Raw genomic sequence first — 127,179 nt, 5'->3', positions numbered from 1 at the left:
AGAAACTTGTCTTTTGTTGTGAGGGGTCGACAAGCAAAAAAGACTTGAAAAAGCATAATTAAGTTTGGACCACTTCCCTGATAAAGTTTAATTAATGGCGGTGATGGGTTACGCAAAGCGTGATAAAATGATTCTTTGTAGTGAATCGATGATATTCAAAACTATAACTGGGTACCCACATCAATCAAATACGACTTCTTTTGTGTGTAACTTGTAAAACTCTGCTTCAAATTTTCTTTCTTCTTTTTCAAAATTTCAAACTTCGAAAAACATTGACATCATTACTGAATTTTAGATTGTAAAAAGAATGATGATGAAGCTTATCAATTTAATCGGATCCACACACAATCATTATTACCATCCTTTTAGTGGGCATTGGCATTGCAACCAGTCCTACAACCAAACATTGATAAAATAAAATAAAATTAGTGTCAATCCAATATCCTGATGTAGCTCATAAATAAAAATACCATCAGTCCAAATCAGTGGAATCGTCTAACCAAAATCCCATTCAGTTTTCAATCCTAAAATCAACGGGTCATTCTATAGTGAGGGTCTTATAAGACTCTATCTCTTAGCCGTTTGATCAAACTAACCAGTTTGATCCAAGAGGCCTTCGATCACTATAGAATTCTTATAAAATAAACAACTTTGGGTATAGAGGCCCGAGCCCAACCTAAGTTTGACTACTCTACATAATATTTGAATATGATTTTTGCCCGCAGGGATGACATTCTCTAGCCCTATCTCTTTCTCTAGCTGCCACTTGAAATGAAAGCTGGTGGGTGGGTCATTTCCTTTAACCAGTTACCCTCACACACATCCCTCTTCCTCTTCAGCTTCCAACTCTTACCCAAGGGCTAGCTTACAGTTATTTAGCCCAAATCTTCATTAAATTAGGGGTTGTATTCAATTGAGATTTTAATAGATTGTAATTACAATATTTTAATGTAATGGATTTCAGCTGGATTTGTAATTATAAGATTTTAATTATGATTTTAATATATTGTAATTATAGGATTTTACTTATGATTTTAATTCACTTAGGACTTTTTCGTATTCATCAAAATATATTTGCCTGAAGTGTGGATTGGATTCGAGTTAGCCACGCTAGCCCAACCCAATGACTTTTTCTTCTTTTATTTTTTATTTTTTATATTTTTTTGGTTGAAAAAAAGAACTTTCATTGCAACACAACAATTGAGAAACCAACCAACAATAGAATTATACGAAAGCAGTAGCAGAGGATAGAAGCTACATCCAAAGCCACCAACACCTGATGCAAAACTGATAGCACCATAAAAACAAAATAAAGAAACATAATGAAAACTCCAAGCCCAAACCCATGACTACTCCTAGTTTTTGTCAAGGCTTGGACCAAAACTGTGGAGTTGAAAAAACACCTTGCACCTTTTCAACGTTTCTTCTATGTTGTGGGTAAGGCTTCTTCTTTCTTCTTTTATTATTATTATTATTTTTTTGTGTCCCAAACTTTTTGGAACAGGGAATTAGAAAAAATATTTAGCCGATGTGCGCTGTAAGCGTTGCAGCTATGCATCAAACAAAAAAAAGCCCCTTTGAGGCATTAGATCAAGCAACTTGTGGGCATATCAGCAGAGTAGTTGCGGAGGTCTGCACCCCCTTGCGAGGAAATATCTACAATGAGCAAGAGATTCTGAAAAAAAAAGTATCGAAAATATAATTTTGCTCTAAATAAGCTTGTCTACAAGGAAAGAAAAGCCATTGGAAAATGCCCATTAGCTCAAGAAGAGGTAATATCGTCTCTCTTGTTAATGTTTCTTTATCGTCTCTCTTATGAAAAGTTTTTTTGAAAGCATACAAAAATAGTGGGGAAAAAAAAGTATGAGAGCAAATATGAGAATCATGCATATGAAGATGTGATTTGTTATGTGATTTGGTATTTATATCACACACTAAAAAATCTCACACAATACACCATTTAATGAAATACCTCAAAATCAGTAAGTTTTTGAATACCACGGTACTCTTTTTTTTTTTTTTTTTAAAGTCCTAATTGAATACCACCAGGCTTGTATTAATTATTTAAAAATCCTAATTAGGTACCACCAGACTTTTATTGATTACTTAAAAATCATAATTGAATACCACTGTACTTTTAAGCTTCAAAATAATTCATTAAAATCACAATTGAATAAACCTCCCTTAGGCCATCTCCAACCCAAGGACTTAAATCCAAAATATTGCCCAAATTCTCTCCGAACTCAAGAAAATGAAGGATCCAAAATTTTAGAAAACCCAAATTTGGACCCAAATATGGGTCCAAGTATTGCCTGGACCCAACACTATTCAATGGAGCCCATTGCACCTAAAACAGCCCCATGTGCACAAAATTTGACGTGGGCCCTAGCTGACCTGCTGTGCTGTTCAAGTTTGTCTGCTTGTCCCGCCACTTGTCAAGCTACTGTTGCTATTTGGTTTTTTATTATTTTTATTTTATATTCTAAATGTAACTTAAATCAACTATCTATATTAAATCTAAACTATTTTAATGGTAAAAAAAAAATCCAACGGCTGAAACTTAAATCCAATGGTCAAAACAATATTTTAAATTAATCTAGGTCAAATTATATTTGTGGAATTTCAATTTTTTTAGGTCAAATTGTTCAAAAATTTTAATTATGAAGTTATTTAAAAAGATTGAATGAAGAAAAGTTATCCATAAAAAAAAAAATTAGACTTAAACCATTCTTAAACAATTTAATAAAATTGTGAACTTAAAATTTGAGTCCAGAGGGTTGGGAGAAAAAACTATTTGAGTTTGGGCAAAACCCAAATAGTTACTTTTTGAATAGGGAAAATTTGGGTTTCCTCATGAGTTGGAGAAGGCCTTTTACAACAAACAAATTATTAACGAGCTGCGTTACATTACATCGAGTTTTTTAATCACCAGCAGAAAGACCCATCTCTAATCTTATTATTCGCTTTTGATTTAACTCTCTCTCTCTCTCTCTCTCTCTCTCTCTCTAGTAGTTCGACATTGTTAAATCCCTTGTGAGGTGGGCATACTTAAAGGCCTGATATGAACCAATCATAGCTTTCACCGTGTTTTTCTTTTGGGTGTATGATTCAAATGAGACTGGGATTTCTGACGTAGATATAGACTAGTATCTACCGGAACCTATATCTATCACAAATTAAAATCTCCCAAATGCAAAACTGCCCCAAAAACTCAGGCTCACTATGCTCCATCTCATAATCAGGAATTACCACTTGCCACTCAAAGGTGTCCTCGGTAAGCTGAAGAACTGGTGGTCACTCGAAAACAATGGAATAATTGTCCGAACTACAAGCACATCTCTGCACATCAAGAAAATAACTCCCAGCTTGATCGCCAGCGATATATATATATATAGACCATAAGAATCCAATAATTCTTTTTGTTTCATCCTGTTTCCCACTTTTCGGCCGGGTAGGCCAATGGAAGGAGTTTTTGGTCCTTCTTCTCTTGAGATGCGTAGGCGTGCCACCACCAAACCACTTGATGGCTTGGATGGAAAGATTGTGTGAGTGTGTTTGCGCTTCTGATTTCTTAATCAAATGATTGATCGACCAAGCAAGGAACCTCCTCTTGGTCTAGGTTCTTTTTCCTCCTTGAGGTCAAGGATGATTGAGCTTTGTATGACTATTTTTAGGATTTTTGTGATAAGTGCAACGAATGTAAATGCAGTAAACGAAATGACAGAAATGTAAATGCGATTAAGTAGATTAAAGCGATAAAGACTTGAATTAAACTTGAATGTAAAGACAATTGAAATTAAATTGCAAGAATGTAAAGCTTACAGTAGGAAAACGAAGAACTTGGATAATCTGAAAAGCTTGAAAGATAAAATCCTAGACTATGAATTGAAAAGTACAGGATAAAAAGATAGGTTTTGTGTGTTCAGTTGGCGGTCCTCTTCTTTTCTTCTGACGATCAATTTATAGAGCTTCCTTCAGCTCATGGGTTTGGCCATTAAATGGCCTCAACTAACTTTCATTGAAAATCCTTTCAAAATTAATGTCTTCCGGAGCTCTAGACATTTAATGAGAATTTTCCAACCATCATCGACTCCTACGGTTGGTCAGTAAAATGAGATCAGGATAGTAGGGTGGCTACAAATCTTCCCAAAATTAATGCCTTCCGGAGCTCTAGGCGTGAACTTCCTGACAATTTGCTTCTCTCACACCCTTGCTCAAACACCTTGGAGAACTCAATCTACCCTTGGTATTTCATGCACTCACTAGTTTCCAGCTACTTTACCTCTCTCTCACGGCTGCACTCTTGCCTCTATCTTAGCTTAGCTATATCTTTGACCAAAGATGAGAACATCTTGAACCAAGTCCTCAAATTAGGCTTCCATGTTTCCTGCAGTTTGTTCTCTCCTTTACCAATCAAAAGCAACTTAAAACAAAAGCCCTGCATGGAAAAACACCCAAGGAACCCAAAGAGAGAGGTTAAAAACATGTGGAAAAAATAGCACAGCAGAAACTAGACGGCCGGTTGCTTTTCTTCAATTTCTTGTGTCTTTTAGTTGAGCCAAATTCCTCCAACGGATCTTTCCTTCCAACCAAGGATCTTTGAGTTCGACGGAGGATTTTTCCACTGGACGAAGGATTTTTCCATCCAACCGCGGATCTTTAAGTTCGACGGAGGATTTCTTATGTAGTCGACGGAGGATTTTTTTATGAAGTTGACGGAGGATTTCTTATGAAGTCGATGGAGGATTTCTTATGTAGTCGACGGAGGATTTCTTATGAAGTTGACGGAGGATTTTTTATGAAGTCGACGAAGGATTTTTTATGAAGTCGACGGAGGATTTCTTATGAAGTCGACGAATGATTTTTTATGAAGTCGACGGAGGATTTCTTATGAAGTCGACGAAGGATTTTTGCCAAATAATTGGTGGGTGGGTCTAATAATACCAATCATGACATATACATATATATATAACTTAAACAAAAAGCAATAGGCCAATTGGTGGCCTCTGAGTCATCTTCAGAAAATTCCCACGCCATTTTCATATATATATGTATAAAAAGTGATTGTAATCATGCAAACACTAAAGCAAAGCTTTAGCCTTCCCGTCACTTTCTCCCACCAACACATAGTTTTATATTGAAAAGTTGGAACCCTTTACTTTGTTTAGCATCTTTTCTCTTCCCTTTTGCAGAGAATTCCTACGCCCCATTCATCAATTGCATCTGCTCCTCCAACTTCCCATAGCCAACTTGTGCATGCATTCCTTCATACTGACTATTTGGATGGTGGATTTTTAACCACACTCAAACACATCCAATTAAAATGTCAAATAGTTGTTCCAAAATTGTACTACAAAGTCATCTGGATTGTCTTTGCAACTTGACGTAGAGATTTAAGAAGAGACGGTGATGGCCTACGCAAAGTGTGATTGAGAAGGATCATCAGTGTCAGGAGAGTCAAAGCCCCAGCTTGATGTGCTGTACCAAGCTCTACAGGCACATATGACAGCAGTGTAGATATTCCCAGTGTGACCTGCAACAATAACACAACGAATTGTGCAAGCAATTAAAATCAACCTGGTCAAACTAATTAAATAATTCGAAGGAGAAGAGAGAAAAAAAAGGAATAAAAAGTTGGAAACCATATATACCCGAAGGCCAGCCATGCCTACAGCACTTCCAATCAAAGACTGAACTGCAGGATGTATCTCAAACTTCCTTGTTGACCACCACAAAGCACCAATTGAAAATAAAGTTGCAGTTGCAAAGATACGATGATCAAGCTACAAACAGGAAGAACAATAATTAATCACAACCCTACTTCATGTTTGAAATTTGAAAAGATTACAGAACAAGCTAATACGCAGTAGAAGATTTAACAATTCTATAATTTCCCAAAAGCATAGTCGCCTAAAGAAAATGGTTTTCATCACAAGAAATTACAGTGTAAGCTCAAAGAAGACACAGAAACTGCTGCTAGCCGAAACACAATTCAATGGCCTTAAAAACAATAACTTTTCTGTAAAGATTATAACATAATCACATTTCATTTGTTCCTACAGAAAACAGATGTTTTTTTTACTGAAGGAAGAAACTTAAAATAAGGCATCTTTCCAATTTTTAACTCCTTTTTTTTTTTTTTTTTTTGGTTGTAATATTTCCCTTGTCATCATAAAAGCAACCTTAGAGCTAACATATAGCAACATTAAGTCGCAAAAAACTAAAATAAAATATGTTCTTTGGTCAGAAAGATACCTGCACACAGGGGCGGAGCCAATTAAGGCCTAGGAGGGTCATATGACCCTTCTGACCCAATGGTAACAGTGTACATATTACCTTATTTCCACTTTCAACATTTAAGTAAATATGTCTTTGTCATTTTACTTTTATTTATTTTTATATTACTCCATTTACTTAAGTTTACAATGTAAATAAGGAAGTACCCCCCATTTGGATTCAAATAAAAATACTAGAAAATCAAATTCCCACCAAATCAAAATATGAAAAATCGGTTTTAGTGTAAAATACGATTTAGGCTAAAAATAATGGCTCATTAAGTCAATATATACTTCATACTAAATTCCCATAAAATCAAGTTTTCTTATTTGATGTGTGAGGAATAAAAGCCGCCAAAAATTATCTTCAGAAAATGATTATTCCAAAAACCCAATTTTCATACTTAGTCAATATTTTTACATAAAACAATTTTTCATGTATGATATGAATGCATGAAGGAACTAAGGTCAATCTAGGTAAAAAGCCTAATCCACTATAATGTTAAACCCTATTTGGTTTATGTTAAAACTTATTGAAAATTAGTTTATGGAGCTATGAACTAGCGTGGTTTATATGATTTAATGTTTACTTTTATTTCTACAAAGACTATAGAAATTGTAAGTATACGTACCAAAAAAAATAATCATTAAATTTTAAGCTAATAACTTTAGCTAGCCCACCCGTTGAAAAATTCCTGATTCCACCCTTGATGAAGCATATGGAAGTGGGTGGTAGAGCAACTGGTTTGACCTTCTACCACGTAAGTGTTTTTATTCATGTTCAGTTTAATTAGCAACATCTTCCAATATTGTCTTAAAACCCATTAAATATTTTTGGAACAACAACCATCAAAGTTTTCTTATATAATTGAACTTATTCTAAAATATTTATGTAGAAAAATAATGGATACTTAAGATTTTAGGTTATTAATCTATTATCTCATAGTTTTATTCTCATGGCACATCCTTGTATGCATTTTTCTTCTCCTCTAAACCATCATAGTCCAAGTCTGGTGGTGGTATGGCTTTTCCATTTATCTTGGCTAATAATGTTGACCCTCCTTGAGAGAATTCCTGGCTACGCCGCTGCCTGCACAGTAGATGTATTCTCAAAGAAGTTCCGGATTAGTGGCTTCATGTCAGAAACATCCTCTGGGATCCATGTATCCCCCATCTTTTATTATAAGCATGCCCCGGTATTTTCACACACAAGCATATTTATATCTCCTACTCAGGAAAAGCCACATACCATCCATTCAGTTCATTGTGAAAGGCAAGAAGGAAAACAAAAATTACATACAGCATCACTCCCGGCTACAAATGCTCCTGAGACAGCAGTTACTCCGACAAGTAAGCTTACAGGAAGAGCAAGTCGCTTCACCTTAGCTGCCCCACGAACCCAAGCTAGTGATTCAGAAGGTGGTTCAGGCATGACAACAGAAAGACCTGTCCATAAAAGGCGACAGTATATAGCGAAGGCTGAAGTAAGATGGGCTGCAAGAAGGTAAGGGCTTACTCTTGGCTGAGCATATTCAGATGCTGGCTCCTGTGAGAGAGAATTATTTCAAAAATCCATCGCTTTTATTAAATTTCAATCAAAACCACGACAAGAGAAACCATATCTGACCTCTAAACCACTTTTAACCATCCACCAGCCAATTAAACCCTGCCCAGCACCAAGACCAAAAAGAGCAGACAGTCTCAGTCCAAGCTAACCTCTAAACCACTTAATATTTATATTATTTTTATTGCTGTATGAGTGTACCCGTACCCGTATCCATATCGGTGCAACATAGGTTCACATGCTAGACTCTGTTTACCTTTGTTTCTATTTTATTTTACCTATTGTTAATTGTGTTTATTGTTTTAATTGGGTGTATTTACTGTTTTATATTTACACAAATTTGGAGTATAGTTTAACACTTTCTCCCATTTTCATAAACAAAAATCCACAAACTTCGTACACTAATCAAAATTTCAAGTTTTCAAGGCAACAAAAACCCATACAAATCAGCACAATCCATTAGAACTTGCTCAACGATAAGTTTTAGCAGAAAAGATTCTGAAAAAAAAAAAGAAAAAAGAAAAAGCAAACAACTTGGCAACCACAAATTACTAAAATAAGAAAGGATATTAAAAATAGAAAAGAAAGACGAATCAACTTTGATGACAACAAAAGAGACGTGAATGGTGTCGCCCTGGTACTTTGCATCATGAGAGAAGCACTCTTCTCTGTCTATCACGAACCTCAACCCATCTGACCCTTTCATTACTTACATAGCCATATATATTTGCCCATGTAATGCATAGATCAAGAAGAAGAAACATACTTATTACCTCTGAAATTGTTGATACGCAGGAGCAGAAAGATCAGGTTGTTAAATCTAAATAAATAATAACAAAAAATTTAAAAATAAAAACCCTTCCCTCACCCAACACCAAAGGAGGGCGCGAGACTTGTTACAAGAGAAGCAGCATGTGGCGGCTAAAAATGGAGGTCAAATTTGGGCGAATAGAAACATCGTGAGATTATTGGGTTTTTGTTTCAAACCATGAAACAAATCTTCTGGTCTATGAAGTACATTACCAATGGGAGCTTAATTGGGTGAGGTTATCCATGGAAAGAAATGGGGTCACTTGCGTTGGGACACAAGGTACAAGATTTATGGGTCTGCCCTGGCACAAGTGGTGAGAGTAGCTAATCTCCCCCCCTAAACTTTTACAACCAAAAAAAGTACGGGATTTGTTACTTGGGCTTCAGAGGCTTCCTTTGTACATGAGAGAGAAACCCCCTAACGGTAATTAATTGGGTTTGGGGACATTAGTGTACTTTGGATCCAAATGGTTTAAGCTGAGCAATGAACTCAACTGAACTGAACAAATACCTTTGCTTCTGGACAACGGCTTTACCGCTTTAGTGGGATTAGGCTTAATATCACAAAACGTCCCTAAGGTTTACAAAACTATCAAATTGCATCCTTAATGTTTGTTTGTGTCACTCATGGTCCTCAAGATTAGTATGTGCGATCACAAATGGTCCTTACGAAATTTTTTAAATTTTTTCATTTAAAATTCATATCATTTTGGTTTTCTTTTTAAAATTATTTATAAATGAAAAAACCATTTATAGAAGGATTTTAATCTTGAGGACCATTTATGAACCCTAAACCCTTAGTTTTTTCATTTTTAATTTTTATGAATTTTAAATTATTTTTTAAAAACTCCATTAGTTTGTTGATGTGGCATATATATGGAGCCCACATCTACAATAATATAGTGTCACATGTATTTAAAATATAATATATATTTTTAAATAATTTAAAATTCATAAAATTTTAAAAAGAAAACCAAAATTTTATGAATTTTAAATGAAAAAATGAAAAATTTTCACAGGGACCATTAATTTGTGATATGTGCGTGAACCTCATGGATGTTTTACATATATGCCACATCAGCAAACTAACGGAGTTTTTGATGGAACCTAACGGCAGGGACCATTTGTGATCACACATACTAACCTTGAGGACTACGAATGACACAAAAAAACATTAAGGATGCAATTTGATAGTTTCGTAAACCTTAAAGACGTTTTGTGATAATAAGCCGTGAGATTATTGAATAGTTTTGTTCCACAATTATTACCATCCTTTTAAAGACCCAAACAATCGCTTATTTGACAATTTCATTGGCATTGCATATCAAAACAAAAAGCATTGCATGTCCTGAAATTAAGTATGATTAATTCCAAAATATTTGTATAAATTTTGTTAATATAAAATAAAGATAATATTGTATAGAAAGTTTCTTTCGTGAGAACATGCCTGAATTCATAATTTTTAAACCATGAAGAAGATTTCTCTGAATAGAGATTAAAGAGGCTGTAAAAACCTTATATGAATCAATGAAATCTCACCCTTTATCTATATAGAAGTAATTCTTCTACTCCCTAATATAACCAGCCCTACAACCAAACATTGATAAAATAAAATAAAAATAGTGTCAATCCAATATCCCGATGCAGCTCATAAATAAAAATGCAACCAGTCCAAATCAGTGGAATCATCTAACCAAAACCCCATTTAGTTTTTGATCCTAAAATCAACGGGGCATTTTATGAGCCGCTTGGCTATATATGCCTAGCGTAACATGCTTAATATAAATTTAATAATGGCTTTTTACCACAAAACGTCCCTAACATTTGCGAAACTATCAGATTGCATCCTTAAAGTTTTTTTGTATCACTCATGGTTCCTAATGTTAATATAGGTGCTCTTAAATAGTCCATTTGTCAAAAAAATTGTTAAATCCAGGGATATAATCGTCAAATCAATCCAAAATTATATAATATATATATAATTCTAGAAACCTGTAACCATAACCAGGATCGGGGAAATACAAAAAATTAGGAAATTTGGAACATCCGTCACAATTGGACAGAGCCCAAGGCATATATAAGTCTGAAGTTGATCTGGAAATTTGACTTTTAGTGACGAAAAATCTGAAGAACACCGTCGCAGAAAATGTTTAGCCACAAAAAATCTGATGAACATCTGTCACTAAAAACTTTTGGTGACGAAAAATCTTCAAATTTCTGGGCAAAACCGCAGCTGGGTTTTTATAGTTCAGTTTGTTTATGTTATTCCCTTCCATTTTCAGTGCTTACCTTTAGTTTCCAGCCAATTCCAACAAGAAATAGAGGGAAATAGTTCCATAGTCTGCATCTTGTTGATTTTGTTTTTCTTTTCTTTGTCTCACCTTTTACAAGTTCCATGTGAGTTTTCTCCCAATGTTTCAGTTTCATAAGAAGCAGGTCCTTCCTCTTTACCATTACTAGGCTTCCTTACCTGGCCAACAGAAGATATGCCTAGCATCCACTGTGGTAAACATCTCCTACTTCCATCATCTGCTTCTGGAGCAACTCCCACCATTTCTTTTTCTCTCAACTAAACTAACCTATAAATTCATTAATGGTTGAAGAGGTGAAAGTGGATTGATTTGATGATTATATCCCTGGATTTAACAGTTTTTTGGACAGAGGGGCTATTTAAGAGCACCCATATTAACGTTAGGGACCATAAGTGATACAAAAAAACTTTAAGGATGCAATTTGATAGTTTCGTAAACGTCAGGGACGTTTTGTGATAAAAAGCCTTTAATAATTATTGACATTGTATCAATAGCTTCATCAATTGTGCGTGATGTTCTCGTTCGTGTGAAAAAGCAAACCAAAAAATCATGCATATTATATACATGCTTAATTAGTGTGACCTTGTTTTTAATGAAGTCATTTGTACTTAAATTCCTGCAGCCTGCAGGTTACAAAATACCAAAGGGTTGGACATCGATTCTTTGGATTCGATATCTCCACACAAATTCTGACAACTTTGATGATCCCATGTGCACTTCCGCTTAGCTTCTCGAGAACTTCATTACTGTGCCGTGAGTACGCACAGGGCCCCACTTAAGAGGGCCCCAAAAATATTACAAATCTTTTTTAATCTTAATTCGGTCTAGGTAAGGTAACCGATGTCTCATTGAGCATGCATTGGTGGATGGATTATGTTTGTAATCATTGTAAGAAATCTCCCCTGCCTATTTATCTGGAGACTTGGTTTGTTGTTGCTCATCACTTCAATCTACTCCTGTGGCTAAGTCATTTATCCCTTTGTTGTTGCATATTTTCTCTCTACCTCACCATGAGGGCTCAACTCAATGCAAGCTTGTCTCGTGCAAATTCCCGTAGTCCAAGCCCTAAGTCTGATCCCCGTTGGGGAAATAGGTCCATTGTGGAGCCTAGTGTAGTCCGTAAGGGCAGATTTACTTTTAGAGTGGATAGAAATGAAACCAAAGTGTCCATTACTGCCTTAGCTTCTTCTGTCCAAAGCCATTATGAGACTTTCTGTTTAGTTGGCAAGGTCTTTGGAGTTCCTGTGAACAGTAGAGTCATTAGGCACAGACTTAAGAGTGAGTGGAAAAATATGCAAGGCGATGTTACGATTGACCATATTAGTCGTGACTGGTACAAGGTGGAGTTTACTGCTGAAGAAGATGTCGTTTTTGTGCTGGAGAACAAACCTTGGTTTGTCCAGGGTCAGATTTTTGCTATCCAGCGTTGGACTCCAGACTTTTCCCCTTTCCATGCTACTGTCACATCCATTGTTGGCTGGGTCAGAATTCCTTTTCTGCCTCTCCACTATAAAGACCCGGAAGTGTTACATGATCTAGTTTCTATCCTTGGATACCCGATTAGTGTTGACCTGCAGTCTACTGAGGGAAAGCAGAGTATGTTTGTCCGGGTTCGCATGCTGCTGGATCTAACTAGGCCTTTGAAACGCTGTCTAATATTGGGGGAGGGCCCTCAAGAAACCAAAATCTTTGTAAGCTATGAATCTATGTTTGCTATATGCTTCTATTGCAGCCAAAAGATGGAACGTGGTCATGTGTGTCCTATAAAAATTTCAAACAAGAGCTTTCTCCAAGTGGAACAGCTGGATAATGAGCCTAACGTGTTCCCGAGGGATTTAGTTCTTGAGGTTGAGGAGCAGGAAAAACTAGCTGAAGATGTTATTTTGGTGTTCCCACAGCCTATCACTGTGGATTCCTATTTCGCGAAAAACACCTAATGAGGCTCAGGATCCGGGGTGGACTATTGTGGCTAACCGTAAAGGTAAAGCTAAGATGCAAGAGAGAGATGGGAGAACTTTTAGAGAAGTTGCTAAGGGGATTAAGTTTTTTGAAGGAGGTGGCTCTCTTCCTGCAGGGGCCAAGGTTCAGGACTTGGGTCTGAGCAGCAAGGGGCATGGCAAGGCGGTCATGTCGGCTTCAGCTCAATCTCAAGAAGGTAGCAGTGCTTTTACTGCTTTTGCTTACAAAAGCCCTAAGAAGAGGGCACGTGATGAAGATGTTGTGGAGGAAGAATCCATGCCTAGTGTTGGTGACTCTCCTAATCCCATCCCAAGAAGTTGCTATCTTGGAATAGTGATCGGTTCATAATTGTATATTATTTCTTACCCTTCTAGCTTATGATTTGGTTATGTTTTTGAGTTAAACTTGTGCTTTTAATCCTTTTTGTGTTTATCTTTCAGTTAATTGAGCTTTAGGTAACAATGATGGCTTTGGAGAACATAATTCATGCAATTCAAGCATGTTAAGGCCTAATTTGGATGAATTGATGAAGAGCTTAAAGACAAATTCATTATGGCTACAGCCCCCTGCCAGTCCAGTTCCGTAGGTCATATTGCAAGCTTTGTTTCAGCAACCTACATAGCTCGGATGAGGCCACATTCTTCATGAAAGTTGCTCCAATTGGTGTGTACTATAACATATCCAAAAGTCAGCCCCATTGGATAAATTTGGAGTCCGTTACCTAGCAAACACAGAACCATGCTCAGGATGGATCTTATCAGCGCGGAAAATGAGTTAGCAATTTGTTTCGGCCTTAACTTCTTCCTCCGACCTTGGATTGGCCCAAATAACATATGGATGGAAAGAAGACATTCTGAACTTCAATTTTGAGTGCTTAAAGTCCTAATTTGATTAAGAGAAGCCCAAGTTGTAAGCCCTTGAAGTTGCTGGTCATGCTGACCTCAGCATGTGCTGGTTGGATGCTTGGTCATGGTGAGCTAGGTATGAGCTATCATTTCTGGTTGGAAGCTTGCTCATGGTGACATGAAGATGAGCTAGGGCTGCTGGTGGGATTTAGTGGTGAAGTGCATCAACCAATTCAAGATTTTCTAATACAAGTGCATCACCCATTTCAGATTTTCTAATACAAGTGCATCAACCATTTCAGATTTTATAATTCAAGTGTTGTATGCATTAGTCTTATTGAATTCTGATTTTCACTTCCCCTAGGCCTATAAATAGGGAAGTTCTCTAAGCTTGTAATAACACCCCAAGGGGGGGAGCTCTCAAGCACTTCTCTAGAGCTCCCTTCCCTTATCTCCCTCAAATTCTCTTAATTTCCCTTTGTAGTTCTCAATTGTTGTAATATGATCCTTTTACTAAATCTTCAAACACTTCCCAAACACTTCTCTATTCTCTTCCAAGCATTCTCCAATTCCTCAAACACATGTCTCTTCCCTTCCAAAGTTCTCAAAGTTCTCCAATTTTCCAAACACTCTCTCTTCCAAAATCCACAAAGTTCCCAAACACAATTCCCATTCTCTTCCAAATTCCCCATGTTCTCAAACACTTCTCCCATTCCTTCATCAAATTCTCTAAACTTCTCAAACACCCTTCTCTCCCTTCCCTAAGTTCTCAAATTCTCCAAGTTCATAAACATTCTCCAAACTTCTCAAACACTTTCTCCTCCCGTCTCTACGTTCTCAAATTTTCCAAGTTTCCAAAATCCACAAAGTTCCCAAACACCACTTTCCTTTCTTCTCCAAAAAGCCTACATATTCTCAAACACTCTCCAAACACTTCTCCCATTCCTTCATCAAATTCTCAATGTTCCCAAACACTCCTCCCTTCTCTTTCTCAAACACATCTCTCCTCTCTTCCAAAAGTCTCCAAATCTCTCAAACACATGTCTCAACCTTTCCAAAATCCTCAAAGCTCTCAAACACATGTTCTTCCAAAATCCTCCAAGTTCTCAATACTTTCTTCTCCCTCTCAAAGTTCTCAACACTTTCTTCTCTTCCTCAAAGTTCTCTTAATTTCCTTAATGTTTTCGTAGTTGTAATTTATTTTTCTTGTAATGTACATTCTTTCTTCTTGTTTTGTTTCTTTTGTTTTTATTTATGTTTTGTGTAGGAAAACTGAATTGGATCATTCAATCACCAATCCCTGTGGAATCGACCTCGCACTTACATACGCTATACTACCGAACGGCTCGTGCACTTGCGAGTATCACAAGTTGAGGATGCAGCTGAATCCATTTTGGTGCAGCTGTATCTACGCAACAAGTTTTTGGCGCCGTTGCCGGGGATCGGTAACATTGTTTGATTCTATTTGACTTTCCTAATTTATTTTTTTTTCTTAACTAGACAATTTCTTGTTTTAAAGTTAATGACGTTAATGGACAAGTTGTGTTTGTAGTCCAACAGAAAAGGACAATTGCCCAACAAGCAAGAGAACTGGGTTTAAGTCCCAGCTTACACAATCCATTGGTGCTTGTTGCTTTGAAGCATGGAATTGGACTTGTGTTGATTTTTCCCTTTCATTTTTAGTTTTTTTTTATATTTCGTAATCCTTTAATTCCGTTTCAAGTTTTTGTATGTGTTTGTTTTAGCAATGTAAATAGCTCAATAAAAATGGAGAGAGATGGCAACTTCAAAGATAGGAAGTGTGGAGTAGTGGGAGAAGTCGCGACCTCCAAGTGCATCACGCTCGACCTAATAGCTTCAAGGGGGAGCATTTCAATCCTTTCTCTTCTTTGAATTCTGTTTATTTCTGTAGTTGTTTTTGCCTTTTGGTCCGCGTGGAGTTCTTTGTTTTTCTATGCTGAATCCAACCATATAAAGAACGTAAAATTTGGACTTACGGTTGGAAAGTTATAGCCTAAAAACTGAACAGAGGTCGAAGCTGAAAAACAGAGAAACGAATCTGTCCAAATGGTGATAAACGGGTGATAGAAAGTGCTGTTTGTGTTTTTCTTTGGTTTATTGGTTTGTTTCTTTTAGTACAACAATTTATGTTGTTTGTTTGAATTTGTTTAGAGTACTTAGTTCATTTTCGTTTATGGTTTGTTGTTCCATTTTATCTTAATTTGTTTTTGTTTCTTATCTTAAAAATTTTAAAAAGATTTTTCATATGAGCTGACTTATGGTAACTCCAGTGAGCACTTCCGTCAATACAGTGTCTAGGAGTTCTATAGGCGACACCTTCGGTGTCTAAGAAGTTTGGGTTTTAAGCGGGACCATTGTGACCCCTCCAACCTTCCCGGATCCCCTGGCTGTGTTTTCTGAGGCCCTTAACTGGTCATCCGTGAGTTGCTTGTATATTCGTGTGTTTTTAAATTAAGTTTATTTTTATTTTCTTTGTTTTCTTTTCTGTTGAGTCTTTGTTTTTGATTTGTTTTTGTTTTTGTTTCGTTAAGTTAGTTTATGTTTTTATTTACGTGGTTTGGTTGGTTAGTTTATTTCTGAGTGTTAAAACACATTTTTATTTCAAACATTGCATAAAAAAAAAAAAAAAAAAAAAACAACAACAAAACAACAAAAACAAAATAAAAACAATAAAATTAAAAAAAAAAAAAAAAAAAAAAAAAGAAATATTCTTCATCTTCTTCATCATCATGGATTGCCTCTATTTTCTCGCACTTGTAGAATCTGCAGCAGCTCCACATGGTCCTCATTTTTTCTTTGCAGTGCTTCCACGTGCTGATTGGCACAGTAGAGCCGCTTCTGCAAGTCCGCCACCATAGCCTTCAAGGAAGCTATTTCCTCGCTCATCGCGGCACACTCCCTTGTCCTCGCTAGTAGGCGCATGCCCAAATTGGTAGCGGAGACCGCGTGGAGCACAGTTAAATTGTGGGACTCCTCTACCGCTGCCTTATCAGACCTCTGTGCCACATGCAGATGATCTGTCGGAGTGAGCTTGCTGCTAATCATGCCTCCTAGCAGCACTGCTCTGTTCGGCAGTGCCTCAGAAAAGTTCGGTATTGCCTCAGCAAAGTTTGAGGCCGTACCGTGATGATATGTGGAGTTTGGGAAGACACGGTTTGGAGGAGCCCTTATCTGGGCATTCGGTGGTGCAAGTGAGAGCTCAAGGTTGAGATCATCAAGGTGAGTGCATGAGGATGCCATTTGTTTTGCTTCTGAATTTTTTGATGTTTTTCCTTGAGTTTGCAGGAAGAAATGCTGGGTATCATCCGCTTGCAGAAGTGTGGTTTAAATAGACATATGCTGATGAGAGAGAGCCAACACCCTTTCGGATTTCCCGGGCATGCTCGACCTAATCGCTTCAAGGGGGAGCACCTTTACTTTACTTTACTTTTTTTCCTCCGTGTTTTCTGGTGTTTAAAATTTTTGCCCGTTACTTTCATTTTCTTGAGCTTTGTGTTTTTGCTTTTCCCTTTCGGCTATCATCTTTAGTTTATTTTAGTTAGGGAAATGTGTTTTCTTTTCCGTTTGTCGTCTTTGTTTTATTTTAGTTGGGAAGTGTGTTTTCTTTTTCTTTCTGCAACCTTACTCTTTTATTTCCGAAACAAAATAACGAAAATACAAAAACAACAAAATAAAATAAAAACAACAATAATGCAGTAGGAAATCATTTCTTCTCGGTGCTTGGTGTCTCGACCATTGGAGCTTTGAGTTTGGCCCTCTGGCTGTCCTCTTCCGGGGCTTCACGCACAGCTTCTTGGGGCTCACCACTTGAGCTCCCAAAGATCGCAATCTTAGCTTGAGCGTAACTACTCTCACGATCTGCTTGCTTGCGTTTACCCGGTCGGTCTAGGTCTTCCAGCTGTTTTCGCATGTCGCGAGAGTACAACTCTACCATCTTTGATAGGTTTCTATTCTCGTCCCGCAATACTTCTAGCTGGTGTCGATTCACCTCCACTATCCTTGACCTCTCCCTTTTCAAGCTTTTTATAGCAGTCTGACACTCTTCAACCATACTTCGCTCCGCCGCCAACTGAGCTTTAAGCACCTCTACCTCATGGGACTTCGCAAGTAGGCGATGACCCAAACTTGCGACTGTTGCTGTACTCTGCACGCTCAGTGCCAGGGCATCGCTCACGACCCGGTTGTCATCCCTTGTCCCCAGAACACGTATATCTTTAGGAGTCACTAAATTTCTAGCCACTCCAATGGCAACATCGTTGTCCAGGAGTATTGAGTCAGTTACTGTCACAGGCCCCCGTGCGGAAGCAAAGTAGGGCATCCATACTGGTGCCGCTGCTTGGCCTCGTGTCTGAGTCGGTGGAGCTAGGTTGAGATCCAACGAAAATGGGTAGTTAGAGGCCATTTGATTTCTCACTCTCTTTTCTTCTTTCTTTCTTTTCTCTTTTGTGTGTTTCTGAGTTTGTGTTTTTTTTTTACCCTTTCTTTTTACCTTTTATAGACTTAGTCTGCTAAACCCTAAGCCGCTGCGGTTCTGAGTTCTGTGCGGCCCTTACCGCTTATCTCTATATGTCGCCGCACCCGTTTCCCAACCCCCTTAATTGCATTTTCACCTTTCACCACCTTCAAGTGAAAAAGTCGTCGCGCCTTCCTACGAGTCTAATAATTCTAGCTTGGGGGATGTGAAAGCGGCCTCTGCATGCCGACACGTCCCTCACCTATTTTCCCCGTGACTTCCCAGGAACCAAGGCATCAAGGACCACACTTTTTCTGTTTCGTAAATACCCGCCTTCGCACTCCCAATTCACGTTTCATTAAATTAAAATAAATAAATTAATAATAACATGTGGGCTTCGGACTTCATTGTGGGCTTCGGGTTTTCACCGTTGTTAGGTTTCAAAGTGTGTTAACTTCTTTTGGGTTGGGCTTTCAATCGTTTGGGTTTCAGTTTGTGTAAGACTATCTGTTAGGGCTTACTGTTTTGAGTGTTTTACTGTTTCGTGTTTTTTTTATTTATTTATTTTATTTTATTTTATTTGATTGTTTGTTTTGTAATTTTTATTTTGTAATTGTTTTATTTTATTTTTGTATGTTTTGTGATTTTTATTTGCTTTAATACCCTTCATTTGTTGTTATGACATTGGTTGTGGCTAATTTTTAAACATTGAGGACAATGTTCATTTCTAGGTTTGGGGGTATTGGAGTTTAGCAAGTAAATTTGGTTTTTCTTAAAATTAAAAAAAATAATAATTGAAAAAAAAAAAATTTTTTTTTTTTTTTTGCTTGTTTTTATTTTAAGTATTGTTTTGTTTTGTTTTTGTTTTGAGTCACTTTCCGAACACTTATGATGAGATAGTGATAAATGTTTGCATGACTTAAATAAAAATTGGATTTCATTTTATTTTAGTGTTTTTTTTTCTTTATTAAAAAATAAAAAAAAATTTGGCATTGTTCTAGCATGATATGTTTGAAACCTTCTTTACACTTGCCATTTGTTTCATAATTTTCCAATTAAAGGATTTGCATGACCCAAAGAATTGTATCAAGCACAAATTAGACTTATATAACCATATAAAGTGAGCTTTTGAGCCTTGTACTTCAATTCATGAGTGTTATATACATACTCTTATTTTCTTGTCATCAAAGTTGTTGTTTGATCTCATTATTTATTGATTTGGTTGAACACTTAAAAGTCATTCATTCTTATGCAATTTGACTTCACGACATTTAAGAAGTGATATTAAGGCCCTCTTTGGATCGTTTGTGCCTTTCAAGCTAACCTTATGCATGCTTAAGCATGATTTTCCATTGTTAACCATTTTGAGCCTACATGTAAACCTTTTCTTTCATTTAACCAATTATATTTCCTCGCCTTAGCCTGAAAAACAAATATTTACCTTTCTAAAGAACTCATGAGCTTTAATTGGGATGTGTTTTTCATACTAAGTTTGGGAATTTCGAAGAAAAAAAAAAATCACACAATTGGTGAAAGAAAAGAGAAAAGTTGTGATTAAGTGGTGGTTGAATGAAATTTCATTTTTGGGCCTTCAAAATAAATTGGTGGTTGTTCAGGAAAGGAGTGAATCAATGTAAATGAAGGGTATAAGGAGTTTTGATCAGGTAAAAGAAAAAAATCTAATCGTGATGATTCGAAGTCTTGTAAACAATTATTTTATGCTCTTGCATTGCGAGTTCCTTGGACTTTGTATTATCCATATCCTTCATTTCTTACTCACCTTACACCCTTGGCCCCATTACAACCCATGTTAAAGACCTAAATTGATCTTAAATGTCATGTGGTTGAATTGCATTCATTTTTCTACTTTTAAGTGTTTGACATCCTTCTTGAGATCATATTAATGCAAGTTCTTCATATTTCTATTGCGAGTTAAGTCCCTTATGGTTTAACTCTATTCTCATGTTTATAACTGAGTGTGCATTATAGCCCTCTTCTGAGTGATTCATTTGTGAGAGGACAACTTTGGTGAGATTTGAAGTTGAACTTATGCTTTGTATGATTTTTGAAATTGTGTGAAAACTAAGATTGGGGAATTTGTTGCATTTGGCTATCACACTACTACACTTTGAGCATATTGTGTTTAGAACTTTGCCGCTTTGTAAATAATGTCTAAAAATTGAGCTTTTATTGTTAAAACGTTTAAGTCATGTGCATGAGTCATTTCTCTTCAGAAAATGTTCGGAAAAATTGTTTTAAGTTCTTTGTGTTTTTGTGTTTGCTTTTGTTTTTGGTTTTGCTTAAGGACTAACAATCTTTAAGTTTTCTAATTACTTTGTTTTACAGAGTCAGTAAAACGTTTGTGGGTATCGTATCTGTTAAACCCTCAGGAGACACAACTCCTCCTACTAGGGATGCCTAGAGGTTTAAAGGCTTGTTGCATATGCTAAATGCAATCGAGTTACCTACGAAAGTGGTTTAGTTAACTTCTAGTTTTGTTTTTAACTTTGTTTTGTGTTGTTTTGCTCGAGGACTAGCAAAATCTAGGTTTGGGGGTATTTGATCGGTTCATAATTGTATATTATTTCTTACCCTTCTAGCTTATGATTTGGTTATGTTTTTGAGTTAAACTTGTGCTTTTAATCCTTTTTGTGTTTATCTTTCAGTTAATTGAGCTTTAGGTAACAATGATGGCTTTGGAGAACATAATTCATGCAATTCAAGCATGTTAAGGCCTAATTTGGATGAATTGATGAAGAGCTTAAAGACAAATTCATTATGGCTACAGCCCCCTGCCAGTCCAGTTCCGTAGGTCATATTGCAAGCTTTGTTTCAGCAACCTACATAGCTCGGATGAGGCCACATTCTTCATGAAAGTTGCTCCAATTGGTGTGTACTATAACATATCCAAAATTCAGCCCCATTGGATAAATTTGGAGTCCGTTACCTAGCAAACACAGAACCATGCTCAGGATGGATCTTATCAGCGCGGAAAATGAGTTAGCAATTTGTTTCGGCCTTAACTTCTTCCTCCGACCTTGGATTGGCCCAAATAACATATGGATGGAAAGAAGACATTCTGAACTTCAATTTTGAGTGCTTAAAGTCCTAATTTGATTAAGAGAAGCCCAAGTTGTAAGCCCTTGAAGTTGCTGGTCATGCTGACCTCAGCATGTGCTGGTTGGATGCTTGGTCATGGTGAGCTAGGTATGAGCTATCATTTCTGGTTGGAAGCTTGCTCATGGTGACATGAAGATGAGCTAGGGCTGCTGGTGGGATTTAGTGGTGAAGTGCATCAACCAATTCAAGATTTTCTAATACAAGTGCATCACCCATTTCAGATTTTCTAATACAAGTGCATCAACCATTTCAGATTTTATAATTCAAGTGTTGTATGCATTAGTCTTATTGAATTCTGATTTTCACTTCCCCTAGGCCTATAAATAGGGAAGTTCTCTAAGCTTGTAATAACACCCCAAGGGGGGGAGCTCTCAAGCACTTCTCTAGAGCTCCCTTCCCTTATCTCCCTCAAATTCTCTTAATTTCCCTTTGTAGTTCTCAATTGTTGTAATATGATCCTTTTACTAAATCTTCAAACACTTCCCAAACACTTCTCTATTCTCTTCCAAGCATTCTCCAATTCCTCAAACACATGTCTCTTCCCTTCCAAAGTTCTCAAAGTTCTCCAATTTTCCAAACACTCTCTCTTCCAAAATCCACAAAGTTCCCAAACACAATTCCCATTCTCTTCCAAATTCCCCATGTTCTCAAACACTTCTCCCATTCCTTCATCAAATTCTCTAAACTTCTCAAACACCCTTCTCTCCCTTCCCTAAGTTCTCAAATTCTCCAAGTTCATAAACATTCTCCAAACTTCTCAAACACTTTCTCCTCCCGTCTCTACGTTCTCAAATTTTCCAAGTTTCCAAAATCCACAAAGTTCCCAAACACCACTTTCCTTTCTTCTCCAAAAAGCCTACATATTCTCAAACACTCTCCAAACACTTCTCCCATTCCTTCATCAAATTCTCAATGTTCCCAAACACTCCTCCCTTCTCTTTCTCAAACACATCTCTCCTCTCTTCCAAAAGTCTCCAAATCTCTCAAACACATGTCTCAACCTTTCCAAAATCCTCAAAGCTCTCAAACACATGTTCTTCCAAAATCCTCCAAGTTCTCAATACTTTCTTCTCCCTCTCAAAGTTCTCAACACTTTCTTCTCTTCCTCAAAGTTCTCTTAATTTCCTTAATGTTTTCGTAGTTGTAATTTATTTTTCTTGTAATGTACATTCTTTCTTCTTGTTTTGTTTCTTTTGTTTTTATTTATGTTTTGTGTAGGAAAACTGAATTGGATCATTCAATCACCAATCCCTGTGGAATCGACCTCGCACTTACATACGCTATACTACCGAACGGCTCGTGCACTTGCGAGTATCACAAGTTGAGGATGCAGCTGAATCCATTTTGGTGCAGCTGTATCTACGCAACAAATAGTCGAGGCAGTGCCTGGCCAGGATTTATTTTTCAAGCTCTATTTTATATTAACACGTTTAGTTTAAATGTCTTCTGTATTTTGGATTCCAGAGCCTCTAGGGTCCGAGCTAAGGCTATAGCTCAGAGGCTTGGTTTTGCTAGTTCTTTTTGCATCCTTGCCATTGGTCAGTATGGAGGGATTATCTTGTTGTGGAATCCTTCGTTTATCAATATAACTATTTTAGAGCATCATGAGTTCTTTATACATTGCCATATGCATGACATTATTGATAATAAACACTGGAAAGCTACGTTTATCTATGCCTATCCGCAAAAGCTTAAACAAAAACAACCTTGGATTGATATTCTTGATCTTAAACCTAGGGGGTCTGAAGCCTGGTTGCTTATGGGTGATTCTAACAACATATGCACCTCTAGTGAGAAAATAGGTGGCTCTGCCATAGTAACTGCTGTTTTGGCTGATTTAAATGATTTTATAAATGCTTGTGATGTTATCTCCCTTAATGCTACTGGTGTTCCTTTCACTTGGTGTAATGGTCATAAAGATGCCTTAGTTATTTATGAGAGACTTGATCGTGTCTTGGTAAATCCCAATTGGCTTAATTTGTATCCAAATTGTATGCTCCATAATCTGCCAATCATCAAATCGGATCATGGTCCAATTTTTCTTTCTTGCACTACAAAAATTAAGAGAAACAACCCTAGAAATTTTAAGTTTGAAGCTATGTGGTTATCCCATCCGGATTTCCCTAGAATAGTCAATCAAGTCTGGAAGATGACTTACCATGGCAATGCTTCTCAACAAGTTAACACATGTTGTCAAACCTTTCAACACCTGCTTAAAAAGTGGAATCGTGAAGTCTTTGGTAACCTTTTCCATAGAATTAGTTCCCTTCAAGATGAATTACAAGTCATTCAAGACCAATTAGCTACTAATCCCACTAATCACTATCTTATGAATAGAGACATCTCGATTAATAATTGTATACAACAGCTCCTTGAACAAGAGGAGGTTTTTTATGCTCAGAAAGCTAGAACCAATTGGCTGAACTTAAGAGATAAGAATACGAGATACTTCCACACCCAAGCCTTGATTAGAAGAAAAAGAAACCAAATCTTAAAACTCAAGGATTGCAATGGCAACTAGGTAGAGGATGAAAACCTGAATCAAATGCTTGTGGATACTTTTAGAAAAAGGTTTACAACCTCTAATGCTCCAAGTCAACGATCGCTTAAAAACTACACAGATGTTATCCAACCTTGTATTAATGCGTCTGATAATGATAGGCTTTTAGCCCCTGTTTTTGAAGAAGAGCTTTTTGAGGCTGTTAAGAGTATTGGTGCTCTTAAAGCTCCGGCCCTAATGGTGTTCATGCTATTTTTTACCAAAATTTCTGGGATCACACTAAGCACTTGTTGAAAAAGCTGGTTGATGATTTTTTCAATCACAACTTGTCTTTAAGAGAAATTAATCACACCAATATTGCTCTTATTCCCAAGGTTAATGTTCCCGAAACCGTAGCTCATTTTAGGCCTATTAGTCTTTGTAATGTAACTTATAAGATCATCACTAAGATTGTTATTAATAGGCTTAAACCTGTTATTTCTAAATGCATTTCTCAGAATCTGGGTGCCTTTGCACCGGGAAGGTCAATTTTCGATAATATTTTAATTGCCCATGAGTTGTTCCATGATTTCAAACGTAAAAAAGGTTCTAGAGGAGCCATGGCTGTTAAACTTGAACTGGAAAAAGCTTATGATGTCCTTGATTGGTCCTATATTAAATCTTGCCTTATCCAGTTTGGTTTTAGTGTTGATTGGTGTGATAGAATTATGAACTGTATCACTAGCACCCTTTTTCTATTCTTATTAATGGTTCCCCTCATGGCTATTTTACCCCTTCTAGGGGTATTAGACAAGGAGACCCCATCTCCCCCTATATTTTTATTTTATGCATGGAACCTTTTATTAAACATTGCAATTTGCTTGCCGCTTCATTTAAGACCAATCTGGGCTTATTGTCTTCGCCAAGAGGTTTCCGTATCTCTAACCTTGTTTTTGCAGATGATTGCTTAATCTTTGCCAGAGCCACCCATGTGGCTGCCCGAAACATTACTACACTGCTTGTCTTTTGGAAAGATCCTCTCAATGCAAAGAACATGGTGGAAAGAATTAAAGGTAAGTTTGCTGGGTGGAAGGCTCAAACCCTGTCCAGAGCTAGTAGACTTACCCTGATCAAGGCAAGTGTTTCTGGTATCCCCAATCATACTTTGTCCTGTTTTAAATGTCCTTCGGAAGTTAGCAAAGTGATGAATTATGCTTGTAGGAACTTCTTCTGGGGCAACCACACCAAGATTCCTCCTGTAATACCCCGAAAAATTCAAGGTGGATTTTCATATTTTAGTGAAAAATAATATAATGGTGGAGAATGATTATGGGTATTTTATCAAGTGATTTTGGATTGAGATTATTAAATTAAGTGTGTTTAATTTCAAGTTGGACAAACATGACCAAAATACCCCTATGTGTGGATAATTACCAAAATACCCTTGTAGGCAAAGAAAAAAGTGAAACGTGGAGGGCATCAAACCATCATCCTCCCATTCTTCCCCCTTTTCCTCTTACTTTCTCTTAAAAAAACAAAATCTGATTTTTATCCCAAATTGGGATGAGTTGTTCATCTATTGGAGGTGAGTCACCTAGCCTAAGATTCTTTCTTATTCTCTTCCTCCCCATTCATTGTATCATCACTCTCTTCTAACTTGATGACTCACCTAGCCTAAGACTCTTCAATCATGAATTTATTCTTATCCTCATCATTCATTGTATCATCACTCTCTTCCTCATTCACAACATTTTCATCCTCATTCTTCTTTTGTTCCTCTTCAAAATCCAAAATTCGTCACTTCCTTGGAGCAGCCAAAAACTCAAATTTCGAAAGCTCAAATGAGAAAACTTTCTTCATAAAAGTTGTTCATTTACGTGATTCTTATAACATACTCAAATTTCACCTCAATCCAACTAGTACAAACTCCTAACAGTTGGTATGATCACAATAAGTTTACCATTTCCTGATTTCACAATAGTATGCTCGGTTTCAATATGTTTCTGTGATTTCCTGTACTCAAATGACTTTGATTCCTTCATCAAAGTTGTTTGAAATGCTGTCTATTATAACATATCAAAAGTTTAGGTTGATCGGACTTCTATAGCCACCTTGGGAACGTTTAGAGTGGAAATTGTTCTGATTCTACTGCATGCCATATTTTGAATAGTGTTTGAAAACTTCCTGAACTTGGATTTTCATGAAATTTTAGTATGTTTTACTTTCTCGAATTTTCTTCAGATCTGGAAAGTTTTATCCAGTTGGTTGTAAATTGTAATTTTGGTGATTTTTCAAAATAAAGTGTATAAACCTGAAAAAAAAAAAAAAAAAAAAAAGAAGGAACGTTATGCAGCCCAGTCTGTTTTGGTTTCTATTTTGACATGCTTTCTTAACCCTAATTTCCATTAAATTTTGGAATTTTTAATATTTCTGTGTCTAGTTGTGAACTGGAAAGTTTTACATTATTTAGATTTAAACTCAATATTTAGTGAATTTTCATAGTTAACGTGTTCCAACCCAAATGTTTAGCAAAACTGAAGTTTTTGTTATAAATTGATGTTTTAAATTTTTTGTATAAGTCTAGAGCCGAACCATCTGATTTTAAACATCCCAAAGAGTAGAACTATTATAGGAGGGGAATAGATTAGTTTTTCCTTGACGGTTGGTTCTATGCTTGCTTGGACGTGAGGTTAAGGGAGTAACAATCGGGTCGAACAACCTATCTAGTGTTTTATGGGGTTTTAGGTCTACGTGCGCTAGTAGGACACTCCAACTTGTTTCCTTATTTCCAGTGAATTTTAATCAGTGAATTATCTTAACTAGGTGTTCTACTCTGCGTACTTTCGAGGATGAAACCGCACAAGGTTAAGCTAGCTAGACACAAGGTAGAGTTTCCTGATTTCCCGATGATTGGGCTATGTCACTTTTAATCTTGGTGCTTATATATAGTATTATAAATATGAATATTATTGTTGCTTTGCTCGATGAATATAATTTGATGTTATGTGAATATTATTGTTGATGTTTTTCCGTGGATATTATTTGATATTGAGTGAATATTATATTATTCATGCGATTAAGCTTGATATATTATTGTTATTATCTGTGTCATTATTCAGCAAAGATAAATGAAGTTTGCACTGCATTACATATGCATCATAAATACAGTGGTGTTTGGGGTGTGTGTGTCGTTTGGGGTATATCTAAGGGGTGGGAGAAGGCTTTAGATATATCTGAGTAAAAAATGTGGAATATATTCAGGTGACGGGAGTATGGCTTGAATATATTGAGGTGATGGGAGTAGGGCCTCTAATGAAAAGTGAAAGTCAAGAAATTCGTAAACAAAAGAAAAATGGGTTAAGGGACGGATGGGCGCTAGTTCATACTTTAAGGTATTTGGAGCCACAGTGGTAAAACGCATGGTATGGGACATGCAGGCTTGTTACCCTAGGGTATGAATTAGTGGGATTAGAAGGGAGTGAGTGTAAGACAAATCTTGTCTTAGTCCACAAAAGGTGATCTTCTAATCCTAAGAGGATTCGGTTTTCTTAGTTGATCAGGAAGCAAAACCTAGTCTCCTATCTAAACACTTATACATAGTTTATTAAAGAAAACAAGTGTGAAGAGGATTCCTAATATAATATGGATTGAAACAAACCTAATCTAAATGCAACAAGAACACACGATTACTTCTTGATAGGCAAGGTATCGATGTGATGCATCTATAAATAGAGGTCCCTTCCCTTGCAACAAATACTCTCACATACAAACCTCACCCTATCTAAGAGATAAGAGAATAAAGGCTGCATAGGTGAAGAAGACACTCTATTCGATTATCATGGCTGAACACGAGTAGTATTGTTAAATAAAAGCTTAGTAAAGACTTACATGTGGTATCAGAGCTCTAGGTTTTTGTTCATTAATCTAACTGTTTTAATCATGAGCTAACAAGTTTGCAAGTTTTTTTTTTTGCTATGCATATTCTAATTGAAATACGAGCACAAGGTTATTTTCTGCTCGAAAAGGTCTTGATCAATAATTTTAAAATTTGACAGTTTGATCAAGGAATTGCATCAGTGTTCGTAGCCTTCTAAGTGATTCTCCATCCACAGATGTGAAATTGAGCAGATTGATCACAACACTGATGGAACAATCTGGACAGTTGACTACACTGGCTTGCAAGCATCTCTACATCCACATATGTGAGTTTGCTTGCACAGGATGTCTATGCAGTTTACTGTCTAGGGTTTTGGAACATGCTAACTTGAACTCACATGTTTAAGTTGACATGTTTAATTAAAGATTTTAGGGACAGTTCTAATTTGCACTGCAAATTTTACAGTGAATCACAACTCCATTGAAACCTTGACTGGATCGAACTATAGCAAGTGGAAGCAGGATTTGGAAATATCACTAGGTTTTTTGGATTATGATTTTGTGCTTAAAGAAGAACCTCCTCAAGTGCCGGCTGCAGATGCTACTGCAGAGACTAAAACCAAGTTTGCCAAGTGGGAAAAGGCAAACAAGATGGCTCTATTGATCATGCAGAGGGCTATGGCTTCTTTAGTGAAAGGGAGCATTCCAAAATTTGAGAATGCAAAGAAATACTTTGAGGCAATAGCACAAAGGTTCAAAGAATCTGAGAAAGCTATCAAGAGCACTCTGCTGAATCAATTGATTGCCATGAAGTATGATGGACAAGGTTGCGTTAGAGCTCATATCATGAATTTAATTGATATAGGGACCAAACTGCAGGAGCTAAGCATGACAGTAGATGAAGATATGATGGTTCATTTTGCACTGAATTCATTACCTAAAGAATTTAAGTCCCTCAAAGAAACATACATTGCTCAAAAGGAAAGTTGGACCTTGAATGATTTGATTACAATTTCTATCCAACAAGAGCACAACCTCATAAAAGAAAGAGGAGCTAAGATGGTCAATATGGTTCAGACCAAACAGAACAAAGAGTACAATCATAAATTTGCATCTGGAAAGGAAAAAGAGAAAAAAAGTATTGTTGAAAAAGCCTTGAAACCTACAACTGGAATGAACTGTTTCTTTTGCAAGAAGGCAGGCCATATGAAGAGAGACTGCAGGAAATATAAAAATTGGTTGGAAAAGAAGAAAGGAAAAGGTAACAACAGTCTGATTTTGGTTTGCTTTGAGTTGAAGAGAGACAGTGGTGCTTCTATTCATGTGGCTAATTCTTTGCAGGAATTCACAAGCAAGAGACTGCCAAGCAAGGATGAGGTGAAAGTGTTTGTGGGAAACGGAGAAGAAGTCCAAGTTAATTATATAGGGACAATTAGAATTAAGCTTGATTTTGGTTTTGTTTTGGAATTAGATGAGGTAGTTTATGTTCCTTCTATGAGGAAGAGTTTGATTTCAGTTACTAGGCTTGTAAGATCGAAATTCAATTTGAGTTTCGATGGAACAAGATGTTCTATTTTTAGAAATAAAGTTTTAGTTTGCAATGCATGTAAGATCCCACATCGACCAACGGAGAGGGGGTGATGTGCCTTATATGTACATGCCCGCCTCCATCTAGCACGAGGCCTTTTGGGAGCTCACTGGCTTCGGAGTCATGGGAACTCCAAAGTTAAGCGAGTTGGGGGCTAGAGCAATACCAGGATGGGTGACCCACTGGGAAGTTGCTCGTGAGTTCCCATAAACAAAACCGTGAGGGCAGAGAGGGGGCCCAAAGCGGACAATATCGTGCTACGGCGGAGCCAATCCCGGGATGTGACAATTTGGTATCAGAGCCACTCTGCCGTGTGGTGCGAGTGTGCCGACGAGGACGTCGAGCCCCCAAGGGGGGTGGATTGTAAGATCCCACATCGACCAACAGAGAGGGGGTGATGTGCCTTATATCTACATGCCCGCCTCCATCTAGCGCGATGCCTTTTGGGAGCTCACTGGCTTCGGAGTCGTGGGAACTTTAAAGTTAAGCGAGTTGGGGGCTAGAGCAATCACATGATGGGTGACTCACTGGGAAGTTAACACTATACAAGAAAACTGGAATGGAAATTAACACTATACAAACCAAAATCAAAGAGAATTCATTCGAATTATGGCATAAGAGACTTGGACATGTTTCAAAAGAGAGAATAACACAACTATGCAAAGAATCAGTTTTACCACCATTGAATCACGTTAACACAGATGAAATTTGCATTCCATGTGTTAAAGGGAAATTGACTGACCTAAGAAAGAAAGGAGCTTTGGGGAGCAAAGGCTTGTTAGAACTCATTCATATTGACATATGTGGACCTTTTCCAAATGCAAATCATGAAGGGTTTAATTACTTCATAACTTTCACACATGATTTCTCAAGATTTGGATAAATCTATCTCATTAAGGAAAAATCCAGTGCATTAGACAAATTCAAAATATATAAAGCTGAGGTTGAAAACCAGTTAAATCTCAAAATTAAAGTGGTTCAATCAGATAGAGGGGAAGAATATTATGGAAAGTTTGATAAGGCTGGAAGAAATCCTGGACCCTTTGCCAAGTTTTTTCAAGAGGAAGGAATTATAGCACAATACACCAATCCAGGTACACCCCAACAAAATGGAATTTCAGAAAGGAGAAACAGGACCTTGAAAGACATGATAAGGAGCATGATGAGCTGCTCAAGCCTTCCAATTTACCTTTGGGGAGAAGCTTTGAAAACTGCCAATTATATCTTAAATAGAATTCCAACCAAAAGCATAAATAAAATTCCCTATGAAGTATGGAGTGGAAGGAAGCCTAGCATAAAACATTTGAGAACATGGGGATGTAGAGCAGAAGCAAAACCTTAAAATCCTGCATAAAAGAAATTGGATCCGAAAACTATAAGCTGCTACTTCATTGGTTACCCTGAGAGGACAAAGGGCTACAGATTCTATTGTCCTCACCACACAACAAGGTTCATAGAGACCTCTAGAGCAGTCTTCATAGAGACTGACCATGAAGGAGATAAAGAAGGAGAATTCAGTTTTGAAGAGACAATTTTGGATCAAGATATGTTATTGAATCCTAATGAAGATATTGTGGTCTTGCCTCAGTTTAATTTAAGCAATACTCAAATGGAACACACTGAAGAGACTAATACAGATGGTCATGAAAACATCGAACAATTGGAATTGAATGACAATCAAGCATTGCAAATGGAGGATCAAAATATGACTCAAGCACAAGCAGTGGAAGAACCAGAACCACACATGGAACTGAGAAGATCACAAATGCAAAGAAAACCTGCTTTGGGAGATGACTACTTTGTGTATTTGCAGGGATCAGAACATGACATCAACACATAGGATGATCCTGCAACTTTCAGATAGGCAGTGACAAGTGAAAATAAAGATAATTGGTTCGCAGCAATGAAGTCAAAATTAAAATCGATGGAAAAGAACGATGTTTGGAATCTTGTGACTTTACCTCAAGGCTGCAAACCAATTGGCTGCAAGTGGTGTATAAAACAAAATTGAATTCAAAAGGGCAGATAGATAGATATAAGGAAACGTTGGTTGCTAAGGGATTCACACAGAAGGAAGGGAAAGATTTTAATTAGACTTTCTCACCAGTCTCAACCAAGGATTCATTAAGGGTAATCATGGCTCTTGTAGCACATTTTGATCTTCATTTACACCAAATGGATGTCAAAACAGCTTTCCTAAATGGGGATTTAGAAGAAGACATTTACATGGCACAGCCTGAGGGTTTTGTTCAAGAAGGAGGAAAAGAATTGGTCTGCAAGCTATGTAAATCGATCTATGGCTTAAAGAAAGCCTCTAGACAGTGGTATCTGAAGTTTAACAAGGTAGTTAAGGATTTTGGTTTCATTGAGAATGCCTTGGATGAATGTATCTATATGAAAATGAGTGGGAGACATTTCAGTATACTAGTTCTTTATGTAGATGACTGTTCGGTTCATTTTTACACATGATTTTTCATGTTATTCACCCACTATTTTGAGTTAGTTCTTGACATTTTATAGCTTTTTACTTCCTTTTTGTGTTTTGTTAGATTTTACCTTGGTTGGAATGAAAATGAGCTAAAAGTGCATTATTGGTTATAAACTTTGTTTTTGTTCATTTTCGTAGGTCAACTTCTTGGCCTGGGATCAACATGCTCTGGTGCTCGGATGAGGTCATGATCTTCATGAGACTTGTTCCAATGGATGTTAACTACAACATATCCAAATTTGAGCTCCATTGGACAAGTATTGCCTATCCAACCAATCCAGCATGTTACCACAGCTCTGGAAATCCGGAATTGGCCAGCTTTTACCTCCATTGTGTCATCTTGATTATTCTTGTTACCATAACACTTGGTAACAAGAATTTCCCTTAGTAGATGAGATATTTTCTGAAGCATTTGGCATCTTTGTGAGGACAAGGCTTCATCATTTGCAAGGGGACAAGAAGACAATGGGTGAAGACTTTGCATTAGAATACTAAAAGTAAAAGCTGGAAAGGAGGAGAGAGGGAAGCAAAAGGAAGTGCAATCTGATATTGGAGAGGCTTTTCAACGGGGGTATTGGATCCATTACAACATTCCACAATTTGCAGAGATTTTTTTGGAGCTGGAGATAAAGCTTGGAGCTAGGGAGCTCAAGGAGGAAGACAAGGGCAACAAAGCAAGAAGTGGAAGAGATTTCCACCATTGAAGACCTTGAGCTCCCATGTTCACAAAATCTGTAACTTCTTTCTAGTTTTGTTTTGAGTTTGTATTTGAAATAAGTATGAGGAACTAAACTCCATAGCTAGGGCTTAGGTTGAAGCCCTAAACTTGATTACCTTATTGTTTTGATGCTTGAGTGTATGAATTTCTAGATATTGTTGATGAATTCCAATTCACCAAATTAATCTATCCTTGATGTATGTTCTTCTTTGATTGATCACCTTTGAAAGCATGCTTCTTGAGATTGTTGGGATTATGTGTATTTTCATGTTATCCTAAGCAATAAATGGATGAAGTAAGAATCATCCATGTGAATTGGTTTCTTGAATACCTAATGTAAACACCATGCTATTAGGATTCTTGTGTTGTTCATATTCTCTTTGAACTTAATGGGTTTTTCTTGTAATTGAATCAAAGTACTAAGCACACCTAGATTCGATTATAGGGAAGGCACAAGTATTGTAGCACTCGTACTGCACTTTACGTACATTAGAGAGAATCAATGCGTCTTGAGCCACTCGTACTGGTCTTGATTGCGAACATCTTCAACAACACGTTTAGAGTTCATCACTTGAGTATCCATGAACATTGGTAGAATTGTTTAGGGTGGATTCCGAAACCCTAGTGTTTGTTACATCTTGATTCCACTCTTTGATAATTCATCTCTGCCTTTCTTATTCAATTTTAAAGTCCATTTACTTTCATGCAATAGAAATAGGTCACTTCAAACAAATCAAACCCCCCCCCCCCCCACCCCAAATGTGTGTGTGAGTTGCGTGTTTGACACGTTACGTGTCTTTGTTACTACATTTTATTTCTTTCTGTAATTGTTTTGGACTTTTGGTCTGCATTGTGTTCTTGCATTTTCTGTGCTGAATCCAACCGTATAAAGAACGTGAATTTTGGACCAACGGTTGGAGAGTTATAGGCAAAACACTGGACAGAGGTCGAAACTGAAAAGCAGAGAATTTCGACTCTGTGCAAAAAGACCGGTCGCTTTTACCTGACGACCGGTCGCTCATCATGTCAAAATTTGAAAAACGATTCTGTAAAAAACGACCGGTCGCCACTGTTCACTGTTCACAGGTGATAAAGTGGTGATAAAATGGTGATAGAAAATGTTGTTTGTGTTTTTCTTTAGTTTTCTTGTGTTGTTTCATTTCTTTTACATTTCTTTACTTATTTTTAGTTTCCATTTTGCATTTGTGCATTTGTGGTGTGTCAATTAAGTGTTCTTTACGTACTCAAACTAGAACTTATAGGAAACCGACAAGTTCTTCGTGGGATCGACCCCGTACTTACATAATCTATACTTCGTAGATTCGTGCACTTGCGAGTATTTTTAATTGGTTGTTTGCACATTAATTTGTGTCCTCTTAGGAATGCAACAATGACATCTTGTTAGCCTGCACAAATCAGACCATGTTACATGACTGCAAGAATTTCCTATCTAAGAATTTCGAAATGACTGATCTAGGTGAGGCATCATATGTTTTGGGAATAGACATAAGCAGAGATCGAAAGAATGGAGTTCTAGGACTGTCTCAAAAGTCTTACACAGAAAAGGTGCTCAAGAGGTTTAATATGCAGAACTGTATAGGAAGTGACATTCCTATAGCAAAAGGGGACAAGCTGAGCACTGAGCAAGCACCCAAGACTGAACAAGAAAGGCTGGAGATGGTTGATAAACCATATGCTTCTCTCGTAGGAAGTTTGATGTATGCACAAGTCTCTACCAGACTTGACTTAGCTTTTGCAGTAAGCATGCTAGGAAGATTTCAGTCGAATCCAGGACAAGCACACTGGATTGCAGGGAAAAGAGTGTTGAGATACTTGCAAAGAACTAAAGATTACAAATTATTCTTTAAAAGAAGTGACACACTTGAATTACAAGGTTATGCAGATGCAGATTTTGCAGGTTGTCAAGACACCTTGAAATCTACATCAGGTTATGTGTTCATGTTTGGAGAAGGTGCAGTGTCATGGAGAAGTGTGAAACAACCATTGACAACAGGTTCAACCATGTTTGCAGAATTCCTAGCTTGTTATGAACCTACCTCTCAAGCTATATGGTTAAGAAATTTCATTCTCAGCCTAAATGTGATTTCTATCCATAAACCTATTCAAATATGGAATGACAATAGTGCTATAGTTTTATTTACAAAAGGTAACAAAAGGACAAAAGGTTCAAGGTTGTTGGATGTTAAATTCATAATAGTAAAAGAAAAGATTGCTCAATGGTATACCAACATAAGCCACACTGGCACAGACAAGATGATTGCAGATCCACTTACAAAAGGGGATCCAAATGCAATTTTTCATAGGCATGTTCATAGCATGGGACTGAAGAATAATTTGGATGCTTAAAATAGTGGGAGCATTGTGAAGATTAAGCAGTTTCAGTTTTGTTATTGTTTTAAGTTCACAATTTAGTTTTGGTTTCAATGGAGGATGATCTTGTTTTGAGGTTCAAAAAAAGGAATTTATCTTTTCATTAAGCAATTATACGTTTAATGGTTGTGTATGTGTTTTAATACCTGAATGAAATAAAACAGAAAAGCTAGCTAAAGATATCTGTGCAGGTTTCATTCAAGACAGAATTGTCACTGCAACAAGTGATTAGACCTTGGCAGTCGAATTAAGGGACAATGAATGAATGTGTTCATAAAACTCTACAGTAGAACATCACTACTACATTTTAGCGTTTGCGCGACGAATCAAAAATAGTCGCGCAAAGAACAAATCTGTCGCGGAAACAATAGCGCGACAGATATATCGTCGCGCAAAATCAGTCGCGCAAATACCGTCACGCTAGACTTTGCGCGACAAAACTATAAAATATCGTTGCGCAATACCCTTCGTTGCGCCAATAGTTCAGGGACGACAAACAATCTGTCGCTCAATATTTTGCGCGACGAGAGTACAGGCTTTGCAGCAACTACGCGCGACGACACTTCAATCCGTCGCAAATATTTTTTGCGCGACGAATTAACAGACGTTGCATGAACATAATGCGACGACATATATTCGTCGCGCAAACAATATTTGCGCGACAAATATTTCGTCGTTGCAAATACCTTGTGCGATGAATAAGGATCGTGACTCAAACCCTTGCGCGACAATGATTTATTTGTCGCATTTTCTTTAGGGGACAAATACGTCCGTCGCGCAAACCGAGGATTATATTCGTTTACGATATATTTTTATGGTTTTTTTATTTTTTAAAACGTGATTTGCGCGACGGGTCATTTTTTCGTCGCGCAAATATTAGTAATTAATTTTTTTTTTTATTTATGTGAAAAAAAAGAATTTTGATTTATTTTATTTTTATAATTAAATCAAATTGCAATTGAAAAATGTAATGAAGAGAAAATAGTTTTTTAAAACATAATATAAATGTATAATATACAAGAGAAATATTTAAAATGTAATTAAGAAAGTAAAAAACTAATTAAACAATGTAGCTAAATCTACTTCCTCGTCTGGCAAATGCGGCTCGGAGGTCTGGACATTGGGGACAGGGGCAGAGGTTTGGTGGCCATGCGCAGAGGTGGACGGGGGAACAAAAGATGGTACGGGAACGCCGGACTGGGCCATTGACTGTATAATCTGAGCCATCTGTGCCATCTGGGTTTCAAGCTGGGCCACCTTTGCTGTCAAAACACTATTTGACTGCGACGATGAACGGGATCTAGGTTCTCGCCGCCGGGCATTCCCCATCCCTCGACAGTATGTCCCTGGCCGCCTCCCTAGAGTCTGATCCAAGGTGTCCGTCAAGATCTGAAACCCTGCATCCTGTGGAGGAGCCACAGACTCGAGCGGCGTATCGGGAGGAAGCTGGGAGGCGGACTCCTGAAGAACCAACTGGCTCTTCTCAATCATGGTCGTCTGTTTAACATAACATAAAATATAAATAAAAATATTTATATAATAACTATGAAACTTGAACGCGTAAAATAATCATTAAAATTAAAGAGTACTTACATGAAGGGACTCCGCCAACTCATTCCCAGGTCGAACATAAACGTCGCCGAAGACGTCAATCTCTGGGAATTTGGACCCCTCCTAAATTGAACAAGAGTATAAAAATGTTAGTACAAAAAAAAAAAGAAATTAACATTAATGACATATTAAAAATTAAATAAAAACAACTTATTATTACCCGACGTCGCGCATCCATCCTATAGGAGAAGGGCCTGGAACCTGAATGATGGAGAAGAGCCTTCTTCTCCCTATTGCCCTTATTTGCTTTAGCCATCTTCTGTTATACAAAAATTAAAACGTATTATTTGAAATTGAAATGAAATATTAAAAAATGACATAAATCATTAGTAAGAAACGTGTAATAATTTTGAACTTAATATAAAAAATACCACATAATCAGCCTCCTGAAAATGACCACAGAGCCACTGCCAACTATCCTCCCGCCCCTCAAGCTCCTTCGGGCAACCCTCCTGAAGAGCAACCTGCGGATCATCAAATGCCTGAAAGTGGTGGTGCAGGTCGCTCTTCCACTGCTTGTACCTATCAGCGAAGAGTCTGTTGATGTACCCCAACAACTCATTGTTGACATTCTCTAAATTGTAATTCATCTACAATAAAATAATTACATACATTAAATATTTAAAATATATAAAATTGGAAGGAAAAACAATTAAAATGTAAGATACATACCGACAGGTGTCCATGCATCTCGTTATGCACCGCATCAGGCATGGCCTTCCAAGACTTCCATTTCATCGGACAATAGGTCCGAACGACTGCACCAACATCGTGCGCCAATGAGCTATGTTGGTCTGCCGTTGGGGCAGCCCGATGACGATCGTCGTATCTGATGTTGATACGAGAGTTGTTCACCCGGGTGACCTTCGATGTAGCCAACTGGCGACACGGTCCCCGGGTGTTCTTCTTGGCTGCAAAGAAATATGAAATTAATGTTAGTTTAATTTGACTAAAATATTGGTACGAAACATATGTAGTTGAAGGAAATCTTTACCTGGTCCGCTCGAAGTGGCGTCGGTGGTGCTGGAAAGCCGATGACGCTGCCTGGCGCTCATTGGTTGCGCCACTGATGACTCTGATGACGCCGGCGCATGGGGGGCACTGGGACCCACTGGCAAGTCGGGCAACTGTGGTGGGCCAGAGGCCGGTGACATCATAGTCGGGGGAGGCAAACTACGTGAAGGTTGCACCGGCTTATGACTTCTGCTGATTAGGTTTGACATCTTGCAATAAAAACAAGCACCAAAGTTTTTAAAAAATAGTTACTGTAATACACCAATCTAATAACAAATATAACATTTATTTCATTTCATTTAAAATAGAGTCAACGTCTAATAACAAATATAACAAATATAACAAATAAAACAAAAAAAATATAACAAAAATATAAAACATTCTTCATTAATTATAAAACATAAAAATTATTCCAATTTAGGGTCATTATATAAACTAAGCTAACAAACATACAAATAAATCAAATTTACCAATATAAACTAAGCATATTTTAACAATATTACAAATTTAATTAACGCATATATGTTGGCGTACGGTTTGCGATTTTCGAGTATCCGGGACTCCAATCCACAATCCGTTGAATCCTATATGATCCTAGACATACAAGGTACATCATACATGAGTTTGAGTTTCATCCAATGGTCCGAACAAATCAAACCGTTAAATCGCACAATAGGCGAAATCCATTCGAGGCTGAAACGGTATCCAAATTGGAAACCGAACACACCTACACGGTCATGACAACTAGTGGATCGCATTGGGACACAATGTGATTTTGCTACAGTTCCATAGCGCTGCCACACGCGGCAGCAGCGCATGTATGTGAAAAAGCGATAACGATCGCCGGAAAAATCTCAAAATTAAGGGCCAATCTTCCTACCCTAGGTTCAGGACATCGAATAGAGGCAGTTTTCTTCTCGGACCTGGGCCAAAAAATGGCCGGAAGTGGCCGGAATTTCATCCCGAAATCCGGCCAAAATCTTAGTTACAAAATTAGACAACGTACGCTACAAATTTAACAAATCTTATCCAACCATCAGCTAGACAATAAAAAATAGGGGGAAATGCATACCTTAGTCGTCAGATTTGGAGGCCGGAGGAGGGAGAACGAAGCCGGAGATATTCGCCCAAAACCGGATAAATTCCCGCCGGTTTCTCGAACCCAATCGTCGCGGCGGCGGCTCGGAAAGGTCTGAGTCCGTTGGCGGTGATCGCCCGGTCGTTAATGTGGAAAGTTGAGGTGGTGGCCGGAGGAGAGAGAGAGAGAGAGAGAGAGAGAGAGAGAGAGAGAGAGAGAGAAGAGACAGCGGCGGCAAGAATGAACCAGAAGGTCTGAAACTGTCGAATTATTATCAGACCTTTGCGCGACGAAATATAAAGTGTTCGTCGCGCAAAACAGTAAAGTGTCTAAACGGTGCGTTTTCGATTAAAATTTTCGCGCAAAACTGAAAATATTAACTTTGCGCTACGAAATAAACTCCCATCGTCGCGCAACGTCGTTGCAGTAGCGGCAATTGAACCGCCAAAAATTTCACCACCTTACGCGACGGGGACAAAATTTTCCGTCGCGTAAACATCATACCCTAAACCCTAAACCCTAAACCCTAAACCCTGAACCCTGAACTATGAACCCTGATCACATAAAACCCTAAACGACATCATCCCATTGCGCGACGAATAAAGTTGTGTTCGTCGCATCTACATGTTTTGCGCGACGACAGTTACCCGTCGCGCAATTTCTTCTATAAAATTTGAAACAAATTGTTTTCATAGCATACACATTCTACGAAACTAGTTTCAACGATCCAACCGTCAAACGTATTTGCTTATACTTAGAGATCGTATACACCAAAAATGGGGAAAAAAAAAGTGTAGAGATCAAGTAACGGGACAAAAGTTTTCGACGGTTATAATGGAAAAATCACGATTTAACGGTCAATTTTACTCTGATTTCGATAATTTTTTACGGATACAATCCTTCACCCAACTTGAATTCAATGACAGTATTTGATCTTCATTTCAAATTATTTACACTAGTGGATATCACAAAATCTTATGTTCTACTTAACAAGTTTATATATAAACTTTTAATAGTTAGTGACTATACTGTGTGAATCATATACGCATTATAGATAACTTTTTTCATCGATCCAACCGTCACACTTGTTTGTTTCTACTTAGAGATCGTATACGCCGAAAATCGAAAAAAAAAAAGGTATGTAGATTGCGTAACGGGACAAAAGTTTTCAACGGTTATAAAGGAAAAATCACGATTTAACGGTCAATTTTACCCCGATTTCGAAGATTTTTTACGGATACACTCCTTCACCCTATATGTATCCAATGACAGAGTTTGATCTTCATTTCAAATTATTTATACTAGTGAATACTGAGTTAAAATTCCTAAGTGTCATGTATAGAAATATTTTTTTAAAAATTAAAGTGGTTTACGCGACGAAGTGAAATATTTCGCCTGTAAATAGTTTGCACGACAATGATTTTTCGTCGCGCAAACATTTTTGTGTCGAGTTATTCGTCATGTCGTCGCGCAAAGATCAGTTTTAAATTTTTTCCTGACACTTGTGTTTTTTTGGGAAAATTAACCTTGCGAGACGAAACATATCGTCGCGCAAGGGTTACTATAACGACGCTGGTGTTGTCCGTCGCGCAAAAGACACTTCGAAACTATTCCCGGACACTTGTAAATTTTTTTGGACAATTATTCTTGCGAGACGGAGATAATCGTCGCGCAAATGGGTTTGGGCGACGCTATTAGATGTTTTCGTCGTGCAAAATTTTGTTTTATTTTAAAAAAATTAAATTGATATTTAGTGTAAATATTTGTTGATACTATATTCGTATTTACTATATATGCAAAAGATGATCACAACTTGTTTTAGGGGACGTGATAAAGCATATATTTATATGGTTTGGATATCATATATTTATATGATAAAGCATATAATTGTCATAGAAAACTTTATATTTTTTCATACTATATTTGTATTTTGTTATACCTTTATTCATTTGTCTTTTTACAAAACTCTATGCAAATATATGACGTTAATTAGGAAAAGTTACTGACACAAAGAGAAAACATGTACATTTCATTAAATTACAAATAAATTACATTATTCATCAGATGAACATGTACATTTCGTTAAATTACAAATAAATTACATTATTCATCAGATGAACTATAATAACCTTCGTTATCATCACTATCATGACTATCCGTCTCCCAATCCTCTTCCTCCTCCTCTTCCTCCGCCTCCTCCATAAGTACATCATCGTCGTTGTCGTCCCCCATGGTTGGATCGTATCGCGGAAGATCACCGAGGTCAATTGTAATTGACTGAATCGGTATTTCTCTTGAAGACACTCCGTCAATCTGAAATGGTTCTTGAACAACATTTGTATCGAAAAGTGTATGTGCATCATTTTCCATGGAAGAGTCTAAACGTTGGTCAACGACGTCGACGTCGTTGTCCGATGGGTCTAGTTCTGGTATATCATACACGTTCCTCTGATCCATATGCTGAACCACTTTCCAATCGTTCCCCGCTTTAGGGTCATTTAGATACACAACTTGTTTTGCCATGTTTGCCAAAATGTAAGGGTCGTCATCATACCAAGTTCTGCTCATGTTCACAGATAGTAACCCATGATCGATTTTAATACTTCCCTGCCTATTTGGGTTCGTATCAAACCATCGACACTTAAACATGATCACTTGGTACCGGTCTTTGTAAAGCAATTGCACGACAGTTGTGAGTTTGCCATAGAAATCAATGTCTGTACTTTCCCCTCCACCTGGAACATGGACACCGCTGTTTTGCGTACACAACTTGTCATCTCGTGCATGACCTAAAAACTTGACGCCGTTAACATGGCAACCTGAGAACAATTCTGCTCGGAGTGGGCCGAATGCCAAGTTATATAACTCTTCACTGTAAGTGGGGGAATTCTCTGATTTCAACTTATTCACCTAATATTATAAAAAAAAACCGAAATAGGTTAGTTTGGAAAAATGTAATAGCACAATATATATATACGAATTAGAAAACACTTATAACTTACATATTCCAAAAACCATTGTGGAAACAATTCACGGTGTTTCTTGGAATACAAATGTGATGGATGTTCTCGCTTCATCATCTCTTCATGTTCATCTAAGTATGCCAATATCTCATCACAATTGTTCAATACGAACCAATGAGCTACCTCCATGTCATTTCTGGAAAACGATTCTCCTCGTACAGGATCTCCAAAGGGTCGTGCGCTTTGGGCAAAAACAGAAAATTGCTCATTTCTCAGACCTCCGTCATTATTGCGCTGAGGTCGATTGAAAGCCGTGTCCACATCCTTTAAATACATTCCACAGAAAGTAAGCGCCTCATATTGAACCCAAGCCTCTACAATTGATCCTTCGGGCTTCGCTCTGTTGCGTACGCTTTTTTTCAGCTCTCCGAGTAGCCTGCCAAAATAAACCGAAATTAGCAAGTAGTAAGCATGAGATAATGATGCATACACAAATGATGATGATTATATACCTTTCTATTGGATACATCCAGCGATAGTTGACTGGACCAGCAAGCAATGCCTCTTCTGGCAAGTGAACCATCACGTGAATCATACTCGTGAAGAAAGCCGGAGGGAATATCATCTCAAACTTGCATAAGACTTGGACAATGTCTTGGCGCAACTGATCAATGTCTGTCTTTCGCAACGTTTTTGCCGTCAGTTGGGAAAAAAATCTGGACAACAATATGATTGGCTTGACTACATCTTCCGGCAATAGGTGTCGAATCCCCACAGGAAGTAAGCGTTGCATAAACACATGACAGTCGTGACTCTTGAGTCCAGTAAATTTACCCCCGTCAACCCTCACGCAACGTGCGATATTAGAAGCATACCCGTCATGAAACTTTACAGACGATACGAACTGTAGAAACTCTTTGTTGTCATTCGGTTTCATGGAAAAAAATGCAAGATCCCGTATAGCTTTATCACTGCCCCTTTTCAGCCATAAACCCTTTCGTATGCCCATTCTTTCCAAATCAAGACGCGCTTTCGGAGTGTCCTTTGTCTTGCCCTTGATATCTAGAATCGTTCCCATCAATGTGTCAAACACATTTTTCTCAACATGCATAACGTCGAGATTGTGCCTCAATTTTAGTTTCGACCAATATGGGAGCTCAAAAAACATAGACTTGTGCGTCCAGTTCATATGTGTAGCAGGTCTGGTCCGACTAACTGTTTTCCCAAACGGAGCAAAATCCAAATGGTTAAGCTGTTCTAAGATCTGATCACCGGACCATTCTCTAGGTTTTGCGCGACGCTCTTTGTTCCCGTCGAACTCTATATCCTTCTCCCGCCACTCGTGGTCCCATGGCAACCATCTTCGATGCCCAAGGTAACACACTTTTCCAGCGTGCCAACCGGAAGTTACATCTTCCTTGCATACAGGGCATGCCATATAACCCTTTGTGCTCCACCCCGAAACCATTGCATATGCGGGAAAATCATTCACAGTCCACATAACTGCCGCCCGCAAAGTGAACATCTTCTTAGTAGATTTATCGTACGTGCGCACCCCGTTTGTCCATAAATCTTTGAGCTCATCAACCAACGGCCTTAAGTACACATCGATTGACCTGCCAGGATCCTCAGTTATCAAAACAGTCATCATCATGTACTCTTTTCTCATGCATTTCCAAGGGGGCAAATTATATGGAAATACGAAAATCGGCCAAGTGCTGTGGTGTTGGTTTAGAACCCCGTACGGATTGAAACCGTCAGTCGCAAGTCCCAACCTCACATTTCGGGGATCAGCAGCAAACTCGGGGAACATTCGATCGAAATCTTTCCATGCCTCCCCATCTGCAGGATGCCGCATCACATCGTCGTCTACCCGTTTTTCCTTATGCCATCTCATGTCTGTGGCAGTATGCGTCGACATATACAATCGCTGCAACCTTGGTTTCAGGGGCAGATAACGCATGACTTTTTGTGGAATCTTACTCATTCTATTCTGAGATGTCTGTTTGAACCTCGATTCATTGCATATAGGGCATGTATCCAACGTTTCATACTCTTTATAGAATAACATGCAATTATTTTTGCAAGCGTGGATCTTTTCATAACCCAATCCAAGACCACTCAACATCTTCTGTGCCTGTCTGTGATCTTTCGGCAAACAATTGTCTGTTGGAAGCATTTTCTTGAAAACCCCCAAAAAGTAATCGAAACACAAGTTCGACATACGATACTTTATTTTCCCGTGCATTAGCTCCACAATCGCCGTCAGAACGGAAAAGCGCTCGCACCCCGGGTATAACTCCTGGTTGGCATTTCTTAACAGGTTTTCATACTGTTCGAACTCTGCACTGTCCATTGGTGTAGGCACATCATCTTCTCCTTCCTGAGTGCTGCTGGTCGATGCAAATGGAAAAGCATCATGTATAATATCCCTGACTTGTTCATTAGGATCCACAATAGGTTCAACATTGTCCATTCTTGTGGCCCCTGAAGACGAAGCGATGTCTACTTGTTCCTCGTGATGGTTCCAAGTGCTGTATGTCTCAATCATTCCATTTCTTACTAAATGAAATCGAACATGTTCAATTGTCTCCCACAACATGTTGTTACACCTCCTGCAAGGACACCGGATTCTAGTTGCACCTGGGTTGTGTGTCCGTGCAAAGTCAATAAAATCCTCGATTCCATCCAAGTATTCGCCTGCGCACCTATCCGGGTTTTGTATCCACCTCCTGCTCATCTTTCCTGGAACCACAATCACAATACAACAATCATGTTGTATTCGTACAAAATCTTTCCTTATGCCTCCGGTAAGGGCCCTATCCCATTCGGAAATGCATAGCCATGTCATGTAATTTACAGCTACATGAGATTAGATTTCGACGTGGATAAATTTCGGCAGCATCTCGGTACAGTTCTTGAGGTGTACCGTAGATATAAAATACCTACGTACCACCCGAAGAACGTACCGAGACGACACCGAAATCTCCACAATCGAAACCTAATCATATAGCTGTAAACTACGGGACATGACTATGCATTTCCAAACTGTCCAAAATATGGGACAATTGAAGAATTAATTGGACCGTAGTCGTGGTTTACCCACCCATGCGCGGTCCAACTAACCTCGAACGGGAACTAAGCTTTATAAAAAAAAAAATGTACAAAGTTAATTGAAATTAACTTTGTACATTAACGTACATTCATAATTTAACATCATATTATAAACATAATTTCATAAATCAATATAAATATAATGTTATACATTTTATATTATAAAACAACGAAAATACCTTCTAAATCGTTCTCCTCCAATCGCTAATCACATATAATATTCCTATATACAAAGAAATTAATGGTGTTAGTATGAATTTACAGTAAAATTTTTACACTAACGATAAAAAATGCATACCTAATGACCGTATCAGAGGCAGAAGTAGCTCAACTCATAAACGAAATGAAAATGACGAATTTTGTGTGCCGAAACCTCTTGAGAAAGATGCAGCAACAGCAGAGGCAAACTGCAATTTTTTTCTGCAGTTTGCCTCTGCCATGGACGTGCTAAGCTTAGTATAGACGACGAGTTTGCGCGACGGATACCTCTGTCGTCGCGCAAGATTCTTCCGTTTTGCGCGACGAATAATTAGTTCAACATATGTCGCGCAAACCACGTCACCGTCGCGCAAAGGTTATTTCCCAGTCGCGCAAGGTACTGTCGACATCGATTTTTTGCGCGACGATGTATTTCTATCCGTCGCACAATAATTCGTCGCACAAACAACGTGCGACGAAATGTTTGTCGCGCAATCCTCTGTCGCGCAATTTTTTGGCGCGAAATGCTATCGACAGTAGTCCGTTCTTCGCGCCTTTTTTTTTCGCGACGAAAGTTTTTACTTGCCGCGCAAAATACCTTAGTGCGACGAGAAATACTGTCGCGCAAAGTTCACCGCCAAATAAATTTTTCCGCGCGTTTTCCCAGCTACTTTATGCGACGCTCTTTGTTTTCGTCGCGCAAACAGTAATTTGCGCGACGATTAATTTTGTCGTACAATTTTGCGCTACGATTTATGTTACCCGTCGCGCAAAATATCTATGTGGGACGATTTATCCTCCGTCGCGCAAAAAACCGTCGCGCAAGGGCTAAAATGTAGTAGTGCATGTTTGTTTTCTGTTTAATCTTGATGGAAGCTTATGTAGTTTTAAAGGATGTTAAATGTGATTATAAAGATCCTGGAGTATTAGATATTCTGTAAAGTCTTGATGGTTCTTTCACATTCTTTGAAAATGACAATTGCTTGAAAGGAATCAACTAGAGTTATGTTTCACAAAGGCCTGAAGTGGTCAACACAGAAACTTAGGGATTAGTCGATCAAGTGGGAGAATGTAAGAAAAATCTTGTCTTAGTCCACAAAAGGTGATCTTCTAATCCTAAGAGGATTCGGTTTTCTTAGTTGATCAGGAAGCAAAACCTAGTCTCATATCTAAACACTTATACAGAGTTTATTAAAGAAAACAAGTGTGAAGAGGATTCCTAATATAATATGGATTGAAACAAACCTAATCTAAATGCAACAAGGACACACAATTACTTCTTGATAGGCAAGGTATCGATGTGATGCATCTATAAATAGAGGTCCCTTCCCTTGCAGCAAATACTCTCACATACAGACCTTACCCTATCTAAGAGACAAGAGAATAAAGGCTGCATAGGTGAAGAAGACACTCTATTCGATTATCATGGCTGAACATGGTTAGTATTGTTAAATAAAAGCTTAGTAAAGACTTACAATGAGTTCATGGCATCATCGCATATGCAAATTTATTTATTTGGTTTGATTGCATAATTTATATATCTTGTGTTGTTTGATGCATGACACTTTGATTAACTGTGATAGTTGACCTTGAGGGGTTTGATGGTACTCTACTGGGCATTAGAATGCTCATACCCTAATAGATTGTGCAGGATTCAAGACGAAGTTTGAGGAATCGGGTTTCAACTAAGCTACTAGGCTTTTGTTGTTTATTTGTGTAATTAATGTTTGTAAGTAGTCAAACACTTGATAAAGATCTTAGTGTGTATTTAAGTACGAGTTACTGGGACTCTGATTTTGTGATGTTAAGTAAATTTGTATTATTTATGGCTCTATTTCTCATCATATCATGGTTGTAGGATTTTATTCTTATAACTATGGTATGATTCACACCATGATTCGGGAATATTCCTTATTTTCGAATCGGGTCGTGACACCTCCTGTTTCTTGGAAGGAGGTTTGCACCCCTAAAGAAATGGGAGGCCTTGGTGTGAGGCTGGTTTCCCATTTTAATAAAGCTGATTTAGCTAAACTTGGATGGATTTGTCTTACTAATAACTCCAATTGGTGGGCTCAAATTGTTAGAAGAAAATATTTACCGAGAGAGAGTTTTTTAGCTCTCAAAAAGAAGCATTCTCAGTCCTTTGCTTGGCAAGCAATTTTAGATGCTAGAAATGTTCTCAATATGGGAATCAGGTGGATAGTGGGAAATGGTAAGTCCATTCCTTTTTGGACTACCCATTGGGTTTTTCCTTTCCCACTTATTGATCTGATTCCCATGACCCAAAGAAGCACTCTTAATCTTAGTTTAATTGTTTATGATTTTTTAACTGAACAACAGTGGAATACAAGTAAGCTCCAAGAAATTATTGATGAGGATATTATAGACAAAATTATTTCTATCCCTCTTTCATTATCCCCTTTGGAGGATTAATTAATTTGGGGTCCTAACCCTAATGGAAGCTTCTCCATTAAAAGTGCTTATAATGTGCAGATGCAAGAAGCTAATCATCTTCCTCAAGCAGCTCCTTTAAAGAAAATGTGGGGCCTCACGGTTCCTCCTAAGGTCAAAATTTTCTCTTGGTTACTCATAAGCAAAAGACTTCAAGTCCGAAGTCATTTACATCGCTTCCTTCCCCAGATTAATCATGAGTGTCCTTTTTGTAATGCCCATAGGGAAACTATTTCTCATCTCTTTGCAACATGTCAAGTTGCTCAAAGTGTTTGGAGCTGTACTAGCTCGGCAACTGGGATCACTTCTTCAAATTTTGACTTCCTCACCTGGTTAGGCTCGCTACCTTCTACTCCCAACTCTAGAAGCCCTGATAGTCTTTCCAAAGCTGTTATGTTGTGCTGGTAGATTTGGGAAGCAAGGAATAACCTAATCTTTAAAGATATCAAGCCTCATCTTGTTCATGTTCTTAATGTCGCGGGGCAGATTGGTTTAGACTACTGCCAGCAGAATTGCAAGAATGTGGAGAGGCTGCATATTAAGTGGAAACCCCCCCCCCCCCCCCCAAGTGGATGGGTCAAATTGAATTTTGATGGCTCCGTCCATAATGGTTTTGCAGCTTCTAGCTTTGTCATTCGTGATTCTGATGGTCATATTTTATTGGCTAGGGCTAAGAACATTGGTGAGAATACCATTTCTGTTGCGGAGTGTATTGCTTTGCGTGATGGCCTTGCCTATGCTGCTCATAGAGGTTGGCGTAAAATTCTTGCTGAAGGAGATTCTAAACTTATCATTGACTGCGTTAATAGGAAAGTTGTGGCCCCGTGGAGTATCAACCTCTTGATTAAAAATATTACGCTTATCAGCTCCTTTTTACAGGTGATGCTGTTGCTAGTTTGGGGCATGGGCTAAATCCTTCCAAGCTTTGGGAGGCGGGGTTGCCTCTGAACTGTTCGATTCCTTTCTTTTTTGACATGTTGGGGCCTGTGTGTCCTCGTGGTTTTTGTTTGTAGCTCTTCTTTCTCTTATAAAATAAAATTTTAAATTTTAAAAAATTAAAAATTTAAAAATTTAAAAAAAAGTACAGTAACGCATACGGAGTGAGAATTACATGAGAGATCAAGGACCCTTTAATTAAATATTCCAGTTCCTTTCTTTGAGAACCCTTTACTCAAAGGACAATGCTTGGCTCTTGATATATCAGGAGCCATTCCTCCTCAACCATGACGTGGGCTCCTTAAAAAACCAACACGTGTGTGTGTGTGTGTGTGTGTGTTTTTTTTGAATTTGCAGCCAGAATAGAAGTGATGGAGAAATGAGAGAGGGAGATAGAAGAAGAAATAAAGTCGGTGGGCTGCCTTATCGATTCAGTGGCAAGGTTGGTGTGAGGGTAGATTCGGAATAGGGGTGGCGGTGGCTTTGGGGAGGCTACAGTTAAAACTAGCCAAAAGGTTGGGTTAAAAGCATTAGGGGAAGAGGAAATAGGGGGAAAAAAAGAAGAGATTTTCTATTTAAACCCCGCACTTCTCTTTGTTCACCCCAATACTTAAATCATTAAGCTGTAAGTTTTATTATTGTGTAAAAAGACAAAAAAGGCTATCCAACTTAATATTTAACCCTAGTACATCTATAAACACACCCCACCCCACACACCCCACCACTCTTATATTAAGTTTTAGAAAAATACAAAACTCCTCTACGTCGTATTGCCAGATTACTGTTCTCCCTAAGATCAACACAATTTCCTCCTTCCACATGGGCAGCTCCTCTACCTCCCAACTTCATACTTGTTGCCACCACTCGATACCACATTTTTGAATTGTCCAAAATTACTGGTACAGTGCCTGATATGAGGTCTATATCATACAAAGAGTCCATGGAACAGGAGTTTGCTGTCCACCTAACAAACGAAAGGAAGTCCATTTTGATTGTGTACCATGCACATTCTAATCAACAAAAATGTATATACAAATAGATTATAAAGTAGGGAAGTTGGCATAGTTTTGCTAACACGTAGCAGTAAAGCTATCCCAGCCAAAAAGCGTTCTCTTGAAACCCAATTAAGAAGTACAAACTTACCTTTCTTCTGAAATTGCATTATGTGAGTAATGAAGGATCTCTTTATTATTGTGTATTGTGCATTATGTGAGTGATGAAGGATCTCTTTATTATTGTGTATTGGCATTACAAAAGTTCTCATGCGAAGAACATACTTCTTCCTCTGAGGGTAGCTTGCGGGGTTTAAATAGAAAATTTCTTTTATTTCTTATTTTTTTTAGCTTGTGGTGTATTTAAGGGTAGTTTGGGAAGATAGTGGGGTTTTCTTAGAAATTGTGAAAATTTAAATTAAAAGTTGGGGTGAACTTAGAACATGGGGTGAACTAAGAGAAGTGTGGGGTTTAAATAGAAAATCTTAAAAAAAAAAACACACATGTTGGTTTTTTAAGGAGCCCACGTTATGATTGAAGAGGAATGACTCTTGATATATCAGGAGCCAAGCATTGTCCTTAATGAAATCAACCTCTAATGGATATTATGATATATAACAACTTGGAAAATTTTCCAATAAAATAATCATGATAAAGTACTTTACTATTATTTTTTCTATACGAAATAGGAAACTTTCCAATAAAAAATATTAAATAAATAAAACCCTAGAATAATGCATGTGCTCATACGTGTAAAAAATTCACACAATCATTAAATCAAAAACATTCATTCTAAGCCAAACAAAGTTGAAATTGCAAGCACCAAATCGAGGAACAACATAAGCATATATATACGTAGGTCTGCATAGTTCTTATAACATCAAGCCATAAGTCTTTTAAAGAAACTAAGATTTGATTGCCTTCATTAGAATTTCTGGAGAAACTCCCAAATCCTTCTTAATGGGTACTGCAAGCTCCAACCCTACAATTAGAAAATTAAACAAGTAGTTAGCTATAACAGCCTTTTTTTTATTAAAAAAAAAATAATTTTATTCATAAGTTATCTCAACACATACTCATTGACGAGGTGGGGTCAAAAGTCAAAAGAAAAAAAGAAAAAAAAGAAATCATTTTATTCAAAAGTCATCTCAACACATACTCATTGACGAGGTGGGGTTAAAAGTCATCTCAACATAAACTTGCTTATTTTAGTGATGTTATGGTCAAACCCACCAAGTCCATCTCAAAACAAACTCGAAATTACAACTTGAAACACATGCTAATAAAATGGCACAGAGATACGTACAAGGAAGCTAAGCACAAGCTTATGCATATATACATACAGTTCTCAAATATCAGCTAAACCCAAAAAAGCGCAGAGATAAATTATAGACTACTTTTTTTTTCAGTCGGAATCAAATTTTATTAGATAGAAGGCAATAGCCAATTACAACAAAGTGAACTCCACAAAGGAATTCGACGAACTGCAACACAAGGCATAAGACCTACTACATCATAAAACTTAAGGAGGACATAAAGCCCAGAAAAGCAAAGTGCACACAAAAGGCAATGAATACGGAACAGGGAAATGCCACACCACTCATAACCAAACAGCAGCACAATCAACACAAGCCCACACCCACCGGATAGGAACCAGTAACCAATGCTCGAGACAGAAAATGGTGGTGGACAAGCCACCAAGGCTACAAAGAGCGCTACCATAATCCAAGCAATAAGTGACATAAGTACTTTAAAAGCAACCCCAACTGCATAAGAGTCACCAAGGAAAGGAGACCCTCGTGTGGTCGAGGCGCTGAAGATGGTGGTGAAGGGAATGTGCAGAGAAATAGCCGCCAGTGGTAGTAGGAGAAAATGCATATCAAGCATTTGTTTCTTTTGCAGATTTGAGATTTGATTCATGCTGGAAAACTACTTCAGATCTGTGATTCGCCTCTATCTGTGATTTGATAGACTACTTCTACTAAAGAAAGAATAGAAAAACATGACGGGAAAATAAATAACGGAGCAACAAAACTACAATCAAATTCAAATGTAATTTACCTAAGCCTTGAGAGTTTTGCCACATCTGGGCTTGTGGTCCTCAAATTCAGATATGTTACTGAACTTCCTGTGACATTTTGGTTTGTTGCACACAATGAACTTCGACTTCGATCCCTTGTGGACCATTTTCTGATGATATATCAATCCATTGTTATTCTTAAATTCTTTTGCATTTATGTGTCCATTAGAACAGAGATTGCATATGATAATCTCTCCTTTTTCCACATATTCAGCTTTGGCCTTAAGAGCCCCGGGATGGTTGTCCTTGATATGCTCTAACACCTGAGCATGATTGTTGAATGGAATGTCACAGTAGTCGCAGAATACAGAGTCCTCATCAAACTGATAATTCATTTCTGAATTGAGTTTATAAAATAAAAAAACAACAAATTACATCAGATAAATCTTCAATAAAGAAACGATAAATTAATCATACACCAACTACAAAATTTAATTATATAGACTGACGGCAACTCCATTTCGCCATTTTCTTTAACGTCTCATAAAATCAATAGACTAATAGATTTGAGAGGGGATATAGGCTAACCTAACAAGAATCACCCAAGAAAAATAAGCATTCATCATAGAGGTGGAGCCAATATGAAACACAATTTAATTATATTATTTTGGCCAATTTGATGAGGAATAAAGTTTTGGTAAAAAGTGGTGGAGGGGTCATAAGCTGAAATTATATCAACTTTTCCACACCCTATAAATATATCAAAAGAGATGAAAACATGAGAACCACAGCCTCTTCTGCCTTAGGCGGGCTCTGAACCACCGTCAACTACAAGTTCAAACCCATAGGGAAAAGCTTGGGAACTCAATTGTCATAAACCAAACACCAAGTCCCATGAGATCATAAATCAAAAGAAAAGAAAACTAGTACTGAGTGAGAGCCATGGAATCATGTTGAAAGAGCCATATGAGATGATGCTCAGAAAGAGCCATTTGAGATCATGGTCAGAAAGAGGTGGAGGTGAAGGTGGTGGTAGGTGTGGCGGTGGTGGTGGTGATGGATTGGTAGTAAAAGTATGGGAACCTAGCTGAGATAGAGCCATGAGATCATAAATCAAAAGAAAAGAAAACTAGTACTGAGGGAGAGCCAAGCAATCATGTTCAAAGAGCCATATGAGATGATGCTCAGAAAGAGCCATTTGAGATCATGGTCAGAAAGAGGTGGAGGTGAAGGTGGTGGTGGTGATGGATTGGTGGTAAAAGTATGGGAACCTAGCTGAGAAAGAGCCATATGAGATCATGGTCAGAAAGAGCCATGAAAGAGCCATGAGATCATAAATCAAAAGAAAAGAAAACTAGTACTGAGGGAGAGCCAAGCAATCATGTTCAAAGAGCCATATGAGATGATGCTTAGAAATAGCCATTTGAGATCATGGTCAGAAAGAGGTGGAGGTGAAGGTTGTGGTGGTGATTGATTGGTGGTAAAAGCATGGGAACCTAGCTGAGAAAGAGCCATGAAAGAGCCATGAGATCATAAATCAAAAGAAAAGAAGAGAAGCTGTAACTCTGTGAGAACCAAAAACCCAGTTCCAGAAACCAAAATAAAAAAAATCATGAAAGCTCAAAGAAAATCTTTTTACAAAACATAAAGGTAAGGAAAAGAAAACCCAGGAAAAACCAACAACAAGAAGTTCAGACATATAATCAAATATCACTGACCCATTTGTGTCATTTGGGAGAGAAGAGAGAGAAGCGTCACACAAACAACGAATTTCAAGAGAAATAAAGAGACTGCTAGTCGTATAGAAGTAAGAGGGAAGGGCTGGGGACTTTCAAAAGCAGAGGTCCAAAGCCAAGTGAAAATAGAACTCAGATATGAGTAGGTGGTAAAAAGTCAAGCTATCTCCAGACAATGTTTGAATATTTGGGTTTTGAGTGGAACCACGTTCGAATTCTTTTTCGGCTTTCTGTTTTTTTTTTAGGGCAAGCATTTCATTTCTGTTGATCCAACCATAATACAATCTTTGTGTGTATGATATCTGAAGTTGATTGTTAATGATAGACCATAATATATATATACAGGGAGCTTCTCCAATGCGAACTCCAATGCGAACTTGTGTTTTAACCGTTGAATGACTTGTGTGCTTTATTTTCTTTCTTTTCGCTCTTCATCCAACAGTTAAAACACAAGTTCGCATTGGAGTTCGCATTGGAGAAGCTCCCTATATATATATATATATATATATATATATATTAAATATTAAATATAATACAACCATAATATATATAATATTTTTCTCTGGTCGAAAATATATTTTTAAATGCTGAGTTTGAAATGAGAAGGATGCAGTGTCCTAGGTTACTTTCTCTTTCCTTTATGTATTCCCAAAGTTTCCTCCATTTTCTCATCTTTCTTCTTCCTCTCTCTCTCTTATTCTTTCTTTTATTCTCTGCAACTAAAAATTATTGAGATAGGAGACAGATAATGGAGAGAAGAGAGAGAGGCACAACAACGGTATTTTACTCTGTTTGTAGATAATGTTTTTAGTTCTTTTCTTTCTGTTTTCACTAACTTTAAGAGGGGTGTTTTATCTATCTTACTGTGATTATAATTTTTTCTCTGTTTGTATAAAATTTAGTTTTAAAATTTTGTTGCTTTAATGTGTTATGTTTATTTTTATTTTTTTTCCAGCCCTTTCACACAATCGGAGCAAATCTAGATCCAACAGAAGAAAACGCTAGACCACCTAAGAATCCAAAAGAAATATTGTGTTACATAAAGCCATAAAGCTATTTTGTCTTTGATTTTTTTTCTTAAGATCATTTTGTGTTGGACATAATATGTAATTCTGCTTTTTCTTTTCTAATACTGTTAAGCAGTCCCGTTCTCTTGGACCACAGGGGTCCAAGAGACTTGTAGTCACCCACCATTAGATTTAATCCAAGGGATGAGAAAAATTTACTTTAAAATATCTTTTTTCTTTTACCTTTTAAATTTCACTTAACAAAAAAGGAAAAAACTAAAAATTAAAAACCCAAAATCTGTTCTTCTTCCTCACGCTGCCTGCCCCCACGTTCTGCTTCCTCCCATCGCTTCAGCCACAACAACTTCGACTCCGGCGTAGCGAGCGAAAATCCAGAGCGACTCATTCTCTGTTACCAGGTCTTTATTTTCTGCCAACCACAGCAAAACCTGTAAGTGCTTGGTTTGAATTGGTTGAATTCCTATAGCTAGATAATATGATAAACAACTGCCTAGAATTGGTTGAATTAGGTTAATTCGAAAATCATTTACAATTGAAATCATGAACCCATATTTGAGAATTTCAATTGGGTTTGTGTTATTTTTTATTTCAGAACTACTGGAACAAACATGAATCTCAATATGGGGTTCTTGCAACTGAGGTTCTTCTATTCGAGTTTTTCCTTTGTCAAACATGAATCTTATTCTGGGGTTCTTGCAACTATGCTGTTTGTTACTGATTAAATGTGAAAATATTTTTTTTTTTTTTTCTTTTTCCAGACCTTCATTTATCTATTTCTTCCATTCGAGTTTTTCCTTTGTTTATTACATATGTTTGTACTAATTTTCTTATGATACATTTAAGTGCAGGAGTGATGGCAAATGCATTAGATGAATGGATGTCTTATAAAGATGAATTTTATATCCCTCAAGTTAGAGATGATAAAAAAACCAAAAGCAGGGCTGACATTCAAGTCATTGGATGAAACATATGAGTTCTACAATGATTACGCAAAGGATGCTGGATTTAGTGTCAGAATTAGTAAGGAGAAGAAAAAGAAAGAAACTGGTGAGGTTGTTTGGAAACGATATGTTTGTTTTAAGGAAGGTGAAACAGATGAGACGTGGAGAAAAAAAAAAAGATAGTGAGTCTACACAAATAGAAAGAGAACGAGGTAATGTTCATGAAAATTGCAAAGCAAAGTTAACAGTAGTTTATGATGGGTTCAATTTTGTAGTTAAGACTTTCATTGAGGAACATACGCATCCACTTGCAACACCATCTAGAGTACACTTGTTAAGATCTCATCGTGGTGTATCAGATACAAAAATTAAGTTGGTAAAAAAGTTTTCCAATGTGAACATTCCATTATATCAACAATTCAAACTGTTGGAGACGCAAGCTGGTGGACATGAAAGTGTTGGGTTTATAGAAAGAGATTTAAGAAATTTTGAGAGAGATGAAAGGGAGAAAATAAAGGGTCATGATGCAGAAATGTTATATGAGTACTTCAAATCGGAGGAAGATAAGGATTCCGATTTCTTTTTTAAGTTTGAGACAGATAATAATAATAGGATGACTAGATGTTTCTGGGTTGACTCTGTTGCAAGGAAAGCTTACACACATTTTGGTGATGTGGTTGTATTTGATACAACCTACAATACAAATCGTTATGCAATGATATTTGCTCTTCTTGTAGGTGTTAACCACCATGGGCAAACTACCATTTTTGGTTGTGGATTTTTGAGTAATGAGACTTTTGACTCATTTGTTTGGCTATTAGAAACATGGTTAGAAGCAATGAAAGTTCCCCCTATAGTTATAATCACTGATCAAGATCAAGCAATGACTAAGGCTATAGCTCAAGTTTTGCCAAACACGTTCAACAGATATTGCGTGTGGCATATTTTGAACAAATTTCTAGATATGGGGCCAGGCAGCGTGAGGAAGAAGAATAGATTTTGGATTTTTAATTTTTAGTTTTTTCCTTTTTTGTTAAGTGAAATTTAAAAGGTAAAAGAAAAAAGATATTTTAAAGTAAATTTTTCTCAGCCTTTGGATTAAATCTAATGGTGGGTGACCACAACTCTCTTGAACCCCTGTGGTCCAAGAGAACGGGACTGTATAATTAATATAATAATAGTAACATTTGTTTTCCTAAGCAACATTGGTTTTCATTTAACCCAATATAAGAAAGCGGTCTCTCGCATACAGTTTTGTGTGTAATGTTTTTGCCCTGCCCCATACATAGTTTTTATTTTATTTCTGCAAGCGTTGGCCTTCAACCACTCATCCCTCTCTTTTCTAATTATGAAATTGTCATATTTTTGGCTCCTTCATTCTAAATCATAGTTCAAAATGTCACGTGACTCTCACGTGTAAAAATTGACAGCAAAGTGGATGGGAGTCTGAAGAATCTGACGGTAGACCCTCAATTGGCCATTTTTAAAAAATTCAAGTCCTTAATTTATCGAAAAAATTGATAAGAGGCTAAATTGACAATATGAGAATAGTTCAGAGGGCAAAACTGTAGAAAACTCTTTTTTTTATATTTAATATGGGTATAATTGGAAAATTATACACACTTTGTTATCCATTCCTACTCAAAACAAACATGAAAAAGGAAATAAAGTGATATCTCTCATTTACTTTCCAAGCATTACCAAACATGGGAAATGATATTTCATTTCCCATCCATTGAGAAATGATTTCCCTCAAATTCATTCCATAAACCAAACGGGGGTCTTTTTTTTTTTCTTTTTTTTATAATTAAATTGCTTTGGCTATCCAAAAAAAAATCATCCCGATGTATCTTTAGAGCTCATAAATAAAGTATAACAAGTCCCCTCTCAAAAAGAAAAAAAAAAAAGTCATCCTGATGTATCCTTAATTTACCAAGAACACCTCCTTAGGAGGGGACTAATAAACCCATGTGAAAAGGGAGGATTAACTAATCCCATGCTCACCACATTTGGTCCCTTGGCTTCTACGAGTTGATTGGCAAAATTGCTTGCATTGTCTCCAACACATGTTATTTAAGATTTCTCATATCTTTCGTGAGGATAATCATGTTGTTGATGCTTTGGCAAATCATAGTGCTTTGGGCTCTGGTTTAATTTGGTGGGATACTACACCTCCTTTTATTTTGCCTTTTTGTCAGTGGGACTGGCTGGGCATGCCTAATTACCGGTTCTCCTAGGTCAGCATGTTGTTGTGCATTTCTGTCATTGTCTTTCTCTTCTACATGGTTTGGTTCGGTCCCCCTTATTGTTCTTGTATCTCTTTTTTGTTCCTTATTAATAAATTATGATCAAGGGGACGGGCAGGGGGCTTCTGGAGACCTTTTTGAGGGTGATGGATGTTTGTGCATTTGATGATCGGTACCGAGGAGCTAATCTCGTCAAATCCTTTGATTTATTTATAAATAAATAAATAAACTAATCCCATACTCACCAATATATAATATGTATATACTATATTATAATAATCGAAAACATTAAAGAGAATGAGAAGAATCTAAGAGAATTGAAGAAAAAGATTTTGTTTTCCATTTCTGTTTCATACTAAATCAATACATTACAAGCATACACGTTTCTTATTGTTACATTGTAATCTTCTCGACTAAGCAACCTAACTAACTCAACAAATCACGACATGACACGTGTCACCTTATAATAGGTACAAGTGCCTTTATATCCTATCAATAATAACAAATGAGTTCTACTGCAGATGTCCTTATTTAACTAATGTACGGACAATTTTTTGTGTGCATTCTTTACGCTAATAAAATCAACTCAGACACTTTTCTCACTTTTCCTACTATTAACAATCGACACTTTTCTCACTTTTCTCACTTTCCCTAGTGTTTAGGAAAATGTGAATACGTTAAGAATTTTGCAATGTTATTTATTTATTTATTTTTTTGCTAATTTAATTTGCAAAATAAAAGTGCTAGAGTTTTGCAATATTAATTAATTATTTATTATTTTGGTAATTTAATTTGCAGATAAAAGTGCTTCAGTATAACTGTCTGATGAGTTTGGCGTGCGATATAGTTAATCATAGAAGAGAATGATGATAATCCATGCACACAATTACAAATTCTTTAGAATTAAAAATTTTAATCTCATCAAATTATACAAATTCTGGAGTATCAATATTTTTATTTATTTATCATTTGGTGGTGTGAATTCAAATTTTGGATATTTCAGCATTATGAAAGAACCATGCATCAACTAAGGTGGTTGGTGTGAGTGGTTCGGTACTCTCATTCCTTAAGAGAGGTTAGGGGTTCGATCCTTGCTCTCGTATGGAATCACCACTTTGATCAGCACTTTACCTTTTATGGGCTGACCCGGTGTGAGTATGGATTAATCTGGGTTGTGATTAAGGCTTAAAAGTGCCACCTATAATTGAGGTCCATCCAGGACCACCTCGTGATTCAGATTAAAAAAAAAAAACGAGTTTTGACACAACCACTCCACTCAGTAACTTTCGAGAAAAAGAACAGTGGAAGAGCTTTGACGCTTCAAAAAGCCACGTTTGCCCTGATTACCGGAGAGACCACAAATCAGATATGGAAAACGAGGGGGACCCAGTCAACAACACTTTATTAGTTGCTCACAGGAAACAAAAAGCCCAAAAACCAATTAAGACTAAATGATAGCCTTGACCCCAAAGTTGGGTTTTTTATTTTTTATTTTTTTAATTAAAGCGATGATTTTATGATTTTTCATTTGACCCTTCTTATTTGGAATGTCATGTGGTTACCTGTGAAATTTCAACCAAAAGCATTTCATTAATAAAAGAAACCTAGGTCATGTATGGTTTAATTTGTGCTCATTATCGAAGTAGATTTTATAGTGGGAAGTCTATAGAACATAATCTATTAATGGGCTTTTTATTAATAAGTACATTTTAGTATGACATATTATATAATTATTTGCTAGCCTCTTCGCACACGTTTCCGCATCTGCGAGAGGCTTTCTTTAAAAATATATATATAAATTTATTTTAGAATTAAAAAAGATAATGGGTAGTTGTGTTCCATAAAAACAGGATCCATTATCTGATCTTTTTTTTTTTAATTTTAATTTTTTTAAATATGAAAAAGTGTGAATTTACCATACTATCATTATTTAATTAATAATTTCAATTCTTAATACTTGCATTAATCAATGGCATTTTCTGGTATTTTGAATGTTTTACCATTCTCTTCCTTTTACTTTATATATATAGATATACAGTTTATTTGGAGGAAAAACTCCAAAACTAGTCACTTGTAGTTTTCTAATAACTGGTTCTTAGTGTGTTAAAAAATTTCGAAAACCAATTAGAAAGAGTTCATCCAATAATTATTCAATAATCTAAAGCGAATTAAATAAAAAAGCATCCCACCCAAATATTGTTCATAAAGCATACTTATGTCAATAATTATACATAGCATTTTTATTGCATAATTAGTAGGTTTTTTTTATTAAATGGTACTATCAGCATACCAAATTAATTTGAACCGAAAATAAGTGGTTGACCGATCCAAACGATTAAAGATTCTAATAGTCGGTTAACGTAAGAGAAATTGATCTACCAAAAATTTTGGTTTGGTTAACGGAAGAGCCTTCTACTGTTTTGAACCGATTCGTATTTAGGCCTAGTTCAACATGAACGATAACATGGGGCCCCTGAAAGTGGGGCCCCACATTAATTATTATTTGATAGTAATATAGAATAATGCTATTCTTACCACATTTATACATCACATTCTCATACCATCTTATGTGGCAGATGAGGTGTACAACCAAATCAATTAAAAAGTGTCAATAAATCATAAAAGAAAAGAAAATGTTAAATTAGTTTTAAACGTCACACAAACAGAGAGTTTCAAGAGAGATAGAGAAACTGCTAGTCTTTGTGAAAGAGCATAGGAGGGTACAATGGGAGCTTTATACAGCTCCAAAGAAAGAAAATGTTAAATTAGTTTTAATTGATGTGGTTGTACACCTCATCTGCTATATGAGTTTGGTGCGATAGTTAATCGTTGAAGAAAGTGATGATAATCCATGCATACATTTACAAATTCTTTATAATAAAAAAAATTAATCTCATCAAATTATACAAATTTTGGAGTATCAACATTTTTTATTTATCATTTGGTGGTGTGAATTCAAATTTTTGATATTTCTGCATTATTATATCTTGTTTTAGACGAGGAGAACAGAGCTCAGAGAGAGAGAGAGAGAGATTGAGCAGACGAGGAGAGAAGAAAGAAAAGAGGAAGAAGAAGGAAAAATAATAAAGAAAGGGAGATGAGGAAAAATAATAAAAAGAGAGAGAGAAGAGGAAATGGAATTTAAAAAAAAAAAAAAAAAGAGGGTGAGATATGCAATTGGTGCAGATCCAATGGTCAAAACACAAATCCGAAAAAGGGGACAAACGGGAGGAAAGAGAGAGAAGAGGAAATGGAATTTTTTTTTTTTTTAAAAAAAGAGAGGGTGAGATGCAATTGGTGCAGATCCGACAGTCAAAACACAAATTTATAATGGATTCGCATACTTCAACTCCGTAATTTTAGCCATGTCCACAAAAGAAAAAGAACAGTAGAAGAGCTTTGAAGCTTCAAAAAGTCTACCAGGGGAAGCACGTTTGCCCTGATTAAGCAGAGCATGCATATATGCCTTCTAAAAAAAATAAAATCACAAAATCACAAAAAGACTGGAGAAGGAGGGGGTGTGGGGTGGTGGTGGGGGTAAAGAGGATCTTCACTGAGTCTAACATGAGCCTCTCCCAAATTTTTATATTTTGATTTTTTTTTTTTCGCAAGCAACACTACGGGACGGGACCTAAAAGTATTTGCTCTTAACACTTGACCTAAATTGCACAGCAAAATGATTGGCCTTTCTCCATAATAGTACAGAATCACTCATTATATAGATTTGAATTCAACCTCCAACGTTTTGCTTAATTCGGTGTATATGCACCTTAAAACTTTTGATTAACATTGTTAGTTCTTTTGCTTAAAGGATTCAACATTTTCCTAAGAAAGAAAACCCAGTCAACAACACTTATTAGTTGCTTATAAGAAACAAAAAGCCCAAAAACCAATTAAGACTAAATCATAGCCTTGACCCCAAAGTAGCGTTTTTCCTTTTACTTTTTCCGTTTCTTTTTTTTTCTATTAAAGCGATGATTTTATGATTTTTCATTTGACCCTTCTTATTTGGAATGTCATGTGTCTTCAAGTCTTTTCCTACGTTTTCATCACTACAATCTGATATGTGGGCTTCACTTCCACGCATGCAAATCTGGCAAAGCAAGAGTTTGGCTTTATCTGTGAAATTTCTTCAACCAAAAGCATTTCATTATAATGAAAGAAACTCAGGTCATGTGTGGTTTAATTTCTGCTCATTATCGTAGTAGATTTTATAGACCTTTTTTTTTTTTTTTTGTGGTCGAAAATAGTAGATTTTATGAATAATCATGGTCACAAGTTTCAACTTAGCCATTGGCATTCATGAATAATCATGTGTAGGTTTTCTTTGTTTAGGATCTTCTCATCTTTTTGTTATTGGTCCACCAAATTTTGGCCAATTTTACATTCACGAAATCAACGGAACAAACAGATGGATGGGAGCAGGTAGAGACTGCAGGCTGCTGTGACTGTAATCATATCAAGTAATTATTCGAAAAGAGTTCATCCAATAAGTATTCAATATCATCTAAAGCGAATAAATATAAAAGTATCCCACCCAAATATTATTCAGAAAACAACCCTAAAATGAGACCAAATCCTAAAGTGCTAAGGCTTTTAACTAAAAGCTGTTTCCATAATTCGTTACACGAAGATGTGATGTCGAGAAAACAACGTGACTTCTTATTTGTAGTCAACTAGCATTAGTAGTAAATATTTTTGTTCTCAAGAGTTTTTGCTACTTATTGTTTGAGATTATTATTTAACCAAATAATTAATTGCAGCCATAGTTATGTCAATAATTATACATAGCATTTTTATTGCGCAATAGGTTTTTTGTTAAATGGTACCATAGGTCTACTAAATTAATTTGAACCGAAAATAAGTGGTTAACTGATTAACCATTCTAATGGTTGGTTAACGTAAGAGAAATTAGTCTACCGAATGCTTTGATTTGGTTAACGGTACGGAAGAGCCCTCTATTGTTCCGAATCGATCCGTGCTCAGGTCTAGTTCAACATGAGCAAGAGCATGGGGCCCCCTCCACATTAATTATTATGTGATAGTAATTGGGACTGATGCATTAATATTGGCTTTTCATGTATTAATATTGGCATCAATTGAGCCAAAAAAGCATGCATTGTTTGAAAAGGCATAGGCCATGTGCACGTTCTCACTATATATATGAGTTGTGAGCATGCAATAACATTTGTGCGTACGTTGTTTGTTATTGTTTTTCTTGCCTTTTAATTTTAAAATTTTAACATTTGTGCGTACTTATGTTTCATTTGCAGACCAAACAAATAATGTATTTCTCATTTTCTGTTTGTTATAATTTATTTTTTATCAATCACTCAACGTTTTGTTTTTCAATCACATACAAACAAAAGGGGGTGGTTTTGGGTCTGGGGTTGGGTTGCCAAAGGGGATTCCGCGACAGTGCGGACATGGATGGTCTTGGGTCTTCGGGTGGGTTTCAAAAGGGGAGACAGCTACGGCTGTGGGGAGGGGTTTTTTAAAAATATACATATTCCAATAATTTAACATAAAATTGGATGAAATGTTGAGAATTTGGATGAAATTAGTTCGAGTCATTAATTTTCTAAAAAAAATATCAAGAAGTAAATTAATAATTAAGTACAAGTTCATGGGTAATTTGGCGAATAATTAATAATAATTATTGACATTGTTTTCCGTTTTCACCTATAATCGGTTTGGCTTGCATGTATCAATAACTTCATGGATTGCGCCTGATGTTCAAGGAAATCACTTGAATTTTAAATTGTAAAAAGAATGATGATGATGATAAGCTTATATATTTAATGCTAAATAAGAAATCGCTTGCCGGGCCCTTCCCCTTCAGTTATGAGAAATCCATTGACAACGTGGGAGAATATCCTTTGAATTATGAGCAAAAGGAAGAAAAACGATTATTATTATTATTATTTTTATTTGTTAAAACTGGAAATGGCTAACGCTTCGACCAAAATCTGAGTAATTAGTCAACAACCAAAATCTGAGTAATTAGTCAACAACCAAAATCTGAGGCGGTTTGGGGGCGTGTAAAGTGGAGGACGAACAGGGCCCCACATCAATCAATTTACCATCCTTTTAGTGGGTCATTGAAACGTTTAGTGAGATTAGTGAAAACTTTTGACCCACACAATTTTTCATTGGCTTTGCATGTCATGAAATCGACGATGATCAATTCCAAAACGACTGGGAAAATTTTCCAATAATCTTGTATACAAAGTTTCTTTTTTTATGTTGAGAAAAAATGGCATAAAACCTGATATGAATCAATGATTTAAACAAATTTCAAATTGGTAATGATTCTTTGTAAAAACCTTATATGAATCAATGAAATCTCACCCTTTATCGATACTAGTCTCTCTGCATGCGCTTCCGCGCCTGCGAGAGGCTTTTTAGAACTAAAAAAAGTAAATAAAAAAAAGGGAAAAAAAGGAAGAAAAAAAAGACACAAAGGAGATTTGAACCATTCCCATTTCCAAGACCTTAACCACCATATCACTTATGTTTTTGTGGTAATATGCTAAAATATTTATATTTATATTGGTGACATGTTAACAATTACATGCATAACTATTTTGGGGATTTATCATTTGATGACTACTCTTCACAATACACTTACTCTATACATAGAGATGATGAAGATAGTGAAAAATTTGAACCTTATAGGAACTCTATATGGTACTAAGTCACTCATGTATCTTACCATGCAATGTATTAAGTGTAAAATATTGTAGTAAATCATTATATATAAATGATTATGGTGTGTTTAATCTTTTTTCATTAATTACTACATATTTTCTAAACTTACAGTATTTGCCAGCTCGCTGTATAATCAACTTAAATTAGTTAAATCCATCATGCAATGTATTTCCTTCTAATTTTTTGTGATAAACTAATAGATAATTGACTAAATAAACATTCTCCAAAGTTTCAATAAAAATTTCCAAGTTTTTCTTACAATTTCCGTGGTTTTTATTCAATTTTTATCGATATTGATAATATCCCGATATTTCCATCGAAATTTCCGTGTTTTTGGACTATCGAAATTTTAGATATCATCGATATTTTAGACCTTGTTCTATAATGAGTGCCTTATCTGTTAGCCGATTGATCAAACTAATCAATTTGATCCAATAGTTAAAAAATAAGTCCCCGCTTTCGTATGGAGTCACCATTTTGGCCAACACTTTACCCCTTATGGGCCGACCCGGTGTGAGCGGGGATTAGTCTGGGTTGTGGTTAAGGCTTAAAGATGCCACCCATAGTTGGGACCCATCCAGGACCACCTCGTGGTTCAGACCAAAAATAATAATAATAATAATAAGCATCATCTAAGAGCCTTAGAATTCTTATAAAATCAACAACTTTGGGTATAGAGGCCCAAGCCCAACCTAACTCTGGATACTCTACATAATATTTGAATTTGATTTTTGCCGGCAGGGATGACATTCTCTAGCTGCCACTTGAAATGAAAGCTGGTGGGTGGGTCATTTCCTTTGGCGGTCGGAGAAAACCAGTTACCCTCACACACATCGCTCTTCCTCTTCAGCTTCCAACTCTTACCCAAGGGCTAGCTTGCAGTTATTTAGCCCAATCTTCATTAAATTTAATTACAACAAACAAATTATTAACGAGCTGCGTTACATTAATCACCGTTTTCTTTTTGTGGTATATGATTCAAATGAGACTGGGACTTCTGATGTAGATATAGACTAGTATCAACCATCACAAATACTTATGGTAGGAAAAAAACTCATATCAGAAATCATTCTACCGGAACCTATATCTATCACAAATTAATATTTCCCAACTGCAAAACTGCCCCAAAAACTCACTATGCTCCATCTCAGAATTAGGAATTACCACTTACCACTCAAAGGTGTCCTCGGTAAGCTGAAGAACTGGTGGTCACTCGATAACAATGGAATAATAGTCCGAACTACAAGCACATCTCTGCACATCTAGAAAATAACTCCCAGCTTGATCGCCAGCTATATATACATAGAGCACAACAATCCAATAAATCTTTTTGTTTCATCCAATTAAAATGTCAAATAGTTGTTCCAAAATTGTACTACAAAGTCATCTAGATTGTCTTTCCAACTTGAGGTAGAGATTTAAGAAGAGACGGTGATGGCCTACGCAAAGTGTGATTGAGAAGGATCATCAGTGTCAGGAGAGTCAAAGCCCCAGCTTGATGTGCTGTACCAAGCTCTACAGGCACATATGACAGCAGTGTAGATATTCCTAGCGTGACCTGCAACAATAACACAACGAAATGTGCAAAGCAATTAAAATCAACCTGGTCAAACTAAATAAATAATTCGAAGGAGAAGAGAAAAAAAAGGAATGAATTGGAAACCATATATACCTGAAGGCCAGCCATGCCTACAGCACTTCCAATCAAAGACCGAACTGCAGGATGTATCTCAAACTTCCTTGTTGACCACCACAAAGCACCAATTGAAAATAAAGTTGCAGTTGCAAGGATACGATGATCAAGCTACAAACAGGAAGAACAATAATTAATCACAACCCTACTTCATGTTTGAAATTTGAAAAGATTACAGAACAAGCTAATACGCAGTAGAAGATTTAACAATTCTATAATTTCCCAAAAGCATAGTCGCCTAAAGAAAATGGTTTTCATCACAAGAAATTACAGTGTAAGCTCAAAGAAGACACAGAAACTGCTGCTAGCCGAAACACAATTCAATGGCCTTAAAAACAATAACTTTTCTGTAAAGATTATAACATAATCACATTTCATTTGTTCCTACAGAAAACAGATGTTTTTTTTACTGAAGGAAGAAACTTAAAATAAGGCATCTTTCCAATTTTTAACTCCTTTTTTTTTTTTTGGTTGTAATATTTCCCTTGTCATCATAAAAGCAACCTTAGAGCTAACATATAGCAACATTAAGTCGCAAAAAACTAAAATAAAATATATTCTTTGGTCAGAAAGATACCTGCACAGTCGATGTATTCTCAAAGAAGTTCCGGATTAGTGGCTTCATGTCAAAAATATCCTCTGGGATCCATGTATCCCCCATCTTTGGAAAAGTATTATAAGCATGCCCCTGGAATTTTCACACACAAGCATATTTATATCTCCTACTCAGGAAAAGCCACATACCATCCATTCAGTTCATTGTGAAAGGCAAGAAGGAAAACAAAAATTACATACAGCATCATTCCCAGCTACAAATGCGCCTGAGACAGCAGTTACTCCGACGAGTAAGCTTACAGGAAGAGCAAGTCGCTTCACCTTAGCTGCCCCACAAACCCAAGCTAGTGATTCAGAAGGTGGTTCAGGCATTACAACAGAAAGACCTGTCCATAAAAGGCCACAGTATATAGCAAAGGCTGAAGTAAGATGGGCTGCAAGACGGTAAGGGCTTACTCTTGGCTGAGCATATTCAGATGCTGGCTCCTGTGAGAGAGAATTATTTCAAAAATCCATCGCTTTTATTAAATTTAAATCAAAACCACGACAAAAGAAACCACATCTGACCTCTAAACCACTTTTAACCATCCACCAGCCTATTAAACCCTGCCCAGCACCCAGACCAAAAAGAGCAGACAGTCTCAGTCCAAGTTGCACGGTAATATACCCCTTGCGGAGAAAATATGAGAAGGGCAACGCAAAAATAATTCCCAGTCCCCTTCCCCACATTCGATGTGCATATTCCATCCAATAGATGAATTTGAAATCTTCAATACTCATCCCTCGATTTACACTACATGAGATCAAGAACCAGGTAACATTATAAGGGTCCAAAAGAACTTCAACTCCCATTGAAAGCAACAATGTAATATCAAATATGTAATTCGTCAATCCTACAAATCTGGGTTAAAGTAAACTACAAAAAGCTAGATAGACACATGAACTGTAAAATTATCATCACTCATATAGTCATTCAGTTCAAAGCACACATTTTCTGTTTTGCTTCCAGCCAATAGAGGATTGCATTTGTAATCAAACTTAATCAATTCTGGAAGACTTTTAATGTAATTTCAAGTTTAGAGGCAGATCACTATGAACTACAAAGTGCTAAAAATGAAAACTAAAACGATTGCTGCAAAAATGTACAGTGCTGTTTCCACTTTGCACTAACCGCTTATACTCAGGGGACTGCTTGTACTTCTCAAACTCAAGCAACCAATCCTCATCTGAGAGAGGAGGAAGCCCCCCAGTAAATTTCCAATCAGTCATCGAAAGACCAGATCGCGTTAGTCGTGTAATACCTCCAAGTATCACCATACTAAACACCCATGCAGCAGAGCCAAAAAGCCAAATGCCAACCATTTTCTGAGCACGAGGTCCTCCATTTACTAGAAGCTTCAATCCCTCCTTATTTCCGATGCCTACAGAAGCAACAGTGGACACATTCCTTATAGATGGTACATAGTTACCCTGAAAATGGCATAAGAAACTTCCTTTTTATTTATTATTTCACAACACATCCCAGCCTAACTAGTTAAATTGCAAAAATTTATTTTTGGTGCATTTATTCACCATGGGAAAAGGAGTTACTTCAAAAATTGATAGTCAACCTATAGAAAATAAAGATTAAAAGCAGCTGCATTCGATGATATGCTAAAACTGAAAACCCGTAGTTCCCTGATTCTCTAATTCCAATCTATATCTTTTTCCCATTGGTTACAATAACAAAATGAAACTAAAAAATCCATTATTTCATAGTTAAATCTCAAAATTCTTAACTGAATGGTTTTGATTATCAGAAATAAATACTACTCAAATAAAAATTCCACAGCTGGAAATGAAACTGCAAAGCTTGTCCCAGTTCTGAAAAGCTTCCTTAATTCCGCATTCACAATCCACCATCCAAAATCTAAAGCACTGAACTTTAATATACTTTTTTCGAAATTACTTTCCAAAAATGAATTCAAAAGAACTTTAAAAAACAAAGAGAGAAAGGAACCTTAGAGAAAGATCGAAAGCCATCCAAGCATTTGCGTGTGGCTCCAGTAGAGAATAATCGATAAGATTCCTCGTTCAGAACCCTAGACGGCGTCGTTCCCCTGAGATTGTACAGAGCTTTGCTGTTGTTCTTCACAAACAACGCTACGACTCGGCTCCGAAACATTTCTCTCTCAACTCTGAAGTCTGAAACTGAAAGGGTTTAGGAGCGGTTTTGGTTGTTCGCGGCTAATTTTATGCCTTCTTTCACTTGGACCAGCAAATGACACCGGTTTAGGGACCCCTTTAAACAAACGAACACGTGGTCTATCTTCAACCCACGTAGGAAGTTTTCATGTGAAAAACCACAAAGTTTGATTGCAAGTAACCCACAATAGATAACTTAGGGCTAACGACATTATACCCAATTAAAAATTAAAGTAAAATATTGCAGAATCAAACCCACCATCCAAGATTTAGAAGGCATTATCAAAATCGGACACAGAGTTTTAATTTCCTCAATTTGCACTCTAACATTTTAAGATTGTATCAATTTACACATTTCGTTAATTTGACTATAGAGGGTCTGCCAAAACTCAAGGCCCACAAAGAAATACCAGATGTGTGTCTTGGTGGGTGTGACAGTAGATCTAGACGTGAGGGATCACTCATGATCATATCAGGTGGTGATAAGAAGCAAAATTAGAAAATTAAAAAAAAAAATCCTAAGATAGTTTACACCAGAAATTTTCTATATAGGCCTTATGAGGATTAATGACATGATACGGGCCCATTTTTGTCACAAGCTTGGCCCAACTGACCAGATTACACTTCCAGCAAGGAGGGCTGGGGGGGGGTGTTTGGGCCAAAATCCGTTTCCAGCAACAAAAAATTGCCTAGGCAGAGTGTGGGACCCAGCAACCTAGGCTGGCCCTAAGGCAAGGCTGGCCTGAGGGCAAGGCTAGGGATGGCAACGGGCCGGGTAGGGGCCAGGTATGACAATACCATCCCTGTCCCCGCTCTCCATCCCCGCCCCCATCCCTGAACCAATCCCTGTTTAATAGGTTTTGGGGAATCCTCGTCCCCATCTCCGTCGGGGGACTATCCCCCATACCCGCCCCGAATCCCCGATTTTTTTTGCATACAAAATATTTATCATACATTTTAACATTAAGTTTCATATTAAATTATCATTCAACGCATTCAAATTAACTATAAAGTTTAACTCAACTATTTAAAATCACATCAATATGAAAATCCAGAGAAGATTAGGAAGAATTAGGAGAGGGATGTTAACTTAGGGTTAAACGTAAATATTATAATTGTATATTTATTTATTTAAATATAAACATATATATTTTCGGGTCGGGTTTGGGAATGGGGATGCCAATACCATCCCCTCCCCATACCCGTCGAGGATTTTTCAAGTTCGGGGATTCCCGTACCCGTTACCCGTTTGGCCCCAAAATCTCTCCCCATTAGGGTCGGGGACCTGGCCCCGCGGGGATTTTTGCCATCCCTAGGCAAGGCTGACGTCAGCATTTTTTACGCGCCTGCTATAGTACCCCAACAGCTAGCTTCTACCTGTCGGCGCCTGCTATCGAAAAAATATTTTAAAAATACCCAAAATTTCTGAATTTTGTTTTCTATAAATACCTACCAAAACTCTTCACTGTAAAATTTCTGAATTTTGTTTTCTATAAATACCTACCAAAACTCTTCACTGGTGTACAGATTACCTTATTTTCATTTTCAACATTTAAGTAAATGTCTTTGTCCTTTTACTTTTATTTATTTTTATATTACTCCATTTACTTAAGTTTACAATGTAAATAAGGAAGTAACCCCCATTTGGATTCAAATAAAAATACTAGAAAATCAAATTCCCACCAAATCAAAATATGAAAAATCGGTTTTAGTGAAAAATACGATTTAGGCTAAAAATAATGGCTCATTAAGTCAATATATACTTCATGCTAAAATCCCATAAAATCAAGTTTTCTTATTTGATGTGTAAGGAACAAAAGCTGCCAAAAATTATCTTGAGAAAATTATTATTCTGAAAAATCATTTTTCATACTTAGTCAATATTGCACCTCCGCTAAAAAATTTCTGGGTCCACCAGTGCACGTAGGAACCCAAAAATCTTATCCGAAAATATTGTCCAAATTAATTATTTAGGTAAACAAATTTGTTAAAAAAACAAAAAAATGAATAGTATTTGCCCTTTGCCATGGCAACTGCTAGAAACCAACATTGCTTTTTGCAAGGCAAAGGGCAACTGCTGGAACTGCTCTTACAAACCCAGCTTTAAAGGCCCACGGCCCAGTCCAAGACAGTAAAGGTCCGGGGCCCAAAAGAAACCGGAAGTCTTGATCAAACTGTGCGAGTGGCCTAGGGCCCAGTGATCGAGGTGCGGCCCACTCAGCTGTGTGCCACATTTGCCCAATCTCTCAATTTTCAATTCAACCTAGGTTGAAATGGAACCACGCCCTACGCCCAAAATCACGGTCCTTCGCCAAGTGAGAAGACGTCACGTTTTAAATTCGCACTGCTCAATGTCATTGTTACCCAAGACCCGACCCACGTGCTTGGAGCCTCGCTACAGTCCAAGATTCAATAACCTCATTAAAATATCTAAATTCGGCCGCACTTTATGCCACATTGGCCAGCTCACGATTTGCTAGACCCAAGACACCTGCACATGCCTTGAAGGAGCCAACACTTCCCCTATAAATAGAAGACCCCTATCAACGGAAGAAAAGTTCAAATACCAAATCAAAAAGCCTCAACGTGCAAAAACCCCTTTTGTCTGCCACGTCAATGTTTTAATGCTTTCTAGGAGTAGAAATAACTTTTATAACTTTCGACATCCCAAATGAGGAGACTTTCAGTCAACCCTCTTGGCCTTGAATATGCTTTCCCACGATGACCACAAGAAAACCAATATCACTTTCATCTCACCTATCAGTGCCCACCAACAACTAACAACAACCCAACAATTTATTAAGTCAAGAGGTGTTTTTGGCTTTGCCATTTTCAGGCCTCACTCACAATCGCATGGCTTCTTCTTCTGGGATTATTGCCACCCTTTTTCTTGTTCTTGCTCTACACAGTTCTTGGGTCCTTCTCTCTTTTGCTTCCCGAAATGTGAGTCTTACTAATTTTGTGGTTTGTTCTTGGATGTTACAGTTTGATCAATTTGCTTTTATGGGTTTTTTCTTTTTTTCAATTTATAGTTGTTTTGTTGGTCTCGGCAGGTTTACATTGTTTATATGGGAGAAAGACAGCATGAAGAACCTGACCTGGTTTCTGAGTCTCACCATGAGATTCTGTCAAATGTGTTTGGAAGGTTTCGCTCTAAGCTCCTCTTTGTTAGCTTTGGTTATATGCAATAAGAAAATGTTTTGATTAATATTCATTTAATTTAAGTAAATCCAACAAAAGAAGATAAATTACTGTTGTAGGTTTACTGAGAGGAGATTATTTTGCTATATAGTTGTTGAATTTACTGTATCCAATTGTTGATTCTCATGTAAAAAAAAAAAATAACATGCTGCAACTGCTGCCTTAGTTACTATAACCAAAAGCATGTTTGGCGTGAGAAATGTGACTGAAAGTGGAATGGAAGAATTGTCATGGAAGTGGCGGTTCGTGATGACTGCCATGACAGGAAAAGCAGAAAACTCCCTTCACTGAAAATGCATATTGTATTTTCATGTATGCTGTTGTATAGCATTAGCGTGCTGATTTTGTATGCTTGGGCATGGTTTCCTTTTTTGCCTGCAATGCATGAATATGGGGTGCTCTTTGTTATGCGTTTAATTTTATTAGGCATGGACATGAAACATCATCTTGAAAGCACTTTTTAACAGGACATGATTACAGCAATACTATGAAAGTAACAGCTTGAGATAAAAAATTCACAGCAAAGAAGCTGCGAAGCAATCAATTCTGTACAGCTACAAGCATGGATTTTCAGGGTTCGCTGCTGTCCTAACTCAGTCTCAAGCCAAGCTTATTGCAGGTGTTACAATTTTGGTGAACTGTAAACTATGTTTTATTTTTTCTTTTTGAGTCAAACTTGTTCTTTGCTAACAAGTAATTGTAGTTAATGTTTCCCTTTACTGTATACTTGCAGATATCCCTGGCGTTGTTCATGTCATCCCAAACAGAGTTCTTCATTTGCATACGACTAGAAGTTGGAATTTTCTGCAAGTAAACTCTCATATTAGCAATGGAATTCTTTCAAGGAGTCAATCGGGCGCTGGGTCTATTATTGGAATCATGGACACTGGTCAGGGTTGCGAAATTCGTACACGCTTGCAAAGTGTTTTAGATCAGTTTACACCTTTACTTATAGTTTGTTTTGATACTCAGGAATTTGGCCCGAGTCTGTAAGCTTCAGAGATGATGGTATGGGAGACGTCCCATCTCGTTGGAGAGGAATATGTCAAGAAGGAGAAAAGTTTAATCGCTCCCACTGTAACAGGTTAACTTATGTCATCTTCATATTTATACATATATATAATATTTGATATTGATAGCCTCAAATACGACCTTTGTGATAACTAACCTCAACAGGAGAGGATTTTGACTAACTTTCTGGAGTCCAGTAAGGGAAGAAGTTTATTGAATCCAGATTCATCCTTGATTTACAGAGTGACTTACTTCACTGAACCAATCAGAGAATGACGTGGTTTAACATGTACTGTATTTGCTATGGTTCTTGCAGGAAAATAATTGGTGCACGGTGGTATATTAAAGGATATGAAGCTGAATTCGGAAATCTAAATACAAGTGATGGATTTGAATTTCGGTCTCCCCGAGATGCTGGAGGACATGGTACTCATACAGCATCTACTGCAGCTGGTGCTTCAATAGAAAATGCAAGCTTTATGGGATTAGCTGCAGGATTGGCAAGAGGAGGTGCTCCATCAGCTAGGTTAGCTGTTTACAAAGTTTGTTGGGCTACTGGCGGCTGCAGCTCAGCAGACCTACTAGCTGCATTTGATGATGCAATCTTTGATGGTGTAGATGTGCTGTCGGCATCTCTTGGTTCTCCACCTCCACTTCCTTCTTATGTTGAGGATGTTGTGTCCATTGGTTCTTTCCATGCTGTAGCTAAAGGAATCTCTGTTATATGCTCTGCTGGAAATTCTGGTTCATACCCTCAAACTGTCATAAATTCTGCTCCCTGGATTTTCACTGTTGCAGCGAGCACTATTGATCGGGCTTTTCCTACTGTGATTACCCTGGGAAACAATCAAACTGTTGTGGTACATCATCAGTTCCTTCTTTCAGCAATGAAATTTGTGCTTGCTTCCTATTTGACGTGATTGACACTCTGGTAAAACAAGCAATGTTATTCTCTTGATTGACAGTCTGGTGTGATATGTTGCCACCTATTTTATCAAGGCCATTGGTCAGGTAGAATAATTTATAAATGCGTGGTTCCGAGTGACGACCTGGAAACATAACATATCACATTGTCTCACAAGAGAACATTATTGCATTAGGCTATTGTGAAAGTTCCTTTCTCCGTGGTGAGAGCAATGTGTGCCTGAGTAAAGGATACTTTCACCTAATGTCAAATATTGAAGTTAAAATTTGAGACTTTTTACTATGTATGTAGCTGTTTTAAGTTTTAACAATCGAGACCAGCAATACAATGCAGGTCTATATTTGATTTAGTTTCAGAATCTGGGAGGCTGGGATTTGTTAGGAAATGTCTGGTATAGTTGTTATCCTGGTTCTGTTTTCAAAATAATTTGGGTGAGTGCTACCAAATAGAAGTGTTTTGTTTTTTTTCTCTCTTTAATCACTTCTTAAAAGTTTTCAACATTATGAATCTGCGATGTGATTCAAATGAATAATGCAATGAAATAACTTCTTATTTTGTTTGAAGTTGATATCTTAACCATAAAAATTATGTCCCTTATGCTTCAACTTGATTCTGAGTTTCCATTTAAATGTTTAAATTGGTGTTGGTAATATCAGTTCATATGCAGGGTCAGGCTTTGTATACAGGGATGGATACGAACAAGTTCTATCCTCTTGTGTATGGAGGAGACATTGCCTCTATTGACGCAGATGAAGGCAGTGCCGGGTATAAAACCTTTTTGTCTACCTTTGAGCTTAAATTCTACATGAAGCTCCTAGCTAATAGTAGAGAACACACATTATAATGGTATGCACTTTTACCAGGAACTGTGACTCAGGAACTCTAAATGATACTTTAGCAAGTGGAAAGGTGATTCTTTGTTTCCAATCTCGAACACAGAGGTTAGCTATTACTGCAATCAGAACAGTGATGAAGGTTAGGGGTGCTGGTCTCATTTTTGCTCAGTTTCCTAGCAAGGATGTTTCTTTGACCTCAGGTAGTCTACCATGTGTCCAAGTTGACTTTGCAATTGGCACATATCTGCTAACTTACATGGGAGCAACCAGGTATTTTCTAGTATGAGTAACTTTTCTTCGTGCAGAATCTGTACCACTTGGAAATAAAAATAAAGAGAGCATCTGGGTTTTCTTGCCTTTAGTTGTTGGCCCTCCTTATCATATCATTCCTCATAGAAGCCATAATTACATTTCCCTTCTATATTGGATCCGTGAACTTCCCTTTCATTTTTAATGTAAGCACTCATATGAATCTAAAGATGCTGCAAAGCCATAGTTTTGCTTTGTTATTCCACCAATTCGGGACGGTGAACTCATTTAACATTATGGAGTGTCTGGTGTAATATATATTTCTTCACATTTTTTGCATTACTTTGCAAATTTCCATCTCCATAAACACCATGCATGTTGTAAGCTTTATTCATATTTCTTACAAAGGCTTAACTACCATCGTTTGTGTTAATAATAATAAGCTGTGTGACTTTATTTTGAGGAGGACTAAGAAAAATGCCCTAACCGTGCCACAGAAATCCCGTAGTCAAGTTCAATCCAACGAAAACACAAGTGGGACAACAAATATCTCCAGAAGTGGCATTCTTCTCTTCCCGAGGACCCAATTCTCTCTCTCCTTCCATATTGAAGGTATTAAAACTGTGATATAATTTTCATTGATTTTTTTAAAGACTTTTAGGACTAACATATTCGAATGTGTTGTGCAGCCTGATATTACTGCTCCTGGTGTTAATATTTTAGCATCCTGGTCTCCTGCTCGTTCCCTATCCCAATCTCCAGATACCTTCCAAATTGAATCAGGAACTTCCATGTCTTGTCCCCACATATCTGGTATTGTTGCTCTGCTTAAAGCTATCTATCCAACATGGAGTCCTGCTGCAATAAAATCTGCCCTGGTTACAACAGGTGAGAAACTAGATTTCATGGAATTTACTGCATTCAAGAAACTTTGTAACTTCATAGACAAATAATTTTCCTTCTCTTTACAGCTTCTCTAGACGATGAATATGCTCAAAGCATTGTGGCTGAGGGAGCTCCTCACAAGCAGGCTGATCCATTTGATTATGGTGGCGGTCATGTAGATCCTAACAAAGCCATATCCCCAGGTCTCATATATGATATAGAATCCTCGGATTACATCCATTTTCTTTGCTCCATGGGCTATAACAACACAGCCATCAGCTTAGTGGCTGGGACTAAAATCACATGCCAAAAATCGACCAAATTCATTGTAAATCTTAACCTGCCTTCCATCACCATTCACGAGCTGAAGCAGAGTATGACAATATCAAGAAGGGTCACAAATGTCGGTCCGGTTAATTCTGTCTACTTTGCTCGTGTTCAAGCACCAGCCGGTGTGTCTGTGAAAGTTAAGCCATCAGTTTTGTCATTCAATTCTACTGTAAAGAAGCTGGAGTTCAAAGTTATCTTTTGTTCCCTACTAAGAGTTCAAGGAAGATTCTCTTTCGGAAATCTGTTCTGGGAAGATGGTTTGCATGTAGTGAGAATACCACTCGTAGTTCGAACTGTCCTTGATGATCTTTATGCAGTCACATGATGAATTTCCATTTTAGTTTAAATATGTGATCTAGACCATGCATAATTGTAATTTTAAATGTATCCCTATGAATCAATGGTTTATGGTTGTAACTTATGTATCGCCTGTTGCTGCATTCCTCTAAATCTGTTACCCCACCCTCGCTCAACACTTGTGCTAAAATATTTTCGTGAACAAGAATCGAATTAAACCGTCGGTATGTAGGGGACAAAATGTTAGAGGAAGACCAGAGAGAACAAAAATAAGGATATGAAGTATGCTGAACAAAGAAATCATGGCACTGCTTCTTTCGTAGAAAAGATGGAGTAAATGGACAATAACCATAGGAAAATCAGAAGTCCAATAAAAGAGAAAGAAGGGAAAGGAGTGCTGAAGCAAGAAATGCTCTGTTGTGTTTTGTCCACCTTTTGTCTTTCTCTGATAAATATTTTTCTCTTTCTCTTGTCTTTTTTTATTATTTATTTATGCCGACATGATATTGGTGATAGCGAGAGAAACACAATGAGGAAATGAAAGGGATAAAAAGTCAAGGCATAATAGTCTATTCATTCCAAAAATAAATACAAAAAATTAAAAGATCTCTATAGACGAGCTGATCATGAAACTCTATTTTTCGTATCAAAAAAAGAATTTGGAACTCTATTTTTCTATAATAAAAGATGCTATTGTTGTACAACGCATAGCAGGAGCATTTTTCTAGTCTATTTTTTTTTCGGATTTTAGTCTTTTATAGTATTTTTAGATCATGGAGAAAGAATTATTGATAAAACTGGAGAAAAAAAATTGACTGAATGGATCTCGAACTTCTACATTTAGCGACTGTGCATTTGCCCGCATTTCGCAATATCTAAACCATTCTAATAATTTAACGACTCTTGATATGTGATGTAGAACGCTTAACACTTACCTACGTGGACCGTTGGGATCGCATTCATGCATGAGGATTGTCTTAATAACCTATTCTAAATAAGTGTCTTTTCACATATGGGAGTTATTTTAGTTCATGAATAAGGTTATGGAGAGTTTTTTCATCTTTGTGAGTTATAGGGAGATTTAATGTGAAGTTATCATTAGGAGGGAAGTTGAGATAGGAAAGGTTTAGGGGAGTTATAAAGAGTTATCTCATCATAATTGTCTAATCTTATCTTATCTCATCTTATGGGGAGTTATGAGGAGTTATCTCATCTTGATTGAGAGGCTCCTATAAATAATGCATGAAATTATAAGGAAGGGAGCAGTTTGTGAATCAGTTTATGAATAAAATTTTGAGAAGAACTTTCTCTTTTCTATCAACTTGGTATTCCATGGGAATCAAAAAGGCATAGAGCCATTTGTTCTTGGCTATTCTCATTCAAGAGAATCAACAAGGATTAAAGGTTATTTGTTTTATTTCTTTGCCCACTATGAATGTTGTCAATATGACATGCATCTATTTAATTAAGAGATATTTAGTCATATACCCATTCTTAGCACAAAAAATATAAATAAACCCTACACAATTTAATTGCTATAAACAAACCAAAAAAAAAACCCGAAAAATAACAGGTGGCTCTTGATTATTAAATTACTTTGATGACCTATTGAGTTTTTTGGGTTTGTTTATGAGATTTTGGGGTTGGGCTTGTTTTAAGAAATCGATGGCAATTTTGCAATTTATAAGAAGTTAAAAGCCTTTTTGTTATGTTGTAAATGGGTTTTGGTTGTGTTTCTAAAGTCCATTTCATATGGGTATTTTTATAATTTAGACCCCTATATTGAGTATAATAGTGAATCTCCTTTTAATTAACTACAACTTAACACTGTTAAGTTTAAAAGAATTATTAAAACAAAATAAAACAAAACAATAAAGAAAAAATTAAAAACCTAGCAACCATCCTACCTACCTGACCCCGCGACTGCCATCCCACCCCTGATTCCTCTCAACCGTCCACAAATCTCTCCCTCTCTTCCATGAATGTGCATCATAGCAGCTATGGTTTTTTCTTATCGTAGGTTTATCTTTGCATCATAGTTAAATACCTGACCCCGACTGCTATCATATCAAAAATATGAGAGAGAGAAAGAGAGAGAGAGAGAGAGAGAGAGAGAGAGAGAGAGAGAGAGAGAGAGGGAAAATAGGAGAGGAGGTTGGTTGTGAGGAGGGAAGGGGGTTGCCGTGACTGGGGTGGGGTGGGGTGTGTCATGAGTGGCTGATAGGTTTATGGTTTTTTCTCTATTGTTTTGTTTTCTTTATTTTAATTTATTTAGACTTAATGGTGTTAAGTAGGAATTATATGGATGGGTATCATAATTTAAAAATTGACATGTCATATTTTGAGTCATAAGATTATTAGAATGGTTTAAATCTTGCGAAATGTAGGTAAATGCAGTCACTAAATGTAGAGGCTTAGGATCCTTGTATGAAGTACGAGATTTAGCCTTAAGTTTCTTTTATTATTGTTAATAGACAAGACACACAAAGCTCAAGTGGTTAAGAGTCGTTACTTGTAACTAAGGTATTAGTATTAGGTCATGTAATAGCATATTTAAAATAATTCAGCATCTTACTTATGTATAGTATGTATTAGTATTATCATCTCCAATTCAATGTAATCTAATACGATACAATTCCATTCAATCGAATTTCAGTCACCAAACATAACCATAGTGCTATTTACGAGTCTTCCCCCACAACACAAGAATCCAAAAGGGCCAGCAAGAAGTCCAAGGAGGCCATGGTGCAACATGCTTTTTAACACGTGTTTGACAACGTGGAGCACTAAGCTTTGAAATTTCCAAATTGAAAACCAAATCTGGAAGCCACCCCCAAAACGCATGCCACTTTTGCTTTTGAGAATCCCTGTTTTCCACTCTGTTTTTTTTTGTTTTTTTGGGTCTGATCCTGTTTTCCACTCTAAGCAATCAAAAACTATTCAAAAATATCATTCTCGGAAACGCGTGGGTCATATTACTTATTACTAATTATCAATCAATTATCATTAGGCCTCCCTCAAATTAGAAAATATTAGGCGCGGGAAATACGTTGCAGGTTAACCAGAAAAGGTGGCGCGATTAACGCGTACAAGCAAAGCAAGCCATCGCAATCCCAATCTCGTAATAAACTGTGAGTCCAAGGGCGAATGTTGAGGGTAAAAATGCCACCCACACACAAACACCAACGATTGGCGGTTTCCTGGGTGGTTCGTTTTGTTTTGAACCATCCTAGCGCCAAAAATCTCCACAATCCATTGTCACCAATCAACGCAACACCAACCGCTCATTCAAACATTCAAATATCTTTGCTTCTTGATAGGTCTTGTTTGCAAATAATCCAATGTCAACAATAACATTCAAAATATAGATTATTCGAACACTAATAGAAAACTCTTGTGATTTACGATTAGTTACATAAATACATGTCCAATCATTATCTTAAGCTCTGGTTTTCGATGAGAAAGTGGACCATGAAACTCTTTCTTCCTATCAAAAGTCAATTCCACACTCATAATACATATTACTATTGTAAACAAAATAATTGGCAAAAATATTTGTATCATCTCATTATTACCTCCGCGGGAATTAGAAAGAAGTTCAAAAACCATTCGTAATTAAGAATAGTTAAAAGAAAGTTATATGCTATTCAATACACACATTCTGGCATGTTTACTTATTAGTAATGGATATCGGAATGATTCCAATCCTTATTCCTCAATGTTTACTAACATATGGGTATTTGAATGATTCAAATCCTCACTTCCCCTAAGTTTACTTACACATGAGAAATGAAAAAAAAATTATGGAAGGTCCATGGTAAAATCCGTTATCAAACACCCTTAAAATTAGGAATCAGATCAACAAGGGGGAGTAGTTGATCCGATTCCAAATTCCCCAATTCATGACTTCTCCCATTCATTCTAAGTAAATACGTTAGAGAGCATATCAAATACTCAATATCAGTATAATGACGTGATATGACGATCCACATTTGATGTCATTTCTTAACTTTATAAGATTTTGGGCTGGTTGGAGAAGTTGGAAGGGATGGAAGCTTGAAGTTGAGATGTCACAAGCCAATGCCATGAAGGTCACGGCCTTACACAGGTCATAAAGGTCATAGTCAAACCCTACTAGAATTTGTTCATGGGGAGGGAGGGACTTGGTCCGAATAGGCCAAGCATGCCATTGCCAACCCTTTAAGACCGGAATAGTCAGCCTCCCAGCCACACCCACCAAATGTCACACGCATGCCAAAATCACCCCATCTCATTATTTTTAATTTGTACTAAATTTACATAAAATAAAATAAAATAAATAAATACAGGCAGACACTGAAAGAGATAGATAAAAACAAACACAAAACCAATAACTCAGCACTTGCTTTGCCCACAACACCAGCCTTTATTTCAGTGTTTTTTAACCCAACAAACTCTCTCTCTCTGACCCCATCATCTTCCACAGTTTCCATCTTCCTCTGCTCCTTTTCCTCCTCTATCTTCCTTCTTTCATCTTATCAGGTACTCCCTTTTAAAATAATGAACTAATATAATTAAAAAACTGCAGTAAATTAAACCCATGTAGAACTAAAGCAGAGCAAACTACAGGTTTAATTTATTCTTTATATATTTCTTTGGGTTAAATTTTGATGATGAGGTTTTGGGTTTGTAGAAATGGAGCTCTGCATGGAAGCAAAGGCTTTGAAATCAAGTTTACGCAGAGAACTGGCCTTGAAGTCGACCCAGCAAGCTTTTATTGATGAGTTTTGGTGCGCCACTGGAATTTCTGGTGTACCCAGTGAAGATTTTTCAGTGGACGACCTTCTCGACCTCTCTAATGGCGAATTCGAAGATGGGTCTGTTGAAGAAGAAGAAGAAGAAAAGGACTCAGTTTCTGTGGATGATGAAAGTTCCAATTCAAGCAACTTTGTCTCTGCTGACTCTGAGTCTGCTCTGGCCAGCCAACTCTTAGTCCCGGTAACAAGCTTTGACGTAACAATTTTTGCTTGAATTTTCTGTTAAATTAAGAAATTATTTGAAATTAATTTATGGGTTTTTTTGGGTTTTACAGGATGATGATTTAGCAGGGCTTGAATGGGTTTCTCACTTTGTGGATGATTCTCTGTTAGACCTCTCTCTGCTTCACCCAGTCGGTACCCAAAAACCGGAGGCTCTTGCCTTGACCCCGTCTGAACCGGAGGCGAAGCCGGTTCAATCAAGACCCACATGGTTTCCTTCGCAAGTTCCAGTGAAACCCAGGACCAAGCGTTGCAGAGCGGCCAGTCGAGTTTGGTCGTACCCGTCTTCGTCTTCACCATCGTCGTCGTCTTCTTGTTCTTCTGGGTTTTCATTTTCAACGCCTTGTCCTATCTTCAACAACCCGGTTCACAACACCGACGTGTTTGTCGGTGAACCGGCAACCAAGAAACAGAAGAAGAAACCGGCGGTTCAAACCGGGGTCGATGGTTCAGTTGGGGTACAGTTTCAGAGGAGGTGTAGTCATTGCCATGTTCAAAAGACCCCACAATGGAGAACCGGTCCTCTTGGTGCCAAAACTCTATGCAATGCGTGCGGGGTCCGGTTCAAGTCTGGTCGGCTATTTCCGGAGTATAGACCCGCATGCAGTCCGACTTTTTCTGGTGACGTCCACTCGAATAGTCACCGCAAAGTGTTGGAGATGAGGAAGAGAAAAGAGGCGGGCGGACCCGAGTCCGGGTTGAACCGAGTGATTCCGAGTTTTTGAGGGTTTATAACTAGATAAAGCGAACTTAAACCCGGTTTGTTTTGTGTTGTACATTTTTGTGGTCGTAGTGTAGTGGTAGGCTCTTAGGGAGCTTCTAGTCTTTAGCCTCAGTTTTAGGCCTTTAGCTTTATACTTTTTCTTTTTCCTTTAATTATTTGGGTGATGTTATGAATGTGTTTTGCAGGTCTAAATTCTAATGGAGGGAGGGAGAGATAGATATAGATATTAGGACTGAGTTACAGGAGGTTTTTGTTTTGCAGGTCTGTTTTAGAGTTTAATGGAGTCTTTGGACCTTTTCATTTGTTCTTCTTTTAATTTCATTTCAACAAGGCTTTGAAATGTTCAAACGTAAGCAGTGGTTCAGCGGTTTTTGATGGATGTTGAAACTTCAATCTTGAAAGGCCCACATGAGAGACAGAGAATGCTGAGCTGGTGAAATTGGGGGAAGAAAAAAACATTATTGAGTAGGTCAATCATATGGCATGTTTGGAAAAAAAAAATCATATGGCATGACTCATCATTTAAAAAATTATTATACATCACATATTTGATTATATTTGACATATGTCCATCCTCAGAGGAAAAAAACTTGCATGAAGTGGAGATAATACTATGTTGCTATACTCGATTAATAACACAATGATATGTGGAAAAACTATTATACATATCATTGCATTATTAATCGGGGATAGCAAAAAGTGTTATCCATGTTGCATGAGAGATTCTCTCCATTCAAAGAGATAAATTTTGTGACAAACGCTTTAGCCGCTTACGGTCATACGACTAACTCGTTCCATATTTGGAGGGTTGTCCGACAATACTCTCATTTTTTCAAAAAGAAAAAAAAAAACATATGCATCACAGCACGGCAGATACACTTGCACTTGCCACATATGCTAAGTGAAAGATATTAAGAAGAAATTTCATCCTTAAAGCAATAAGTGAGAAGACTAGGTCTAGGAGTGAAACTTATCGGTTGTATTATTTTTGTAAAGAGATTTAGAGCTTAACGTATCCTATCTATTCCACTATTTTTCTGAAAAGATACTTGACTTTAGGGGTCGTGTCACTGGTGTGGTTCCACTTGAAGTCAGACCAATCAAACATTAAGCAATGCAGTTTGGTTTGGTTTAAGGGCATGTTTACGTAACTAGAATGGGAATTGGTAGAATAGGAGTCATTATCATTCCGAATGACTTATTTATTTACTTACACGGGTGGAATGAACAGTAATGTGGGGCTCATAATAAATCTCATTTATGATTCCTAATATTGAAGAGATTTGATTCCAGAAAAGGAAATGAGGAATTGGAGAAGAGTGAAAGGGAATTTTCGTAATCATTTTTTTTCTTTTTTCTTTTTTCATTTTGATTCATGATGGATAGTAAACATTTTAATGGGAATGAACTCTAGTTTCATTCTGATTCCTGACAGTTAGTAAACAATTGGAATGCATGCCTCCGATTCTTAGTTAACATGATTCCTGCTTAACACGATTCATGGTTACTCAAATTCCTGCTTATCTTGATTTATGATTAGTAAACATGCCATAAGTTAAAATGAAAGGATAAATCAAAGCAAACCAAATCATTATTGGACGGCTTGGTTTAAGCGATTTGGCTAAGCTCAAAACTCTCTCTTTTTAGCGGCTAAGGTCAATATAGAGAGCTTCAGTTGAGGGATTCCTCAAATAGGGACACCCTTGTAGGGCTCACCATGCATTGTATTTCAATGATTTGAACAATCTAGTTTTTACATATTCCCTCAAAGATCAACTCAGGAAAAAATCACTTGAATCCAAAACCATTTGACCACTCAATTAGATGGTTGTTATTATAGTCTTTTCTTGAAGCAAAGTGTTCATCTATTTTGTTGGTCCCAACTGACTTAATGATTTTCACTTTGCCTGATTTTTTGTAAGGATGATCTATGAATGAAGACTTGAAAATTAGACGTTTTGGATCATTGAATTTTTTTTTGTAGGGTATCCTAAAGGGTTTTATTTGAAAGATCCCTCAATGACTATATATATATATATATATGAGTCTCTAGTCTGGACATCCGTATAGCTTTTAATATGCGGATTGATGCTTTAACCAGTTTTCTTGCATCCAACTACTTGTTTAGATAACTCACAACTTACATTAAGATGAAACAACACAGTGGAACACCAATTACAAAGGCAACAGCCATTAGGGCTCGCAGTTAACTCAATAAACATCATCCAAAGTTTCATGAAAATTTTTCAAGTTTTTCTTACAATTTCCGTGATTTTTATTCAATTTGTATCGATATCGATAATATCCCAATATTTCCATCGAAATTTCCGTATTTTTAGACTATCGATATTTCCAAAACCATCAATATTTTAGATCTTGATTAAAACAAACGACATTGAATATTTCTTACTTCTTATGACTTTATGAAGCCAAATTGTCAACTTGACAATCTTAACAATTTCAAACAAATAAGGTCAACATTGCATCTCACTGTTCTAATTTCTAAATCTCTAAGTTGCTACCAATATTCAACATTCATAAAAGAAACAAACAATTTGATTATATTAAATATTAATATCAACGCGCTGAAAGAAGCATCATAATAAATGATAATAGCCAATAAAAAGTGCCAAGTGCCATAAAAAGGGACACTAGAACAATTAAGCTTAAAATTAATATATGCAATTTGGTTTGATTAATACGATTTTCGTATAGAACAAACCGAATCAAACCAAACTAATTACTATTTAGTTGAATTTGCTCCAAAATTACACTTTTTTGAGTGTTAAAACTGAACCAAACTAGTTAATATATTGGTTTGATTCGGCCCTACTTAACATCAACGGAGTGAAGAGATCTTAATGCCCAATGGGGCTTCAATGGAAAACTTAATGGCCCACCACCCTTTTTGGTGATTTAGTTACCCATATCTTGGGGATCTTGATGTGCCACTGCCAAGGGCATATGAGGAAGAAATCATGATTGGGGTATTGCTCTACACGACACCATGAATGAAACCACAAAATTCCTAAGAAAGAAAAGCCCAAACTATATATGGTCAAACTAAACAAAAGGTTGTGTTAATAGAGCCAATCGTTGCTGCTAGTAATTGTATAGGGAAACCCTTTTGCAGGAAGATACCAAGATATCAAAAGCTATCAAGGAGAACTAGCAACTAGAAAAATAGACAATCGCTTATGAAATCCAATCATGTGTTGACACCTGGCCTAGTCGCATCTTTTGAAATTTATAGGATTAATGGGTAAAACTAGAAAGTGAGACAACAGTAGCCATTAAAAAAAAAAGTAAAATAGTAATTTCACAAGTTTTAAAAAAAACATTTTGTTTTATAAAATAAATATACGCGGCCTTTTTGGTCTGAACCATGAGGTGGTCTTGGATCGGCCCCAACTATGGGTGGCACCTTTAAGCCTTAACCACAACCCAGACTAATCCTCACTCACACCGGGCCCGTAAGGGGTAAAGTGAGACAACAGTAGCCATTAAAAAAAAAAGTAAAATAGTAATTTCAGAAGTTAAAAAAAAAACATTTTGTTTTATAAAATAAATATACGCGGCCTTTGCTAACTGTACTAGACTTGACTTTTTTTTTTTTTTTTTTTTTTTTTTGGGTTCAAAGTACTAGACTTGACTTGGGCAAGGCCCTAACGCTAAGACGTACTGGACCAAAGACCGAGAAGAAGAGATATAAACGCAAGACGTGTGCTTTTCGCGCACGCAACCGCAAAAAAAAAAAACACACGAACGCATAATAAAAAGCCACCCACCCATCCATGTTTTTTTCGCCGCCTCTCTCACTTCAAATATACTTTACCCAAACAAAACATTTTTCTTTGTAAATCGAAAACAAATCTATGGCGCTCTGCAAGCGCGTGCTTCAAACCGGTGCCGATTCCGCGTTTCTCTTCTCCAGCTTCCGACGAAACCTCTACTCGCCTTCTTCGACGGGCAACAATGGATATGGGCTCTTCAGCAGGCAGATTTCGGGACTGGTCAAACCGAATGGGAATCGCGCGTTTCTCGTGGACACGTTGGCTCTGGTCAGGGGTTTGGAGGCCAAAGGCGTGCCGACGAAGCAGGCGGAGGCGATCACAGCTGCGATCACTGAAGTTCTGAACGATAGCTTGGAGAATGTGGCTCATGCTTTTGTTTCCAAAGCGGAAATGCAGAAGGTAAAACTGTTCTCCAACTGTTTGTTGATTTGCTTCAATGAAGTTTTAGCTGCGGTGTTAGTTTAGAAGTTGCACGCATTATGTTCGATGTTTTTACGGCGAATCTTGTTGTAGTTTTGATGCGTTTTCTTTGGTGTTTGTAGGCTGGAATGCTACAAGAATCAAACCTGTCCAAGTTTAAGTCTGAAGTAAAAAGCTCACAGGTTCTAACAGATTTCTCCATCCTTCTTTCTTAAAAGTTATTCTTTTGGTTTAGTCTTTAATGAAATTTGTTGTCATTAGCTTAGTCGTTTTCAGCCACAATTTTTCTTTATTTACTCCTTAATGCAATCTCAGTGTGGGGTAGGGGGTTTTGGTGGGCTTGATATTAACATGTGACAAAATCACGTTGAGCATTGTTGACCACGATCAGCTTGGGCTTGTTTTGCCTTTCACATCATTGCACAAAACTAAATGTACAGAGGCATGCATGTCATCCAAAACCGTAAGCCAAGGGGAAAATACTGACCGGTTTCTATTTTTGGATGGTTAACCTAGAAACAAAAGCAAAACATATGGTGGTCGTTTCGTAGGTAGATTTGAAGGTGGCCTGATGGAAGGCTGTGTTGACTTGAGTTTTTTAGGGAGAATTGAAAATATGGAAATTAGCAAGTGTTTTCACAGCAGGATTTGCAGGGGATAGGTTTGATCCCCAACGTGCTGTCACCTTTCGTTGAATAATCAGAAAATTGACCTGTTTCTTCCAAGGGTTGACTAAACTAATCAATATTCTCCTGAAGGTTTCTATCGTGAAATGCTCAATGAAGTGCATTTCTTGCTTCATAATAAATCAAGGAATTCATTTTGGAAAACTGACTTGATATCCTTGCATAGATGAAGAAGTAGTAGAGATGCCATTCACATTTCTAATTTGAACTTCCAGTTCAACAACAAAATCCCTTCAAGAGACTAAGGACCTTAAATCTGTAAACATTTGTGCCGTATGTTCTTCCAGATCTGGAAAATGCTCATTCAAGCACCTTTCCACTTCAAATGAGTTGAATAAGTCCATGCATTGCTTTTCTCAACGTATTTATATCTTATGTTCACGTTCAGTACTAGATGCATGTGATGGTTTTAGGATTCTGGTAAACACTTTTGATGAAGCATCATATTCTGAATATTCCTTTATATAAGACCAAAATAAATAATCATTAATAGTAGTACATTCTTAATAGTACTTTATATGGACCAATATCTTTGTGTTGATTCTAATTAACCCACAACTTTGCATAGGAGCACCATTTTTCGATGTTGCAACGTGAGACTGAAAAACTTCGGGGTGACATAGAGAAAATGCGTAGTGAATTGAGGTATGTCTTATGATGTATAACGTTTGTGGTTTCTACCATCAGGTGGCATATTGGCTCTTAACTTATTTTTTTCAATATTTTATTGTGTTATGTTCTGAGCTCAAATATTTTATTTCCTGAAACAGATACGAGATTGACAAGGTTACAGCTGGGCAACGCTTGGATCTAAATCTTGAAAGAGGGTAAGCAAACTTTTGTTTTTCTCTGTACTATTGTATCTATAATCTTCAGTAATTCTTTTTTTGGTTCTTGATACTGTTATAATTAGTACTTATGCCTGAGTGCAGGCGCATACGCGATGAGCTAGCCAATCAAAATGCAGAAACCACCAATCTCACAAACAAACTTGACCGAGTGAGCACCATTACTACACTGGAAGTTTTCTGGTTTGCATCAATTGATTATAACATTGAATTTTATTTAAACTTTGTTTGAACCTTGTTTACAGGAAATTCATACTTTAAGAGCTCAGTTGGAAGCTGCAAAGTACGATGTGATCAAATATTGCATAGGAACCCTTGTCTCCATATCTGCAGTTGGTCTCGCTGTACTTCGTATTTTGTTGTAGGATTATAGCTACTTTGATGGTCAAATGTGACACAGAAACTCAAAGGTCACTATTCTTTTCATGGCAAGGTGATGCTAGATCCGTTACAGGGTTATAGCTACTCTGGTCATGTCAATTTGATTCTAGAACAATCAGTTAAATGAATGGAAATGTGAGATTGTGAAAAGCCAAATCACAGCTGGCCTTGTTTTCTTTCCCCTTTGCCATATTTGAGAGGCAAACGAGGAAATAAATGATACAGTCTGCAATCACTCTTATTTGTTAGGATACTAGTTCTGAAGTCTTAGTTTAGTTCTTACAGGGAAAAGCACTTTCAGCGGCAAAGCTGATTGGTCGCCTGTTCTTGCATATCCCTAAACACTTGTATCAGCAATGTATGATGTGGCTGAAGGTATTGTAACTCTGGCCACCTTTTCATTCGTTTTTCCAAATTACTTTACATACAGAATTTGCTATTTGCTTTGTTAAAATCTTCTGACATTGTTTTGATTAAGTAAATTTTTTAATTTTTAATTTTGGAACAATGCTCGTTCTCGGATCACTCGATGAAGCTCATTTAGTTTACTATATCTCTTCAATATGTATTGACATGCTATGTTTGTCAAATTCTTTGAGTCAACATGTTACAGTTGGTTGTCCCTATTGCAGCTGCTAGTTCTAGTCTGAGTAGGACAATAGTTAATTTTCCCGTAACTCTGATCATGAAATTGGGTTAAGATTATAGCACCAAAGAAATTGGATTAGGGATTATGTTCGTGAGGATGGGGTTATGGTTATTGTTAGTTCATAGCAAGGGCCGGCTCTAAGTGCGTCTAAGAGATCAAGGACCCGATTTCCTAACATAAAGTCCATTATTGAAGGCATGGCAGTCGTGACCAACTTCACATACCCTTTATAGAATATCATTAGCCAACAAGCAACCCGACAATCGATGATAATCCCCTAAGATTAGCATTTAGAAACTCTAATTCCCAACACAATCGCAATTTAAATTCCCAAAGATTAGCTAACTAAAACCATTAAAAACCTAAATCACATATCTTGGTTCTTTGTATTCAACTTGTCATGACTCAATTAATTCACATGTCTCCTCACGATTAGCCTAACAGCAAAACTACATTTTCAAAATTTTACTATGTAAGAGCATTCACAATGAGCTTCTTAAATCACCTCTTTAGCTAAAATTTAGGGAAGAATTAAAAAAACCCACCTCCAATCATGCTCCCTATCCAGCTTCTAAAATAGGGAGACCTCTAGGAGCTCCTAAATTTAAGGAGAGAGAAAGGGCTCCTAGTGACTCCCTATAATTAAATATTACTATATTTTATTATTATTTAAAACAATTATTTAATGATGTCTTTAATTCTATCATTTTTTTTCTTCGGCATTTTATATTTTTAATCACCTTTCTTTTGCACACTACCAACGTCATGCACCATCTTTTCTATTCTTTTGGCTATAGGTGCTTTGCAAAGCACAAGCAAATATTTTTTTTTTCCAATTCGTTTCACTGTACACATTTATCAGCACACAAACACCCTTTTTTTTTTTCCAGTTCTTTTCCTTGTAGGTATTTTGCAAAACACAAACACTTTTAAAACACAAAAACCATAGAATTGTTTTTGTAGTTTATTATTTGGGAATATTCAGTATTTGAATATGAACATTTTATTGCAAATCAGGAATTAAATTTAAAAAGAAGTAAAGTATTAACAAGAAGTAAAGCATTTATGACTCTCCAAATTAGGGAGTATGGTTGGAGTTGAAATTTTTTAAAGAGCTCCTAAAATAGCTTTTTTTTTTGTTTTTTGTTTGTTTGTGTTTTTAGCTAAATTTTAATTAAAAAATAGGGAGCATGATTGTGGATGCTCTAAGGATACTAAAATGTTCAAATTGAAACCACATGCATAAACATGCAATTTTGTGCAAACCTTACATTATCAAATTCCTATTGACCCTTACAAGATTCAACACCTCTCATAATTGTCAGTACATAATTTTTTTGGTGCATTTTGTATCGATTTGTTATGATTATAATTTTTTTTTTGGCACCTAGTAGTTTCTTTTGATCGAAGGAGGGATTTGAATGTGAACCCTCTACTAACATTGAGATACAAAAGAATTATGTTAGACCAATTTTTGGCTATCTAATTGGTATGCATGAGTTAATTTTCTTATGAAATTTATCATATGATATGCAAATAATAAAATCTACACGAATCCTGAGTCTCTACTGTTGAAGAATATAAGTTCCACATCGAAAACTTGACTAAATAATATACAACATATAATGAATTGTTCCACTACTAATATCACTAAGGCCTTTTGTGATAAAACTCCATACCTATTGGGCTTTGTAGGTGGTTAAGTTTGAGAATATATCGATGTTGTTAGTAGTGACTGCTGACCCATCTCTTTTAATTTCACATCTACGTCATAAGCAGTCCAGATCACATATTATACATCTGACCTTTTATACAGATAATCTTTTGTATACAAAACAATATAGTAAGTCCCCAGTAATGACTTGCCACATTAACCCAATCTTCATAAAGGCGGCAGATCACATTTTAATTATATTAGAATCTCATCCTTAGATCACATTTTAATTATATAAGAACCTCATCCTTTTCTTTTCACCTTATCAAATTCATAATTTATATTAACCTGCTCACCAACCCCATGTTCAAGAACACAAACCAAGCCATGGATGATCTCCTCCTTCACCAAGCACTTGAATATCTTCTCCCATGTTGCTCATTCTTCTTCTTCAACTCATCTTTTTCATGATTGTTTTGTTCATGTCACGCCCAAAACTCCCATACCCATCAGCATTGAAAAGGGTCCAATTTCATTCAATTACTACTAACAGACACCTCCCACTCCAACTTTCTTCACATATGATGGCAATTTGAAAATTAGAAGTTAATAAATTAGTGAGAAAAAGAGACAAAATCACTAGTCTTGGGGTAGCCACCGAAAGGGTGAGAAGAGGATTGAGCAATGATTAAGCTATGAGAGAGAGAGAGAGAGAGAGAGGGGCAGCGCGAGGTCGACGATGGGTTGGGGTGGGTGGTGGCTCTTTTCTTTTTGCTTTAAGTAATGCTACTCTTACTTACCACATTTGTACATCACATTCTCCTACCACCTTATGCGGCAAATGAAATGGACAACCACATCAATAAATCATAAAAGAAAAGAAAATGTTAAATTAATTTTAATTGATGTGGATGCAGGGATGGATCTTTAATTTGGCAAACCTAGGCTATAGCCTAGGTGGCTTCTTTTTTCCAACCAAAAAAATAAAATCCTAGCTCACCCAATTTAAATATATCATCTAGTTCTCCTATAGCCTAGGTGGCTTCTTTTTTCTAGCCAAAAATCCTAACTCACCCAATTTAAATAACCTAACCTCATTTGGTTGGGGTGTGGGGGAACTCACACACAGCACAACAAAAGAAAAAAAAGAGAAAAAATAAAATAACTCTCACACAGCACGTAGAAAAAGAAGAAGAAGAAGAAGAAGAAGTACCACCCTACCCTCACATGTAGAGGGAAAAAAAAAAAAAACGCTCTTGTTGCTGCTGCATTCACCTTCAAGACTTAATTCAAGTAAATCAAGTTCCTATATTCGTCATGTAAGCTTCTTTTAATTTCTTGATGCTTTAATTTGAGGATTTTTTTTGGAGTTTATGAAGAATCAATTAGGATTAGCAATTGACACTTATGAATTATCAATTAGGATTTGCAATTGGGGCATCAGTTTCAGTTTATGAGTTATGAATTATCAAATAGGATTTGTAATTGATTTCATTTTTCTTGCTGTAATTTTTTTTTCGGTTATCAATGAAATCACATGGTATTGTTGAGTTTTCTATCTACTTAGTACCAAGGATTAAAATATCGGCCGTGCAGATAATATCGGGCCTCCAATTTACGGATATTTCGGGGGATATATCGTTATCGTTTTAGGTATCGGGAAAAAATCAACAAAAATGATAGATATAGGCATTGAAACACATAATTTTGGTGTAAAACTTTCATAGATGTTATTTACATTATCAATGAATGTATTGAACAAATAAAACTCAAAATTTACTAATAATAAGATATACATATGATGAAATATAAGTGGTATGTAATGCGCGTTAATGAAAAGTTTGAAAATAAAATGTTGATTAGAATGAATAAACCATGCATATATTCTTAGTTTGTTTAAACATTGGATTACAATTTAGGTAAGTGTCCATCTACATAAATGAAGAGCTCCTATGAGGTTGAAACAATGAGGAACAACTTTGTAAGCCATGTGTTGAACATGGTGCACATACGTCTCTCTTGAGCTCCCTAATGTCTTCCTATATATGGGATAGTTAGGATTAACCAAACTAGTAGGTCAATAATCTGTTTCATCATCTTGAGCTCCATAACTAGTTCCACTATAATCAGACATGACATAACCATAGCCATCATAAGATTCATTTGAGTTAATACTAGGTCTAGTTCCTATGCTCATAGATACAAAATTGATCGCCATGTCCTCTTCAGATGGATTGGAGGTATGTGGGCAGTGGACTGTGCATAAATTCTTCATATTAATAAATTATAGGGTTCTGGGCAAGGATTAGCTATTTTTGGGTTATAATTTGCTTCAATTGCCTTCAAAAGTTCTAAATTTTTTTTGGGTTATGTTATGGGTATCGGGAAATATCGGGGATATCGGCAAAATATCATGGATATATCATCGATACAGGGGAAGATATGGCCTTACCCCCCAATATCGATGTCGATAGTTGAAAATATCGATATATCGGTGTATCGGCCGATATTTCAATCCTTGCTTAGTACCTAAATTTAGCCCACCCCATTTTAAAATCCTAGGTCCGTCCTAGTGTGTATGTCCACCTCATCTACCACATAAGGTGATATATGAATGTGGTATATAAATATGGTAAGAGTAATTAGATTTCAAAACAAAATGGGGTGGGCTAAATTTAGGATAATAATAATTTAGCCCACCCCCTTTTCTTTTCTTTTTTTGATTTTTTGTTTTTCTTAGTTTTATTCAAAAGGATAATAATAATTAGATTCCAAGTCCAATTGTAAAAAAAAAATTTAAATTGTTATTCTTAAATGACACATGGCAAATTTTCAATAGGAGTATCACAAGTTGAGGTGGTAGTAGAGTACTACTATAATGTTTGATCAAGTTTTAGCTAGCTAATTGGTATGTATGAATTAATTTTCTTATAAGATTTATCATGCGATATGCAAATAATATCTGCACGGATTCCGAGTCTCTACATTTAAAGACATTCCACTTCCACATAAGCAGCCCAGATCACATATTATACATGTGAACTTTTATACAGATCCTTATAATCTTTTGTATACCAAACAAAACGAATTAAGGAAATCCCAAAACAAAAATCCAAACAAATTTCAAATATTTCGACAAGTAGAGCCAAAGTTCCCACTGGGAATGGAGTTGGTGAGATAAGATCATCCTGAATAGTATGTCCCCAGTAATTACTTGCCACATTAGTTCAATCCTCATAAAGGTCGCAGATCCCATTTGAATTATATAAGCAACTCATCCTTTTCTTTTCACCTTATCAAATTCATAATATACATATTAACCTCCTCAACAACCCCATTATCAAGAACACAAACCAAGCCATGGATGATCTCCTCCTTCACCAAGCACTTGAATCCCTGCAATCTTCTCCCATGTTGTTAATTCTTCTTCTTTTTCTACTCATCGTAGCCTGGTTTGTTTTGTTCATGCAATCACGCCGAAAACTCCCGTACCCACCAGGGCCAAGAGGGTGGCCCATTATTGGGAACATGCTCATGATGGACCAACTCACCCACCGCGGTTTAGCTCAACTGGCTAAACAATACGGTGGGCTTCTCCATCTCCAGATGGGGGTCTTACATATCATGGTCGTGTCAACTCCGAAGGTGGCCCGAGAAATCCTCCAAGTCCAGGACAGTTCCTTCGCCAATCGGCCTGCAAATGCCGCCATATCTTACTTGACGTATGATCGAGCCGATATGGCTTTTGCCAACTATGGCCCGTTTTGGCGTCGCATGCGCAAAATTTGCGTCATAAATCTGTTTAGCCGGAAACGGGCAGAGTCATGGGCCTCAGTACGTGAGGAAGTTGATGAGATGGTTCGACATGTGGCAACAAAAACCAGCTCACCGATCAATATCGGTCAATTGGTTCTCACTCTAACGAAGAACATAATTTATCGGGCAGCGTTCGGGTCAAGCTCCCATGAAGAGCAAGGAGAGTTTGTGAAGATTTTGCAGGAATTTTCAAAGCTTTTTGGGGCTTTTAACATGCAAGATTTTCTTCCATGGTTGGGTTGGGTTCATGCACAGGCTTTTAAGGACAGAATGGCTAAGGCTCGTAGGTCACTAGACGTGTTTATTGATAAGATCATCGATGATCACATGGCTAAGAGGAATACAAATAAGGACAAGAAAGATGACAATGAAGCTGATACAGATATGGTGGATGAATTAATAGCTTTTTACAGTGATGATGCTGCAAAGGAAAGTGACGACACCAATTCTACCTTTAGGCTCACCAGAGACAATATCAAAGCTATTATCATGGTAAGTCTTACATGAAAATATAATGAGGATCCATAATATGTCGATATTATTGTCGCCAGCAAAATATACCTACATGCTGTTGTTACATTTTTACAATATTGATATGCGTGTCCATTCTTTAAAAAATAGATCATGCATAGAGAATTTCTGATATATAATAGTTCGATGCATAGATATTCATTAACAATTATTCTTTTAATTTCGAGAAAACCTCGACGGAATAAGGGAAATAACTCTTCTTTTAATAAACCTTTTAATAGGTTATTATAGTTTTCTTTCTAATATTATTAACTACCACCGATCACATTGTTCTCCAATGAGTAATGCTGGGCTTACCACATTTTTCATACCACATTTGTACTACATTTCTAATAGAAGTGAAGGGCCCACCTTTATTAGAGAGGTGGTACAAATATGGTATGAAAAATGTGGTAAACCTAGCATTTTCCTTCTCCAATATTGTTGCTCTTTATTTGAGGTGCCAACTCAGTCTAGGGGTTTTCCTTTTATTTATTTTAATTATCTAAAATGGATTTTTTTTTTAAAGGACAAACTACAGAAACCCCCTAATATATATGGTCATTTACGAGTTCATACCGGATTTTGAGGGCATTTACCAGTACACACTCAATGTCACAGAAACCTTACAATTTGCCCCCTCCGTTAGCGAGATTATCAGAAAATCAATTATTTGCCTACATGACATTTGTGGGATCCATTTTTTAATTGAAATGGACTCCACATAAGAAATAAAATTATTAAAATTATTAAAATAAATGAAAAAAATAATAAAAAATCTAAAAACCCAAAAAAACAAAAAAAAACTAATCTTCTCCCATTTCCCCTGCCTTCCAGCCTGACCTCCAACCCACCCTCCCCACAGCTCCGCCCCACCTCCATTAGATATGACTCTCTCCAACTCAGATCAAGTCGCCATCTCTCTCTCTCTCTCTCTCTCTCTCTCTCTCTCTCTCTCTCTCTCTATATATATATATATATATATATATATATATATATACAGAAATTCTCTTATGTGGACATCTGGACGTTATTATCGTGCGGACGCCATGTATTTTGTACTACCCCTCCCTGCTTTCCTGCTTGTTTACAATAGCATCCACACGATAATAACATACGGACATCCGGATAAGAGAATATATATATATATATATTTCCTCGATCCTCCCTAAATTCCAGCATTTACATTTCCCCCAAATCCCAAATTCCACTCTCACAGCCTCACAGGTAAACTCCAATTCCTCTCTTTCTTCTACTATTTCCGGTTGACCCTCCAACTAACAGCCACGGATTACGAGATCCGCTGTTTGGTTCCGTTTCTGGGATCCCATTTCTTGTCCGTATTTGAAATTTCCCCGGGTTTTGATGTCCACGAGGAAAAGTTGATCCTCTGTTTAGTTTTGTTTACGTTATTTGGTGATATAAATGGAAATAGGAGTTTAGGAGGGAGCTTAAGATCTGCTCCTGCTTCTCTTGTCTTGGACAATTGGGTTGGTTGGGGTTTGTTTGGGTTGGTTGGTTTGTTAGGTGCATTGCGTAGAGATCTGTTAGGTAACTATAATTGGGAGCTGGTTGGCTTTAGGTGTGCTATCTAACAGAAATTTGACCTAATGGAGGTGGGGCGGAGCTGTGGGGAAGGTGGGTTGGAGGTTAGGCTGGAAGGCAGGGGAAATGGGAGAAAATGAGTTTTTTTTTTTTGGATTTTAGATTTTAGATTTTTTTTCATTTTTTTAATTAATTTTATTTCTTATGTGGAATCCACGTCAGTTAAAAGATGGGTCCCACAAATGCCATGTAGGCAGATAACAGATTTTTTGACGATCTCATTAACGGATGGGGCAAATTGTAGAATTTCCGTGACGTTGAGTATGTACTAGTAAATGTCCCCAAAATCGGGTGTGAACTCGTAAATGACCCTATAGATTGGAGGTTTTTCCGTAGTTTGTTCTTTTTTTTTTAATTTAGGTAATTTCACAAGTGGATTACATTGTAATTAATATTTTGTAATAGGTGGGTCAACGGTTTTTTCCTTTTCTAAATCAAAAGAAACAAATCTGATTTCATGTGTTTTTTACTATATTTAATAAGAATTTATGGTAAAATAAAGCACTCTCTCATTTCTCACTCAGAAGATCAATATTATGTGTTAACTATTTTGGTAATGGAAATTATGTGTTTAATTATCACTATCTGTCACTTCTGATTTCTTTTAGTGACAAAAATCCACTTTGCATTCATAGGATGTAATGTTTGGAGGAACTGAAACGGTGGCATCAGTGATTGAATGGACAATGGCAGAGCTGATGAAGAGCCCAGAAGATCTCCAAAAAGTGCAGCAAGAGCTCATCAATGTTGTTGGCTTGAACCGTAGGCTCCAAGAAACCGACCTTGAAAACCTAACCTACCTCAAATGTGCAGTCAAGGAATCCCTCCGTCTTCACCCACCAATCCCTCTCCTCCTCCACGAGACTGCAGAGGAGACTTCCATGGCTGGTTACTCATTTCCAATCGGGTCACGGGTTTATATTAATGCATGGGCTATCGCCCGTGACCCGACTGCATGGGACGAGCCAGAAACATTCAAACCCTTGAGGTTTTTGAACGATGACTCGCCCGATTTTAAAGGGAGCAACTTTGAGTTCCTTTCGTTCGGGTCGGGCCGTAGGTCATGCCCGGGTACGCAATTGGGGCTGTACGGGCTGGAGATGGCTGTGGCCCATCTTCTTCATTGTTTTGCATGGGAGTTGCCTGATGGAATGAAGCCTAATGAGCTTGACATGAATGATGTTTTTGGACTGACTGCACCCAAAGCAGTTCAGCTTGTTGCTGTGCCGAGTTACAGGTTAAATTGCCCACTTTGAAAATTTTGGGGAGATTGTGAAAACTTCGGTTTTAAAACAGTTATGAGCCTATTTATTTACGTATTGCTACTTTAATTAACGGGCCGGTCTTGAATTTTTCAGGGCTCAGAGGCCCTACATATATATATTAAACTTAGTGATGAACCCATTCTTATTTTTCAACCAAGATCTAACCTGTTCACATTAACTAAAAATTTAACATTCAAGGAAAATAAATTATATCAATTCAAACTTCAATATATAAAATTCAAAATAAAAGGCTACAATGTATAAACAAGATAAATACTTGTAACAATTTAATAAGTTCTTTTTCATCCAGCAACAAGCAACCAACAAATCAAAAATTTCTATGCATGCTCAATAGCCAAAGCAAAACAACATCAATCTAGTTGAAATCCCTTTGTATCCCCAGCAACCAGTAAAACAAAAATGACTTTTGATCGGTTCATAATTGTATATCATTTTGTACCCTTCTAGCTTATGATTTGGTTATGTTATTGAGTTAAACTTGTGCTTTTAATCCATTTTCTGTTTTGATAAGTCCATAATTTCATACACTTGCATGCCTTCTTTACTTAGTGATTTTGCTTAGTTTCTCTTTATTTTGAGTCACTTACCTATGTTTGTGTGTTTTGTAGGTTAAGATAGCAAGAGATAACATTTGATGCAATCCATGCATGTTAAGGGCTGATTGGCATATGAGGAATATGAGCTTAAAGACAAACACATTTTGGCTACAACCCCTTTCCAGCCCAATTTCGTAGGTCAACTTCTTGGCCTTGGATCAGCATGCTATGGGGCTCGAATGAGGTGAAGATCTTCATGAAACTTGTTCCAATGGGTGTCTACTACAACATATCCAAATTTCAGCCCAATTGGATATTTGTGGAGTGCTCAGCCCGTCCAACACCCAACCTTGCTCAGCAGGATTTGCAGCTGCCAGCTTTGAGCCTTGTCTCCTCCTTTAAGCCATGTGCCTCACCCATGCTGCAACTGACTTTGGATCCAACATAATGAGTGAAGTGGGGAGGCATTCCAGCTATGAAATTCTAAAGGAGCAAGTTGGTACATGCTGGAGTTATTATAGAGAAAGCATGTGCATGCATGTAAAGCAAAGAAATGAAATGAAGTCAATTCCAGTCTCTGTTCGGCTGCCAACTTGCAAGGCCCAAAACGCACACTTCTACTGCTCCGATGGGAATACTTTCTTCATAGAAGTTGTTCCAATGGGTGTCTAGTATAACATATCCAAATTTGAGCACCATTGGATACGTTTTGAAACCTCTGGCCTTCCTACACCAAGACTGGTTCAGAAAACTCGTTTTTCAGCAACCAAAAGGCAACCACATGGGTTGGCAGCAAAAGGCAATCACATGGGTTGGCAGCAAAGTCAGCCACATCTGATCACCTTTGAACCCATGTGAAGATGCTTGAGGTGCAGCAGCAAAAGATGAAGGATGGTGTGGGAATCCATCATGATGTTCCTCCCTCTTAGCCCTATAAATAGAGAAGCCTTCAAGCTTCAAATCACACCCCAAGGGGGGGGAGCTCTCAAACACTTCTCTAGAGCTCCCTTTCCTTCTCTCCCTCAAATTCTCTTAGTTTCCTTTCAAGTTGTCAATTGTTGTAACAAAATGAGTTTACTAAATTTTCCTTCAAGTTTTCTTAGTTCCACTTTACTTTTATTTGTAATGTACATTCTTTCTTAAGTATTCAAGTTTAATTAGTTTCCAAGTTTCAATTATGGTTTTTGTTCTTATTCATTATGCTTATAAGTTAATATGCTAGTTTGAATGATTGATCACCATTTAGGCTTGCATGTTAGCTATCTTGGTTTGAATTAAGAGTAGACACCATGCTTTAATTCGAATTGAACTATGGATAAGAAGAGTATGTATGGACATTCGACAACAGGGATTAGATACATGCTTGGTTGTTTAAATTGTTCTTCTATGCTTAATGAGTTCCTAATGCTTAGTTTTAGGTTAGACAACAAATGATCAAATTAGGGAATTAGGAACACAAGGTTATGACCAAACACCATGGCTTAATCATACTTTAGCTAGAATCAATCCGTTAATCTAATTGAACTTGGGAACTTATTTGCTTGAGTTATTTCTTTTTTTTCTTGTTTTATTTATTTCCTTTTTCATTTCTATTTTGTGTAGGGGAAACAAATTGGATCATTCAATCACCAATCCTCGTGGGATCGACCTCGCACTTACATATGCTATACTACCAAACGGCTCGTGCACTTGCGAGTATCACAAGTTGAGGATGCAGTTGAAACCATTTTGGTGCAGCTGAATCGAAGCAACAACTTTGCATCCTCAATAACACAAAGAACAACATAACATGGAATTTGAGAAATCCCCCTCAACAACAACAAACTTGATATTTCCAAATTTGCAATCAATTAGAGCTTAAAAGAATTCCTGCACAGAGAATGTGTAACTCATGTGAGTTCACAAATCTACAAACAAAAAAAAAGCAAAAAAAAAAAAATCATATTTTCCTTTTCATCACGAAAAATTACTTTAAATTGATTTTTACAAGGATCAATTTTGTACTGAACAAAAGTCCACACTTTGGATTTTGTAATCTCCCCAGTCTACCAATAGAAAAATTAATTTAGGGATTCACAACTCTGTAACTAGTAGGAAAGGAGAGTGATTAGGGCCTGAACCCTACTATCTGCATGGCTTTAGATGAGATGATATGAGATGAGAAGAAGAAGAGGAAGAAGGAGAAGAAGAAGAAGAAGAAGAAAAATTTAGAATAGATAAATCTAACGTTAACTGGAGGAGTAGAGTGGGTAGCGCAAAAGGGTTCTTCTTGAGGAGTGGAAAGGATGCGCATTTTTCTAGAACACCATATTTTCTTTCTTTTTTCTTTTTTCTCAAAAATATTAAATCAATTTATAATAATATAATATAACACTTATAAAAATAAAATAAAATATTAAGCTCCTGAATAATGGGCTCAAGGCGGTCGCACTGACTACCCCTATTAAGGGCTTGGCTTGTTAATTAATAAGGTAGTTTATTATGCTATTTGTTTTAGTCTTCAATTTATTATTGTAATCCATCTAAAGCCATGCAGATAGTAGGGTTCAGGCCCTAATCACTGACTGGTTAGTATAGTTGGCAATTTCGGGCACAACCCGTTACACGATTCGAAATCCACACGAGAATTTAGCGGATTCAACCTGCAAGATTAAAATTCGGGTCAACTCGTCATGATCCCTTTAATAAATGGGTGGGTTTCGGATAACCCGCCAACCTTCTAAAATACCTATTAACCGGCTAAAATACCTATGTAACCCGCCAACTTGCTAAAATACACATGTAACCTGCCGACCCACTAATCCGTTTATTTGTTTATTCTTCATTTTTCTATTTTTAAAAAAAATATCTTTTAGTTGCTACCACATAGCGGATCAACCTGCCACAACCCGAAACCCATGAGAATTTAACGGGTCAACCCGTGCATGACACGTTTATTAAACGGGTCGAGTTTGGATTAAGCATTCCTAACACATATATAATCTTGACACGACCCGACCCATTGCCAGCCATACTTGTTTGTATGGATCAATCAAATAAACAAACGAAAATATTCCCAATAAGAATCAAATGATTAAACTATGTTGGCTAATTTTTACAAGGGGTGATCTTTGAATGATATCTAAAAAACGAATGTCCAAATTATGAGATTATACTGCTAAGTGGACCAAAAAAGTGATCAAAGCCGTATTAACTTACTAATCGATTAAAGCTTCAAACAACCAATTCCATTAAACGGCCACATAATTATTCATGTCAAAATTTGGCCACAAGTAACAAAAATCACTTGTAGACGAAAACTCATATGTTCGCAATTATTTTCAAATGAAAATATAAAAACCGCTCCCTTCATGTGATGATTAATTTATTCATACAAGAAGAAAGAGGGAGGGAGGAAAATTTCAATTTAATCATACAACTGGGATCATGCCATTTCAGGCATTGGGCTTCTTTTATGCTATAAATTACTTATACAATCAAAATTGTTACTTAGGTCTTCTACGGTAAGGGTATAGAATGTCATCCACACTCTGTTTGATGTAGTGTCCCACTCTATTCACATTCTTAGCAACACCTGATGCTACTAGTATTGCATTCCTCTTAAACCTGCATATATACAAATACTCAAGAGTTTTAAAGTGTAACAAGAACAAACAGAACTGGAAAACTCAAACACAAAACCATGTGAAAAAAGGAAGAAGTCATGGATAACTTCTTTTCTTTGCTAACTCAAAGTTCTGCCATACCTGTTGAGATATTCATCTCCTGTTGAATGTGGTGGTCTGTAGCTTCGGGGTTGAGGAATCGGCCGAACATTTTCTGGAGAGGGAAACACACCAAGAATTTACAAACAAGGTTGCTGTGAATGTTATAAGAAAATTCAGTCATTTTGCAACAGTAAGTATTCACATTAAATATTAAGGTTTGTTGGTTTACTATGATTCTCAAAAGCTGAAGTTGTCAAGTGGATAGACCTAAGAGAGGTATATAGCTTTACTGGACACTTAGCCCAATCAATGTGGAACTAGTGCTCAACACTTTTCCTCACGTGGATTCCCTCTTGTGGGTGATGCATGTGACCAGTGGCCTCAACCGAGTGTTCTTATGTATAATAACGTGACCTACACATTGTGGCTCTAATACCATGATAAATTTGTTGATTTACCAGATATATATTCTAAACACAAATAACAGAGATAGATTTGGAAAAGAAATATTATACTTAGATGTAACAAAACAGGCACATGTTCTTCAAATAAGTTTATTGCCTTTACACATTCACAAATAGAGCACATACTTAATTAATAGTAAGACATTTGGAACAACAAAGCCTTATCCCAACTAATTGGGGTAGGCAACGTGAATCATGGTCCTCTATATCGTCCTATGTCGGGCCATATTATCATCTAAGTCACCCTAATTATATTATCATATTTGTCTTCTTTCCCTCAAACTACTCTCTATGTTGATTAAGTTACTCTTTCTGACTTCCATATTGATCTGCATTGAATATGTCCAAAAACTCCAAAGTACCATAGTCAGTTCTCTCCCATTTCCTATCTAATAAATGCTATTTTTTGGCCTGTCAATGGGTGATACTTCACCTTTCTCACAAATGTGTTCATTTTGAATCCTATCATTCCTTGTCTTCCCACACATACATCTCAATATCCTCATTTCTGCCACACTCACTTCATCAAAATGTTGCTTGCCCTGCATCTATCCCATATAGCATGTTGACCTAACAGCTATTATATAAACTTTACCAAGCATTTGAGAGCCAAATGAAAAATGGACCCACTGCACATGAGTGCCATGGGGATCAATTATCAAGAGAAGAAATTATACATCAAAACAAGGAAAAAAGTGGGAGATTGCAGTCTGATGGTAACCAGACATCCCTTAATGAATGCAGGAAAATCACATTGCAGATGAATATATAAAGACTGCATCTAACTTCAGGTGTTTAAGGTGCGAAAGCAACAAAATAGAGACTTATACGTACACAAATAAAGTCACTGAATCAATTAGTATCAGAGACTAAGAAGGTACGCGAAGATGGATTCTTTCTATATTCCAAAAAATCAAGAGTGAAATGAGATCCCCACAGCCTTTTCAAATAAATAAACAGAGAAAAGAAAAACTTCATATACCTTCAATTTTATGAGCAGGAGCATCAGCCTGAGCATGGCCTGCAGGTTTTTTGTCATACAATACCTGACACAAGCTAGTTATGTCACATATCAACTGAGTTTATGAGAACATCATAAACATACAAATATGAGCATTATGAATTATCAATATAATTATATAACTAACTTAGACATAAGGACAGGAAAGACAGGAAAGTGACATGGATATTCGACTAGAGAAATTCCAAACAGTCTTTAAGAATAAAATGATATGTAATATGAGCTTTACAAATCAAGAAAACAAGGAAAAGATAGAGTCAAGATATAACACCTCAAGACCAACACAAAACGGCAATTCCGCTTGTTTATTCTGCTGATCACTAGGAGAATCTTTTCTGTCTAGGAACACCGAGTAACCTACGCAAGCATACTTGAAATCTGTAAGGCTGCGGTCCGCTTTAGAAGCCTCCAACTCAGTCTCTCCCACAATGTAGCTGGGCACTGGTCATAAATCCATAAACAAGCGCATACTTATTAGATGACTAGAAATAAATAAATTTCAGATGCATCTAAATACACAGGAAGAAAATTATAAGAAATTATTATATACTAACAAATAACAAGGACATCATAAACAATACATACTCCACAAAGACAGAGCCCTTTTTTCGTGTGGGAAAATATAGGCATCAATTCAGCCTGTGAATGTTGTAGCACTAGAATATCGAAGAACCGATCTTTCTGGCTTCCAGATTCAATTTGATTTATGCATCAAAGTAATTCATCAATTCAATTTAAGAGTCTATGAACTTTGGCAATCAAAATGAGAGAGAGAGAGAGAGAGAGAGAGAGAGAGAGAGAGACCTTGTTGGAGGGTTTTGGAGAGGCCAACACAGGTGGGATATTTGGATTTGGATTTCTGTGTGGAAGAGTAATAGAGGCAACCCTTGCATGACTTTCCCTTCGCTGAGCCATTGCTAAGATTAGGGTTAGGGTTTGGAATTTTGATACCTCCTCCACCTGCGTCTTCGCCTTCCTTATCCATCTCTCTCTCTAAGAATTAAAGATTTATTAGATTTTTAGATTATTATCTCTCTCTCTCTCTCTGTGACTCGATGGTTCAATTCAATATCATCATCATAAAGCTCTCCATTTTGGTTATGGTTATGTGCCCCTACTCCTACTCCTACTCCTCTGTTCCTTGTCTGTTGTTGTTCATTCGCTTTTTTTTTGTTCTAAGTTTTTCTTTCACTTTTCACTTCCCTCCTGATCTGCACTAGATTCTTCTGGACGTTCGATGCTAATCGGACGGCGCAAAACTGAGCACTAATAGCCGAGTAAATGATACATGAATTTGGCTAATTTTTCATTTTATTTATCACTTTTCATATATTGTATATTAGCCTCTCCGCACGCACTTCCGTGCCTGCGAGAGGCTTTTTAAAAAAAAAAAAAAATTTATTTTAGAATTAAAACAGATAATGGGTAGTTGTGTTCCATAAAAATAGGGCATTATCTGAATTTTCTTTTAATTTTAATTTTTTTAAATATGAAAAAGTGTGAATTTACTATATTATCCTCATTTAATTAATAATTTCAATTCTAAATGTTTACATTAACCAAGGGCATTTTTTGGTGTTTTGAATGTTTCACCATTCTCTGCCTTTTGCTTTATATATATAGATAAGTTGAGGAAGGATATCCTTGTAAGGTCCACCATGCATTGTATTTTAATAATTCAAATCGTCTAATTTTTTAGATATTCCCTCAGATATCATCTTTGTAAAAAATCAATTGAATCCGAAACCATTTGACCACTCAATTAGATGGTTGTTATTATAGTATTTCAAGAGATGTTAGACAATTTATTAGATTTGCCTTATTTTTTTTGTAAGGATGACCTATGAATGAAGACTTAAAAAATAGATGGTTTTGATTGTTGAAAAAAATAATGATATGGGACCCTAAAGAGTGTCATTCCTTTAATGAAAAGGGATTGTATATTCATAATATAATAAGATTAACCCAAAAAGGTCACTCCTATTTCTTTAATTATAATTTTTTTTTTTATACAAAGGATATTCTACTTTAATCTAATCTAAACAACGGGAAAGAGAATTCGAACTCAATGCACAATGGAAGGCACATTAACTCTAGCCAACATGTCTAAGCCTATGTCTACTCTTATATCTAAACTCTGACCGAATAAAGTGTATCTAAACAAAGCAAACACTGTGTTTTGTCGACCAAAATGTATAAAATGCCAAATATATCAGTAAAAGGGAAAATATTTGGCTTAGCTCCATGCACAAGATTGTGATTGATAAGACTGATTGGTTTGTAAGAAGAAATCAGGATGTCAAAAACGAAACAAATAACCATGAAGTGCAGTAAAATAAAAGAATAGGGAGGTATAAAGTTTCCCACTTCAATTTTTTCTTACATTTTAAGGATTCTCTTTCTACACCAATTCCACTCTCTCTCTTTGGGGATTCTCTATCTGCACTAATTCTATCTAACACGCACGTAGAGCGACAATCATTTTGTATTTCTATTATAATAATGCAAATTACTCCGTGCTAACTATGTTTTGTATACAGTACTAGATTGTAGTCTGAGTCTACAACTTTTGTTACTTCAAAAAGAGAAGAAAATCTACCATATAATAAGGCTTTTAATGAAAAAGCTGGATAAAAGGAAGCAAAAATACACTAAACTGCCCAAGTTATGGTAAATAGGAAATTAAAAAAAAAGTTTATACAAAGTCAAAACTCTTTATGAGAAATTGCTGTACAGTAACTGCTCCGCTGCTGTGTTCCCAAAATTCTTAATGGTCCGGGTGCAAATAATCGCACGATGCGCCCTTCTTGCAGTGACCACTTTCAAAGAACCTGCACACTCTCTGCCCTTTGAAAGGAGGCCTGGAAGAACCTCCTCCCCCACCTCCACCACCGAAAGACGACTGCCTATTCCAAGGTTTGCCACCACCGAAACCAGGATCACCATGAGAACCTCGATCCCTTTGATTTGGGAACCTATCTCCATTCTGAGTTGCATTGGGTGCACTCCAACCAGGATTGGCATTCCCAAGTGTTGGCCCTTGACCAGGTGGAGCCCAACCTGCATTTGCACTTACCGATGGTGGTCCTTGACCAGGTGGGACCCAATTAGTAACTGCATTTCCAGGTACGGGACCTTGGCTGGGTGCAGTCCATCCCGGACCTTGACTCGGAGGTCCCCAGTTCATGTTTGTATTACCAGGCACTGGTCCTCCCCAGGTCACGTTTGGATTTCCTGCCATTGGCACCCAACTAGTATTTTGATTCTCTTGCCCCGTTCTTGGCACAGCACTTTGGTTATCTGGAACTCCCACGCCCCAAGGTGCCTGCTGTTGTGCTGGAGGCTGAATGTATGTATGATTACTCGGAACTGGGGGTCTCCAAGGATCAGAGTGCGGAACACCCGAGAAGCCTGATGTAGGGAAATTTCCAGCTAAATTCCCTGTGTTCATAGATGAGGGAGCATTGTTGGTAGATGGAGTATTATTCCAGTAACCATGGGTGTGATGTTGTGCAGGCACAGTAGCAGCATTATTTGGTTCTATCCTTTGAGATGGAGCACCTCCCCAGGGTTGAGATTCACTCCCAGGTACTGGGCCGGAGGCAGTCATTTCCTGTTTCGGAACTGAACCAGAACCCCATCCTCGAGCATCGCTGGCAGGAGCACGACTAGTCACTGACTGAACCAGATTTTGCAGATTTGAAACTAGGTTATTCACATCAGCTACTTGATTCATTGAGGCATTGGACAATACAGGCGCTGACCCTGTTACTTGACCATGCATTCGAAGAGCAGTTGTAGAGCCCAGAAGAGTAGCATTTTCAGACTTGGGTGCTGCATTAATGCCAGGAAGAGAACTTGAGCGATCATTTCCGGAAGCTCGCAGTGCACTTTCTGGAGTAACTACTGCAGTAGGTTGCAGCACTCCGTTGCCTCCCAAGACAGAGCCACCTGGATGAGCAGGGCTGGGTGACCAATTACTTTCGTAAGCTTGCCCCCTGGCCCCACCCAATGGAGTTTGGGATGGAGTAGGTGAGGGAAGGTTTGTTGTGGCCCACCCATCTGAAGAATACTTGGGGACCTCAACTGATTGTGGAGTACCTCTGCCTGAGGAAGAATTAATTTCATTTTGAGATCCCCAACTTACTCCTCCCGCTTGGCCTTCTGTAACTCGCTGAAAGAGAGCTCCTTGAGACTTCCCAGAATGTACAGGTGAGAGATGTGAATTGTGCACCATTTGAGCCTTTGGAAAACTGCTGTCAACAAATGAAGGGTCTTTCTGGAACTTTCCAGCCAACGCATCAGTTACCAGTATAGAATCTTCTTCTTTCTCAGTGTTTTTCCAAACTCTCAAGTTGGCAGGGAAATAGCCAGTGTGATTCCATTTACGCAACTGTACCATGGAAAATGGTCCCTGGACTTTTCCAGAAGGATCCTTGTAATGCCAAATTTTTTCTGATTCATTGATATTGGCTGCAGATTGTGCTACGCCAGTGGAGAGATGCGCCACCGAATTTTCTGACCCCCCAGCAGGAGATGATTCAGATGGTACCGCAGACTGTGTACTCCTAACACCTGTTTCTAAACTTGAAATATTTTGTTTCTTCTCCCAGTGGTTTGTTTGCTGTGTTTCTCTGTCTCTTCCATGACCCCACGAATCATTTACTATCTCACCAGCTGCAGTTGTATTTTCTGCTTTGTTGAAGAACCCTTTATTTGACATGTTCCTACTTAACTCCCGATTCATATTGGAAAAATTCCTTGTCCCACTCCAGGAATCATTTGAAGAAGGTCCTGCTCTTCGTGGAGAGATTGGCTCCCTCCCCTTCCTTCCAAAGCCAGAACCTGTAGGTCTAATATAACTTTCTGCATGAATTGAAAGCTATGTTATTAATGATTGAATTAATGACAAAGATAGTTGTGCTAGAGAATTTAAGGTATAAAAATTTCACAAGAAGTTGAATGTGACCTTGTTTTTTATCATCTCCTTCGTCTTCATCTTCCTCGGACTCATAACTTGGATCCATATTTGGATCCACATGTATTTCTAGAGTTTCCTCTAGTCTACGCTGGCGCTCCTCTGGGGTCTTCAGTAGCTGCAATTTCTCTACACACTCTCTAAGCGTGAAAAGGAAGTTAAGGATTACTTCATACCTATTCCTAGTCATATTAGAGTAGCATATACAACAAAGAAAGAACATCTTTAATAATCAAAAGTAATTTAAGTTTTTATTTCCTAGAAATGAAGAAACTCATACGATTGTTTACTTTAATAGTGGTAAAATGTATTTGGGGCATCAACTTTTGGTGCAATTGCAAAGATGGCACCCCAAGCAAAATTGTGAACAAAAATGTACTAAACATTAAAAAATAAGGATATTCCTTCCTACGCCCTTTTTCACTAGCTCGATCACGAAGATGACTGAGTCTCACTATCTCCGTTTCTAACCACTGTATCAGAATTAAAATAAAGAAATAAATTAGTCATCAAAGAAAATCGAGAAAAATTAAAACAAAATTATATAACCAAGCTATAGGACAGTACAGAGGACAAAGAAATATATTCAATTTACATCTAGGAGTTGAGAACATTAAAAGGAGACAGAATCCATATTGTCTCTAAAAAGAAAAGGACAAAACAATCCTGTTTTAAGAACAAATGTGCTTGAGCTTATTATGAAATTCACTGGGGAGATGCCACTGGTTCTTGCTGATTTCCATGTTATAGTTGCCACATGATAAAGAATTAGGTGCAGATATGTTAGGTCTTTGCTTTCTTCTTGAACACGGTAAGGTTAAAAACATACTGAGCCGCTCACAACTTCAAGGTTGGATTGAGCTTGTCTATTCTATATTTGAGTTGATCATGAATTACAAGAATCAAGTACTTGCCTAATCTCAAGCTTAGGTATTTAAGCCACATGACCATATGTACGTATATAAGAATCATGAGAAACCAAGGCTTATAGAAGGATCCACAGCTCAAGTTCAAGCTTGATTGGGTTTACGATGCTAAGCAAGCCAAATGAAGCCAAACTTGAGTTTTGGATTGACCTCCCCTCAAGGTGAGCTCAACCTTGCTTGTTCAAGCTCAACTCGAACTCAAGCTGCCCTCAAGCACTGCACCTCTACAGTTCACATATCCAGTCAAGTTGGAAAAAGAAAATAAGTTGGTTCACCTAGGCTTGTATGCAACCTTATACATCATGTTTCCCATCCCAAATACTAAATTGAAATAAGTAATAACCAATAGATTCTCCTCTTTGTTGCTTCATTATGGGTGGTAGGGATAAGAAAAGCCAAAATCCATTATACTTGAATAACATAACCTAGAACCTCTAATCAAACCCATTTTAGTAAGGATAGGGGAAGCAGGATACCTGATTACCAAACCAGCTTAAGAGAACAGGAGGATTAGGGATGGGGACAGCAGCTATGCCAAGCAAGTTTACTCTTTACAAGGCAAGATCTAAAGTGTAGAACCAGACATGAAGAAAGAAGCCTTCTTGGCCTTAAAAAACAAATATAAATAATAATAAAAACTTGGTAGTAATTCAGATTGCTAGCTAGTTCCCTTATTTAAATGTGTAAATACGATATTAAGTTTCTAGTATGATGACCATGTGATTTATAGTTTCATAATTCGAGTCTTGGTTCTTATGAGGATGGTAAGTAACCCTACAGAAATATTCAGATTTTGTTACAGCTAAATGTTATAGAAGATTGAGTATGTCTCTTGGAATAATGGAAGAAAGAAAAAATTGCAAATTTGTGAGTGTACTTCTTTACTTCTTATTTTTCTTTATCTTTTCCTTTTTCTTTTGCTAAGATACTTCCTTTTGGTTTTCTGTCTTTCTATCAATCCTGTTTCACATGGATTACCATAACTTCTTGCAGCACCTTAGAGCCAAAATCAAACAATCAACAGATATGGTAAAGCTCCACCACCATGCATCAACCAATTAATAAACTTAAATTACAAAACAAAAAGATGCTTGGAACTTCACTCACATACTGTAAGGGTTCCTCAATATTCCCAAGTCTTCACCTATTTAAACTAAAAACCTAACATCCCAAATGCTTTTGAGAACCTTTCGACTCTCAAACACCTTTTAAAAACAACCCTGCAAATCCACAAATCCTCTACTTCCTAGAAAATTTCACCAACCAAACATCTTGAGCACCAACCCCTTTTGTCCCTTCAAAATATGTCTCAAACCTTAAATCATCCTGCAATCCCAAACGAATTCCCCTACAACCCAAGACCTATAAACCACAAGTTTAGTAAGACTAAATGCACCATATGAAGTGCATATGCTGGAAAAGACATTAATAGATACAAATCACTGTTGTTTTCCATGTAGAATTCCAATTGAAGTGGTTAAGGGATTGAAGAATTTACAAGGGATCTTATGTGGGAATGGAGGGAGGAGGGAAAGAAAGAACACCTAGTGACATAGGAGGTAGTGCATAGAGTAAGAAAGGTGGTTCGGTATTGGCAACTTAGTGAAAAGGATAAGGCATTACTTGGAAAGTGGATGTGGAGATCTATGGTGGTTAGGGGCACAAGCTGCTACCCTTGGCTTTGATTCATTTTATACTTGCTGCCAATCTATGACGGGAATAGGAAGTGTCAAGTTTTGGGAAGCACCCTCATCCATTTCTTTTACAAATTGTCAATCCTTCATAATGCACACAAAAAACTCTTTATTTTGTCATTTTTTCAGATTTGGGTTTTGGGCTGTACCATTTATGAATGGTTCTTATATTTTTTCTGGCCGATTCATAGAACTTTAGAGTTTTATTATATTGTATGCAGTGGATAATTTGTCCACAAGTCTTTTATTTCTTTCAAAAATTAAGGGCCCGTTTGATAACCATTTCAATTTTAGTTTTTAGTTTTCATTTTTTGTGCTAGAGTATAGAGGAAAATAGGGAGAATGGAAGTGAGAATGAGAGTCAAGTTTTTGTTTTCACTTTTGTTACTCCTCCCTCCCATCCTCCCCTCTCATCCTCTCTCTCAATCTCATTCTCACTCCCATTCTCACTCTCATTTTCCTCTATACTCTAGCACAAAAAGTGAAAACTAAAAACTAAAATTGAAATGGTTATCAAACGGGCCCTAAATTTTGTTTCTTATCAGAAAATGAACAATAATTTTGCATTTAAAAGCTAGATATGTTTTTCTTGTAAATAAAGCATATTATAAAATTTCACCCTTAGAGAACACTAATTTGAAAATTGTAGCCATGATAAGAAAAATATTATTTCCTTCATCGTCATCGTTGTTATTGCATCATCATAGTCTGTTTTTCTTTCCTCCTCTGTGCAACAAAAGTTTCCTATGTGCACTCCAAAACCTTATCCTGACAATCAAAACCACAGATATCCCTAACGCCAATGCTGTAATATAAAGCTCAATTTCGAAATGTACCAATCAACCTCAGATGCAACATAAAACATGTGCAAGCCCTATTGTACAGCCACACGTGTAGATGCAAATGATATAAATTTATGTATAAAAAAAAACTACTTTGAGGTAAAAAAGGGCAAGAAATTTACATCTTTGACTCTGACTGCTTGGAGTGCCAACGCTTTCTCTTGAACATCACCCTACAAGCAACCACTTTCTCAGGACCACAAAAAACAATAAATATCAACACACGAAAAGAGCAATGGAACATGGAAATACCACAGTTAGCCGGTTGATAAGTCCACATTTTATGCTCTGACGCAGTCGTTTGCATTCATCCTAACAATGAAACAAAGAAACAATGACATATATCAAACAGAGTATCATTCAAATAAAAAGTTTTCAACCAAATAATTTCTTTTCCAGCAATCTTCCTTATGCTGCACATAAAGCTGCAATTACTCTCAATAATGAGGGCAAAGCCAACAACGCCATTGGATGAGAATCAAATTCATTTCCCTGGTATGGAACATATATTACTCAGTGGCAAGCATTATCTGGCTTTCTAATGTTATTTCTAATAAAGGCCATCCCCTTCAAGCAAGGAGATATTCAAATCATGCCTCTTTTACACCCACATTTATGCTATTTTTTGACCATGTTTGGAATCGAAAAAACAGTTAGTTATGAAGATTGAAGCAACTCTCAGTCTCTCACTCCTGCCATTGAAAAGAGGGAAATGTTATATGCTAAATCACCTCAGTGAAGTCTTGGTTTGAGATGATGTCAATTGAAATGATCTCTGTCTTGTTTAAGTTTAATATCTCTAGCAAGATATCTGTCATCCTTTTACCAACTTTATACGGCTCAGCAGCTTTGCACGTACCTGTTGAGAAAATCATTTGAAAAATGAACTCTACCATTCTGAAAAGTTTAATGCCTTCTTTGCTCAGGCCAAAAATACAATGAAAGACAATTAACCAAATGATTACCTATAACTTGGACCAGCCTATACAAATCTTGCTTTTGACCACTACCAGAAATTCTAATTCTGACAAAAGAATGAGCAACCTTGTCCCCAAAGTTATCCAGATCATCAAGTAGATCTTCCACTAAATTACGCTTTAAGTAAATTAAATTAATGTTGTGTATATCAATGGCTGCAAAGTCATCAATATTAGACTGTGGTCCTCTCCCATCACCCTTTTTACGTGTTTTGCGTCTCTTGTCTTTACTGGATTTTGCCGGTGTATCAGAGTTTCCATCAGCCTCCAACTGATTGCCTTCAGTATCAACAACACTCCCTTGAAGATCATCAGCCTGAGAATCCTCTTTTACAAGAAAGTGGGATTCCAGAAGTTTTAACATTTCAAAATGCCCAACACGTGGTTTCCCAAATAAATTTTGAAGCCTTATATCACAAATTATCTGACTTTTCCGGCGAGGGTCACGAAGTTTGTTCCTTTTTATATATTCTAGCAAAAGAGCCTGGACATCAAACTGAGATAGAGCAGATTTGTCACCATTTCTCATGTGCATAACAAACTCCAAGAGTTCCTTTGATCCCCACCCTGTACTGTCATCTGCAGATCGGCCTCCAGAGCTAGTTGCTGTAGCTGGACTTGATGAATCCTTCCCCTTTCCACGGGTTCTCAATCGTTTCTTGGCCTTTCTTTTTTTAGAGTTGGCCAAATCCAAATTCTCAGAATTGTCTGACTCAGACCCTTCATCATTATTAACATCATAAGGTTCATCATGGGACTCCTGTTTATGTCCAGTTGCTCCTTTCCATGGATTCTTGGCCTGAGCAAGTTCATCAACCGTTAGAGATAACCTCTCTTTTAAGTCTATCCAATAATCCTTGAAGAGGTACTCCCAGCTGGTTTTATCATCAAAATCAACTTCATTCTGCACAAGCACAACAAAAATAAGTACAAGCTGAATGCCACTGCAAGCATTTAATTAAGAAAATGTGAACCAGACTTGTAAAATGGCACTACAGAGTTAAAGCAAAACAAAAAGTAAAAAGAACTAAAAAGATAAACATGGAATTAATTCTTAACAATGGAAGTACTTAATTGAGGACAAAAAAAATTAAAGGTAGAAAATTCCTGCAATGTTTCCAAAAGGTTCTATCTGATGATAAGACAACTGCAAAGAAAAAAAAAAGGCTAACAGATTTTTAAGGATGTAACAAAAAAGAATTACATGACACATTACTTTCACACGCTAAAATACTTCAAAGTAAGATATATCTTTCACCCTAATAATGACAATGCTCGCAAAAGGAAAATATAAAAGCAGTGAGAGAAAAACAGAAGACAAAAAGAAAGAAGGTATCATACCGTGTCCTTGTTTCCTTGCTCATTCTTTTCAATCAACATGACAGTTTTCATGCATGTCTCACAGAAGCCTTTGTTTCCTCGAACACATAAGAAGACAGCATCTTTGGTACACCCCTTGCACAAGGAAAAGGTACATGTATAACACATGTAGTGGGCATTCTTCTCACAGTTGCTGCAAAGGTGCCAACCTAATATACATTTATTCATGCATTAGATACTGGCCAGCAACCCAAAAACACTAAAACCATTTTAAAAAATAAGCATTTTTATAAATGATGAGAAATGATGAAACTAAGTCACAAATGTAAAAGAATTGGAGCTGAGAAGATGAAATCATAATGCCTGCAATCTCACTCAAAAAAGACAATGGCCACTACATTCAGTAAAACTAGATGACAAATCACAAATGGAGTGCAAAAAGACAGAACTTCCAGCATAAGGCCAGAGTCTGAACTACTGTAAATGCAGCATAACATAAACCCAAATCCTTCCAAAACCAAACAGATTGACCAATGTTGCCTAGAGCATGGTTCGCCCTGGTACTTGGTAGGAGTCCGGTACTCGTTATGTTACTTTAGCTTTTACTGTACACAATGCAGTCGGGGTAAGCTTAGTTTGCATATCTGGTCATGGGAACGCATTAGAATTTCTTATAAGATTGCTTTGGTACTATAAGTATATATTTAACGACAGTGATAGATTTAGAATCAACTTGTAAAAATATAGAAACATCAGAATCAGATTTAAAAACTATGTGACCAATAAAATAGAGATGTGTGTGTGTGTGTGTGTGTGTGTGTGTGTGTGTGTGTAACAAAATGGAAATGCTCTCCTGCCAGACTGTGAATCTGGGCAAGACATTAGGATGATTCTTTCCTGAATGTATGATCTAGATAGATGCAACATATGACGACATAAGCACCAGCCTAGAAACATAAATCTGGCAAGAGAACATTACCCTAGAATCGAATATATGTATAAACCTTCTGTGTTCTTTTCTTAAATAAAGCATAACTTTTTGTTTCATTTAATCCTTCATAAAAAATTAATCGAAGTATTATGGTTACTCATGGATGGAAAAAAAAAAACAAAAAAAAAAGAGCGAGAGAGAACAGAATAAAACTAGGGACGCTAGTTTTAGTGATCTGCAGTTTGGTGTACCATGTTTTGGGTCATGGTAAGTAGGGGGTGTAGCAATCCTGTAACACTTAGGTTGATAATATAGCATATATATATATATATATATATATATTCAATGCCACTATCTTGATTATCTATAAGAATATAAGAAATCATCTAAAATGCACAACACAAATTTTTCTAGAATGTAACATCTTAAGTAGGTATGAGATTCAAAATTTGACAAAGTAGGACTTGATTTTCATGCTTTAATAAAGATATATCTCCTTACTCTTGAATTTGATACATCATAAAGTGTAGCCCTATGAGTTCCACAGATTTGATTTACGCTGCTTAAGTCCCCCTTACTTAAGCAGCATTCCATATTATAAAGTAATTTGACACAACAAAGAACAATTCTGGGTCGTTAACTACACAAATAGCATAAAACTTCGGTCCAAACTTTCCATTGTTTCCCTAAAATACTGGAAGTATGCAAAAAGAAACTTACTGGAAGTATGGAAAACCCAAAATTTTAAAAACAGTATCAATTTTTCAGACCTTGCCAACAACTGGTATTGCTTTTTCTTCTGTAATTAACAAATTTCAAACACAAAAAACATTCAATTTTACAACAGGAAAACACTAACCCAATCATCACTAAAACTAACCATTTACTTATCCAGCTAGGGTTTAAACTACAAACACCACATGCCTAACACATAAATAATCACCAAAAATCAAACATCTGAAAGTCACGGAATGAAATCAAACATCTGAAAGACACAGAATGAGTAAACAAAGGAGTATTAGATAAAAAAGATGAGAATTGGGCAAAAAGTAAGAGAAAGTTACCACAATTCCATCGACCCTTAGCCCGAAAGAAAGCCTCATCACGATTAACACATGAAGGATGGTATGCTTTAGGACATCCCCTGAAAACCACCAATTAAATCAATATCATTCAATCAACTAATCACAGAAGTAACATTGAAAGAAGCACAAACAGTGACAGAGTTTAACTGACCTGCGATCACAAAGTACAAGCTCACCCCCATCAAAGCAAATGAAACAGACATCCTCTTCCATCTTCTTCTTTGAGAGGAGTTTTCCCGTCACCTTGGAACTCTTCCCACGCTTCCTCTTCCCACCACTGCCGGCCCTATTCGTTTCCTCATCCTCCTCCTCCTCCTCTACCTCCATTCCTTCTGCTTCTTCCTCTGCTGCCTCTGTCTCCTCTGCCTCAGTTGTCTCCTCCATCGCATCATCAGCCACATCCACCTCCTCCACCATGTCGGTCTCAGCCACCATGTCCGTCACATTTGCCTCATCATCTCCCTCCACCTCAGCCTCAGCCTCAGTCTTCTCACCCTCTGCCTCAGCCTGCTCTCCCACCGCTTGGACCTTCTCAGCCTCTGCTTCGGCCTCCTCCCCTTCCACTTCAGCCGTCTTTTCCTCTGCTTGGTCCTTCCATGAAATGACAGTCTCCTCAGCCACTTCAGCCACATTAGACTTCTCAGCAGCCTCCTTTGCCGAGTGAGCTACAACACCTTCCTCAGACAACACCTTCTCCGTCTCCAATCCTTTTTCATCCTTTTCATCCACGGCCCCAACTTCATTTTCCTCTGTCACCTGACCTTCGGCGACACTCAGCTCCTTCACAATCTCGGTATCCTCTGTTCCATGACCTTCAGCGACTTTCAGCTCCTCCACAATCTCGGTATCCTCTGTCCCATGACCTTCAGGGACATTCAGCTCCTCCACAATCTCAGTATCCTCTGGCCCATGACCTTCAGGGACATTCAGCTCCTCCACAATCTCAGTATCCTCTGTCCCATGACCTTCTGCGACATTCAGCTCCTCCACAATCTCAGTATCCTCTGTCCCATGACCTTCTGCGTCATTCAGCTCCTCCACAATCTCAGTATCCTCTGTCCCATGACCTTCTGCGACATTCAGCTCCTCCACAATCTCAGTATCCTCTGTCCCATGACCTTCTGCGACATTCAGCTCCTCCACAATCTCAGTATCCTCTGTTGGAACCGCATCAGATTCCCCCTCAACACCGAGCCCGAAGCCCTCGGTTTCGGGCTTGAGCTCGGGCTCGGGTAAAGACTCCGACATGCATTGGGGCTCGGTTCTCCGGAGCTCCTCCTCTGTTTCAGGAGACAGTACGGCGTCATTTTGAACCGGAACCGAAGGCTCGTTCACCTTCGAAACATCTTCTTCTTCGGCTTCCATTTGAATATACTAAATTCGGAAATCGGAGATTGAAAACCCTAAAATCGACAGAGCTAGGGTTAGGGTTTTAAGGTTCCGGTTCCCTTCCCTGGTAGGATGATGTACGTTTTATCGTTAAACACTAAAAAAGATTTTGTGTTAAAATTAACTGAGTAGTAGAGAAGGAGAAGAAGCCAACCGTAAGCAAGAAGGGGTTTCACGTGCCGCGCGGTCGAGTCCGCTCACTTATTATATCCTGTCACTGTATCCGGTCACCGTTGGATCTAATCCAACGGATGAAAAGAAATCCAATCTTACAGTAGAAACGGGTAAAATAAAACCCGTATTTCTAATGACACCCGACCCGACTAAACCTTGAACTAAACTTACGTAGCGATGCCTTCTCTCCTCTCCTTGTCTCCAACCTGTGAAACAACTTCCTCTTCTTCCACACCAAGTCCACTATGGATGATCGCCGAGATCCAATCCCTCCCTCTCACATTCGCCTTTCTCTCTCTCTTTCTTTCTCAAATCTTGAGGCCAATCAAGAAAAAGATTGTACTGTCTTCATCTTCCTCCTTCCCATCAAGAAAAAGATTATTCGCTCAAAGAATCTACAGTCGCAACCTTCAATCTGCTACCTCCTCAATTTCATCCTGGTTTGTCTTGCTTGGTAGCCTAGAGAGGTAAATATGCAATTTTTTTTTTCTAAATCAGCGAAATTGGTGTACTGAAACCTGGGATTGTTAATGTAAATTAGAGAAAACCGATTTAATTGTAGCTTGGAAGTGAATCATCTAAGGAGAAAGGGTTTCTGTACTCGGTTCTCTTTTTGCTTTGTATCCATGGCATAATTAGTTTTTGTTATTTTTAGGCTTTGATTTTTTATTTATTTATTTATTGGAGTTTTAGGTTATAATATCGGCCTGTGATTTCTGCTGGTTTTCAGTTTTCTAGTTTCTAGTTAGACAAACCATTTGCAGAGAAGGAGAGGATTATATATTAATTCTGCACTGGCTGATGATTTTGTTTAATTTTCAGTTTGGCTGCTGCATTTTTTACTGATGAAGAAAATGAAATAGTGAATAGGTAAATGAAGACTAGTTCCAAGTTCATTGGCATGGTCTAGTCACTTAGAAATGGATTCAAGTTGGGAAGTTTTTTATTGGGTCCTTTGTTTTGATCATAAAAAAACTCTCCCAGTAGAGTAGTAAGATTGAATTACGCTTGAATTTACGGTCAACATAAATGAAAGTTTTTCACATTAGAGCGTTTTTGTTTTATTTAATTTGGCTACATTGATGAAGGGATTCGTTTCGCATCGGAATTTTGTTTTTGTTGCTTCCAAAACCACACTACTGTTTGCCATAATTTCCCACTTTCAAGCAACAGAGTTTTGGTGTTTTTCCCTCCAAATTCTTTCATACTACTAATTGATCATTTTCGTATAGTATCCAGCAATGGTAGACGAAAACAATTTCTGTAAGCAGCAGTTTATCTGTTTGCATTTAGTAATTTGTTTATGTATTTCTGTTCAGGCAATATATTAAGAACTGATTCTGTGTGTCTCTCCTTTTGGTCAATTAGGATTTGTTTCTTCAGCAAAAATGGTAACTAAAATGGTGGATCTGCCGGTCACTAAACCTAGTGGGTGAAACAATGCAGGCCGCAATGGCAGCTGCCGAAGTTCATGATGATGTCAAAAGGTATGCCTGTCAAAAGTTATTGGTGCTCCTGTTGGATCTGTCCTTGTTGGTTCCAAATGCTTTATTACTAAGATACTGTTGAGAATTCCTCTCGTAAAGATCAACAACACATCTTTTCTTTCTTTTTTTTTTATTGAAATTTGATTCATTGTTGCTTTTGCTTCTTAGCCTAGAAGGCTCAGGAAAACCTTAGGAGGTGGAATGAGACAGGTTGGTATCCTTTGTGCTGCTGCTTTGGTCGCTTTACATGAGAATGTTGCAAACCTCGACACCGATCACAAGAGAGCTAAGATTTTAGCAGGTGTATCCTCAGTCTACTTGATTTTGTATACCAAACTCTTGTTTGGAGAACAGCCATCGCCTTCTCTTCTCAAGCTCTATTCATGGATTTTCTTATATTTCCTTTTGATAAATTCAGAGGGACTAAATCAAATCAAAGAAATCGTTGAGACCAACATTGTGAGTATCATCTGCTCAAATTTAGTCTAGCCGGCCCTGAATTTATTTCTACCATTTACTTTTATCGTTCTTTCAGGTAAACATAATATATCATCACATTCACATGTTTGCATATCTGCAATTGCTCTCTCTCTTGTTGCCCAAATTTATGCTTCTTTTCTATGTAAATGTTGCAGCGAGCTCTGACTGGAGGCCATGATGAAAATGGAAACTATCAACACAAGTTCCACCCTTCTCTCTGTGTCTCCAACATGATTTCATCTACCTTTGAACATGCAATTATTCAATCTTTGCCAAACTTGTAAACTTCTGTGCTAGTTTCATTTGTAAGATTTTATGGTGGCAGAATTTAATGTGTTTTATTTTATTTTTTCATGTATATAACATGACAATCAAAGACTTTCACCCATCCTGCTTATCAATATTTGACTTTCTCTATTAAAATATCTGACTTATAATATGGGAATAATCCTTAATGTCGCCCAATTGAATCCATGATGAACGCTCAATCGATAGTGCCCATATAGAGGGGCTTTGCTCAGCACATACATAACACATAAATAGTGCCTCTATAGTGTCTTAGCAGCTGCCATCATCTTAATCTCTAAAGGTTAAAAATATAATTTTGACTTGAAAAAAAAATTCAAATAAGTTTTGAAACTCAAGTTTGTTTATATACTGTTATGTTGAATGTCATTACTCTTCCTCACTACAACTCTTCCTCCAATGATTTCTTAAAATTTCCCAAATTCAAATTTCGATTTTCACGCTTCATTGTTGGAGCAAATGACAGTAGGGTGGTACCATGAATAGTTGGATGGGCAAGGTTCAAAAAATGAGACAATTATCTTAACATCTATAAATACAAGAGATTTTGGCTTGTAAAGATATCATCTCTCATAGGGATGGGAACCTTAGAGCATCTACAGTTGGGGGGGTAAGGGGGTGTATGTTAAATATACACCCGTTATGATCGGAATCACCCGCAATGGGGGGGTGTATATGAATGTATAATTACATCACCACCTTGAGATGTATATTTAGATGCAATTGTACATCTTTTTTTTACATCTCTTGCAGGTGGGACCCATCTGCAAAAAGGAGAGGAAAAATGGAGAAAAGTGATTTTACACCCCCAAAAATACACCCCCCCTGTGGATGCTCTTAGCTTCAACTTCAATTGATATAGTAAAGGCAACTATGTGATCCATTGAGTCTAAAGCCAACTTGCATTCCTTAACACAAACGTTAAATACAAAACCATGCAAATTAATTTATACCAAGACAAACCGATAGAAAGCATTTTTTTAACCTATAGATATTAATTTATACCTTTGGAATCCTTATCCTTATTGCCATTCGTATTGTATTACTGAGATCTGATGACCACTATCTTAGTGTAAGATCCTTAATAAGCGGCATAGGTCATGGCATGGTTTCGGTGTTTTGCACCATACCAAGGCAAGTGAAATATGCAACGGTGATGCACATTGAAAACATGACAATGTTGGAGGAATATATGGAATCTGCTAGCATGGCCTTCGGAAGCTATTGACAACGTATGGCGAGCAGATGCGCAGCACATGATGAGCAGATGTGGGCAGTGTAGAGTGTGGACAGGCCTTGCACCAGACGTGGCAGGTGCAGGCAGACGTGCTGGGCAGGTACTCTGATGTGGCTCAAGCAATTTTTAGAGGTTTCAAGGGTCACACCTTACAAAACCAAACCAGACCAAACTAGATCGATTGTGTATTTTTTTATTTTTAAAAAATTATTTAAGTCCAATACTAAATTTTTAATCCCATAACTAATATTTCCTCAAGTCCAACTTCAAAGCACCTCTCTTTTCTAGGCCCAATCATCTCTCTTTGCATGAAATTATGTCATTTGTGATTTTTTATACCCAAAAAATAAATTTTTTGTTGTTATTTGTTAAAAAAAATTAATTTTAAAAAAATCTGGTCGAAGACCGAAAACTAGACCTACTTGTTTCTTAATTTTTTTTTATGTCAAAACCGAACCGAACCACACCGTTTGAATAGTACCAGTTCCTGTGTGAGGTGAAAACCAGACCGGACTATGCCCACCCCTACTTGGCACAAAAGAGCCTCACTTTCAAGAGTTCACAAGCTTCCAAATCATACATGATGTGAAAAGCAAGAAGAGAGACAGAAATCAGCAGACATCACATCCTCAGGCAACCCAATTACATACTGTTTTATTTATCAGTAATTGCCAAAAATTCAATACATAATCATACTAAGTCATCATCAATTATGTTCTAACGCAAAATAGGTACTCCACATTAACAGAAACACATCCTACCAAAACAAAGTCTCAATTCAACTCCTCAATAGTCTGAAGTTTCAACCTTCAATCTAAAACCTAAATCAGAACTGCTTGCTTGAGATAAAAGGTAAATTCCGTAACATCATCTGCCACTTATCAGTACCTCCTGGGGTAGCGATCCATAAATCTGCCAGAAGGGCACTCGTATGCCAGGTGTCCTCGTCCCCCACAGTTGTGACAGATCATCAAGGGGCCCATACAATCCCTGCTCATATGCCCAAGTTGTTGGCAGTTCCTACATACAATGTCACGATAACCGCCGCCGCGCATTCCACCTCCTCCACCTCCACCTCCACCTCCACCTCCACGCTGCTCTCCCAAGACATTGGCTCGGGGGCACTGTCTCGCCACATGCCCAGATACATTGCATAAGTTGCAGATGGGTTCATTTGGGCAATCACGTGCTAGGTGACCTGTCTTTCTACAGTTGTTACATGCTTTATCATTTGTGCAGTCAGCTGCAATATGACCCTGCTTGTAGCAGTTGTTGCACAACCTCAAGTCCCCAGGTGGCATTGGGGGAGCCGTGCAATCTCTAGCGCGATGTCCAGCCTTACCACAGGTGTGGCAGATGCCTTCATTTGGGCAGTTACTGGCCATGTGACCAGGTTCCCGGCAATTCCAACATAGCGACTTTGTAGTACACTCTGAAGCAATGTGCCTAGTAGAACATTAAATGGCACAAGCACAACTATGTCAGTAACAATCAATAGCGCCGTTAAACATGTAGCATATTTGTTTCACCTTAAAAAAAAAAAATTAAAGAAGAAGACATCTGCATGAGGCAGATCATTATTACTGCGAGATCAACCTTATTGAATCAATGAAACAATTAATTCACCCACCGCTTTCAACACAAGGTACTGCTACTTTGCTTTAAAATGGAAAACAGAACATTCTGAATTGTCTTAATATACCTAAAACCTGAAGATCTCCAAAATAATAACTTTTTCCCATCACCATAGTCTCACAGAAATAATGGTCGAAGATTAAAGCAGTCCTAAGAGCATGGAGACCGAGGTGGCTCCAGAAAATATGAAAAATTTGACAAATTGCCATGCATCAAAGCCTTGTTGTTGCTGGGGACCATGCATATTTCTCTCGAACTGTAGGTATTTTCTTAAAACCTTTATTGTCGTACTATTGGCACAGAGTTACGGGAGAAAGGGATATGAAAGTGATAGTGTTGGTGGCTAGTAATTGTCTAAAGTGGTGCAGGGAAAACATGCACTAACATATTAGTGGCAGCGGACAGAAACTGAAGTGGTAACAATGAAGATAAGTTGACAAGGGAAGACAGTAGCTGTGGGATGGTGGGGCGGTGTTGAGGCATGAAGTGGTAGGTGTTAATGTCAAAATTATAACAAAGATAGTGGGTGTTATTACGGCAACCTGCAGTGTTAAGGTTTATGTGATTTACCAGTGAAACTGAATGGTGGCAATAGTGGTATAATCATTGAAGACGGAAATGGTGGAGAACATGCTGTTATAACTAAACACGTGAAAGGATTAATATTATAATTATGATGGTGATAATAATTTCTGAACAGAAAAATGGGGGAAGAAACTTCAGTTTCTGAATTATCAGTAAAACTATGATTGAAATAGATCACTTGGTAGCAGAGACAGTAGCATTTGTCTTGCTGCAAAATGGTTCAGGTAGAGACAGTAGAGGGATGTAAGATGCAGTAAAGCAAAATTACATACTCAGTATTTGTATGTTTGGACTTCTAGCAATAACTAGCATATTTATTTCTCATAGATTTCAACTCTCTAGAAATTCTGGAACCCCAACCTCTTCAAACCCTCTCCCAGAAAACAAAAGGTCAAAAGAACAAACAAATAAAATGATTATAATGAATGCGGAGAAGCAAATAATGGAACATTATGATGTCCAATTGCAAGGCAAAATAAGTTTCCATACCCAGGAAGACCACAATTGTGACAAATTGCAACATTAGGGCATTCTCTAGCATAATGGCCTGGACGTTTGCAGTTCTTGCACAGATTGTCTCGGCTGGAAAAAAAAAATTGCAATAGATTAATTTCTGAGCAAAAACTAATGGCATTCCAAATTTCAAACCACTCCTTAATTTTAACTTATCATTAAGAAGAATCAGACCCATAATCACATCAAGAAACAAGCAAAACCAAAACATTCAGAGCGTGAAACTAAAGCACTCTGAAGTTTTAAAAAAATACCCAAAAAATGCAAAAAGTTGAAGGAGTTAATACATGTACGGAGCTAAATGTATCTGACAATACAAAAGTAAAAAGCTTACAGCCTTTGTGCACCACTGACATAAACAAAGCTACCTCTACAACCAAGATGATGGATACTTAATTACGTTGTTAAACAATCAATGGGATTGACATTTGTATTCGAAAACTTACAAAGGTCTAAACAAATGTACAACAAAGCAAAGCTCGTTATTAACCAGAGCCAAAATTAAGAAATATCAACTTCAAAAGGTCTTCTAAGATATATTCAAGTAGAGGTCTTACTCAACAGATACGGTTGATAGTAAGATTCTAGAACATCTCCAACGAAGACATGTTGACAGATTACTTTCCCCTTATCAACCCACATTTTACAAAGACGAGAAGAAATAAAATAATAGTCAAAAGCCATTAAACCTGAAACCCCGACGTCCTCCATCTCTCCTGTAAGGTGCATCGCGGTAGGAAAAGCGATCAGAACGGATCTTACGATCCGTAGGGCTCCTGCTCCTGCTCCTGCTTCGGCTCCTGCTGTCTGAACTCATGTTAAATTAATTCTTATTAAGACCTAGCTCCACTGACTTGAAACACCACCACAACCAACACCACACAGCTGCTGCCTCCTCCCTGTCCACATCACAACCACACCCATATTACAACCACACCCAAGATCATATCCATGAGTCAAAACCAAACCAACTACTTTCCCTTCATGGCAGAAAACACCATATCCCAACAAAGTACACAAAATTTTCAACAAGCAATCCATCTCACAAGAATTTAATGACCACCAGCCCCAGAACCTTATACTAAATACCCGATTTCTCAATCACATCCTTCAAAAGAAAGTCAAGCATCCGTTGCAAACAATCAGGGATTCCCACTAAAACTCGAGCTTACATCAACAGAAAGACTTTACCAAAACTCCAAGTTCTTGAAACCATCTAAGCAGATTGATCATTAAATAGTTGGTTAAACTAGCAGGAGAGCATGAAAAATATTGGGACTGGTTACTCATTGGCAAATAGGAGCATTTTAAGTTGCAGGCTGGAATAGGGAGGACACTCTCACGACTATATGAGTATCATATGATATAACATAGGAGAATTTAGTTGTTGAAGAAAATCAAAAGGACAACCAGCTAGCTGGTGACATCTTTCCATTGTAAAAATCTGCAGCCATTACATATCTCACCCTCTACTAATCAGAAAACATAATCTAGACCTTGTTGAAAATAGAAATCAACATTAAACTTGGAGACCTCAGAGAGTTTATAAAAGTTTTAAACAAAACCAAAAACTAGCATTGGATGTTTAAAGCCCCTGGAAGACCACAAACTTTTTTTAAACACAAAACTAAAGATCCAGGGGCTCCTAAATACACCATCAATAAATGATATTGCACGTTCAATCTATCCATCCATTTTCAAGAAGAAAAGCTCCTCATTCAACCTACTTGTAAGTTGCAACCACCTCTCCCATCCACTACCCATAAAATCCTTCAATTTTAAAAAATAGTCTTTCTGCACTTGTCCCCAAACACATTCTGGTGCTTCAAGCATGATCTAATCTGCTCTTGCAACAATACAAAATCACGGTGATGTATGGAATCAGAAGCATCTGACGAACTATGATATGATAGGAGAAAATTGAATCACATCTTCCACCAATGAACCAAATGGAAAAAGATAATGGAAGCAAAAACAAAATTGAAAGTAGCAGAGGCAAATCGGGAAGGCGCAGTCTTACTTCATTCCCCAAACCTTAACCTTTTGAAAAGATAATTCCCAAAAAGTAATATTTCTAAAGGATGACTCCCGAAATGAATGAATAGGAAACAGTGCCTTTTGATAATACGAACATTTACTAGTTGTACAAAACGTGCTTGTCTGAAAAAGGGCAGATTTCACTGAAGAAGTTGAGGGTGGGGGCAGGAACGGAAGGATATTGGTACTTCGTTAGCATAACTTCTGAATGAATCACATGAATGAGTTCACCATGCTATCTACAAAAAATTATTTGCGGTTATTGTTCTTAAGATTTCCCAAAACCTAGCCCAACTCTTGGCCAACCCATCTACTGTTAGGTCCAAAAATTCCCACTTTCTACGAGTATGCATATTCTATTGGCACTCTCTCAAAAGTGCACGTACATGTATGTGAATTTACATAATGTTCGTTTAACATGGGTATAACGTTAACAATATAAGGCTTGAGCCAAATTCTTGAAGTACACGCTTGCTATCGTAGCACTATATCAATTTGGCTTCAATGATCAGTACACTCACACAGAAAACCATAAAACCCTTAAAATCAAACCACTTACCACCCAGATTCAAAATTACACAGAAAATCCATAGCAGAAAGAAACCCAAATTCAAAGTAAACAAAAACAAACCTGAAACCCAAATTCAAGTAAACAAAAACAAACCTGAAACCCAAACAATATACTCCGGTGTTTTTAAATTCGACGTATACATACACCAAGATTAGCACTAACCCTAGAAATGGTATATAAGGGAAAGTGCAATGAAGAAGAAGAAGAACAAACCTGAGCCAAATAATACAGACGGGTGGTGCTACTGTGACTTCTATAGCACGACGAAGTAAAAAAATTTGCGGACCGAGAGAGAGAAATAGAGCGCTCTCAGCCTCTGAGACTGGCGATTCGTAGACGCACAACCGCTGAGCGTCGATGGTGATTTCGATCGTGGCTCGACTGAATTTTCAATTTTATGTGATTACCTAGAAGCCCATTCTTCCTTTTGGGCCCAAAATTGCTCTGGTTGAGTATAGTAACTAATTTGGCCTGGTCACCCTCGTTTTTTATTTTCAATTTAAAAAAAGTAATGCTAACTTTACCACATTATTATACCAATAATGTTGTTTATTTCACTATGACCAACGGAAGCTGCCGCCGCCACAGTGCTACAACTTGTACAAGCTCAACTTTGATGGCTCTATGCAATTTGCTATTGAGGCTCAAAAAATTCATAACTGGTTCCAAATATATTTCTAACCCAGTACGACACTTAACTTGAGAAGAAATCCGATTTGAGTACGCAAGAGTTCTTCATATGCGTTTGCATACGTGCCACGCCAATCAAATAAACAACACGCCACGCTA

At 37.2% G+C, this 127,179-nt stretch overlaps 12 protein-coding genes, 1 long non-coding RNA gene and 1 pseudogene across 18 annotated transcripts; 8 read left to right on the top strand and 6 right to left on the bottom strand.

Annotated features, from left to right (window-relative positions):
- Window positions 1-5,037: 5,037 nt before the first annotated feature.
- On the bottom strand, window positions 5,038-11,203 carry LOC110744667 (heme A synthase COX15-like; annotated as a pseudogene).
- Window positions 11,204-11,971: 768 nt separating this feature from the next.
- LOC148292429 (uncharacterized) lies at window positions 11,972-12,898 on the top strand. The gene has a single exon (XM_088245818.1). It carries the CDS (start codon window positions 11,972-11,974, stop codon window positions 12,896-12,898), a length of 927 nt encoding a protein of 308 aa, XP_088101944.1.
- Window positions 12,899-28,521: 15,623 nt separating this feature from the next.
- Window positions 28,522-29,090, top strand: LOC148292428 (uncharacterized). The gene is made up of 2 exons (XM_088245342.1): window positions 28,522-28,975; window positions 29,056-29,090. Exons 1-2 carry the CDS (start codon window positions 28,522-28,524, stop codon window positions 29,088-29,090), a joined length of 489 nt encoding a protein of 162 aa, XP_088101468.1.
- Window positions 29,091-37,035: 7,945 nt separating this feature from the next.
- LOC148292427 (uncharacterized) lies at window positions 37,036-43,423 on the bottom strand. The gene is made up of 4 exons (XM_088245817.1): window positions 42,078-43,423; window positions 37,505-37,683; window positions 37,183-37,421; window positions 37,036-37,047 (listed from the first exon to the last, which is right to left on the bottom strand). Exons 1-4 carry the CDS (start codon window positions 43,421-43,423, stop codon window positions 37,036-37,038), a joined length of 1,776 nt encoding a protein of 591 aa, XP_088101943.1.
- Window positions 43,424-54,930: 11,507 nt separating this feature from the next.
- Window positions 54,931-55,999, top strand: LOC148292426 (protein FAR1-RELATED SEQUENCE 5-like). The gene is made up of 2 exons (XM_088245816.1): window positions 54,931-55,126; window positions 55,257-55,999. Exons 1-2 carry the CDS (start codon window positions 54,931-54,933, stop codon window positions 55,997-55,999), a joined length of 939 nt encoding a protein of 312 aa, XP_088101942.1.
- Window positions 56,000-65,199: 9,200 nt separating this feature from the next.
- Window positions 65,200-68,491, bottom strand: LOC110750316 (heme A synthase COX15). Its single transcript, XM_021950616.2, has 7 exons — window positions 68,186-68,491; window positions 67,358-67,656; window positions 66,754-66,979; window positions 66,427-66,672; window positions 66,209-66,319; window positions 65,611-65,742; window positions 65,200-65,496 (listed from the first exon to the last, which is right to left on the bottom strand). Exons 1-7 carry the CDS (start codon window positions 68,348-68,350, stop codon window positions 65,326-65,328), a joined length of 1,350 nt encoding a protein of 449 aa, XP_021806308.2. The 5' UTR covers window positions 68,351-68,491; the 3' UTR covers window positions 65,200-65,325.
- A 2,465-nt stretch (window positions 68,492-70,956) lies between these two features.
- Window positions 70,957-76,228, top strand: LOC110750347 (subtilisin-like protease SBT3.6). The gene is made up of 11 exons (XM_021950656.2): window positions 70,957-71,313; window positions 71,424-71,515; window positions 72,093-72,190; window positions 72,305-72,460; window positions 72,544-72,655; window positions 72,899-73,442; window positions 74,175-74,272; window positions 74,371-74,613; window positions 75,090-75,204; window positions 75,282-75,480; window positions 75,564-76,228. The coding sequence occupies exons 1-11, from the start codon at window positions 71,224-71,226 to the stop codon at window positions 76,130-76,132; spliced, it is 2,316 nt and encodes a 771-aa protein (XP_021806348.2). The 5' UTR covers window positions 70,957-71,223; the 3' UTR covers window positions 76,133-76,228.
- Window positions 76,229-80,465: 4,237 nt separating this feature from the next.
- Window positions 80,466-82,199, top strand: LOC110750335 (GATA transcription factor 5). Its single transcript, XM_021950644.2, has 3 exons — window positions 80,466-80,625; window positions 80,777-81,081; window positions 81,176-82,199. The coding sequence occupies exons 2-3, from the start codon at window positions 80,779-80,781 to the stop codon at window positions 81,845-81,847; spliced, it is 975 nt and encodes a 324-aa protein (XP_021806336.1). The 5' UTR covers window positions 80,466-80,625; window positions 80,777-80,778; the 3' UTR covers window positions 81,848-82,199.
- Window positions 82,200-85,616: 3,417 nt separating this feature from the next.
- Window positions 85,617-88,497, top strand: LOC110750318 (coiled-coil 90B-like protein (DUF1640)). The gene is made up of 6 exons (XM_021950621.2): window positions 85,617-86,039; window positions 86,183-86,242; window positions 87,315-87,391; window positions 87,517-87,573; window positions 87,679-87,745; window positions 87,840-88,497. The coding sequence occupies exons 1-6, from the start codon at window positions 85,722-85,724 to the stop codon at window positions 87,957-87,959; spliced, it is 699 nt and encodes a 232-aa protein (XP_021806313.1). The 5' UTR covers window positions 85,617-85,721; the 3' UTR covers window positions 87,960-88,497.
- A 4,809-nt stretch (window positions 88,498-93,306) lies between these two features.
- LOC110750322 (cytochrome P450 84A1-like) lies at window positions 93,307-97,606 on the top strand. The gene is made up of 2 exons (XM_021950624.2): window positions 93,307-94,586; window positions 96,845-97,606. Exons 1-2 carry the CDS (start codon window positions 93,639-93,641, stop codon window positions 97,463-97,465), a joined length of 1,569 nt encoding a protein of 522 aa, XP_021806316.2. The 5' UTR covers window positions 93,307-93,638; the 3' UTR covers window positions 97,466-97,606.
- Window positions 97,607-101,356: 3,750 nt separating this feature from the next.
- Window positions 101,357-104,404, bottom strand: LOC110750313 (uncharacterized). Of its 2 annotated transcripts, none has more exons than XM_021950611.2 (5): window positions 104,028-104,404; window positions 103,495-103,664; window positions 103,185-103,248; window positions 101,778-101,890; window positions 101,357-101,637 (listed from the first exon to the last, which is right to left on the bottom strand). In XM_021950611.2, exons 1-4 carry the CDS (start codon window positions 104,206-104,208, stop codon window positions 101,790-101,792), a joined length of 516 nt encoding a protein of 171 aa, XP_021806303.1. In that variant the 5' UTR covers window positions 104,209-104,404; the 3' UTR covers window positions 101,357-101,637; window positions 101,778-101,789. The 2 variants fall into 2 exon arrangements, with proteins under 2 accessions (XP_021806303.1, XP_021806302.1); XM_021950610.2 differs by having other exon boundaries at window positions 101,778-101,850; window positions 104,028-104,401.
- A 1,405-nt stretch (window positions 104,405-105,809) lies between these two features.
- On the bottom strand, window positions 105,810-117,535 carry NERD (GW repeat- and PHD finger-containing protein NERD). Its single transcript, XM_021950646.2, has 10 exons — window positions 116,128-117,535; window positions 115,956-116,035; window positions 113,982-114,169; window positions 112,629-113,544; window positions 112,395-112,522; window positions 111,916-111,975; window positions 111,786-111,836; window positions 108,604-108,674; window positions 108,193-108,347; window positions 105,810-108,089 (listed from the first exon to the last, which is right to left on the bottom strand). Exons 1-10 carry the CDS (start codon window positions 117,339-117,341, stop codon window positions 105,991-105,993), a joined length of 4,962 nt encoding a protein of 1,653 aa, XP_021806338.2. The 5' UTR covers window positions 117,342-117,535; the 3' UTR covers window positions 105,810-105,990.
- A 184-nt stretch (window positions 117,536-117,719) lies between these two features.
- Window positions 117,720-119,894, top strand: LOC110750321 (uncharacterized). Of its 5 annotated transcripts, none has more exons than XR_002525714.2 (4): window positions 117,724-118,006; window positions 118,908-119,026; window positions 119,195-119,485; window positions 119,662-119,894. It is a non-coding gene; the product is annotated as an uncharacterized LOC110750321 (long non-coding RNA). The 5 variants fall into 5 exon arrangements; XR_002525713.2 differs by having other exon boundaries at window positions 119,195-119,561; XR_015826121.1 differs by having other exon boundaries at window positions 117,725-118,006; window positions 119,195-119,327; window positions 119,445-119,894.
- Window positions 119,895-121,675: 1,781 nt separating this feature from the next.
- Window positions 121,676-126,792, bottom strand: LOC110750341 (zinc knuckle (CCHC-type) family protein). The gene is made up of 4 exons (XM_021950650.2): window positions 126,604-126,792; window positions 124,472-124,681; window positions 123,759-123,851; window positions 121,676-122,495 (listed from the first exon to the last, which is right to left on the bottom strand). Exons 2-4 carry the CDS (start codon window positions 124,597-124,599, stop codon window positions 121,931-121,933), a joined length of 786 nt encoding a protein of 261 aa, XP_021806342.1. The 5' UTR covers window positions 124,600-124,681; window positions 126,604-126,792; the 3' UTR covers window positions 121,676-121,930.
- Window positions 126,793-127,179: the final 387 nt, after the last annotated feature.

This window comes from Prunus avium, chromosome 8 (genome assembly GCF_965620075.1).
Source record: "Prunus avium chromosome 8, drPruAviu1.hap1.1, whole genome shotgun sequence".
In the NCBI taxonomy this organism is placed as follows: Eukaryota; Viridiplantae; Streptophyta; class Magnoliopsida; order Rosales; family Rosaceae; genus Prunus; species Prunus avium.
Note: the sequence above shows the minus strand (reverse complement) of the source record. Positions and strands in the feature narration are given on the sequence as shown.

Coding starts and splice junctions, on each gene's coding strand:
- LOC148292429 (XM_088245818.1), top strand. CDS start 11,972: ATGAGGGCTCAACTCAATGCAAGCTTGTCTCGTGCAAATTCCCGTAGT.
- LOC148292427 (XM_088245817.1), bottom strand. CDS start 43,423: ATGCGGCATCCTGCAGATGGGGAGGCATGGAAAGATTTCGATCGAATG. Junction 37,684..42,077: donor TGGATGTATCCAATAGAAAG/GTATATAATCAT, acceptor ACCTTCACGTAG/TTTGCCTCCCCCGACTATGA. Junction 37,422..37,504: donor CGCCACTTCGAGCGGACCAG/GTAAAGATTTCC, acceptor ATTTCTTTGCAG/CCAAGAAGAACACCCGGGGA.
- LOC110750313 (XM_021950610.2), bottom strand. CDS start 104,208: ATGGATAAGGAAGGCGAAGACGCAGGTGGAGGAGGTATCAAAATTCCA. Junction 103,665..104,027: donor CTCCAAAACCCTCCAACAAG/GTCTCTCTCTCT, acceptor ATTTATGACCAG/TGCCCAGCTACATTGTGGGA. Junction 103,249..103,494: donor CGTTTTGTGTTGGTCTTGAG/GTGTTATATCTT, acceptor AGCTTGTGTCAG/GTATTGTATGACAAAAAACC.
- LOC110750322 (XM_021950624.2), top strand. CDS start 93,639: ATGGATGATCTCCTCCTTCACCAAGCACTTGAATCCCTGCAATCTTCT. Junction 94,587..96,844: donor ATATCAAAGCTATTATCATG/GTAAGTCTTACA, acceptor TTGCATTCATAG/GATGTAATGTTTGGAGGAAC.
- LOC110750318 (XM_021950621.2), top strand. CDS start 85,722: ATGGCGCTCTGCAAGCGCGTGCTTCAAACCGGTGCCGATTCCGCGTTT. Junction 87,392..87,516: donor AAAATGCGTAGTGAATTGAG/GTATGTCTTATG, acceptor TTCCTGAAACAG/ATACGAGATTGACAAGGTTA. Junction 87,746..87,839: donor TCACAAACAAACTTGACCGA/GTGAGCACCATT, acceptor CCTTGTTTACAG/GAAATTCATACTTTAAGAGC.
- LOC110750316 (XM_021950616.2), bottom strand. CDS start 68,350: ATGTTTCGGAGCCGAGTCGTAGCGTTGTTTGTGAAGAACAACAGCAAA. Junction 66,673..66,753: donor TGGTTAAAAGTGGTTTAGAG/GTCAGATGTGGT, acceptor TCTCTCTCACAG/GAGCCAGCATCTGAATATGC. Junction 66,320..66,426: donor TTGTAGCTGGGAATGATGCT/GTATGTAATTTT, acceptor TGAAAATTCCAG/GGGCATGCTTATAATACTTT.
- LOC110750341 (XM_021950650.2), bottom strand. CDS start 124,599: ATGAGTTCAGACAGCAGGAGCCGAAGCAGGAGCAGGAGCAGGAGCCCT. Junction 123,852..124,471: donor GGAGGACGTCGGGGTTTCAG/GTTTAATGGCTT, acceptor TTTTTTTTCCAG/CCGAGACAATCTGTGCAAGA. Junction 122,496..123,758: donor CACAATTGTGGTCTTCCTGG/GTATGGAAACTT, acceptor ATGTTCTACTAG/GCACATTGCTTCAGAGTGTA.
- LOC148292428 (XM_088245342.1), top strand. CDS start 28,522: ATGAAGTATGATGGACAAGGTTGCGTTAGAGCTCATATCATGAATTTA. Junction 28,976..29,055: donor GGAAAAGAAGAAAGGAAAAG/GTAACAACAGTC, acceptor AATTCTTTGCAG/GAATTCACAAGCAAGAGACT.
- LOC148292426 (XM_088245816.1), top strand. CDS start 54,931: ATGAATTTTATATCCCTCAAGTTAGAGATGATAAAAAAACCAAAAGCA. Junction 55,127..55,256: donor ATATGTTTGTTTTAAGGAAG/GTGAAACAGATG, acceptor TCAATTTTGTAG/TTAAGACTTTCATTGAGGAA.
- NERD (XM_021950646.2), bottom strand. CDS start 117,341: ATGGAAGCCGAAGAAGAAGATGTTTCGAAGGTGAACGAGCCTTCGGTT. Junction 113,545..113,981: donor AGCAAGGAAACAAGGACACG/GTATGATACCTT, acceptor GTGCTTGTGCAG/AATGAAGTTGATTTTGATGA. Junction 108,675..111,785: donor AAGCAGTCAGAGTCAAAGAT/GTAAATTTCTTG, acceptor ATTCTGATACAG/TGGTTAGAAACGGAGATAGT.
- LOC110750347 (XM_021950656.2), top strand. CDS start 71,224: ATGGCTTCTTCTTCTGGGATTATTGCCACCCTTTTTCTTGTTCTTGCT. Junction 72,191..72,304: donor TCAAGCCAAGCTTATTGCAG/GTGTTACAATTT, acceptor GTATACTTGCAG/ATATCCCTGGCGTTGTTCAT. Junction 72,461..72,543: donor TATTGGAATCATGGACACTG/GTCAGGGTTGCG, acceptor TTTGATACTCAG/GAATTTGGCCCGAGTCTGTA.
- LOC110750335 (XM_021950644.2), top strand. CDS start 80,779: ATGGAGCTCTGCATGGAAGCAAAGGCTTTGAAATCAAGTTTACGCAGA. Junction 81,082..81,175: donor CCAGCCAACTCTTAGTCCCG/GTAACAAGCTTT, acceptor TGGGTTTTACAG/GATGATGATTTAGCAGGGCT.